The 102644-nt window shown below is 41.0% G+C and overlaps 8 protein-coding genes and 1 non-coding gene across 10 annotated transcripts; 5 read left to right on the top strand and 4 right to left on the bottom strand.

Annotated features, from left to right (window-relative positions):
• The first annotated feature begins 15869 nt into the window (after positions 1 to 15869).
• Positions 15870 to 20012, top strand: zgc:65895 (uncharacterized protein LOC393546 homolog). Its single transcript, XM_040141680.1, has 3 exons — positions 15870 to 16145; positions 16604 to 16655; positions 18686 to 20012. Exons 1-3 carry the CDS (start codon positions 16024 to 16026, stop codon positions 18953 to 18955), a joined length of 444 nt encoding a protein of 147 aa, XP_039997614.1. The 5' UTR covers positions 15870 to 16023; the 3' UTR covers positions 18956 to 20012.
• Positions 20013 to 40759: 20747 nt separating this feature from the next.
• Positions 40760 to 43998, bottom strand: LOC120798266 (coiled-coil domain-containing protein 122-like). The gene is made up of 6 exons (XM_040142440.1): positions 43946 to 43998; positions 43445 to 43560; positions 42332 to 42730; positions 41996 to 42112; positions 41546 to 41619; positions 40760 to 41077 (listed from the first exon to the last, which is right to left on the bottom strand). Exons 1-6 carry the CDS (start codon positions 43971 to 43973, stop codon positions 40981 to 40983), a joined length of 831 nt encoding a protein of 276 aa, XP_039998374.1. The 5' UTR covers positions 43974 to 43998; the 3' UTR covers positions 40760 to 40980.
• Positions 43999 to 44247: 249 nt separating this feature from the next.
• On the top strand, positions 44248 to 47455 carry mtrf1 (mitochondrial translational release factor 1). Its single transcript, XM_040141900.1, has 9 exons — positions 44248 to 44785; positions 45243 to 45340; positions 45429 to 45510; positions 45704 to 45811; positions 45966 to 46138; positions 46253 to 46370; positions 46511 to 46647; positions 46748 to 46846; positions 47100 to 47455. Exons 1-9 carry the CDS (start codon positions 44371 to 44373, stop codon positions 47244 to 47246), a joined length of 1377 nt encoding a protein of 458 aa, XP_039997834.1. The 5' UTR covers positions 44248 to 44370; the 3' UTR covers positions 47247 to 47455.
• Positions 47456 to 48062: 607 nt separating this feature from the next.
• Positions 48063 to 52320, bottom strand: wbp4 (WW domain binding protein 4). Its single transcript, XM_040141901.1, has 10 exons — positions 52107 to 52320; positions 51853 to 51925; positions 51697 to 51759; positions 50560 to 50686; positions 50284 to 50475; positions 50067 to 50137; positions 49860 to 49935; positions 49497 to 49708; positions 49150 to 49373; positions 48063 to 48997 (listed from the first exon to the last, which is right to left on the bottom strand). Coding segments are annotated over exons 1-10 (1242 nt in total). The 5' UTR covers positions 52109 to 52320; the 3' UTR covers positions 48063 to 48795.
• A 458-nt stretch (positions 52321 to 52778) lies between these two features.
• trnae-uuc lies at positions 52779 to 52850 on the top strand. Its single transcript has one exon. It is a non-coding gene; the product is annotated as a tRNA-Glu (tRNA).
• A 367-nt stretch (positions 52851 to 53217) lies between these two features.
• LOC120798007 (glycerol kinase-like) lies at positions 53218 to 64643 on the top strand. Of its 2 annotated transcripts, none has more exons than XR_005708608.1 (20): positions 53218 to 53458; positions 54863 to 54936; positions 55122 to 55228; positions 55356 to 55433; positions 55644 to 55723; positions 56023 to 56160; positions 56275 to 56384; positions 56581 to 56647; positions 58863 to 58898; positions 59017 to 59084; positions 59228 to 59270; positions 59364 to 59444; positions 59666 to 59744; positions 59967 to 60063; positions 60180 to 60264; positions 60407 to 60527; positions 60811 to 60954; positions 61035 to 61143; positions 62028 to 62114; positions 62650 to 64643. XR_005708608.1 is itself a non-coding variant. In XM_040141899.1 (20 exons), exons 1-20 carry the CDS (start codon positions 53366 to 53368, stop codon positions 62658 to 62660), a joined length of 1686 nt encoding a protein of 561 aa, XP_039997833.1. In that variant the 5' UTR covers positions 53218 to 53365; the 3' UTR covers positions 62661 to 64643. The 2 variants fall into 2 exon arrangements, 1 of the variants encoding a protein (XP_039997833.1); XM_040141899.1 differs by having other exon boundaries at positions 61057 to 61143.
• A 2777-nt stretch (positions 64644 to 67420) lies between these two features.
• Positions 67421 to 71496, top strand: nfkbiz (nuclear factor of kappa light polypeptide gene enhancer in B-cells inhibitor, zeta). The gene is made up of 7 exons (XM_040142407.1): positions 67421 to 67850; positions 67944 to 68090; positions 69653 to 69710; positions 69796 to 69965; positions 70286 to 70396; positions 70598 to 70765; positions 71078 to 71496. Exons 1-7 carry the CDS (start codon positions 67704 to 67706, stop codon positions 71114 to 71116), a joined length of 840 nt encoding a protein of 279 aa, XP_039998341.1. The 5' UTR covers positions 67421 to 67703; the 3' UTR covers positions 71117 to 71496.
• An 837-nt stretch (positions 71497 to 72333) lies between these two features.
• LOC120797959 (protein jagunal homolog 1-B) lies at positions 72334 to 74632 on the bottom strand. The gene is made up of 4 exons (XM_040141800.1): positions 74521 to 74632; positions 74075 to 74172; positions 73161 to 73233; positions 72334 to 73039 (listed from the first exon to the last, which is right to left on the bottom strand). Exons 2-4 carry the CDS (start codon positions 74161 to 74163, stop codon positions 72650 to 72652), a joined length of 552 nt encoding a protein of 183 aa, XP_039997734.1. The 5' UTR covers positions 74164 to 74172; positions 74521 to 74632; the 3' UTR covers positions 72334 to 72649.
• A 1143-nt stretch (positions 74633 to 75775) lies between these two features.
• LOC120798074 (collagen alpha-1(VIII) chain-like) lies at positions 75776 to 96732 on the bottom strand. Its single transcript, XM_040142080.1, has 5 exons — positions 96639 to 96732; positions 95511 to 95636; positions 82365 to 82531; positions 80554 to 80840; positions 75776 to 79822 (listed from the first exon to the last, which is right to left on the bottom strand). The coding sequence occupies exons 4-5, from the start codon at positions 80834 to 80836 to the stop codon at positions 77046 to 77048; spliced, it is 3060 nt and encodes a 1019-aa protein (XP_039998014.1). The 5' UTR covers positions 80837 to 80840; positions 82365 to 82531; positions 95511 to 95636; positions 96639 to 96732; the 3' UTR covers positions 75776 to 77045.
• Positions 96733 to 102644: the final 5912 nt, after the last annotated feature.

The raw sequence follows: 102644 nt of genomic DNA, 5'->3' as shown, positions 1-102644 counted from the left end.
AAGCTGTTTATTCTAATGTAAACTCTGTTTATCAGATGACGGATTTTAATCAAGTGGAAGTTATTGTTCGTGGTTCATTGTTGTTCAGGCTGCAGCATGGATATTTTCTTTCTTTTGCAGTGATATTGAAACAGATGTTGATTTTGAAGGGAAAAACGCAGTGAAATTCATGTGTGTTTACCTCTTCACCCCATCCCTGAAACAGCCAAGCACGATTTATAAAAAGTATGATTATGGTCTGGCTAAGGATTTTTTTTTTTTCTTTTTTCACCACCATTTCTGTAGCTTTGCATGTAACAGCATCCTGCAACTGGTTTTGTGTCATTCAGCTCTACGAGTCCAGTGTCACATTTGCTCGATCCCCTGTCACTTGAGGTCATACTGTCAGCCTTCAGAAGACAGTGGTAGAAAGACAGCTCACTGGACATTGCCATTGCAAAAATATCAGTGGCTGGAATAGAAGCAGTGGAGCTGCTGAGTCATTGAGGGAGGTGGTGACTCAGCAGATCCACAGCCCTGGTTGACCCCCTACCATAACACGTCCACCTCCAATACTCAGGACTCTTTATGTCAGTAAGGCTATATTTTTCCCGTTGTTCTGCCTCACAATAACCTTCCTTTCTCATTCAGTATTTGCATCTCCCTTTCCGCTTCTTCCCTTAGATTTAGTCCTTTATTAGACACCAAGTCTGTTGATATGTACCACCCCGAGGGGACTGCAGAATGGTTTATCTATGTGTGCAATTACTCAACCCTATGTTCCTGTTAGTTTTGCTGCTCAAACGTGGTTGTCACAGATGCAGGTAGTTTCAAAAAAATGCAAGGTTTTGATAATTAGATGAAGTGGAAATGTTCAGAGTCTGTGCTGTAGAGACGGGGCCTGATCAAGCGTTGTGTTGCATAAATCTGATAAACTCTGGTTAGAGAGAAACGGAGCACGGTTTGGCAGCAGTCTAGTGTTACCCCTGTACTGTACTGGGTTCTGCTTAAGCAGGAGATTCATGTTGTGACTACAACAATAATGCCTGCAGGGTACTGAGGGAGTTCAACTGAGTAGTCAGCCTCATCCAAGAACCCATAATTTCTCCCAAATGATGCACAAATACATGCTATGTATCAGAACATAGATGGAGAAAGAGTAGTTTAGTAGCTGCGGCGCGAACACATTAACATACTTATAATTCAATAATCAGCCCAGCAGGTTGTTGGTGAACTAAAGTTAAACATTTATGTATTTTCAGCTGTATTTTCAAGAAATGGAGAGACAGAGTGTAATAACTGCCGCTGCTTAATGTTGACGTAGTGTTAGTCATACTCAGCTGCAGACAGAGCCGGGCTATATTCTGTGTGAAGGCTTTTGTCAGAAATTCGAGGCACCCCATCATGACTCTGTGTGTTTGTGTGTGTGTTTTCTGCATGGCCTCTGCATGCCTTTCTCTGTGTGATTCTGTCTATCCGTCCATTTGTCGGCCCTTTTTCCTGTCGTGAAACGGCCACTGTCCTGCAGCCGCAGACAGTCTCTGTGTGTGTGTGTGTGTGTGTCTGCTTTGTTTATAGTCGTGGTCATGTCATGCGGCGATCTGATTCTGTGTTTCTGTTACTGTCACTGCTTTCTTTCTGTCTCATATTCTCTGTTTATTTTTGTCGACCTCTCTTTGGTTCTCCATTGCAGGCCTCAGTGCACAATGTCAGTTGTCCAAACTCTTCTGCTCAACCCTTTTCTCTTAGACACTAGTCTAGGGTTCTTTCAATTTTTAAAATATCCCTCTCCTTTCTCTGCATACTCATAGGGTGTCATTTAAGTTATTTGTGCCTAGTCACATTCAAAGCAGAACTCTACAGGTTTTTCCCCTAACCATCAGGCATTTGCACCTGTATTTACTAATGAGAGTGAGCAAGAGCAGAGTGAAATGAGCAGTGTGTATGAACAGGTAAACAGAGTCAGTACCCATAGTTAAGCTGTCCAATAACAGCACCTGTATCAATAGTGACAGTTTACCCACAGTAAAGCACAATATTTTGGTTTGAGCTGCAGCTAATGATTTGGGTTTGGTTTTTTTTTTTTTTTTTTTTTTTTTTGTGGGTTATTTTTTTGGGAGAAAATTACACCAGGGAATTTATTTTCGAAAAATGACTTATTCGATTACCAAAATAGTTACTGATTCATTCTCTGGTGATTGTTTAATCGACTTACTGTTGCTGTTTTAATGTTGGTTGATCCTAAAAGATAGTCATAGAGGGTGCCACTCTGATAGGAAAACAAGTGTCTGGGCTCAAAATATTCATGATATATCGCTATTGTTTTTCTGTCCGTAGGTTTCTGGAAAAACTACAACTAGTTGTCCGGGATGATTGTTGCACATAGAGCACAAATCAGTCAAAATCACTCTGACTCAGTAGTATCTATCTGGCTCTTTAAAAGCCTCATGTCGCAGTTGTCCTGACTATGAAAACGCTTAAACTAGCACTGTTATGTACATGACTGCTGTCATGTTGTAAAGCGCTGGTGTGAGGGTGTGTCCGTGTTCTTCTCAGCTGCTTGCTGTCGGTTTCTATATGTTCAGTGAGACTGATGTCAGTAAGAGTACTCTTAAGGACAGCGATATTAATCAGTGCTTTCACCGGGTCCTCGTGCTTCACCGAGTGGAATTTCAGCCTGCAGGTCGGTGCCGGTATAATTTGACTTTTGGATAGCTGCCAGCATCTGTTCACAGTAGAGGGGAAATACTCATGATTTTCAAACACACATGCAGTTCCGGTATATTTTACACACGTCCTGTGTTTCATATCCACACACCTTTCTGTTTCAAGGACCAACAACAACTGGCAGAGAAATATGACTTTGCACACAGGTTGCAGAGAATTCATATGCCATTGCTCACGGCTGTTTGTTGCCTCAGAAACAAACAGTAAGCAGTGCATGCACTGCATAAAATGGTCCCCTAATAAAAATCAATTTTTATTAGCTATAAAACCATTTCACCGTGTAAGCAAAAATTTGCCTCTGCGAGTTGGTTTGACTGAATGTAATATTGTCACAAAGCAACACAGGAGAGACCATATGCTGATTCACAGTCAGTGTCTTTCTTCCAGTACTGCGACGATTTTGGCAATGAACCTAAACCAAAATTATACCTTAAGAATACTTATGTGTGAATGAGTATATTGAACAATCTGGTTCAAGGCACTATTTTGGAATAATTACCATAACAAAATAATTTTCTGTGCAGATTTCTCCACAAGAAACTAAAAATACTTCCTTTGCCCAGCTGTTAGGTAAAATGAAAGCATGTGAAAATGTGAAGCGTGTACTCATTTGTTGAAAAACACCACATGGGCATTTCATGCCCATAAAACTTGCACACACCATTTCTCAACAGCTTTATATGAATAGCAATCTTGTTAAATGTGAAGTTTCAGTATTTTACTACCATTTCGAAGAAGTAAACATGTTCAGCAGCAGTGAGCGGTCATGAGTTTACAGCTTGAAAACAAAGTGAAGTGATAATCATCAATCAGTCCTTGTTCTAATAGAGATTTGACTGTTTTGACATAGTGACAATCAGCTGTTTGATTTTTTTCCAGCAATGCAACCTTATTTTCTGATAGAGAGTTTGCTCAGAACTGTACTTCTAATATTTGGATAAAGCTTACATTGGATAAAGATTACATTATTACATCCCAGTATCAGTCTCTATCATCAGTAGATGATCAGCCACAGATTAGAGTTTATTTTTCTTTGGTTTATTGCTGTAAAATAAGAGTTGGTCGTTACAGCACATGCTATCAGTTTGGTTCCCCACTTTACTTGTCATTTCGAAGCACTTCCAATAACATTTCTTCTCTTTCTGTATGCTGGATTCCTCTTTGTCATGAATTTTAGCTAATAAGTTCACATATTAGCTCATATTCAAAGTTTTGACCCCGTTGAACCCTTTCTGGTTTTGCATTTAATGTCACTATGAGACTAAAAGCTGGTTTGCTTTGATGTGGCGCTTCAGTCTCTGTTGATCATAAATATCTTTTAGTGATGATAAGCAGCCTGTCAAGCACTGTAGTTATCCAGGCCTTGACTCATGATTTATGCTTTGTTTTTCTCTAATGTTCTCTAATGTACTGTCTTTGAGCAGACAGACGGTTTCCATTTGGCACGTCATGCATGCAGTAAGTGACGCTCCGGTGTCAAGGTTTTGAAACCATTTGAAACTGCAGTACTGAAATTGTACACTGGCTTAAGCACATACAGAAGGTTTCTGTTCTATGGCGTGGTTTTTCCTGCTTGATGGATCTTTAATTTAAAAGTCGGACAGCAGATTTGTGTATTTGCTTCTGATTTCTCGGGTGGCATCTCCTGTCTGTCAACAACGTTTAATCACACCAAAAGGTTGTTAAGTAATTTTTCTGCTAATGAGATGTGACATCAAATCATGCTTCAGTGGAGACATTAACTTTACTGTCTTTCTTTTCTGTCTTGCTGTTGGACTACTGTTTCCCCACAAGGTGGCAGTCTTGGTCCATAAATCCTCCCAGCCCATCACCAGTTGTTTATATAACCTAAACTTGCTTTGAGAATCACTGACCTAAAATGCGTCTTATGGCTAAGTGGAAATGTCCCTCCTGCACGCAATGACTGAATGACGAACATATGAATAGTTTGGGATCTTCTTTGTGTAAAAACACTCTGACCCACCCACTCACTGTCAGTGGTGGGTGTATAATGTCTGATCAGTGTGGTTACCGGCCGCAGAAAGCCCTAGCGGTACCGTGATTGGTATGATGTATCCTCTGGCAAGGTTTGATACGAAGTAGGTGTGCTTATATCGGGGATGAAGTGATTCACTCTTCCCTTGGACAAGTTTATGGCAGCCTGTCTGAATGATTAATAAATTAGTCAGGTTATTAAACAGAGAAGCTTATTCTGGATGCCCTTTTTTTTTCCTGTGGCAAAAGATTTTATTTTAATTTGTACTGTCAGAAGTCTAGTAGGTAAAATAATTTCCAGGCAGTCATGACATTGATATATCAGATCACATGGTGTTTTGGTTTATTTATAAAGGAGACATCATCACTAATAGAATACATGCAAAATGCATAGCATTACACAGTTATTGTGTGGAAAATAGTGATCTGTGGCTCTCTAATTCCCGTAATACTGCTTTCCATTAGAGCTGCAACTAACTACTATTTTCATTGCCGATTATTATGCTGATTATTCTGATTATTTTTGCTGATACATTAATTTTGGCTATTAAAAGTAGCTTAAAGCTTGGCTTAAAAAATAATAAGTAAGTTCTTATCAATTATCAAAATAGTTGCTAATAACTTTCTGTTTGTTTTAGAGTCTTTGTTTTGTATGTTTGTGGTCTGACTTTATTATTTGTGCATGCACCAATTGTGCACGTTTCTAATAAGACATTACAACGTTTGACTCTTAGTTGAAATGACATTGGATGGGGCAGTGTTCTCAGGCTTTGCTGCGTCTCCCAAAGTGCATCTTGATGTGTGCGATGATCTTAATGCAGGCAGATCAGAACATCATCCAGCTTTGGCTCTGACAGATTCAGTTTTTAGACAGCGTCGGTGGGGGTTTGGGTGGTGCAGGGCCGAGTAGATGTGTGTCACGTTTGCTCGCCTTGTGCCTTCATGCAGAGCTGCAGATTTTTGCATAGAGTCAGGGGCCAGAGAAGATTTAATGCGTCTATACATGTCTGTCTACTTTTGATGGTTGTAGGGTGTTTATGAGTTCTTCTGTCGTGGTGGATTTATGGTGTGTGCATGTGTGTGAAATGTTTACAAGAGAGGAGTTTTTAATGATACAGAACTGCTCTTACACTGAACATGAGCAAAGAGGAAGAGAGGCAGCCCTTCTGGTTTGAACTGGTTGTGTCACGATCCCTCTTCTGACACATGTACTGTTATTTTCTTTCTCTCTGTCATTTTCCTGTCACATAATTTTACTCCTTTTCTGCCTGTACCTACACTTAACAACAGGAAAGAAACTCCAGAACTCGAGCTGAGCTCACTGCTAGAAGAGAATATACTCCTGAGCAGCTTTTGTTCAAATGGAACGTCAGGTGTAAGAAGCCTCTGAGTTAAATCACTATACTGTACGCTTAACTTACTCTCAGCGTATATTTCATATGATCAACATAATGCTTGGGTAGGAATCGGGAAGAGCATTCGTTGGTTCTACTGCCACTTCAAATCTCCAAATAGCATAGTTTGTTTTTGCCAGCACCATTTTATGCTTTGAAATCTAGAGGGTATCTGCAGGTCTTGAAAAAATCTGAATTTAGTTTTCTTAGGTTCCTTACAAGGTAGTAAAAAGATTTAATTTAAAAAGTTTATAATATTTTCTCTTACCCACCTAAGGAAGTAATGTTAGTTATAAGATGTTTTGTATGTGATTGCAGCCTGTCGAGAGAAGTTACACATACAACAGTGGATTGTGCACAAAGGAGACCTTTCAATTCTTCAGTCAGCACCATCAGTGTTCCTGCTCGCACTGTAATTCCTGCTAGCTACAGGAGCTAGGATGCTTATTATCTCACAATAGACATTTTAAGGATTAATTAATTAATTAATTAATTGGTTGATTAATCCATCCATCCATTTTTTAATAAATTAATTATATCATTAGAAATTATTGTTAATACTGCTGTCAAGTACTGAAAAATTATGATATAGTATATATCATGATGTATATGTAATAATAATTCTATCATACTTTCGACCGGTATGACTGAGAGGTATTTCCATTGTATGTGGTATCAAAAAGGTCTTAAGTCTTAAACCTGGTGAACCCTGAAACACTGGATATAGAAATTGTAGTTAATTTTCTTTTTATTCTCTAATTTTTTTAATGTATATTTGATACAAGAATTTCTCCTATTTAAAGTCTTCCTATGAATGCAATGTCATAAGAGACCAGAGAATGATTACCAGTTTTCATTAAGACACTTGTGTTACTCAAGATTAACCAAGGTCTGTGGAGCGTTTGTCTTAAAATAAACATCAGGTTGAGCGGGCAAGAGCTAGTGACTGGTCTAAGCTTCCAGCTATGTCTCTGCATGGTGATGCATATGGCCAGCGTGGCCCATTAACGGAAAAAAAATAAAAATCAAAGCAGACTTTGTGTCAGTGGTCTCCAGACGTGTGTCTCGCTTGGCCCCGGGAGCCTAGAAGGAAATTAATGTAACATGATGCTTTGTTGAATGTCTTTTTGTTTGACTTTCTCCAAAGGGAGGTCACAGGCCAGGTTCAGCAATAGGACACTTAACAGGCAGGGATCGCGTCTTCCTCGAGGACACTTGAGCAGGGCAGATACAGTACTTGTTGTACCTGGAAAACAGTCTACTCATTGTTTTCTTGATTCATCATTTTGCATATAAATTGTCAGAAAATAGTGAAAAGTGCCCATTATATTTTACCAGAGCCTGAGGTATTCACATGGTCATCAGTCCAAACCTTTAAAATGACCTAAATGAGTAATTGATTATCGAAGTGCAGATTAAATATCTGTCACTTTAAACTCTAATTGTTGACCAGCTGTCAAAAATAAGATTACCTATCCTGGAAGGTCTTTCCTTTTCAGTTTCTTCAGTCTGTTTTTGTCTGACTTCTGAAGGAAAAATTTCAGATGCATGCACAGTAACACGACTACTCTACTACATGTCAAAGAAAAATATTTAATCTCCCCAATAGTGACACTTCTTGTAAAGAGAAATAATAATAATTCTGCGTAAAGCCAGTTCTGATTGTTTTGTGTCAGAGTCTCGACCCTTCCAACTGTTAAAACGCATTCAGATCACCACATGAGGCCTGCACACTGCAGAGAGCCTCGAGCAAAGTTTCCCAACCGCTGCTGAGAAGATCCTCACTCTTAGAAGTGTTGACCGTCAGCTTTCTAGCTGTGTGTACATCGACGATGAGCCCTCAAGCCTTACACAGAAACACTGGGCACATCCATGTGACTGGGGGTCGGTAGCATAACTTCCTGTGACGTTTCATGTTGTCAGTGTGTAGTAAGATGGTGTAATATTTGATTGTATAATGTTTATTTTATGGCATGGGTTAGAGTGAGAGTAAAGAGATGTTGAATCCCAATTTTGTTTTTGCAACTACAAATAATAGGTATGAAGATGCTTTTTGCATAGTTTGTGGGGTATGTAGTCAGACATTAAAGCAGAAGGACATGTGATATCTGTATTGATTTTTATCCAGATTTCGTGTAATCATTTAATCTCCGCTATTTGTGCCAAATTCAAAACCCTGGCATGCTGTCCCCTAGATTTCTTTCCTTTGTGCGTTTGTGGGTGCATACATGCTAGAGCTGAAACGATGCGTAAAATGATCAGTCAGTCGTCAGCAAAAATTAATTGGCAACTATCTTTTGAATGAAGATTGCTAAACATTCCCTAAAGCTGGCCTCTCAGTTGCGAGGTTATGCTGCCTTTCTTTGCTTTTTTGCGATGGTAAACTGAATATCTTCAGCTTTTGGACTGTTGGTCAAACAAAATAAGCAATTTGTTGGCTTGAACAAATGGCTTTCGGAAATTGTGATCGGCTTTTTTTTTTTTTTTTTTTTTTTTTTTTAAGTTTTAACTATTAACAGGCATTCAATAGAACAAAGGATTAATTGATTAATCAAGAAAATAATCTGCATGTTAATTGATAATGAGAACAGTTCTGAATTGCAGCCCCGATACTTGCATGATAGCGTCTCCTCTCTGGACTATTTTGGTTTCTATTGCCATCATCCTCTTGACGTTTTAATGTATCACACATTCCTCGGTAAATGTAGAAGCTGAAAACTCCGTTATTTTTATCTCTTTAAAAATGTGTCTACCCTTCATAGTGGATGGGGAATGTGTGAGACTGTTGAATGTTGACACCTCATCCGTCAGAGGAACAAGGCATGTCTGCACTGTCACTAAACTAGTAGAGATGTTGGATTTCAGCCGCAGTCTCCTTCCCTCTCCCTCTCTCTCTCTCTGTCTCTCTCTTTTTCATGGCCCATATGGTACAGAGGTTGGTTATGTAAGGCATTGCGTGCATGGCAGAGACCAATTCACTTACGCTCCAAAGAACCGCTGCCCTGAAGCTCTGTGATGCCATGAGAGCTGTTTGAGTTTTGGGGCGTTCCGGCTCTTTGTTTTGTCTGTGTTTGGGCAAAGAAGAAGGGAGATTATCCCCGGTTACATACAAGTGCAAGGCTATTTTTTATTGCTACCTTGGTACATGTAGCCCACTAAGGAATTATACATTGAAAACAGAGGAGCGATTGCATGTTGGAGGTCCAGATTCAGTTGTGTAATTCAACAAATCTTGTTAATAGATTATTTACTGTGCTCCTCTTTCTTTTTTTTTTCACTAAATTTGGAAAGTAAAAAGACACTTCCTTTGCTTAAGCAAAGTGTCTGTCTGTGTGTGTGTGTGTGTGTGTGTTCAGCGGGGTTGATCTCACTGTCGGCCTTGGTACTACGCTGTGTAAATGCGAGTATTAAAAGCCTCCCAAACCGGATTCTGCCAGTCTGCATACATAGCCTCACATGCACACACCGGCGCATTCAAGAACGCACAAAAGGTTTGCACGGACTCACACAGACACACGCAAGCTCACGTCTCGCAACTGCTCGAGGACAGCATACAAATTGATAAAAAAAACAGACGGATGCAAGGAGCAAGATAGAAACAAATAGAAGCAGGGAAACATTGTAACATTGTGAGCACGATATTAAAGTGTCTGTTTTTGTGATGTGCTATTTTGTCTTGAAATGAGCTGATAGCTTCCAGCTGTTTGGTGGTTTTTGTGGACTTTTTTGTGTGACTTTTATGAATGCTGTTGTGTTCCCGATCACACCCCTAATTGCTTGGTAATGTCCTGTCTCATCAAGCCCTTTCATATTTTCGTCGTGGCAGGGTTGGACCTTTTTCAGGACCACACACTGCAGCCTGTGTGAGCCCAGCTCTGCTTTCACTCAAGCCGCACAATAAAGTGAGGTGGAAGCGTCACTTACACATAGCTGGGCGCTTTTGTGAGAGAGAACGTGGATGAAGGGAGGTGAAAGGGCAGGAGGAGCAGAGTTGGAGACCAGAAGTGCACAGAAAATACACTAGAAGGCATTTACGTTGCTGTGTGCACTATTGATTATTCTCTTTTCTAGAACATGAAGCCACTAGAGCATCAAGATATCTTCTCCTCTGCTTGTTTGGGCATTTCTTTATCTCTTGATGGTTCTGTTTCTGTATTATGAAGATTTATGTTATCTTATTTAGTCTTAACATATATAACAATGCAGTATTATTAAGTCTCCTTGATTTAGTTGTCCCAGGAAGTGGGAATGTTTGTTTTTTTATGACCCTTGGGCTGCAAGTACCATCTGGTCGTTTTTTCCCTCCACATCCACATCTTCTGCCGCCACACTGCGGCTACACATCCACCCTTATGTAAGCTCCACAGGGTGTGGCAAAGATGTGCACCACCACCACCACTTTCTTTCCTGTTCAGATATGTTCAGTGACTGTTTTTAAGAAAGTAGAAGATGACGTCATTGGAATTAAAAATTAATTAATTAATTAAAATAAAAAAAGAATTAATATTGCTTTGGTTGTGTTGAGTAGACAGTGTTTTGTGTTGGGTGAAGTTTCTGTACGTCATGTTGACATGTGTGTTGTTAAAAGCTTAAGGGAGAGTTAAAATGAGCTCTTCTTGTTAATTGTTTTATCCACAGTAGGACAAGTTAAAGAGCTCATTACTTTACTAATAAAGTCTAATAGCTTGGTGGAACATCAACAAGGTAGCATGGCCAATAAGATTTTAATTTGGCTCTAAATTGTTGCTGTTCCCGGTCACTGTTATTACATAATTTTCTATTTTCCCTTTAGCATATTTTTCCATCTTCTTCAAAGTATAGTAAGTGTAGTATGAATATACATTAAGCTTTAGGGGTAAGGTAGTATATGGGTCAGCCCTTTGTACACAGACAAGCTACACACACAAGCTTTGGATGGACGTGGATACTTAATGAATGGGAGCTTCCCATCTGGGCTATCTGTAATGCCATGACGTCAAGGCCTCACGCCATTGGCTGAGCCGAGTCTGCTGCGCCATCACCAACTGGCTGTAAGTAAACTGTCTCCACATCAGTGAACGCTTCCCTCAGACCAGTTTCCAGCCTTTTGTTCTAAGTGAGCATGCGTACACTGACCCCAAACCTGCAAGTACACAATGTACAGATAGACAGTACAAAGAGTTGTCTTTTCAACTAAGAAGCATTTTGTCATATAAGTTGAGTTTGTAACGAATCAGTAAAGGCACTTTTGAATAGGTAGTTGATCTTCAAATCACAAATTGAAAAAATTAAAACATTTAGTCTCAGCGATTACAGTTTTTCTCTATTTCCCGTTCTGTCCAACTTCAGCGCTTCAGTGTTTCTGGCTGTTGATTGTTTCTTGGATTAGTGACACATACAGTTGAGGGAAGAAAAGAAGATGTGACCTTAACCTAATGAGGTTAATAATTTCACTGCACGCGTTGAGCTTAATCCCACCAACAAACTCTCTAAGCACGCCCCTTGCCGCCATTTTGTGTTCCCCACAAGTGTGCGCTATCTTCAACCAGGATGGCCTCTCCTCTTTGTTCTCTACAGTCCCTCTACTCAACAAATACTGCTGTTTTTTTTTTTTTTTTCTTCCAGATATTGCAATAAAGTGTTGGTGTTTTGAGTTTTTAGCTCGGCATGTGCTCTTTGATCTGCTGTCTAGCTAGCCATCTTGTTTTGATCGTCTTTGTTCGGACTGTAATGTGGACTGCGTCTGCGTGCCAGCATGGAGGTACACGTGAGGCGAGCTCGGGTGAAGACCCATACTGTGAGTGTGTGTGAGTCCAGTGTGCATCCATTGATGAGGAGTGACAGGTCAGCTAAAGGCCTGCCTACTACAACATGCACATTCTCCTTCAGATAACTTCTTAGCAGTTGGAGGAAATGTGAGGGATGCAGGAGGTGGATGTTTGCTATTATATTCAGGGACTTTATGTGCAAATGCACCTGCTCTTCAATATAAACTGATACAGGCAGGCAGGAGAGTAGGGAATCACTCCTGCGTCCATCACAATCACAGAGAATGTGGAAGGAAATAAACAGAAAAGACGTGAAGGTGTTGCAGACCAAAGGGAGTGGCTTAAAGGCAGCCCAGAGAGTGCTAACAGGGTGTGTGGTCAAAAGTAGCTCATCCTATTGGACGGATCACCCTAATCTCTGCTGACAGTTTACATAACAACAGAAGTGGGAGGTGACATGACTCCTTGCGCAGTGACATCACCGCCCACCCTACTTTCTCCCATCACCATGCACCCAATCGTCTGAGAGTGTAAATGTGATTCAGGCTTAATAAAGGGGCAATCAGGAAGACTTAACACACTAATGCGCGCTCCCAATGTAGGCACACACGCTCCCACTCCACCCTGGTCTCCGCTGTTGGTCAGGCTCCCCTATGTGAAGCTCCCACAGCTGGGGGTGCAGGGGGTCGGGGCCGAGAGGCGCAGGTCAGGAGGACGGAGGAGGTGCGGTGGTGGTGGTGGTGTTTGTTTTGGGGTGTTTTTGGTGGGGTGGGTGTGGAGGCCCAGTGCTTGGTTGGAGTGTGTTTTTAGCCTGAGAGCATCAATGAGAGAGAAGGGGCTGGCCGGGGCAGGAGGAGCGCAGGGCAGGGACGGCATGGCTCTAAAGCTGCTCTTCTGGGAGCTGGAGAAGCATCTGAAGAGGTAACGATGGCTGTAGTTTTGTCATGTTGTCAGGGGGTCACGTTGGTGTAGCGGGGCAAGGTCTACTGCAGCAGCCCGGGGGTTAAACATGGGCGGATGCCGAGGGGCTTTGTTTTGATGTATCTGTCTGGTATTTGTCGTCGCTGTGGCGACGTTTGGCTGGTTAAATGTTGGGCGCTGTTTTCAGTTAGGGCGAAAAATACAAGCAGGGCCTGCAGATGAGATTTTTGGGAAATTTAACACCTGCAGTATTAAAATCCACCTTCGTGTGAGTGCCATACCAGCAACACGGCATCAAGGCACATGAGATCAGCATGTTCAAACTCCCGCTCAGCTGCCCCGAAGGGCTATCAGTGTGTTTGAGGACACAGTGTTCCTGCTTCTTCACACGCATGTTGCTACGCTTGACAGTGGCAAATTTTTTATCCACTCTAACATGATTCTGGCCAGATCGAGACAGAACAGCTATCTTGCCGGCTTTCAGTTTAAATTTTCTCTCCAATTTCAACTGCCAGATAAGTATCATGTTCCAGTTCCTCAATTGATCCACTCATCCCATATTTTCCCTTTGCTCAGTTATCAGGCCACTAATAGACTCCCGAGCCCAATAAAACAATATGTGTACAGCCTGTCCCACCTACAAAAACACACTTTTTCCTCCAGTTGACAATCTGTACTTTTTGGTTTTTTTTCCCAACACATAATTTGTATCTTTTCTCTACAGAATTTAATATTTGTTTCAAACATTTTTTTTTTTTTTTTTTGCATAAGCATACATGAATCAGATCTGCACACTCTCTATAACTGTACATACATGTGATGCTGCTCCTTTGGAAGAAAAATAAAGAAAAAGGAGAAGTCAACACAAACGTTATTTTCCAGTTCTCTAAAATCCCTGTCCCCTCAGAGTTCCCGTGACCACACAACCAGAGTCAATGATAGAGCAGGAGGAAGTAAAATACAAAGATATGAGCAGGTTGAGGGGTCTTGTCTTCTCTTTGGACTAGTTTCTGATCTCCAAAATCCCATGATGACACACAGTCCACTTCCTGAAACTGGGTACCAGTCAGTGGATGTTCCAGCCAGAGACGGATATAACACAGCTAAGGTGCTTAAAGCAGGACAGGTGTCTGAAGGGAGCTCCTGACGTGCAGTCGGGGATCGCCCCCACTGCTGCTTAAAGCTGCAGACGGTTGTCGAAGCTCTTACATGTGTCTCCTTGTCCAGTCAGAGTCAATGAAAGGTGTGAATGAGCAGCAGTTTGAGGTCAATTAACTCATACTGATTAAATTAAAATGTGTGTGTGTGTGAGTGTGTGGTCAGATGTGTGAAAAGAAAACCACACCCTGACAGTAGCTGCTACGGTACACCTGACGGTTTTAGTTTCACTAAATTGTTGTTGACACTAAATGTCATTCTTTTTCTTCGTATGCTGTTTGTCCAAACTGTAGGTTTCGATTAGTGACCACATCGGTCAACGCCTACACATCATCACACCATCGAATCACATTACCGTAACCTAAATTGATAAGCATTTTAAGCGAAATATTGATCTGATCAGCTGCTCAAGTAATTCACACCCCATGGGTAAATCAAAAAAAGGAACTGAAAATCTGCATTTGTTTATTTTAAGTGTTGCTGATAAGGGTTTCAGTTGCATGAGTTTAATTACTCTATAACGGATGGCATGGTTAGTCAAAGGTACCACATTTCTTTAAATTAGGGCGGCAACTATTTTATTATCTATTAATTTACTAATGATTGACATTTGATTGTGATAGTTAAATTCTTAATTTGACCGTCTCATAATCTGGGAAGCGACAGAATTAGAGCAAATAATTTTTGCTGAAAATTTTTTTTTTCTCTGAGGATGTCTGAAGACAAAATTATTTTAGTTAGTTTGAAAAAAAAAAATACATATTTTTGTCCCTTTGAGATATTTTTTTTCTATTTGGCTTAAGTTGCCAAAGTGAATCTTACGTCGTCATCAATTCATCTGTTATTTTAGCGATTCATTGATTGGTTGGGGGGGGGGAATGCCCAACACATTCAACTGAAGGCCGAGGTGACATCTTGTAAATGTCTTGTTTTATCTGACAAACAGTCCAAAAGCCCAAAGAAATCAAATTACAGTGATTTATAAACAGAAAAAAGCAGAGGCAAATATTTGGAATTTTTCTTTGATAAATTACTTAAACAAGAAATTAATAGTCAAAATTGATGGCGATTGATTTTCTTCTCACTGGTCTCCACGTCACAGAAACAGAGAAGCGGAGACGGTTTCCAGATAATCTGCGACAACGCCAGTTGTCATAATGAGGGGTGGCCCTGTTTTAGTGTGAGGCACAGTGTGTTCCCATTTCAGTCAAACTGATCTAAAGAGGACAAAGGAGCTCAGCCTCCACTGTTTCCGCCGCCTGACCCCTTTTTCTTCCGTTCACACTCCCAGGGCTTCCAGTGTTGTTCCTTTCCTCCCAGCGGCGTGGCATTTTTTAGCCTCTCTTACCACAGGGTCAGCCGGTGGGCAATTGATAATGTTTGCTCGAGTCACACGAAGCCGGTGCAGACTCAGTGTTGGGAGTGTGCGTGAGGACCGTTTTAAGACACGAGTCAAGACACCACCGGCAGGTGGTGACAAAAGTTTCACCTTACAGCTGGAAACTGATAGCCGACCAAAGTTTTTCCCCATCGACTGCGGTCCACGTTCGGGCGTGAACCCCGACCCCCCCCCCCGAAAAAAATCACACTTCATCGGACTCTGAGACCAGACAGACAGTTTAAGCTAAATGTGCTTCGCTGAACTGCTCCCTTGCTAGTTTTCTTTCGGTCGAATCAGTCCCCTCCTCTCCTTGCCCGATGTGTTTGGGTCGGATGCAGGCTTTTATAGAGGACGGTGCAGCAGGTAGAGCGATGTGGCATAAATTATTACCGCGAACGCCCTCTCCTCCAATCGGCGCCGCCGCGGGGGCCGGGTTCTGGCACGTATTATGCTAATGAGCTCCCCTCTCCGCCAATCACGCGGCCGCTGGCGCTGATTTCCTGCATGCATTACCCAGAGAGGGAGCCGCGGTGTGCGGAACTGCAGCTTAGCCGCCTCAGTCTTTGTGTGCCCTGTCCCGGCTGCGAGCGCGGCGGTCGCCCGGAGAGCAGACCCAACACCCTGCCCTCAATAATGCGCTGTTTTTCTACTTTTATACCGCTGGACTCCCAGTTTGTACAGCCGATGAATCGCCTGCGGGGGTGTTAATGGACGGGGTAGCATGAATTCCCAGTGTTATACAGTGGCGATGGACCTTGGCGTTTGTCAACTGAGGAATTTCTCGATATCGTTTCTGTCTTCTGTGCTTGGGAAGGAGAGTGCATCAGTCAGGGTCGACAATAGGTAATGTCAGCAAGCTTTCGCTCTTTTTTTTTTTTTAATCGTCTGCTGGTTATTTGTGCCGTAGATTAAAATGAGGCAACATGCACGAAATGTTGTCCCATTGATTCTCCGCCATCAATGTCAAAACCTGCTATCGCGACCTCCATTTGGTTCGCTTTGTTACAGACACTAATCATGATTTTTTTTTGTGTGTGTGTGTGTGAGCTATAGGCTGCCCCCCCCCCACAAAAAAAAAAAAACAGGCAGCTTCATAAGATGAAATATCAAGTTTTGTCTTCTTTATTATATTGTTATTATTATATTTTCACCTGGCAGCATCAGACCGCAAATGCCCAGTCAATTTGCCCTCGATGGAGACACATCTCCATCAAATACCCCCACACACACACACTGCAGCGCTCAGCTAATGTCACATCACAACCAACCAACGAAATCCTATTTCCCTTCTTGTCTTTCAGCTCCGCGGGTGCAAGTGTGGTGGCCATAGACAACAAGATCGAACAAGCAATGGTAAGCTGCTGTTTTTCATCCTCTAAAATCCAGTCAAATTAAACGAGCTGCGTTTGTAAATAGTCAAATGCTTTACATTAATTAAAAAAAAAAAAAAAAATTAAGAATCACAGTTTCATGCTTTGCATCTATGTGCTGCCTCCGGTGTTATGTAACCCAAGTGGACTCCTGCAGCTACGGCCAAAGCCCGTTAAACGAGGCTGAGAAAATAAAGACTAACGAGAGGGGACATAAAGCTTCTCTTGAGCGATGAATGAATGAAAGGCATGATGGCGCTTTTCTGTATTCTGGACGTGATTATTATTGGAAATTGAGCTGCAGATGCATTTGTAAAAAAAAAAAAAAAAAAAAAAAAAACCCGCATAATTTTCCGCACATATGCACCTGCTGGTATGTGAATTAGAGGCAACAGGAGCTTCCTGCTCTGTCACGATTTGGACCGATGACCTCCGGCTTGTTGGCAACTTGATGTGGGCCAGGCTAAGGTTCACACGCTACCCCGCTACTCCCCCCCCCTGCTCTCTCCCATACATATACATAGCCCCCCGCCCTCACTCCCTCCCTGTCCCGTGTTGCTAGGCAAGCAGCAGCCTCCCCTTGGCTCGGTATAAATAACTCGGCCGGTGATTGGCTCCTCCCACCCCAGTGCAGGAACATTTTGTTCCCGGGGCAGGGAGGAGGAGGAGGAGGAGGAGTGAGGAAGGAGGGGCGGGTCTACAGAAGAGGGGGATGCTCAGATTATTACACGCAAATTCCCGCCTCAGCAGCAGGTTGGCTCGACACACTGCTCAGGCATCATCATGGGAGTGCATCGCAAAGCTGTTTCCCTTGAGCATTTTTTTTTTTTAATCCTCCTCCTCCTTAGGAATTCATGTTGTGGGTGAATACCTCGTTTTCCTCCTTTCACACACTGACAGTTGGCGTGTGCTGTGCAGGACTGAAGTGATTTACGATGCTCATTTAGCCTTTGCACTCTGCTGTCAAACATTTTCCCCTGTAACAGCGTGTTTCTGAGTCAGTTTTTCCATCAGTAAGATTAGTTATTTTTATGCTAGTAGTCTCTTGTGGTACTTGATTTATAAACAGAGTATACAAGAAGATGGATGAGCCAGAATACATTTTACAAAAACAGAGAGGACGGTAACTGAAGATGGTTTAGGAAGTTGACAAATACGTGTGAACCAGAAGTGTTGAGTTTGAGTACGTCCGCAACCAAACATCATAGATTAATGTGCCGTTTATTTCTCTCGAACAATTTTTTAGTGTACGAAATGTCCAAAAAACGGTGAAAACGTTTCACCAGAAACCAAAGGTAACGCTTTCAAATAGCATTTGTCTGACCAACAGTCCAAAGCCCGAAGGCACTCAGTTTATTAAGATATATAACAGAGGAAAACAGCATATCTTCCGATTTGAGAAGCTGAAACCAGCAGAAATTTTGGCATTTTGCTTGAAAAATGAGAGAAACAATTAATCGTTGGTCAAAACAGTTACAGTTAATGGTTAGTTATATAATGGTTAACTATATTAGCAAGTTAATAGACTACCTCAGCTGTAGGTGCAGCAATTTTATTGATTAATCTGGTGAGTGTTTTCCTAATAAATTCATTCATTAATTAGTCTCAAGATGGAAAAAAACCCAGTTACGGGCATTTCAAATGTCCAAAACCCAAAAATATTCAGTTTTCTTTCTTTTATTTTCTTTATATAAATAAGAGAAAAGCGGCAAAACTTCACATCGGAGAAACTGGAACCATAAAATATGTTCCATTTCTGCTGGAAAATGAAACAAATCCTTCGGTGACTAATAGTTTCAGCTGTAGTGTGATTTAACTGTAAAGAAACAAGCTGAAGTAGCATATTTAAGTGTGTGTTGTTTATGTTGAGTAATGAGGAGGCTGGTTTCAGTCTGAAGCAGAAATGTGATTGGAACAAGATGTTTTCTTTCCTCACTGGGGAAACAAGGAAGAGGGAACCTGATGAATATTTAGCTAACCGCCCCTCGTTCTTTCTCTCTCCTCCCTCCTCAGGACCTGGTGAAGAGCCACCTGATGTACGCCGTGCGCGAGGAGGTGGAGGTGCTGAAGGAGCAGATCAAAGAGCTGATCGAGCGCAACACTCAGCTGGAGCAGGAGAACAACCTGCTCAAGACCCTGGCCAGCCCCGAGCAGATGGCCCAGTTCCAGGCGCAGGTCCAGACCGGCGGCTCCCCGACCAGCAGCGCCCAGCCTACGGTCCCGGTCCCCGCCGGATCGACGCAAGTCCTCCCCGCCGCACAGAACTCCGGCTCGTCCGGGTAACACAGAAACCGCACACTGGAGAGCCCCCTGAGGATGAGAGATAGGGGGGACGGAAGGAAGAAGGTGAGGAGGAGGAGGAGGACGAAGGAGTCTCGCCATACTGTGAACCGACTATGCCACCGTCTTGAGGACACTTCAACTTAACCGGAAGATGAAAAACAACTTTCCTTTGTTGCACATTTTATTTAACTGAAAGACTTTGGAGTTGCACCAGTGTGTGTGTGTGTGTGTGTGTGTGCTCATGCTCGCTCGCGTGCGTGCGAATGTGTGTGTGTCTGCTTTGTCTCCAACTTTTATTACCTGCTTCAGACAATCTTTGTTGTCGTGCTGGTTGTCGTGGTGATGATGAAGAGAAGGACATAGCTGACAGGAACTTACAGTCGACCCATTGTTCGGGGCCACTGGAGGAGGGAGGAGCTAACATAGGGCTCGGCCAATCGGAGCAGCCCGCTTCGTGCTCTTGTCAGTGCCGGCGAATCCCATCGCAGTGTGACCCGTGGAAAGTGTGCCATCGTATCGCCCCCCCGCCCCCACCTAAACCCAGCGCTGCCCATTCGCGCACAGTTTTGTAGTCAGCATCTACTTGTTTTCCCATTTCATTTTTCCGTTTGCACTTATTTCAGATGATTTTGACAGCGGACGAACTTTGAAGATTCGTACGACCCATCTGGAATGGGAGTCAAATAATCCAGCTGACTTTTTTTCTGGGCCTCACGAGACCTTGAAGACACGAGATGTCGCGAGGTCTTGATTTTTCTGGGTTTGGGGGGGGTTGTAAAAAATGACGAAATATATATTAGCAGGGTCTCATTGTTTGCTTTGAGAACTCTTTTCTTTTCGAGGTTCACATCGCCGTCCCCACCCCTAGAGCACTCTCCCCCTTCTTGGATGCAGCATTAAACATTTATGCAGGGAATCAATGTTTTTTAAGGGTCGCTGGGAAAGGTTTAGGATTTGTTTTTGTCTGTTTATGTTTTTGCTCTTATTGATGTAATAAATGTCCTAGTGGTCTGTACAAATAAATAATGGAAAAGCGAATAAACAGGACATGACTGTTTCAAGGTAGTGAACTTTGTACATAGGAAAAAATTCCAGTTAAACTCTGCCAAGTGCCTGGTTTCTAACCATAGATACATATATAAAGGCTTTTTTTAGTTATTTTATTCATATATTTGTGTGTATATATATATATATATATATATATCTATGGTTTTGCCAGGTTTTGAACTACCTGTGATGTCATTACTCAGGGTGGGACCAGTAGAGGATTATTTACCTCGACACTAAGATGCTGTCTCTCCTGCGGTGACACACGGCCTCGTACTGTATGTGGACTCTGCCGTCGCTTAAAAGCTCACTCGCTCAAATGATCTGGACTGTTATACCATTTGGGGACGTGTGTAGTTTTTTTTTTTTTGTTTGTTTGTTTTTTTTTTTTAAATGAATGGCAGTGGGTTTTTGTTTTTGTTTTTTTCTTTTTTTTCTTCTTCTTCTTCTTCTTTTGTCTTTTTTACAGCTAAGTGTTTTGAGTTGCTCGTAGTGCAACTGGAGCGCTGAACACAATAATGAGACACTTGACAAAACAAAAAAAAACCACAAAGGAAACGCCTAGCAGAAGTATGTCATTGTTTTGTGCATGTTCCTCAGCCCATCACAAATGTGACGTTACAATTGCACTAGACAGTTGCACCTCAAATAAAAATGAAAACAAAAACACCGGACTGTTCCCTTTTCTTTCTACGTAAAACTCTTATGACTGGATGGATTTGATTCACTCGATGCGGACAGGTTTCCCAAAAGACGATGAATGCACCCTTGTCGAAATAAGCGGGTAAAAGTTGCACCTCAGTCATGAACAAGGCAGGAATGTGTGCCTTGTCCTCCCTCTAGAAACCATAAAAGTGTGGATGTCAGTCATTCAGTCGATGCCAAAAAATGTAGGTTGAGTGCAAGTAAGCCAACCAATTCCACAGGAGTAAACTAAATATAGCAGGTTTGAACTCCACATTTTCTGGCTAATAAACATTCCTGGCCGCCTCCCTGTTGACCCCGACTTCCCAGTTAAAAGCATGAATAGCTGCTGCTCCTGTAGACCTCAGGACATATGCACGAAGAGACGGGGGGGGGGGGCACCAGCATGTAAATATTTATCCATACGTGGACCTCCCATTGGTTACATACTACCGAGCCCCCTACAGCCATCTCCGTGGTTGCTCCGCCCACCGCTCCCTCACGTGGACCTGCTCGCTGCTAGCGAGCACGCGCAGCCGGGAGCGCGCAGGGATGTAGGGCGACCGCAGGAGCTGAGAACGGTCGCTGACTTCAACACCGCTACGTCCAGCGTCTTAACAACAACAAACAAAAAACAAAACAAAAACCCCCCCAAAAAAAACCGCTTTAATGAGGGCGACGTGGCTCGTGTTTGGTGATTTACGCCTGCGAATTGGCTTTAAAACCCGCCCGGAAATGATTTTACTTTAGTCATGTGATAGGCTCGGTTCATGTTTTGGTATTTACAAATGTAGTTGTAGCTTATTTAAAAGCAGGGTGACTGCAAGGAAAAAACACATTCCTATCATGTTCCTATGGGGACCCAAAAATATAAGCAATTATAATAAAGAACATTTATATAACACTTATCGAAACGTGCTTTAAAGGGGGAAAGAGAAAATATACATACAAGGTCAAACAAAAGAAAAGAAAAAAAGATCAATTCATACATGGAAGCACACATGTTGTTATATTCCATACGTACTTATACCAACCTGCCTACACATGTAAATACAGTGTGTCTGCATTTTAATCTCCAGGATTACTATCGATAAATCTTTTTTTTAAATCTCCTCTAACACACACATATGCTACAGGATATGCTATATTTATGCAGACCCATTAAATAAGAAAAGCCATGTCGCTGATAAATCTGACTGTGGGAACCATATTTATCTGCCTTGTACAACATAGCAGGCCATAACATAATAACATACACTGAAGTTTAGTTTATTCAGCAGACTAAATCCAATACAGTTTACTTCAACTGCCGTGCAATAAAACCTACCTTCATTCAGGTTTATATCAATGAGAGTTGGCTAAATAGGGAATAAAAGTCAATAAAAGCCTCCTGAATGACCATAAAGTTGAATTAATGCCACTCTATAGACTCATAAGATGCTGTCTCGACCACTGTATTTGCCCAAATTTTATTGGATTAATCTCAGTACTTCTAAAAAAGTCTGACTGCTCTGGAAATGTAAAAGCAACCAAACTGCTTCAGTCAACAATTATTCACAATTAACAGTAGTTAAATACACGCAATCTTCTGGAGCTTTCGGCCATTTGCCGCGACGGTTCCCCTCGTTATCCCTCTCCGTTGCTCCTGAGCAAATACCGTCCACTTGTGAAGGCCGTGAGATGTGGCAGAAAGTTCTGGGACATTTTCCAGCGAGGTGGAGCTTGTGCTGCAAATGGGCTGCACCCAAAGTCGACCAGGAACCCCCAGGCTCAACCAGGAAAATAGTTCGATGACTGACGTTTAATTTCAAGGCCAAATTTGAACCTCAAGGTGCGGCAGCTCAGTGTGTCTATGATATTTTTAGTCGCTCTTTCTAGGCTACGCTAGAACAGAGAGTAAGGGTGTGAGAGTTTCTTCTAAATATTTTATAGTAATGTGACTTTCGTGCATTTAAATCAATGCAGCTTCATGTTTTTCTACACCCCTAGTATAAAGAAAATACATGGTAAAACGATAAGATTCTCCTGTTTTTCCCAAAATCGAATCGGTTTTGTACTACGATCTGATGTGTATCGATTTAAAGCCCCCCCCCGGGATCAGGTCAGTCTGATCTCAGACCCTGACCTCAGGGAGGCTGGCTGACTGGCCGGGTGGATCAGACGCTGCGTGGGGACACAGCTCCTGCTCCCGCGTCCAGATGGCACTTTCGCAAATCCCATTTCATTGACAAAAGGTGTTTTCTTCAAGCTCGCCGCCGCGGGTACAGGATGTACGCCGAGGCTCGAGGGATCACACGCGGATTAACCTCGTCTATTTGTGCCGCTGTTGATGTTTGGAGGCACAAATACGGGGGGGCCATTTTTCAGACTCTGTGCCATCAATAATGTATTCGGGCCTGACGGCATATTTAGGTTTTCTTATGCTGCCCCTGTATATACTTTTTTTTTATAGTAGTAAAGCTCTTTTTAATTGATTTGCTCTTACATACATGTACCTACACATACTACCTCAACTTTTGGCCCAGTGTTCCCAGACACACAAAGACCATTCTGCCCCAAAATCGACCCCAAAAAAATCCTCTTTACACCCCCGCGAGTGGACCTCCCTCTGAGCTGCTGATGAAGTCCTTATTACTGAGAAAGCAGGTGGCCTGCTGGTTAAACCCCGAACGTCCAGACTGTCAGTAAGTAAGGCTCCACCTCCTGCGGTGCCCCCCCGGAGACACTACGTGGGGATTAACTCATCCAGGGTCCTTGCATCCGAAACGCACTCTATGATCGTACACACACACGGAAAGGAAACCGGTGAACAGCACTCCCGTCGCTACGAAATCCGAAATATACAGCGGCCAAAACCTGATTTCGTAACTGAGCTGAGAAGAAAAGGTCCGATGCAGAACATTAGACCACATGGCAAGAACTTCACGATCATGAGGAAGTGTTTTGTCTAAATTTCAATCGGACCGATTAATCCGACGTTCGGTTTTATTGGAGCGACCCTTCGATATCACACACACTCACACACACTCACACACGCACACTCACACACATTAGATCAGCCGATTCAGACGTCTGTAACCGTGTCCAAGCCATCCACACAAATAGACCGCCTGTGGAGTCTTGCTTTCTGTCACATGTACACACACACACACACACACACACACCGGCACACATTTGCACTCATTATCAGCTCTTACGCTCAACTCAAGTCAGCTGCCTGCCACGGGCCTGTGAGCGAGGACATCTCTGCGCCAATCTGAACATCCAGCTGCACACAAAATGCCGACGCTGGCCGAGTCATTTGATGCGCCCATGTGATGCCAATAAGGGAAACCCTCGCAACATGCGTGTGGACATTCCGGGGAAATTACCGGCCCCTACTACGCCGGCCACGGCTAATTGGATGTCCAGCTGATGGAAAGAAGAGGCCACGTTTGGGTCCTGTCTGTGTGTTTTTGGAAACGGCTGGCGGGAGGTGTGAGGTGTGGCTGGAGTCAAACAGAGCACGAGAGAAAAGAGTCAGACTGGACATATGAGCTCCTTCACCGGCACAGAAGTAGTGTATTCTCCAAGGGTTCCACAGTTTTTAGAATTGGCCACGGACACAGTTAGACCGTCTGTTATGGCCAGTGCTCTCCGGGAGAGGCCTTGTTCAGTAAGCAAGTGCCGTGACGGCCCCTTCAAACTAGGAGCTTGTCAGATAACACATTTCCAGCCCTTTCTCGCAAAATGGAGTATTGTAGCTTGTGCTGTTGCTTGTGTCCGGAAATCTCCAAAACAGTTCCCCTTTGCAGTCCAACCGGCCAGGTCTGAACGATGCCCGGGATTAGGTCGCAGCTTTTTAAGCGTCGCTTCCGAGGCCGTCACGATTGCTCGGCACACAACAGGTAAACGTGTACATCAGCACGTCGTAATCTCAGGCGGCGGCATCCATTCAGACCTCCGTCTGACAGATCCGACCTAGTAAGATTGGATTTTACAGACAAGTGACCTTACTGACCTTTACAGAATGGAGTTCATGTCTGAAAGGTTTCACTTTAAAGTTTCCACTTTACTATCAAATATTTGTCTCACGTTGACCTTCCTCTACTTCCCTGCCTCTCTCTTTGTGCCTTTAATGTGAGTTATTTATTAAATAATTGGAGGAAAATGTCTATAAAAATCAGAATTGAGCAAATCTGAAAATGAACGATGCAAGTACTCTGAATTTTTGTACACTGCCCAAAACACACACCCACACAGTTTTCGTGGGGATTTATTATTTTGTGTGAAGCTAGGGGTCAGTGTGTGTCTCGTGTGTGCGCGTTTGCGCCCACAGGCCCTGCGGCAGGTCCGCTCTCCGGTAAGTCCCTGTCCTCATTTGTCCTCCGTCCATAGTCACATTTCTGAGAGACACGTGGTCCCCACCGCCGAGTCAGAGCCCTCTGAAATTTCAAAACAAACCACAAACGGAAGCAAGGAGAGGGAGGCACAAGCTCGTTCCCCCACTGGGGATTATGGGGGATTAGGGCCCTCTCATCCTCCACTTTTCCTCCCCTCAGCACCTTCCCTCGCTTCCTATGAGTTGTCACAACAGGAAAAGTTTTCGTCCTAAAATCTCCAGCGCTGAGACCACGCGAAGCGTGATTGTGGGCACACAGCGGAACATTTAGTGCACGGCTGAGCTATTACAGCGTCCTCGATAGGTAATGATTTTTCTTCACCCAGCCATCTGTCTGAAATATTCGTTTTTTGCTCTGTCGGTCTGGTTTGACTGGTTTCCTGTCACCGTGGAAAGCAGCAGCATTCCTGGCGAACATTAAGCATCTGCGAGACGATTCGCAGTTACCACAGAAACAGCAACTACACCTAAGGAGAGTTGAGACGACAAAGTGTGTGTGAGGAGACACGGAATTTTGCGGTCAGCTCCTCGATTTTTGTCATGTTATTTGGGCAATCGGGATAAAATTTATTCTGAGGCATGTTTCACATTGTGAATCTTGCATTTTAAAAAAAATACACCTCATCGATTGAGGCAAGTCACAAAGATGACCAGGAGAAAGGTAAACTAGACAGATGGAAGTCAATGTGCAGAAACTCTTCTTTGTTTGTTTTGGCTGACATACTGTCAGTTTCTGCGTGCGTGTGAATGTGTGTGTGTGTGTGTGTGTGTGTGTGTGTGTGGGCTTGGGTGTGTGTGCCTTTTCCGTGCAGCCAGACAGTCATTACACCACTGTTAAGCTGACACAGCAGGAGAGACAACAACAGGCCCAACAACACTACATTCACTTAAAGAGCTTTCCTCTTAATCGGGTTGTTTATGGCACAGACTGTTCCAGTTTATTCGAAGGACGCTTGAAGGACTTTAAGTCTATGAGACATACAGTAAAGTAAAGAGAATAGACTAAGATGTCTGGTGAGAGGGAGTTTTCTGAGCTTGTGTCGATATAAGTTTGTAAAATGATCCACGGTCTGAAATGGTAAACAGACGTCAAGTTGGTATGTTCTACCACTGAAATATTATATTCTGCAGACACCATAAAATGCATACCACACACAGGAGACTTAAAAGGGACTCGGGCCTCCAGCAACACAACAATGTGACACTTTTCACAATAGTTTGGCCGCAACATCCCATTTGTGTCAGCACTGTGTCTGACCAACATGGCACCAAATACACCACCAAACCAAACCCTTTACCCCCCCCCAGTGTTTATTCATCTGTGCGCGTTGGCAGGTTTTCCTCCATTTTTTTTTTTTTTTTTTTTATGCACTTGGGGGAACATTTTATTACATTTTGACAATCCCAGTGCCTCCGTTACCAGATTGTTTGCTAAACTCCTTGTTGCAACCACAACTAGGCGCAGCAGGCCTGTCAAGCTTTGGGGTTCTCCACATACTGAAGCAGAGCGCACGGGGCTGTATTAAGAGAGACTAAAGAGCCTTTAAAGAGTCTGGAAGGATGTGCCTCTTTTTTCCTTTTTTTTTTTTTTTTTTAGCTTTTCCAAAACCAAAAAATACATGAGCAAAGGTGTAAAGAATGGATCAAACCTGTTTGTTTGCTCCAATGTAAACTGCAACTGTTAGCCACTCCAGCTAACTAGCTTGCTACATACTATTTTAACCCTGCACTACTTGAAAGTCCAAGGAGCCCAAAATTAACTAACTATATTTTTGTGGGGTTACAGGTTAAGTTTAAAAAAAAACAAAAAAAAACCTCTATACAAGTAGCACATCCACTGTGTGGAAGTGGGTTACTACTATATCAGAGTTGAAGGTAACGTTAGCGGCTGTGTCCTCCAAGACAGCATTTTGCTCTCAAAACACATCTGTTTTCATCAGTTCTCCAGCTCAAATCCTTTTCCCTTGTAATGCTTAAAGTGAAATAAATACAAACTACAATATGACGTATATAAGCTAAACAGGTAATGGTTATGTTAGGAGGAAACAACAGTCTGAGCTTACATTTTTCCTTTTTGTGCTTATAACACTGGGACTAATTTTAATCTCAATCCTACCAGCTAGCTACATCTCATACAATGTTGTCGCTGCTGTCAGCTAGAAAGGAGAAGCCTGCTTTTATCAACCACTGTCCTATAACAAGAACTCATATATTTGAAAAAACTTTACGGCTATCGCTGTAAACTGCATTCGCGCTGTGCAGGAATAAAAAAAGCTTGATAGACGTCGACTGGGCTGAGAAAACACTGTAGCATCAGTAGTAATTGATTTCCATCCTTATATAGACTGACATCAACTGTGTCATGAAGTTCAGTCTGTTCTCCGGCTGACAATGTGCTGATCAGCAACGATCAGAGGGCGCGCACGGCCGTCACAATGCCAGCACGAGCACTTAATGTGTCCTTCCTCTGCCTCCACGTGGACACATCCACTGAGCACTCACAGGACCGACCAGAGGAAGGAGAAAGCCTCGACCTCGTGTGACACAGTAATGTGACCTAAAACCAAAGCAATCTCGAAAAGGGCTTGAACACTCAGCAGGCGTGGCTGCTGCCTCTGACGACTGAAGGGAGCGTTGATGATCTTTCAGGGTCAAACCGGTGCGTTGTTGTGTACCAGAAATACAGACTTTTTCCTTTTCTGCACACACACACACACACACACACCGCGGCGGGTGTGTTTGAGCAGGTGTGCGCCAAATGGGTCTACGAAGCCCGAGGCCTCTCAAAGAAGCAGGAGCACAGATCTGGTAAAAACCTTGCAAAGCTGTCCCTGGATCAGCCTAGATACTGAAAGCTTTGTTTAAATAGGTAAACACGCAGTCGAAGGCATCATCTGGCCGACATCTGCCTGTCTGTGCTTACACATCTGCAAGAACGTGCAAAGCCCTTCACATAAACTCACAAATCCTACTTTTTGTTTGCAGAGACGGAGAGTGGGTGTGCCCAGTGTGCAGATAATTGGACACAGAAAAACAAACCCTGACTTTCCCTAAAAGCATATTTGCTCTGAGATCACCACTTTGGCGAAGCCTCTCGGGTGCTGTCTCCGAAACAGCAGAGCTTCCTCTGCGTATTGTTTTCTTGTCGCAGTACTGCTCGGGGAGTCGTTTTGTTTTCCTCCCTCCTGCGGCTCAGCATAAACAGCAGTTGAAGTGAGATAGATGGAGCCGATCTGGGTCAGTCAGTCAGGCAGGAACAGATATGTGAACAAGTTGGACTTGAACCCCCTGTCTAAGCTGCCCCCTTTCATCTGAAGCCCTTTCTGTGTAGCCTCCAGGTCCTTGAACCCTCATTCAGCCCCATGTCTGGTACACAGTGTTCAACCACACACGCACATGCAAATATAAACACACGCCGTCTGAGGTCGGCTTCTATCACTGCAGTGTTTCCTGTTTGCTTCCTATTTTTGAGACAGGAAGAGAAATGAGCAGCCTTCTCTTTTCATCCACATGTCATCCTTCACCTCTCGCCCCCCTCTCAATCCCACTTCCATTATCGTTTTTAAAAGGGCAGTGGGAAGACATGCAATTTCTCCTTTTTTTTCTGTGCACTCAACTCAACCACCACGATCACCAATTCCAAATGACATTACATTAACAATGATTACACTGACCGCCGAATGACAGCTTCATTTTTATTTTATTTCCCCTTTTTGCCATCTTTTTCCTTCATCTTTAAGCCTATACTAAATACCTTTTGCATTTCAATGTCACGTTTATGTTTGAGAGATGAGTAGAGGTTAATGTAATGGTAATAAAAATGCGATAAAAGTCATATTTTGGAAAACATCTAGGGACATCGCAACCTGCACATTCAGAGCTACGGTATCAGAAAGTCAGACCATATCAGTAAGTTATTCAAATGGTCACCAAATTCACCCAAGTAATCATTTGCTGTGGAGCTCCAGGGGAGCATTTTCACCGTAGCACGTGTCGTTCATGCACCTGAAACCATAACACACTCTGGCAATTTCTATCTAGACCAAACGACCACAGGCGTTGGGTTGAAGCGAAACTATGTCCACCTAAAAATTGTTTCTGGGCAATTTTGTTTTTCATTTTCCATTAAATACATGATACACCAAGAATAAACCCGACAAACATTTAATTTCTAAATAGAAAGTTCTTATTTTGAATGTGTCAGTCAGGAAATTCTTGAAATAGTCTGGTTCCTGAGCGTTCATGTGACTGTTGAGACACGACAATCATCCTCAAAAAAGCCGGCGTGTTTCTTTAAATTCTTCCCTCCTGAAATCTGCGGGTTCCTCTCACGTTTTCAGTCCGGCTCCAGGCACCAGACAGCGACACGTGGAGCCGACACCGGCAGGAGGAAAATGCAGGCTGAGCAGAGGCAAGGAAGAGAGAAGAGCACAAACGCAGCGAAGCAGTGATGGAGACACTGGTGCAGTCAAGAAGCATTTCTGTGGACGCACGCCGTCCGTCTGCTGTAGCGCTGCAGCATTTGACACATGCGACGTTGCAATTACATGTCAAATTATTTCTATGCCACACGACTGCACGTGACTGAATTTAACCAGTGTTAGACTACTGATCGACCCTTGCAACTGGAATGCCGCATATAACCTTGCGTTCACTCGAGCCAATTAAAGACATGTGACCTTGAGCTGGATACAACTCCCGCCAGCTGAAGCTAATTTACTATCATGAGCTGAAAGAAATCACAGAAACTACAGCCACCATGACAATGTACAAGTGCAGCGGCGTGGGTACGTCCGTCATCATAACTCGGTTTCATCTATTAACCGACGCTCTGTTCAAATATGATTTTTTCGCTTCCAAACCTGCGTCGTTTCGGTCGGTTAGATCACACCCCTACCTATACACAGTGTACAACAATTCCACAATGGAAAACTACTCCATTGGAAGTAAATGTTCTGTATTCTAAATCCTACACAGGTAAAAGAACAGAAGTATTATGAGCAAAAATGTACTTCAGTCATCGAAAGTGAAAGTACTCATTATGCCGTAAAATGCCCCACAGTGAGTGGTATCTTTAATACCAATGCTTCAATATGAAAGTAGAGTTTTATTGTTTAGCTGGTTGAGGTGGACTTAATGTGACAGTTATTTCAATTTTAGTCCAGTGTTTTCCAACCTAGGGGTCGGGCCCCCTCCAAAATGTTAAAAAGATAAATCTGAGGAGAGGGAATTGAGGTCTAACCTGGACTACCAATGTTGCCATCTTGATATATATATATATATATATATATATATATATTTACCTTTACAGCCTATAATTTAGTTGATACATGGGGTATTATTTATTCATGTAGCCACTGACTCTTTTCATAAAGAACGAAGAAGGAAACCAGAGCAAGAGACAAAGAATGCAGGGAGTAAAACTAAGATAAAGAGACACTGATCACCCTTTCTGTTAAATATCCACTCAACATTGCATCATATAGATTGATACAAAGATGTAAAAGATATGCACATAGGCTGATATTTAGGTCAACCCCCCTGTGGGCAACACAGTGTAGTGACCCACCCTTCCGCTCTTTAGCTGAAGGGTTTCAGGCGGGTTTGAGAAGTACAGGGTGTTCCAGCAGGGTCTGTACATACAGTATAGTAGACAGCCGACTAGTATGTATTCACACACACACACACACACACACACACACACACACACACACACACGCATGCATGCTTGAGAATGTGTCCGCCCCACCCAGACAGTAAGCACGGGCCGACCAACATTTCCATTCCTGGCATTGTTTTTTGATCATTTCTATCTGTGTGGTCGGGCGGTACACTGTGTCCCCATCGGTCATCCTCCAACAGAGCAGGTGCAGAGCTGCATTAAATATGAGCGATAGGCGGGGGACACAGAAATCCTGAAGTACACGGGACGCGGCGTGAATACACCGCAGTTTGGAGTGTGTGTGTGTTAAGTGGTGTTAAGTTAAAAAAAGGACGAATTTTTCTACACGATTTCTCAGTTTTAAGAAGTCTGCGTCCGCATTGGCAAGGAAAATGCAGCCGTTTCTTATTGTATAACAGCACATATTGTTTTGCCCTCTGGACATCTCTTTTAAGAGCTTATGAGCCCTTATACACTTGATTCCATCTTTACGCTTCCTTCATAAAACAGTGTTTCTGGCAGGATATGATTAAGTGTAAAATGCTATGAAACTTCCAGTTTCCTTCTGCATTCAGAACTACTGTAGTAAGCACCATTACTGTGGAGGAGTCAAAATTCATCAACTCTTGGCATTCCCGTCTTTAATTTCCTAATTATTTCCAAGAAATTAAAAAAAAAAAAAAAAAAGTAATTTAATTATAGGGAAAAACTGGCAGCGTTCAACAAATACTTACTTGGGTATAAATGGATCTTTTCTTCCAAGGAAATTTATATTTTCCCTATAATAACATAATTCTTTCCTTCCTGGGAATTTATTCAGAAACTACGGACCAGTAAAAATAAAGTGTAACAGAAAATTCCAGTTTCTCGGCATCGTGCTTAAAGAGCTGGTTTCACGCAAATGCTTTTAAACGGACATTGTTGAGACTTAACTTCAGAAAGACACGGTGGCTGCTACATAACATTAAATCTCAGACTTAAGATTTGGATGTTACTTGGATTGTGATCTCAGCTTTGAAACTTTAAATCAGGCCAATAGCAAAAGCCACACAAAACACTGCCATAAATGAACTGCGATTTTATTGAAATGACACTATTAGCTGTTTTTTGTCACAGTTTTTTTGCGTACATGTCATTGATGATTACTAACAAGGAAAAATCAAGATGTGAATGATTTTATTTTTCCATTTTGGTTAATCATATTATCACCATATTAGCACTAAATTAAACTTAATTATGTCTCGAGAACCTTAGCACCTTGAAATATTATGTGTGTCCTTGGTTCCATCAGTGCTCAAACACTTTCCTATCATTAACACATTCTTGAATTGTTACCTTCACCCTGTCACACACCGGTGTGCACTGTCGTTTGTCAGAACCGATTTAATGCCTCTAAAAAAAATAAAAAAAACGCAGTACATCTTTTGAAACACCCTGAGCTTCCAGACTAATTCATATCTCCTCTTGTCACGTCAAAGTGTCCTCAGGAAAGATCTCCTTTCTCTCCCTCAGCCAAAACTCACACAAATACTGTAATTGCAGCTTTGGAAATGTGGGAATCGAAGCTGCGTGCGACTCACACAAACTCCGGCTGATAAATGTACACAACCACAGAGGAAGCCTTGAGTGACGGCACACAAAAGCAGTGGAAGGGTCAGTGTTTCACCCGCAGTCACGACACGTCAGCGTGGGTAGAATGTGTAAAATACTGAGGCTCTCAAGAGCTTTAAACAACAAACCCACTGCTTTTTCAGGTTTTTACCTGTTCACTACTGTCTGTTTTTTAGCTGTATTTAATTTGCCATTGTCAACAATACAAAGTGTCAAAGCTAACGACACAGCTACGCGACTTACAAAGAGGCCCCCAAAGAAGAAGACAGTAAGGCTCGTAAGGCAACATGTTTCGAAGGATTGTTTCCCGAGGGAGCCTCTCTCTGTAGGTGCCAAGTGACTGACATGAAGTAAAGCCTGATGTAACAAACATGCTGGTATGAAACGCACAATGATATAATGACAAAACTGAGGTTAAATGATTGTCGTCTTCATGCAAATGAATGGAACCAAAGGGTTTGTGGGGCCTGCAGCTGCCCAGACCACTGATGCCCTCCTTAAGAAAACACCGGCAGGAAAAAGCCAAATATTGGCGTCTAAACACCCACACACACCTGGTTTGCAGTACTAAGTGGTAAACAAGCAGCCTCTTCAAAAGCGGGAGTAGAAAAAAGCTGCTGGGTTTGTTTGCGTGATGTGTTTATCTCAGCCTGGAGCCTCTTTTTAAAGTGCCATAGGAGAAGTACAGCCATACGGTCCGTTTTGGAGCGAGTGACCTCTTCTCTGTCGTTATTTTTGTAGCCTGCAGCGAGAGGGGTCTTGTAAACGTCCTATATTTAAGCTGCATTTCTGGTGCATGAAATGGGTTTTGTGGAAGATAAAGTGAAGCCTTTTAACATCATGTACTGATGGTTTTAAACTGAAGGAGAAGCTTAAAACTGAAGGAGGAAGCTGAGGAGCTCGAATGAACTTGAATAAAATGTGACACAAATATATTAATAATCACTAATAATATACTAATATCCATTCATGATGCTATTAGTGATTGGTGAGACATTGTCTAAGCCAAAACCACCGATATACACCATGTAAAATGAGGATGAAGGGAATGTCATTAGTTTTGCAGGTACAGTATTTGATCATAAACCAAAGTATTTAGGCCTGATGATGGCGCTAACTGACACGTCAGAGCGTCGCCAAAGTTACTGCAATTCATCGCCAGGGGAACATAAACGTGTGAACCAAATCTCATGGCTACCCATCCACTAGTTGTTGAGATATTGCATTCTCGGCCGAAGTGCCGGAGCGACCCACTGATCAGCCAACACACCATCACGCTGCCATCCCTCGGCTGAGAGGCGGAGATTTTAAAACGACCTCCGACCTACGCATTAGGATAGAAGCGAAATGCCACATTCATGTCGTGGCGGAGTTCTCGTAATTACCAGCTTCATGTTGAAATGCACAAGTCGACGAGGGGGGTCAGATTTTTCTAAATGCTCTGATATATCCGACTTACAATACAGAGGTAACATAAAAGCTCATAAATTGAATCTTTTCCAGCTCCAACATCCATCCTACAACCTCTTGGAACGTGGCATATTTTCTATCCACATTACGATGTTTTAATGATGTGTTAGGTGACACCAAGACTGCCTGATTTATCTATAAATTTAGTTTTTTCCGGGGGGTCGTTTTATAATGTCTGTTCTCATGCAAAGGCAGGATAAATCCAAAATGTGACTGAACCCTACAAGAAACGATATAAGTTTTGGTTTTTTTTGTTTTTTGTTCTTAGTCATATACAAGTAGGAACGTTTTAGGAACAGAAGAGGGCAGATAAAGGGGAGGATGTTGTTCATGTTTTTCATTGGCAATGTTCAATGCCCAGTGAAAAAAAAAAAAAAAAATCACTGCAGAGCGATAAAACCGCAGCTGTGGTTTTCTGTGTGTCTGTGCGAGGGGAAATTAATGGGGAACAGTATGTACAGGACAGTGCAGAGCTTTTTCATTATTTCTACATATGAGAGCGAAAAGAGGCCGGAGAGAAGAGGTCCTTGAATTTTAGTTCCTTCCCTCCATTGCTTCCTTCTCAATTTCATTCATAATTTACTGCCTCACTGTTCTGCCTGCAATTAGGATACGGAGAGGAAACAAGCTGAGGCATTGCCCCCCCATCTTCCTGCTCGCACGCACACTTGTTCTTATGACGTAGCGGACGACCCGGGACTCCATGCTGCTCCCTCTAGCTGCCCTACTTTCTGGCTGCGGAGGAACAAAGTCAGCCTCCTTATCTCTTGTGCAGCAGTTTCAAGGGAAGCCAGACCTCCACGCAAATGGCATGTAAAGCATCCGGTGTCCAAGACCGCACCATTTATTCACCACCCTGTTTATAGGCATTGTGCCAAAGGTGTGCTGGAATAACATTACACAACCCATGTGATAAATGGTGGAAACTGAACTACGTATATTTACTCAATTCCTGTTCTTAAATACAATTCTGAGGTACTTGTACTTTACTTGAGCATTTAAAATGTCCACTACTTCACTCTCTTTCTCCACTATATTTCAGGTACTTTGCGAATTAAGATTTTAAAAACCTACCCCGAGCACATAAAATACAACGTATTGTTACAGGGCTGCAACCAAGTCTTGTTTTCATTTTCGATTAAGCTTCCAAAAACAGAAACATATTCACACTTGAGAGGCCAGAACTAGTGAACTTCTGCTAATTTTGCTTAAAAATGTACTCAAACGATGAATCAGTTTTCATAATAATTTCAAATGAATCTTCTATTGATCGACAAACTGAATGACCAACTAATCAATTCAGCTCTACTCAGTTATATAGTAAATTAAACCACCAAACAGTATATACATACAATGGATAAAATTAGCGATGCCGCAGCCAGCCACATCATTAAAATGCTGTTTAAATGTTAATGTACCAGTAATAATGATCTAGTAGCATAATAAATACATACTTTTACAAACGTAACATTTTGAATGTCAGAGTTTTACTAGTAAAAGATTATTTCTAATTGTGGTATTGCTACTTGTACTTCAGTAAAAGAGCTGAATACTTCCTCCATCACCATGATTAGCGCTGGAGGATTTAAGATGCTGTGAAGCATTTGCAGAAATGACTCACTGCTGGGTGGGTGGCTGTGAAGCTGACTCACCTCCAGATGTACATTTGGCAGTGGGACCAGTTATATCATATACGATATACTCTATATATAGGTTTGTGTGTGTGTGTGTGTGTGTGTGTATGCGAGTGGATTCATGGCTCATTTGAGTATAAATAAATATATGTCACAATTCCTGTTGACATGTGGAGGCCAGTGGTTGTATTTCTATAAGCACGCAACACACGCACGTCGCCCACATGTATTATATGATGTAAGCTCGTCTTAGGACAAACAGTTACTGAATGTGTCAAAACGTGCATTTTAAAAAAATGTTCCGTTATCTGTCAGGGATACCAGGACATTAGAGTGTGTGTCTGTACATGTTTGTTTACGTTGCTCAGGTACATCGCGGGGTGAGGCTCCGTTGCGAGATTAAAGGTTTCATTTATTACATCTGTTTTTGGCCTGGGCTACTTCCTGGCGTTAAGCCACACCTTTTGGCCACGTCATGCCCGCATGTTCTCTCATCCCACAGTCACAGTCAACTGTGGACCATTTCTTGCCTGTACAAATCGAAACATTCCTCAGACTAACGCCCAGTCCCACCCTAAAATAACTGAACACCTTTACCTGGGATCCGTGTGCAGATGATGCCAAGAAAAGAGAAAAAGGCACAGGGGCCGTCGTGACTCACCCAGTGGACGTGCTCTAATTTGAAAGAAGAGAATGGAAGGAATCATAAATTAATCACATGCTGTCCATTACTATTGTTTATCTGAGCAGATAGAAGCATCCTGATGAGATGAAATAAGGCAGGATGAAAGTTGGTCTGAAAGTGAGCAGGTTTTGTCGGTAAACTGGCAAGCTGGTGATGTGCCGTTTAGTCTAACGAGGACCGATGGGATCAATTAGAGGCCAACAGAGACACAGTGGCTTCCCTTGTGCGCTCAACCATACCTTCTGGGGGATATCCCCTCCCCACTTCTTTTTAATTTGGTTATCCGCGCAAAAACTACACACTTATTTTTCCTGCACCGACACAGACCAGGGACCTGTCTCATGAATCAGGATTACTGCTTTGCGAGAGAGAGAGTTGTCTGGATAACTTTAGAGAGGAAGTAATTAGTTGAACAAACAAAAGAAGGTAAATAGAGGTAAATCCATACTCAGGTTGACTACGAGCTGTTGCCTGGGGCTCTGTAAAGCACTGCAGCCCTTACAGCTACGGTGAAACAGTTACTGGCAGCATTGAAATGTAGGTTTCTCTGGGAAATGCCGTTTCTTTAACCTCTGAGATGAGGAGCAAACAAACCCTGTATCCTCTCCTGACTGCTACGTCATGGAGAGGAGGTAGGATGCTCACTTCGGGCGTGTTTCTCGAGAAGCTTATCCCGACCTCTCTCGGATACAAACTGTTGAGGTGTGAGCTGTGCTGATGACACAGAAGGAAAACTTTACTCTGGTGTGTATATGCACACAGTGGCTCAGCTAATTGTCTACATACACGCAGCCAGTGGGGTTGAAGTGCCACCCACCACTCACCAGCTGCTGGGAGGGAGTCTGGCCCCAGGCTGGGAACAGGACATGTGCTGGGGGTTGTGTTGGAGGGTAAAAAGGTATTGAAGGCTAGAAATGGTGATTAACTTTTTATAATATGCCCAGAACTATTCAGAGAGTAGTCATTTTTGCCCTGTCTGGTATCAGCCCTAAGAAGCTGATACCAGACAGTATTGGGCATTTTTGCCATTGGATAAATTATTCAAACCATTACTCTACCTATTCTGTTGTTGATTAGCTATTTTTCTGTTTATCAATGGATCGAGCACTGCATACTCAATAACCGCTTTTCTAAGTGCTGACATCTGTAGCTTTCAAAATTTACACTGCAACTTAAACCCTTTTTGAAACCAAAGCTGCCTTGAGTCTGTATTTTTAATTAGAGTCTGGTGCAGCCTTTACCAGCGATCTATCAATGTTGTTGCAGATCATCTTTTGTAGATTATTTCAGGACCAAAGCGAGAATGATTGGACTGAATATAGAAGTGTTAAACACTCTCCTGTTCCAAGGAGCAGACTGACCTTTGCTGATTAAAACCTGGATCTCATATCCTTGAACCTGGGCTGATGATTTCCAGATAACTCGGCTTAAATAACCTGCTTCTTGGAACGGTCCCAAAAAACAGCACAGCCGTGAGGAACATGATCTGTCCAATGTAGATGAGTGACAACACTTAAAGAAGGCGTAATGTTCTCATAAACGGAGGATTATTTTAACACTGACTTGTTTTCATAACGGTTGTCAAAGAAATCAGAGGTAACGTCCCAGTATGCACCTGCAAACAACTGCACATGCACAAGCACACTGACACACCGATTATGCGGGTGAGATAAAACCATTAGGACTGGAATTTGGCGACTGGATATCAGCCAATGCAAACACACACAGGTGCGCAGGAAAACATACACGCATTTTGTACATTTTCACGCAGTTTAGGTAATTCACACACACACAACCAGCAAAACAGACACACTCGGATGGTAGCAGTTGTTTTTTTTTTCACCTCAACCGCTAGGCAGAGTTGGCCTCTCTGTCAAACTCTACCGTAAATACACCACAACCCACAGTAGTAAGAGGTCAGGAATTTATTACACACTGACCAACACTCAAGACATGCACAGAACGATTTCTCATATACTCTAGGTCAGCTGTGTCCGCCTTCTCTGAGCATATACGGGGCGCAAACAGCCGTAAATGTGCCAATCAACACACTTCCTCATGCACGAGATGGAGCAGAAATGGTAATAATGGCAATAACCTGACGCACTGACATTTCCGTAACTACAGGCTGTCCTGAATCCGTCTCATGGCTGAATGTAAATATACTATCCTAATGATCATCATCCGGTCATTGTACTGTACCTATTGCAACCAGTCGTCAGTGTTTGCATTCAGCCCCAGTGTAGCTTTTTAATGAACTTTATGTATATTCTCTCCTCACCTTCCGCTACTGTCTCTTATCGACCCAGTTTCGTTGGAGAGACCAAATTAACAAACACTGCATTGCTTCTACTGAGAAGATGACGGTGTTGGCTCAGCCATTCTGCAGAGAGCTTCTCAGTCGATGTGAACGCTTGCCAAGCATGTTTTATTGGCACACTCATTTATCAAAAGGCCAACACAAAGTAAACACAAAGTAAAAGAGATGTTATTTGGAGCAAGGCAAACCAGTTTTATACGAATAAACTACATTTCTAACACTACCTAGATCTTAGTGCTGTAAAAATGGCTTTTATTGGTGATAAAATTGAGTGTTTTATGTCTTCCACAGGAAAAAAAAACAACTTTAAATTGACATATGTTCATCCCACCGGCTGGTAAATCCCTAAACTCTCCCTCGAATGTTCTCTATTTCAGCAGCCAAGTATATTTTGAAATGAGGTTTGATGCCAATATGGAGTAGACAAATGTGACACAGCCGAATGAATATAACCAGCATGTGGTAGAAGGCTGATGTTAAATTCATTCCCCAATTAGCGTGGCTTAATCATCTTAGACTGGGAGGATATCAATGGCATTTATTTAAAGAGTTTCTCACAAAGACACTCACTGCAAGCAACTCCTCCTCAGAGTGGAAACCCCTTGTTACCTAAGTGCGAACACAGTGCACTTGACAATGCATAACTCGCATGGCGGTGGTCAAGAAAATTTAATACACATTTCATTTTAACAACTCCCCACTACGGCAAACTGGAAAATTATTTTTATCGACATCATGAGATTAAAGTTGGTGCAAAGGAAAAGTTGTGGGTGTGAGTGTACAGTCACGCGCTAGTACTGTACAACGTGAACGCTCAAAGCGTGAAATATAAATTCCCTCTGCCAGTGACATCGCAGCGTATTTCTATACTGTATATACTAGACTGACCTTTCTGAGAGGATGTTTTGGGCAATTTGTTGCACATTGGCCCGTGACTTTATGTCTGAAATTGTTGTGTGTGTAATTTTGTGTGTTTTGACAGTTTGAGTAGAGGAGCCCCGGGGCTTAGCAGCGTCAACAGGCGAGAGCAGAGGGCTGTCAGGCTGAGAGCACGCTAATAAGGTTAGTCCGACAGAGCAGTACTGCACTATAAGAGACACACAGACTGGCTGGATAATCTCCCCCAACGCACCTTTAAGGAAATGGCCCACTTAACTACAATTTGTGGTTGAGTGGGTAATGAAAACACTCCTAACTTTTGAGTAATTCTTTACAGGTTGTCCTTCCGCTCCCACACATTGCACTAGACTCCCCGATTGTAAAATAAAGCTGTTGGGACTGAGGGTTACTACACGGTTTACTGCTCAATACCTAGAACTTTTCCACAAATATTTTGCAAAATAATTCTTTTAAAATGTGAAATAGTTGCGGGTATTTGCATTTTGTTATTTAGTGGTTGACTAGCTATCGGTCAATTATCAGGACAAACACACACACACACACACACACACACACACACACACACACCAAAAAAAATCTATGCAGATAATAAGTTCTTGTAGAGTAAAAGAAAGATTGTGAATAAGACAGTACTGTGAGGGTATTATTTCATCTTTCAAATTTGCTATAGTTTTGTCTTCAGTTAATCAAAATCCACATTTGTACATTTGTGTATTTACACAGCTTTTCCAGGCCTTGGATAGGCAATTCCATTACTTTTCTTGGTTTTATATATCTTTTCCGATAATACAAAGAGACGTATAGTCTAAAAGAAAATGATTCACACAGTGACAAAATATGAAAAATAAGGAAATTCACTTGATATCACAAGTTACAGCTTGTCTCTGAGGCTGACGCAGCACATTCTGATGTGGAGTAATTTTCTGAAAAGGCATTTTTGCTGTTTAATTAGTTTTGAGTTATGGCTGAAGTAGCACTAACACGCCCTTGTTAGCCGGCAGTGGGAATGTCACCTCGCAGACCATCAGGGCGGCCCAGTGAAGCGGAAGCTGGAACAGCGCGTACCAAAACAACACCATCACATCGACAGTTAGAGTGTGGACACTTGGCTTTTGTTCTGCACGGGTCACTGTTGTGGACACTCGCTGGAGAAGCCGGTTCACTGTCACCACCTGACCTAAAATCCCATCCCACGCCCTGCTGATGTTGCCCCTGATTTGGTCTCAGAACAGCCTCTATAAAGTGAAACGCTCCTGCGTGCTGTCCTGTTCTCAAAGGATATCAAAGGATATCAAACAATGTGATAGCAGGCAAATATTTTAATACTTCTAATGTTTTCTCTCTGGCACAACTTGTGCGTTTAAAGGAACACATTCAGCGATAACCGTTATTTTAACATCGGGCATCAAACTACTGTACAACAGTCTAGGTGAGGGTTTTGTTAGTAAGTTAAACAGATGAAGTTAGACATTTGGTTGACACTGCCGCCCCCAGGTGTTCAAATGTAGTAACAGCAACAATTCTTCCTTAAGCAAACAGACCCATAGCAATAATATGGGCTTACCTTTGAACCTGACAACAGGAGGGTTTTTATAAATCATGTCCAAATTCGACAAGCCTGACACTATAGTTTAGTGGCTACTGACCGCTGAGTCCTGCGATGACTCCTGCTGCTTCTTGAGCTCAGCTAGCTGTCTCTCCATGTGGAAGATATCTTCAGACATTCGTCTACAGTAAAGCAGACATAGTTTAGTATTTAATATGTGGAACGTTATTGCATTATTGGAGGAATTTGCCTTCGAGTAGCCACCTGTTAAATTCCAACAAATGAAAAGGCATTATGAAAAGTGATGGGGTGATTGTTATCGACAAAGCACTGGGTGGTACCGTAAATGATTTTCTTGTCTCATTAACATGTACATTTGAAAATTATCAATTTAAATGCATTATAAACAACCAAATATGTTCCTCATTATCTGTTTTTTTAGAGCTTTTTTTGTCAGAAAGAGCAAAAGAAATGTCATCAAATGTCTATCTTTACTTTTTATTTTACTTTTGGTGAGAAAAACTTAGAATTAACACCTGTGCAAAACATTCATTGGAATGCCCGTCCATAAGCAAGTGTACGTAAGCACTTCATTGCTGTAGAAATATAGATGGTATCGTGACCGGTGTTGTACTGGTGTTTATTTTTACCTGTGGACAGCCTGGGCCCTGCTCAGTTGGCAGTGGAGGCGCTTGACGATGGCTTCATAGCGCCTGTTCTGGATCTGAGACAGTGGAAACACAAACAAAATTCAGTCTGATGAGTTTTCGTTGAGGCTAAAACAGGAACTCAAACTACGATCTTGGGTTTAAGTCCTAATATCTTTATTCATGGTTTTATTTCTCAAAATCAGATTTATAACAGTGTTGCACTTAATGTTTTTTTTGGTTTTGGACTTAGCAGGACATTTGAAAACCTCACTATGCAGTCTGGGAAGTTGTGATGAGCATTTTTCACTATTTGCTGATGTTTAATAGACTATAAAGGTAACTGATTAATCAAGGAAATAAATCTGTATATTAGTTGACGATGACATAATCGTTGGTTACAACCCTAGTATAAATTATCAATAAATTCTCAATAACTTCTATTTGCATTACCTCTGTGTCTTTCTTTATCTGGGTATGAGTCTCAAACTCTTTTTGTAATTGCTCTCTCCTCTTAGCTATGCTCGTCCTCATCACAGAGATCTCCTCCTTCAGAGCAACAATCTCGCTCTGCAGAAAAGCAAATGCCGAAAAAATAAAATGGCTATGGATACTGCAGATCTCTGTTGAAGATTCCTGTGGAAACAAACAAATGAGGCAGTAAAAGAGCAAAAAAGTAAACGTGTTATCAAAGGAAATGAAAGGATGTCAGATTTGTCATCTGGAGGCACACGCTATTGAGCAAAAAAAGTTTAAATTTTCAGTATAATTCAGGATCATTTTCTCCACCTTTGCCATATGCACTGTGTTTCCATTTGGATTCTCTAAATCTTCCTTCAGCTCCTGTTTCTTCCGTGTCACCATCCTGACCAGCGCTCTCTTCTCCTCCAGCTCTTTATGGGCCTCCGTCTGGCTCACCGCATTTAAAACAGCTGCTATGTGACCTTCCATCTTTTTTCGGTAGGCATTGAACCCTGCCAGCGCCACGCGAGCGTTCTCCTCCTCCTCACTTATACGAATCTGGAGTTCTGTGTTTTCTTTGCTGATGGATACACAGCGATCGTGCAAGACTTTGGTCTGCCACTCCAGGTGCTCCATGTCACCATCCAGCGTTAGGATTTCCCTCACTTTACATCTCAGCTCCTGCTCCACCATCTCACCTTTCTTCTCAACATCTGAAAGTGTTGCCTGGAAAAAGAGGCATAACATGTGCAAAGCAAAATGTCCAAATCAGTGTCTACTCCCCAAAAATACATTTTTGAGATGCAATTTTACACTCACAGCTCTTTTAGAGAGACTAGTCAAACTTGTCTATTGGATGAAAAAGGAAATACTGATAGAACATTGTCGTTACAATTTTATTCAAGGGATTACATCAAGATACATTAAGTTGACTTCCTTTGTTAAAGCATTAATAAAATAACTATACTACTGTCAGACAATCAGTCTATTATGCATGCCAGATTCACACATTTACAAAAAAAAACAGCCCAAACTTTCTGTAACTACACTGCCAATATTAATGAAAATTAAAAAATAAATAAAATAAAAAGAATCACCATTACTTAGGTGAATTTAACAAGCCATCACATTTGTTATTGCATTTTGCATTGCCCACCTAATGACCAGTTTCTGAAAAATATTAGCTATATGTTAAATAAAACTATTGTAGTAATTAATAGCCATCTATTGTTTATCTATTCAGTCTGCCAATGCGGTACCCACTACTTCTACCTATATTGCAACATCTACTGTTACTTTTACTACCAACAATAGCTAATGAAAACACTTCTTCAAATAGGAAAATGCTAGAGAGTGTTTTAAGTGCATAATGGAGAGATTAATTTAGTTTATAACCGGCCTTAGCTTGAGCCTACGGTGAAGCTAAAGGTAGAGGTGAACCTTCAGGGAGCTGAGCGTCCCCTGTTTCTCCTGCAGGGCCTCAGTCTGGGCGTAGCCGTGTTGACTGACATCCTCCACCGCCCTGGTTAACGAAAAGCCAGGGCTCTCCTCTGTCCCTGAGGGGGCAGTTAATGGAAGTGTGGCAAAGCAGAAGATGGTTCTTGCTACCTGTATTTCCAAATGTCACTCTTTTGAGCTCGGCAGACACCACTGATCACAAAACAAAATGTCAGGGATTTAAACATGCATTGACTAACTCGTAGCTAATTAGCCACAGTTAGCACCAAAAAGGTAACAGTGAGTCAAGTGTCGGAACAGGTCTAAAGTAAGCTAATATTAGCTAATAATTGGCTAACAAAGTTCATATTAAAAGTATTATCTTTTTCATATCATAGTCAGCTAAATCACCTTTAATGGACTCAGCTGCTCAAACACTCGGGGGCCAATTTTATTCATTATTTTTTGTCATTAGACATGTTTAACTAGTTAATATCATCTTACCATCTTCGCTAGCGCTAGGATTTGACATTTTGACATCAGTCAGCTATGTTAGCCGGTGTAAAACTGCTTCGGGTCGGGTTTCAAACTAGCCAACACCTACCCCAATGATAAATTAATGAAAAAAAATCAGGGCTAATTGCTAATTAACTAGCCAATTATTGGCTAGATAGATAGACAGATTGATAGAAAGAGAGATAGATATTGTTTTTATTATAACGTTATAAATCATGATTCAAACACAGGTGGGCCAAACTACCGATGCGATGAAACTACAACTCCCAGAATCCGTTTCTTGCGTCTCCTCGACCTCGCTTCCCAAACTACCTCCGGTTCCTGTTGCTGCCAGCTCCGGGTGCAATGAAAGCACTCGAGCAACACTCGTAAATGTTGTCAGTCTTTATTCGTTGCTCTGTACGCGTGGTGAAATGCTCGTCAGCCGCTGGCTTCGGCTGTGCTCGCTGCGCGGCCGTGTAGTCCACAGCAGCAGCAGCAGCAGCAGCAGCAGCAGCAGCAGCAGCAGCGGCGGCGTCGGGGGACGAGGAAGAGGCCGGAGGACAGTGACGGGACACACCGGTCCGGAGGATGCTAACATGGCACCAGCGCGTCTCTGCCACGGTGATCTGGGGGACTTGTATCAGAATGAGCGGGTTCAGCGGTACCTTCGGCAGCTCGTGGAGGAGCACAGGGACCTCAGCGAGAAGTTGCAGCGCGCTTACCTCAGCGAAGCAGACAGAAAAGTGCTTGCGAAGAAACACACGGAGCTGCTGCCTTTGGCCAGTCTCTTTGGTAGCGTTGAACAAGCCCTGAAGGACCAGGAGGAAGTCTCTTCACTTCTGCATGGTGAGTATTTTTTATGTATTTATTTATTTTTTTAATTTCTGTCAGTAACAATTGTCAGGGTATAAAAACACAAGTAAGTCCTTGGTAATGACATAGGGAATTAAATTATATACATGTCTTGAATGTCAAGGTCCTGAACAGTAGTAGAATGTCTTTAATAAATGTATGGGTGGTTTTACATTTTCAGCATACACCTTTAATCAACAAACAGAGTTGGTAGCACAACAAGCACAGATGGTGTCCATATTCTTGTACAAATAATTTCCTGAAGCCCCCCCTTTTTTTTTATTGTGACAGAACATCCGTGTGCATTTGCATCCGTAAACAAATCTGGGTTTTCTTTAATATATATATATATATATATAGATATATATATATTTTTTTAAGTTAAAGTGCAGATGGCATCAAAATATCTTCGAATGCAATAAACCATGTTGTGTTTTCCCCCTGACTGCAGGTCCAGCTGGTACCAAGGATGGAGATGAACAGCTGACCCAGCTGCTGGAAGAGGAGGAAGCGCAAATCTCCAGCAAGATTTTGGCCTTAAGAAAAGACGTAAGAACACAAAGGCATGATCAAAAATATTTGTTGAAATGTGCCAAAGAGCATTCGGTGTAAATGATTCTACCTTCTTTCTCTCCAGTTGATTAAAGCTCTTGTGCCCACTGACCCCCTTGACTCCAGTAATGTCCTGCTGGAGGTTGTATCAGGACGAACAACAGGAGGTATAATAGAATGCAAACAGTTTTTTTGTTTTGTTTTGTTTTTTCTTTAACCAATAGAAGACAGTTGGACTTCCAGTTTGCAATTCATTTCCATTTCTCTGTCCCACACTCAGAATTTAGCAGCTGTTTAATAATTCTTGGCACACACCGTATGTTTTCTTATACTTCCTATTATCTGTTTTTGTGGTTTCAGGTGACATCTGTCAGCAATTCAACAGAGAAATGTTTGAAATGTACCAGGGTTTTGCCTGTTACAGGAACTGGGACTTTGAGGTTTATAACTACACACCTGCTGAGTATGGTAAGTCTTGCTTTTTTTTCCCTGTCTTTCTGTATCATTCATCCTCTTGAATTTTTGTGATCACTGCTGTGACGAGTAAAAATGTCTAATGTTTTTTAAACTTCCAAAGAGGGGCGTGACAGAAAAAGTTTACCATTAAATAACTGCGTCTCAGGTGGTTTGCATCATGCGGCAGTAAGAATAACCGGGGACAATGTGTACAGACATCTGAAGCATGAGGGAGGAACGCACCGGGTGCAAAGGATCCCTGAGGTGGGCCTCTCCTCGAGGATGCAGCGTATCCACACAGGAACCATGACCGTCATTATCCTGCCTCAGCCAGTGGAGGTACCGTCTCCTCTTGTCTCTTTACCACCTGATTTTTTTCGCCAGGCTGTGTTTAGTAGTCTGATTAAAAAAGTATTTCTTTCTATTTGTGTCCTTTGTGTTTTGTGTCCATAGTTTGATGTCCACATTGATCCAAAGGATCTTCGCATTGACACATTTAGATCTCGAGGTGCTGGGGGCCAGAGTGTCAACACAACAGACAGCGCCGTGCGGGTCGTTCATCTCCCCACCGGTAAAGCATGCAATAAGAGTTCTCCAGCTGCTCCAGACCCGTAGGATTGTGGATCATTTAGAGACAGCTCTGCTTTCACGTCACATAAACATCAGGCCGGGGCGCCTTCTGTTTTCATGGTTAGCTTACCCTCCCAACAGGCATATCAGCTGAATGTCAGCAGACTCGCTCTCAGCTGCAAAACAGAGACACCGCCATGCGTGTGCTGAGGGCCCGGCTCTACCAGAGCAGGATGGGTAAAGAGACTGAGCAGAGGCAAACAGCACGAAGGCAGCAGGTGAGCGAACCCCTCTCCCAGGAGACATTTTTTTCCAGGAAAATGAATGTAGAATTAATATATTTTAGCTTTGTCTTCTTTCCCATGTCCCTAACTACAGGTGGGCACACGTTCTCAGTCAGAGAGGATTCGCACCTACAACTTCAGCCAGGACCGTGTCACAGACCACAGGACTGGATATGTCACTAGAGATATTAAGGTTAGATATTAAGGGAGTGCCAATGTGTCTCCAAACTCTGCATATGTCATAAGAAAAGTGTTAAACCTGTACATTTTATGTCTGTTATTCTTGTAATTTTCAATCAGCAAACTTCTCCTGTAAAACATGCATTTGTCAAACTGTTGTACATAGTTGAATCCCCGTTTTATTGACGTTTTTAGCCCATTTTTTTACAACTCCAACTCTTTCTCATTAGTTAAAATCATTGTCACGTGTTCTGGTGCGTGTGTAGGAGTTCATGAGAGGAGGGGAGGCTCTCGACGATCTGATCTCTGACGTACTTGAACACGCAGAGAGGGAGGCTCTTCTGGAGATGGTGGAGAGCAGCAGCACCAGCAGCAGACTGAGACAACCAGAGTCTGGACAATCTGCAGACTGACGCCCACCACAGCTTACTGTCAAGTGGACTGAACATACAGTATGTCATTTAGTGGATGATGTTCGCCAACGCGCCTTACACTGCTGTGACTTCATAGCACGGCTGAAATATGTATTATTTTAATATTATTATTGCAATTTATGCTTGTGCAATAGTCACATTGCAAAGGAAGCAATGTTAAACGAACTGCAACCATCACTCATCATTAAGAGGTTTTTATTTTTGTAATAAAATATTAAATTATGTATTTTGTGTCATGGTAATTCCCTAAATAAGCCTACATCTTTCTAAATGAACATTTGTTTAGAAATGATATTGTATACGAGGGAATTAAAATGATCCTTTAGGAAGAGTCTCTGTGTTGGGATAAACTAAGTGCATCTGCATAGCAGAGTTTTGAAACTGAGACGCAAGTTTAAAGTGGAAGATATCTACTGAAAATGTTTTTATAATATACATAAAAGTGCATATTGCTAAAACCAATGTTTAACGTTTGGTTGTCCAAGTCATAATAAGAGTTTGTAACATTGAGTTTTAGCACAATGATTAGTACTTTACACCAGTAAAAACTTAATAGTAAAGCTAACTGTCTACACTGAATGTAAATTGACATCAGTACTGTTTATTGTCAGTAAGTATTCCTCATGGTTCTTTGCCAGTCTGGGTGCGGTAAAACCACCTATCAGTTTTATACACACACTCTTACCAAACCCTCGTCACACCCTGCATGTGTGTGCCAGCTGACCAGCAGTATTTTTACCTCTGGCTACCTGACCACTTTTTATAAATGAGTTCTTCACCATGGCTGGAAGAACCCTAACTGGTACCTGTATTTGAAATTAGTAGTTGCATTTAAATTTAATTTGTAGTTGAAAATAATAATAATTCTTTTTTTTTTCAGTTGTTACCTCTATTCAGTTAAATTTTCTAAATAATTTTGCTGGCAAAGTTGTTTGTTTTTTTTCTAGTATCCAGAGTAATCATTTATTGAGATCACATTTTCCCATCTTATAAAGCATGACATTCATTCACTTTAACTGACAAGTATCGCAGTGATGTTTCCACAAGGATGCCTTACTAGCTTTTCATAACTTACACTGGTAAAAAAAATACAGATGTGGACAATACAAAAAGTTGTTGAATTGCTCTGTGTGAATACATCTGCACTTACCAGACTGCAGGAGGAAATGTTTCATATTGATAAAAGTATCACAAAAATTATCACATACATGATAATACCAACCTGAAGACTATAAAAGTGTTGCACACCTTCATTATGACAGATCTCAGTACAGAGAAAAGAGAATGGATTCTGAAGACATATTTAGGGGTTAGAAAAAAATATAATGCATTAAAGATTTTTTGCTTTATCTTCAAGTTTCTCAGGCCAATTTGTCCTAAAAAAGTAAATTAAAAAAAAGATGATATTTATGCACACTTCAAAGCTCAAAATGGTGCATCTACATGTCAGCAAGTTCCTAGAAAGAGTTGTATTTGTGTAAAAGTCTCCTGCTGCTGCATTCTGGCTTGAATTTTGGATTTGTTTGCTTCAGTCGTCATCGTCTCTCTGTCGGAGGCTCCTGGACTTGCCGTTCTGTGTCCTGTTTTTCCTGAAAGAAGCAGGCCCGCCTTCGTCTGCAAGGGAGGTGATGATGCGTTCCTTGAACTTGGGTTTGGGCTCTGGCGGCAGGTCGGCTGGAGCGCTGGCTGTGCTTCCCTCCACCTGGGGCAACTGTAAGTCCACATTGGCACTGGAGAGGAAAGGAGAAAAAAAAAAAAAAGAGACGGTCTTTTCAGTGGCTAAAAAATGGCTGAAATCAATAAGTGGATCAGTCCATGGTGTATCAGTATTCTAGTCAACCATTCGAACAGCACTTAAACGGGTTCAAACAGGATCACTTACTACGGATCCTCCTCTATCTTGATCTGTTCCCAGGCCCCGTATGGATTGGCAGCTTTCGGCCTTTTGGCTTGTGTCACCTCTTCCTCTTTCTTCTCCTCAGGTGCAGCTGTTGTGCTCTGGACCTCTTCATCTTTTTTCATCTCTTCAGCATCCTCTTTGGGAGAATCATCACTGGCTTTATCTTCTCCCTCCTTTTCTGAGGCCTCGGCCTCTGCTTTCCTTTTCTGAAAACAAAAAACAAGGAGGAAAATTGTGATGTCTGGAATTTTTTTTCCCCACAGAATCTTAACCAGCAGAAGTTAAAATACTTTTTACTAATTCTTATGCACTACCAGGACTCCTCTCACCCTGAAGCTGATCTTTGGGATTCTGGGCTGCTGACTGGCTTGTTCAGGGAGGTCAGCTTCCTGAGATCCCTGTGCCCCGTTGGAGCTCTCTTCTCCTGAAAGTGGCTCGGGCTGAGGGGTTGAAGGCTCCTCCTGACTCTCTTCTTCTTTGCTGGACCCAGATCCAGATGCCTCTTTTGAAGGAAAGTCTGGCCGTTTCTCCCAGCTGGTTTCTGTGAGGTGAGAAGGACATAGCATGTGATCATCAGACAGAATCTCCATAAAGAATAAGACATGAAATCCAGAAATAAGAGCAAAGCACACAGAAAATAAGTGGATTAAACAGTAATTAAAAGAAAGTGTAATTGCATAAAAACATCCCACCTCCAGTCTCTGTGTTATAGTAATATGTATAACCATCAGGACTGATGGCTTCCATCCAAGGAGAGCTTGAAGAGCTCTAAAGAGAAACACAATAATAATGTATAAATGCATGTCATGAAAACAACATACAATACAATGCAGTTTAAAATAAAATAATATACTAAAAATGCACAAAAACAAAAACTTTTTTTTTTTTTTTAAATTAACCTCAGTCTGCCCAGGGAGTGCAGAGGCCGAACCTTCTCCCTTGAAGCCCTCGGGTTTGTCCCATTGAGATTCTGTAGTTACAATACAAAGACATCATAATACCACACCCACATTGGAAAGAGTCAGGTTCACGTGAAATATAAAAATATTGTGGGAATATGTGTGTATAAAGGACAGTTTTGTGTTAAAGAAGAGTTGCATTTTCAGGTTTCCTCACCTCCAGTTATTGTGTTGTAATAGTATGTGTGTCCATCATCTGTCTGTCCTTCAACCCAAACCTGTGGTTTTGGTTTCTCTGTGAACTTCTTGTTTCCTTTCTGCTCTTTCTTTTGCTGTTTTTGGGGCTGGACTTTTACCTGAAGTTGTGGCTGCGTTGTTGTTGTTGTTGCTTGGGCTGGTGACCCTGATCCTAACATAAAAACAATTTAAATATAATCAAAGAGAAAAAAAATCCTCAAACATAGCCCACATCAATAAAATGTCAAACAATTACCTGCTGCCTCCCTTTCCATCCTCTTCAGATCTTCCTGATACGCCTTCATCGCAGCCTCCTCCATCGCAGCAAACTCTTTAGTCATACGTTCCTCCTGCTTCGCCTTTTCAATGCTCTTCTTTTTAATCTGCATAGAGAAAGATAGGAAAACCTGAGTGACAGCTGCCAGCAGCCAATCAGAAGAGAGCTTTAAAGTCAGAGTGTTACGCCTTGACCTTATCTCCCAGGCCAGTCCTGAGAGCGGTGCCAAGACAGGCATGTTTTTCTTGACTGTTAGTATTCATGCCTGTGTGTCACTGAGAATCCGTATTGATGAATACAGAACATTTATATTTGTGTTTTATAGCAATGTAAATTAGAGCGGCAACAAGTAGCCAATTGACAGAAAATTAATCTACTATTTTAATAATCAAATAATTGTTTTAGTAATTTTTCCAAAAAAAAAAAAAAGTCAAATATTTTAATAGATTTTATGTTTTTCTTTGTTTCAAATGACAGTAAACTGAATATCTTTGGATTTTGGACTGCTGGTCAGACAAACCAAGACATCTCAAGATGTCACCATGGTCTATTGGAAATAACGGGCAATTTTCTCTATTTTATAGAAAAGGATTAATTGATTACTCGAAAAAATAAATAAGATAAAAATAAATAATATCACCACATTAACTGGTAGTTAAAATAATCATTAGCTGCAGCCATACGTAATGTAAATCTATGTGCACCTGAGTGCTTGTGAATCAGCAAGCAGACTGAGAATCTGCATGGACAGGGTTCATTCAGATTATGAAATTCAACTCTGAATACTGAATTTTTGACTAAAATGGGAAACAAACTTAAACTATAGTTTTTTTTCCCAATTAAATGCAGGCATGTTATTAATAAGACAGGTTTACCAAAACTGGACAAGTATAAAGTGCAGATAATTTTACCACCATTAACTAAAATAAAGTTCCACAACTAATCATTTCAGTATGTGACTTTTTAAGTAAAACACTCCTTTAGCTTCTTTTATTTCTGTGGATCACATTGTGTACTAAATTAAAAGTTGGCAGCATTTCACATCCTGAAAGGTGGAGCATTTAGTCCCTTGCTTAAACACAAACATAAGAAAGTAAATTAAATAAATGTTACTACCTCTGAAATTTTGGCAGCCACATTTTCTTTGTGATTCTTCCCTCTTTCATGGAACTCAATGCTCTGCAGAGCAAAAGAAACATAAGAACAGACATTAGCATCACATTATTGGATAGTGTCCTCAGATACATGTAAAGCACATTTCGGTCTACTCACAGGCTTATTGTCCGCAATCCAGCACTTGCAATACTGACAGAATTTCCTCGGTTGTGACTTCCAGTAGTCGGCCCTGAAAATTCACAACAAAAAAAAACTATTATTAGCTAACAAAGATATGAATGAGTAAGAATGGCTTTAGCTTGGGCAGCTAACGAGGCTAACCTTGTGAATTCCTGCCCAAGGGCCAAGCAATTCACCCGTTGTGCTACATATTATGCAGAAAAAATTCCTTAGTGTATCGCTTCACTTACATTTCAGTTAGGTCTTGGTGGATTAAAGTGCGACGAAGAATTTAAAAAGAACCAAACAAGAAGAGATCACCGCTTCCCACATTTCAAGAATGACAACAACGTCCGTTAGTGATGACGCCATCGCCTCTCGCCAAACAAACGAGCCCCTAACCTGAAATAAGATGTTAGAAAAAAAAAAGAAAATGTAGCAAAAATAATGAACAAATAGATGCAGAAATATGTAAATAAATAAAAATCTTTAAGAGGTTGTGGAGCAGCTTGATCGCATCGGGCAGTTTGATATGTAAGGACGTCGAGCGGAAGGTCTACCAGTTTGTTTTGATATTTTATTGCCCCCTATTGGAGTAATATAGAAATACTTTGTAGAAATATAAGATAGAAAATAGAACAGATAATAATAAAAACGATAATAGAACTAAGATTGTAATCATTATGGACCAAGAAACACAAAAAGCTAATGAACCCTTATTATTATTATTTTCTTTAAATGTGATGATGTGTTTTTTTGTTTTTTTAAATTTGTTTAACAACAATATCAAAATTTGAGAAATACAAACACTGTAGGAAGCTACACCTTTCAACAAATAACAACATACACACACATTAATGCGTTCAATGTGTATATAATGTTAATAAATTTAAATGTCGTAAGATGTGCTGTTTTGTATATCTTCCCATATGGTCTAGCGGTTAGGATTCCTGGTTTTCACCCAGGCGGCCCGGGTTCGACTCCCGGTATGGGAATTACGGTTTTTGTTCATTTCCACAGACTGAGTGTCGACTGTCATCCACAAATTAAATAAAAAACACACGATAATAAAGAGTACAGACAATGTTCGTGAAACTTGCTTATGTAGCTTTGCTTTTGAAACATATTATTACAAGGTAAAACCATGAGAAAAAATATCAATTATACATACTGTGACTTTTTTTTTAAGTCAATATGTGACGAATAAAAAAAAATTGAATATAGTTAGATATAAGATGGCAAATTGCTAAACTCCTCACTGAATGCTTGGTATTTTACCGAAAAGCTTTGTGAGAATATCCAAAAACATACATACATACAACAATTTCTACACCGTTGTTGCCAGGACACAACTGGCTTCGTCATCACTGATGGCCAGGTTCAACATTTACGTGTGAAGGCCGCGACTGACCGCCCGACTTTGGCTGAGGTTGACGGTTGAACAGCGTTTCCCGGTGTTGGTAGTAAACGGTCTCCGCTCCAGCTCGGTGTCGAAGCTCCGGGGCTGCCCATGAACGGCACCATGGCTGCGTCCTCGCACCGGATAATGCTTGGGCCGCTGGTGGCTGCCATAGACCAGGGAACGAGTTCCACTCGGTTTCTGGTAAGAGACACTTCCCTCGGTGCAAACTAGCCGTATTAGCCGTGTTACATTTAATGGCTCATAAACGTGTCCTTGGCTGCCTTTCCCAGCCTCTGCGTGTATAATTAAGCGTTTACTCTTGCAGCAATCCGTCACGGTTTGTTACTTGTTACTAAATCACCTGCTTTGTTGGTTAAAAAAAAAAAAAAGCTTTAAATCAGTGGTTCCAAATTGTGCTGCGTTTAAGTGCTCCCCGGGAGCACTCTGATTGTAGTCTCCTTACATTAGAGACATGATTTAATTTATCCACGCAGAGGGTCATTTAAAATAGCTGTACTGTAATATAAAAACACAAGTGTCATAAGAATTCTCTGTTTACCTTTTTACTGCTGAATCATGTAAAGTCAGTGCATTTTTAATTAGTCTTAACTGACAACGGCTCTTGAAGGCAGCAGTAGCTTCTCCTTGAAGGAAACTAGAAAAGCTTTTTAGTGTTTTGGAAATGTCTTTGATTGACATGGGAGAAAAATGCAAGAGGAAACTATTAATCCATTCATCATCTGAAAATAAATTGGTGACAATTTTGATAATAAAATAATATTTGGAGCAAAAATGGCAAAAAAAAGCCTCCATATCTAAGAAACTAAAGAGGATACAAGCTGAGCCTTTTTGTACGCTAGTTGTTGGGTACATGACATTATTTACATCAAGAATGAAGTAAATCCAAGATGGTTAGTTGGGAAAATTGTATAAAATCTGTTGATTTGACATGGAATTACCCATATCAATATATGGTATCAATTTTTCACAATTTTTTGACATTTTGTAGACCAAATAATTAATCAAATAATTGACATAGTTATCACCAGGTTAATAAATATAACCAAAATAATCATTACATGCACACTGGAAGCAACAAAAAAAAGTTTTTGCTTGCTGTTCTTGAAATTTCATGTGTAAATGTTTTGTAAAGGGTTTATGTGTCTGATTAATCCAGGACCCAGCTTTTGAGAAATTTGCTTGTTGGAGTAATGCTTCACTTTGGCATCTCTTTAATCTTTTTTCCTTGATCGAATTTTAAATTTCAAATACGTTTTTATGAGACATTTCTTTCTAACGAATGCAGAGGGCCTTTGGTTTTGCTTTCTAACTCCCTGAGTATAAAGAACAGATGTTCTGATTTATTTTCTAGGTGTGGCTGATACTTAGGAGCCAAGAGTTTAATTGGCTTCAATTACCTTGAGACACTTGGTCACAGATGACTGAAATGAATATTTGCTCTGTTGTCTCTAAACTTTATCTAGAAATATGAAATATGAGTGAATGCATGCTCTGTCAGCTTTCCCTGGATGAAGTTAGAATAAAATAATGTGTAGTTGGCTGAAACTACTTTCTTTCTTTTTGTGCCGTTTTCTCTCTTTGAAGGTGTTTAATTCAAAAACAGCAGAGCTCCTTAGCCATCATCAGGTGGAAATCAAACAGAGCTTCCCGAAAGAAGGGTACGTGAAAAAACTGTCTTAAAATCTCTATTCACAACCTGTGTTGTGTGACACTGCCGTACTATAGTGATCCAGTTATTAGTTAGATCCTGTCAGGTAAAGGGTACAATTCCTGCACGATGCACAAGCAATTTAGAAATGTATAGATCAAATTTGTTGTGGGTTTTTTCTGTCCTTATTTTCAGATGGGTGGAGGAGGACCCCAAAGAAATTCTGCAGTCGGTGTACGAGTGCATGGAGCGGACATGTGAAAAACTCACCCAGCTCAACATAGACATCTCAAACATTAAAGGTATACACACATGGGGCTTATGCTACCACTTGCTCTCTTTAAGCAGTAATCAGACATGTTTTCCATCCATTTCAAAGAGGAGTTTACAATCTAAAGTCTTTGGAAATTCTTGTTTGAATTTGTCTAGCTATTGGAGTGACCAACCAAAGAGAGACAACGCTTGTTTGGGACAAAGAGACAGGGGAGCCCCTCTACAATGCAATCGGTAACGTTGTGTTTTGTTTCTGTCATTATTTGTACATCATTTCCATGTATCCTGGCAAAGATCTGAAATTCTTTGATAATCTAAGCAGCATAAATCTATCTTAAGGTGGAACTGGCAGCAAACTCAGTCACTGACAGTCAAACAGCAGATAGTGTTGTTGGATTTGACGGATTTTGGCTGCTATGTAATAACTGCATTGTTTTTGTTCAGTTTGGTTGGACCTGCGAACGCAATCAACAGTTGAACGTCTAATTAACAAAACCCCAGGAAGGAATAAAAATCACTTGAAGGTGAGCTCCTTAATCTTCTATCTTCTGGCTCTTCTATTTTTTTTTTATTATTAATTTTTTTTTTAAATCTTTTTTTTCCACTGTTTTACTTGCACGGGAAGGTTGAGCACACAGTTTTGGTTTCAAAGAGATCAAAGCTCCACATGTGCTGGCGGTGGATTTATTTTCCTGTTCTTTGTCATTTTTTTAAATTCCTATTTGATATTGATTTTAAGCACCTTGTAATTTGAAAACAAATGCAGACTTCCAATAACATTGCTAGTAGCAGCACTAGTAGACATGTCATTGTCATCCTGCAGCATAAAACAGGGCTCCCCATCAGCACTTACTTCAGCGCAGTGAAACTTCGCTGGCTGATGGACAACGTGGACAAGGTCCATGAAGCTGTCGTGTCTCACCGCGCCATGTTCGGCACTGTCGACTCCTGGATCATTTGGGTAAGTGAGTAAATGTACAGGTGCCATTGAAATATTGTTTGTCAGTTGTGGAGCTGACTGATTTTGTTTTAAAAAAATGACTTTGTGTGTGCGTTTTTGATGGATGCCGAACAGTGTTTGACGGGCGGCAAGTCGGGTGGAGTCCACTGCACAGATGTGACCAACGCCAGCAGAACCATGCTCTTTAACATTCACACCATGGACTGGGATCCAGAACTTTGCAAGTACGACGGCTGTGCTTTCATTGGTCTTTAATTCCATCACGCTGCCAGTTATTTGAAAGATGCCACTGAAATAGATTACGTTTTTACTTAGAAATTCATGCCATAGTCATTTATACATGCTAGTTTTTTTTAATATAGAATACAGAATTGGCTTAATTATTCACAGACTGTTACTCTCTCCTCTAATTCCCGTCAGATATTTTGGTATTCCCATGGAGATCTTGCCCAGAGTGAGGAGTTCTTCGGAAATATACGGCCTCATGGTAAGCATGCATAAATCTGTCAATGTCTTGCCAAGCGTGCTTAAAATTTTACAATAACAAGTGTCTACAGTAACTTTTTATGCTAATGATTTCATTGCTGTGTCTAGTCTGACTCTAGTGTTGTGTTCAGAGAGTGGATTGTGTCATGCAACAGGCCACTGATACTAGAGGTTTTTGTTTCCTTGTTCCTTTGTTTTGTTAGTATGCTTCCAGACTGTTTTTAAGTGCATTAAGGCTGACTGAGAAATTCTTTGAGGCATTGTTTTGTGCGCCATTGTCTCTCTTTTCTCACTGGTAGAAAATATGTTCTAGCCGGGTAAGTAATACTCACCATCGCTATTTTACGTCGTCATCAAAGTAACCCGTCCTGCTTCTCCGTGGCCAAAGCGAATACACCATCACACAGTGCATTTCCAAGATTCATACCAAGGCTAATATTTCAGTAGCTGAGCTGTTTTAATGAATTCATCCATTAATTCATTTTGCTTTATAACTGACTGTTGGAAAAGTAGTATAAACAGGTGTCACTTTCTACCAAATGTTTTGTGTCCCATTAGTGAAAATAACATTTAACAGACATGATAAGCATGTAGAAACATATACGGTAGATGCTTAGTGTCTGAGGAAGTAACTCTCCTGTAAAACAACAATCAGTGCAGCTTAGGTGTAACTAACTCGTAACAAACATGATACATTTGCTGTTGTAATGCACTGTCAGCATAAGGTATTAAACATTAGAGCTAATTTTGCCTCATTACCAGAGCACGTATTGAAACCAGTTAGATGTGCGTAGTCGGAGAAATTTAACATTTTATAATTGACCCAAGCTGGTTTCTAAAGGTGTTGTTATAGTTTTTCCTTCTTGTGCAATCAGGCGCACATCCTGGTCAGCTGACAGCAAACAAAACAAAAATTCAAATGAAAAGTTGTCATGTTACAAATCTCTTGTCCAAAATTATCTCTGCTGTTTAAAGCAGTTATTGTCGAAGGGTTTTGTTTTGAGAAGTTGAGGAGAATAGATGAAATTTCCAAAAAAAAAAAAAAAAAAAATCCAAAAAACTTGCAGTGATGGAAGGTACTGTTTCAGCCCTGAGCAGTGTCTGCAGGTATTTGGCTGCTCGACAGTAAGAAGACGATGTCTGAAAAGACTGTGTTGCTCTGTATCTGCTGGATGTTTAAATAAGCAACATCTTTGCTAACATGATCACCACAATTAGTCAGTGTTGTGATCACCTCTTGTTTTGCTGCCCCCAAGTGGCCAATTGCAGGTTTAACCATCTGGACAGCAGACCGACAGTAAAAAATTTAGTGTATTTATCTTGTGCATATTTTACAAACGCGCCACTGTACACAGGGCAGAATTCACCAGCCTGTGTTTGGTGATTTTGTTTGACCCAGCAGACACACACACACACACTCACATCAACATGAGGGCATAGATATACGCTCTGTTGGAAATGTGCTGGATGGTCCCTGTCCCTCATTGCTTCCGATGTGGCATGCTACCTGGCTGGTTGTCACGGATGCCTACAGCTTTCCTGACAGACCATCTTCCTCTGCAACGTCCCATCCCGTCTCCTAAATCTCTTCACTCTTTGGCACATTTGTATTTAACTAACTTTTATCCTCTGCCTTTAAACATCTCACCGGAACGACAGCCTCACGTAGGAGTGAAGACATTTTCATTTATACAGGTTCACACTTGCCCCCGTTTTCCCTCACTGCAGCAGTATGCTCTATGTAAAAAATAATTGTGGTCAAACTAAAATCAGTATAGTTTTGTTATTTGGCTTCATGTAGTCAAATAATGAGGATGTCCCTTTTGTTTTCAGTGTCGTTGTCAGGGCAAGGTTGTTGCTCATAGTTACTTAATATGAATATGTTTCTCCACTGATGACTTTTTTGTATTTGTATTTTTTATGAAATCATCACTGTTGATTTGTTATTTGACCAACAAATATGCCCACATGAATTATACCCAGGTGTATAATTTCAAGTTTATGATATTAGCCCTGTTATTTTCTACTTCTGACTGAAAAAAAAAATCACAACAATTCATACACTACTTATGAACATTTTTCTTTATTATCATGAAGTGGTGGTACATAGTGTTACATCCAGAAATACCACAAATTTTAATGTGAATTAACCAGAAAAAAAGGCCATGCAATTCACTTATAAAACAATAAATAATAATTTTTATTTTTTTTGACAGAAATCTGGAGCTCTTTCAGGTATTCCCATTTCAGGGGTAAGTTTATCTCTTTATTTACTTTGCCAACATTGTATATTGTACTCCATGTACATCATGTGCTCTTAAATTTGCAGTCTGTAATCTCATAAATGTATATATCTTCCTTTAAAAACAGTGTCTTGGGGATCAGTCAGCAGCACTGGTTGGACAGATGTGTTTTCAGGACGGGCAAGCTAAAAACACGTAAGAGGCTCTGTGTGTGTGTGGGTTGTTTGTTTTTTTGTTTTGTTTTTTTTAAGATTGCCCTTGTGGTCATGTTGTGGCAAATGTATGGGTTCTCCTTTGTTAGAAATTCAACGAAATGTTTGATTTTTCATGTGTTTCAGATATGGAACCGGCTGCTTCCTCCTGCGAAACACTGGAGCCAAGGTACATTATTTAAGATTTGTACTTTAAACACTCATATAAATGGTGACATCCCTGCACACGTTGCTTACAGTGACATTTTCCTGTATTTCGCAGCCTGTAATGTCTGACCACGGTCTTCTGACCACTGTGGCATACAAACTTGGTCGGGACAAACCTGCCTGTTATGCACTAGAGGTACATTATCTTAAATACACTGTAATTTTGACATGAATATTAATTAGAATATGTAACGATGAAAAAAAGGTTCACAGTCTGTGAATTTATAGATTTAGCTGCACAGCAGTTGACAGCCCCAACAGAGGATGTGAGGATCTTTCAGTTCAGGTGATTTTTTTAATTTTTTAAATTTTTTATTTTTTCCTCTCTTTTTTGCTCTCTCTGCTCTTTCTTGCCAGGGCTCTGTGGCCATTGCTGGAGCTGTGGTTCGTTGGCTGCAGGACAATCTCGGGATCATCGGATCATCTGAAGAGCTCGGTACGTCCTTCTCGTCTTTGTTCAGAAAATCAAAGTGATGATCAGCTTCTTCAGGACTGTGGTGTCAGTTAAACTAGATAATTGGTAAATAAAGTTGTATAGATGTATGCCCAGCTATTGTGCACCCTACAAAAAAGTCTAAATCATTAAAAGAGCTAAAATATCCAGCTATATCCCCAGAGTTGGTGATATGTTCCTTTTCTGTTTTCTTTCCCTGTGCAGAGAAGTTGGCTGCATCAGTCGGTACATCCTACGGTTGCTACTTCGTTCCTGCATTTTCGGGTCTTTATGCCCCATACTGGGAGCCAAGTGCAAGAGGGTAAGACCGAGAGCTACCTGGAGTGTAGTAAGCTGGTCTAAAATGATTCACACAGCCTAATGAGAAAAAATCTTGCTCTCTGATTCACTCAGTCTCAATCCTTCTCCGTGTCACAGGATCATATGTGGGTTAACTCAGTTTACTAATAAGAGCCACCTCGCATTTGCTGCACTGGAAGCCGTCTGTTTCCAGACACGAGAGGTGAGCGCTCTCTGGTGTGAAAATTCCCCGTCAAGACACGTTTAGTTGCCGTTGTTATTCACGAACCTGTTATTTCTTATGATATGTATGTGACTAGATTCAGCTTTGTGTGTGATAATCGGGGTTATTTGCTTGGATGCAGATACTGGACGCCATGAATCAGGACAGCGGCATCCCGCTAACTCAGCTCCAGGTGGACGGAGGAATGACGTCCAACAGGCTTCTGATGCAGCTGCAGGCCGACATTCTCTGTATCCCTGTTGGTAAGATTTCCATTTACTTCTTGTCGTGTTGGAAGCGTCCCGGGTAGAAATTAGTTTTCACCTTAGTTCCGCTCATCTGTACACAGCCATTGTACAACATTGTTGTTTCAACAGCATAGCAGTCCAGTTGCCCCAAACCATTGTAGTAGTAGTAGTAGTTGGGTATTACTGCCCTCTGCTGGCATTGTTTAGAATACCAAGTCACAAAAGTTGTGTTGTCCTACTATATGACGTTATTGATTCTGTCCTTGGTACCGGTAAAAATTGCGTCGCTTGTTTTCAGTGAAGCCGTCCATGCCTGAGACCACAGCGCTGGGTGCAGCGATGGCAGCCGGAGCAGCAGAGGGCGTGAGCGTGTGGAGTCTGAGCCCAGAGGACCTGAGTGAAGTCACATCAGAGAAGTTTGAGCCTCAGATCAACCCTGAAGGTACACTGAGCTGAAAAGACTGGGATGATGATTTTGTATGTGTCCTCAGTAGCTGCTGCTTAAAGTGTAAAAGTAAAAAGTTTCTGTGTCCGTGCTCGGCAGAGAGCGAGTTTCGGTACGCACGATGGAAGAAGGCGGTTCAGAAATCCATGAACTGGGAGACGACAGAGCCTGTTTATAATGGAAACGGTAGGCAGGACTACACTCACAAAACCATGAACCCAAAACTGGAATTCTTGCTGCCAATGCCGGCCAATATATTGATTGATAGGTTTGCATACTTTGAAGTCTATCTTAAAACAATACTCGCATGCCCTTTAGCACATGGAAAGGATTATTGGTAGCTTAGTTGTTCTTCCTGTCCATACTGGCCATTAAAAGATCCCTTCCTAAAGCAATTTATAATGTAAGTGACGGGGGACAAAATCGAAATGCATTCCAAACTTTAGCCAAACCTAATATGAAGCATAAATAGTCTCATACAGTCAAATCAGTTGGGCATCTTCCAATTTTAGTCTTTTTAGTTCCAAATTCCCTCTTCGTGTTGCTGTCCCTTTGCTGCAGCTCTATCCTTTAAGGCCATAATGCGGCAGGTTGTACCAAAACGGGCACGAGGCTTAATCTGTCAATGTAGGACATTTCTAATCTTCCTGCTGTTTTGTAGATTATTGATTTATGCAACTAAATCTGTCCTACATTCAGAGTAAAGACAGTCAAAACTGAATTCTTCAACTGGTCAAGATCAAAATAATCAAATCGCACTGATGGTTTCAGTGGATATTGACACACAAACTTGGGGATTTTGAGACAAAACAAAAAAAAACTAATTGCAAATTTAGGCCTTTTTAAGTTTAACTCTAATTAAGGAGATTAAGATGGCATAGATTGTTTTCAGTGCCCAAAATGACCGTCTCAGTTAGTGTTGATATCTTTTTGAAGGCAACTACACAGGGTGCAGGTTGGTTTTTTTTAATTCTGGCTTCTTGATTTTTGACTTTTATGGTGAGATTATTGTTTTTCTGTCTCTCCCCTCTGTCGTACCCTTATCGGCCCTTTGTTCGCACGACCAAAAGGTGAAGCTAGTATCTTCAGCAGCGTCCCCATGGGCTTTTACATCATGGGCAGCATGTTGATGTTAATTGGTGCAAAATACATCGCAGGTCAGTGTCTACTTCACTATTTTTGCACTGAGTGTATGAAGCATAATATTTCTTCTTTGGCATAGAGATTACTTAGTAACACTTTTGCATTGGTTCTGTTACTTTGTACAATTGAGTATTTTTACTTTTAAGTACCTGTGGTTATTACTGTTTCAGCGGGAAATAACAAAGTAAATACATTTAAGTCAATTTTAAATAATTTCTTTGAACTGTGTGGTTTACATTTTTTCAAAATTTTACAAAATTTCTCTCGTTTATGGGGGGAAAAAATCCTGAGAAGAATTTATAATAAGTCTTAATGACAGCTTTATATACTATAATTTTAGATCTTACAGATCCTTACCACACTATATGATAACATCTGCTCCTGTATTTTTTTTATTTTTTTTTTATTTTTTATTTTTTATTTTTTTTTATGAAGCATCCTACTAATGTAGAAAAACATGTTTGATTAATGCCAGTGACAGTGAAATATAACATGAACCTTTCCTAAAAGGAATCTCATCTGTCTTTGTTATTTTTCTTTCAACATTAGGACATAACTAGGCTGAGACTCCTGGAGGCATTGAAGCAAAGAGGGAAAGTGGAAACAAATGCTCCACGTGCTGGACCCACCACGGTTACTCTCAGTTGCACTGTTTTTCCAAAAGGCATTCCAGAAGAAGGTCGCTCTTGTCTGATCTTAAAACTGACTGGAAAACTGGGACACATTTGAACTGACAAATGGGAGTTTTCTTTATTATTCTCATTGTTTTTTTAAGACTATTTTTCTTTGCTGCAGAGAAAAGAAACATCATTTCATTAGACATGAATTTTAGCATGAGTGTGCATGCAGTGTTGTTTTTTTGTTTTGTTTTTTGTTTTTTTTTAAAACAATGGTGATACGGTATTAATTCTGATCTTATTTATGTAGAGACTCTACTGATGATAGTTCAGATTGTTATCTTTCCACCGCACAGTTCAGTGAAGTTCACTGTCTAATTTACATCACTTGTTGTAATTCGTCATGTCCATGTTACCGAACAATCTTCCAACAGTCATCTTCTGATGTTTTGTTGTTCCAGGGCCACCACTATGAGCTACAGAGGAATTATTAGAGCACTTTATATTTTTTTTGTTTTGTCTCATGGGAGCTGTGTACTAACGAGAGTCTATATAGTCTGTATAGTTTCTCAGAACGGGAAAGTGGTCTCAGACTTTGGGACCACACTGTATTTGTCTTCAAACAGTTGGGATTAAGACACGTAGAGTTAGAAGCTGATGTTGTTTTACAAACTTGAATGTGTGTAAAAAGTGAATATATGTATGCTGCAATGGGCAAACATGCGGTGATGGGCAATGATGGGGACTTTGGCAGACGATTTTGGATTTCTGTGTTCACACGATATGAAGGCATTCTAGGAGTAAACAGGCATACTGTAGGTTAAAAGGTATATTTCTGTGAATTTGACAGAAGCCAGAAAACTATGAACATCCTTACGGGATAAAATCTGAGTCAACTAGTTAATGATTAATTTATTTTGTAGATTGAATTTTGGTCTTAAGCTTTTTCATTCCAGGAAGCTTGAAGGTTTTAGGGCCTATCACGGTTAAGATTCAATTTTATGACAAATAGCATTACTTTCCACAGAACTCATAATACTGTTCATTTGGTCGCAAGGTGATGCAATCATTTTTCTGTTTTGTCGTTTGTTTTTTATCAATAATTTATCATGGGAACCTGAAAGTTTGAATAACTTCCACGTTATGCAAAACATGTCACATTACGTAAAAGCCTTGTGATGAACAATTCAAATGCAAATGTTCAATACAACTCTCGATGAAGCAGCTTTATTGCAATAAAACATTAAATTATTTAAATGAATACTTAATTCAGAGGGACCTTTATAAAACCATAGGAACTCAAACAATCAAAGTAAGTCCATTTGCTATATAGTAAAGGTTTGAAGATTTATCCTTGAGGAAGTAGGAGTGAGTAAATGAATATCAGTATTTATTCTTCTGCCCCATATTTGTCATGTTTGTCTACTGTGTGGCACAGAAACAGAAAGCAAGCCAGTACTTCAATGGGCAATTTTGCTTTTCTGGTTGCTCTGTATAGTTATGCAGTTATTTATTAAACTGTACAGTCCATGGAAGGCATGAAAAAAGAGCTCTATTGGGATACAAACACAATTTGCTAATGGATATTTATTAACGGATTTAATTTAATGAAAGTCGTTTTGGGTAAAGAGGGTTTCATTGAAGTGTTTAAAACTAAAACAAGTGAAATCAGAGAAATAGACTTAAAATGGCCGCAAGCATGAAAGCAGTGTACAAACCTATACAGGCATTGGGACATTTAAACCCAATTCTGGTGTTCCAGATGCGCTGACCTTTAAATGCTGGTGGCTGATTTATGAAAAGGAGACACGAGGAACAAATGTACAACAGACATTGCGTTTTTGGAAATGTAGTGTGTTTAAAATGAGAAAACTGTGTGTGTATGGAAACAGGTTTTATGGGAGAATAAATATCATCGAAAATGAACTTGCTTTGTCTTGAGTTTTCCTGTTGCACTTTGGTTTTATATGGTGCTAAATGATTGTCTTTAAATATCTAAAGAAAACATTGATACCAACACTGATTACTGCAAGACAAAGGATGAAATGTGGGTGCGACAGACCTTTTCTTTGTTCATGTTTTATTGGGTTCACTATTCGCTAGTTAGATAAGTTTTTTCCTGGTGAACATTGTACAATTGTTTTGCTGCGAACTGCGATTTTAATTTGTAAAGAGAACTTTGTAGTACTGCATTTTATTACAAATGCATGTACTGTATTTCCTCTGCTGTCATGAAAAAAAAAAAAAAAACACAGGCCATATTTGGACTGCTCTTTAATTTGGTGAATGTTGGGTCTGTCTTTATGGTTAACTTCACGGGAAATATTTAATTACATATAACTCCATTTTGTCCTTGCCGTAGCCAGTACTCATATTTCAAATTTGCTCTGCAGTTCAGTTACTTATTCACTTAGCAGCTTTAATGTTCCGTAGTTTTGCATATGTATGAATACCACTGAGCTCATTTGCATATCAACTGACCCTCAGCAGCTAGTCCGGGCTTCAAACTGACTCACCCTCCAGGTCTAACTTAAATACCTTTATTTTGAATGTGTCGACCAGGAAGTTGTGTCATGTGTGGGGCATTCTGTATGGCAGTTTTTCCTCATTTCTGGCATTGCGGTGACAAGCAGAAAGGTTCCCGCAGGTGAGCCAGTTATACACGCTTTATAATTGCAGCCTGTGATGAACACTTCACAGCCCTGTCTTGACGGCCGGCCCACATTCCAGGTGTGTGGGAGAGGGGAAACTTCATTTGCAAGTCAGCTCGTGTGTTAATAAATAACTCTCGTTAAACATGTTGGATCCAAGAGTGAACGAGTCCAGAGGAATGGCCAACCACTCAAGCCACCGTCATAAAGGTGAGTTTTTAATTATGGTAAGAAGATGTGCACCAACTTCAAAAGAATGAAATTCTATCCGCAGACATACTCTCTAATCTTCGTTTTCCTGAACCTTTGATTCCATTTGTCTCAAGGCACAGGGAAACCAAGGAAGTGGACCAACTTAAGGGTTGAATTTGTCTTTCTATTGACATTAAAACAGCAGGCCAATACTTCACAACACGGCCAAGTACCTTTACCTTGCCAAACCTCGTGCTTTCATTGCAAAATGAGCCCAATAACCTCAAGCTGAGGCTGACTTTTTTTTTTTTTTTCAGTACGACTCATTTTAAAGCGTTTGTTTTTATAATTTCATTTTACGCCTGGGACGGACTGTATGTTGGAGCCCTACAAAAATGAAACCTTGCATGCACAATAATCCTTCCTTGCTTTTCTAAATCATTCAAAGAGGTTAAACACATTATCTACTTGTTTGTTGTTCAGTTTAGGTTGTTCACTTAATTTACATACAGTTATATAGACCACAATGTTACCCTACATGTTATTGATCACACATTTCCGTCTGAATTTGCCAGCTTCCAGCCAGAGCATTCTAAAAAGCTACATTTACTCATGCGTCATACTTAGGTACATATTTGAGGTATTTGTATGTTACTTGCTCCTTCACATCAGTGGTGGACGAAGTAGTCTGATCTTTCACCTCAGTAAAATACCACAGCTTAGAAAATACTCTTGAGTAAAAGTCGCGAACTGAAAATTTTACTTGAGTAAAAGAACGTTAAGAATTAGCAGCAAAATATACTTAATGTAGCAAAAGTGAAAGCACTCATAATGCGAAATGATCCACATCAGAATAATATATAATTGGATTATAATAATTGATGCATTGCTTTAATGTTGCAGCTAGGGACTGATTTTTACTACTGCATATACAGCTGGATAGCCTAATCTGTAATAGCATTTCATAATTTATTTGATGATTATATTTTGTGTTAATAATGTGATTTTGCAAAGTGACCAGTAACCAAAGCTACCAGATACATGTAGTGGGGTAAAAAGTACAATATTTCCCTATGAAATGCATAGTGGAGTAAAAGTATATAGTAGCATAAAATGGAAAAGGTCAAGTAAAGAACAAGTACTTCAGAAATTTACTGTAGTACAGTACTGGAGTAAATGTACTTAGTTTAATTTCACAACTGCTTTGTATTTGCACTCCACTGTGTTTCAGAAGGGAAGCAGGAGTTTTACTTGTGATAAAGTATTATAACATCATTTCTGTTTTTTTTTTCACCAGGCTGTCTTATCACTGAGGACTACAACATGGAGCCTACACTTAAATCTGCAAAACCTGAGACCTTTGCCAGTGACGTGAGGCCTCGCATGTTGGGCGCTCAAGCACCAGTAAACCCAACGAAGCCCACTCCTTTCCCTCCCGCTTCTCCCGAAAGTGGCCACATTGCCCCGCCGCAGACGCAACATCCGGCCCTGCGTGGACAGGCGGCTCCGGCTGCTGAGGTCAAAATGTCGTTGTTTCACTGGCAAATACAGCGAGAGGCACAGAGAGTTGGAGGAGTTTCTCCCGAGCTGCTGAACATGCAAGATGTAGACGGTGACACGTATGTGTGGATAAAAGAAAGTCCCTATTTAGACCAGTGATTCCCCGAACACAGTACAATGTACCCAATGGGGTACTTGTGCAGTTGTCAGGGAGGTTGCATGGGTAAATTTTCAATGAAATTATCAAATTAAGAGTGCGTAAAAAGGCAAGTTAATGCTAGTTAGCAAGTTAGCAAAGCAGAGAAGTTGAAAGAGCTTGTTAAAAGCAAAAGATGAGTGGTTGAAGTAGTTCAAACTAATGGATAAACAGTTGAAATAAATGGCTCAAAGTAGCAAAGTAACAGTTGAAGTAGCTTAAAAATAATGATAAATGGTTGAAATGACTAAACATAACAAATGAACTGTTGAAATAACTAAAAGTAATGGATAAATAGTTGAAATAGCTAGAATGAATGTATAAATAGCTGAAACCAATGGGGTTGAAACGGTTACCTAAAAGTAATGACTAATTACTCCATGTGGTTTTAACAGGAATGCAAACCCGACCCAAGTAACATAACATTGACACGTGGACATAAATTGCATGTGGCTATACCGTAACCATCTTTATTTTCCGACTGCCAGATTTCTGCACATAGCAGTGGCACAAGGTAGACGGGCTCTGGTCTACGTGCTTGCTGGAAAAATGGCCAGCTGTGGCTCTCTGGACGTGAAAGAGCACAATGGGCAGGTACACACGCGTAACAAGGCTGTATGTGTTCATCTCATTTAAAGAGCACTAACACGTATCATTAATGCCGATTTTCATACTCTGTGTACGCAGACAGCTCTTCAGATAGCAGCTGCCACCAATCAGCATTTAATTGTCCGGGACCTGCTGCGACACGGAGCACAAATCAACACTCGTGACTTCTGGGGCCGATCTCCTTTGCATGTGTGCGCTGAGAAAGGCCACTTTCTCACTCTTCAGGTAAGAATTCAGTGTTGATGCATCAACACAAGTCAAATTTAAAAGTCATGGATTCAACTTCAGTTTAGCGTCGAATAAAATGTAGAGGCGGCGTGATGATGGACTCCCTTGGTGTAGCAGTACAAGATCTGTCCCCATTATTATTATTATTATTTTTACCTTTTTTTGTTAAGAATCCTTAAAATTTCGTTGAATTTTTATCAACATCCAATGACAATGTCATTGATGATAGCTAAGCATAATAAGGACATACTCTTGTGTAAGAGCTGAGGCTTCAGATCTCTTTTATATAATGAGCACAAGTAACGTCAAAACCCCCGACACGACTCAGCAGATCAGATGGTTAATTTGTCAGTGTCTGACTAGTCTGTTGGCTTAATTCTCCAATGGGAAAGAAATGTTGTGGCAGAGTTCAACCTGCAACATCTTTAATATCCCTTTATGCCACTCAAAATAAATACCAGCAGTGGTGGAGGCCTCTTCTCTAACCCCTACACTGTCAGTGACTGCCGATGACCAATTGTCTTCATTTTGCCCACCATGGTCAATTTTACAATTTAATCCCTCAAAACGGGTAACTTGTCTAACACTGTTAGACTGTGACGATGACGCGTTTTTATTTCAACGTGAATTACATAGTTTGGAAGCACAAAAAGTGAAATTTAAAAATAGAAGAAAAAAAAAAAACAGACAATGAGGAGGCAGAAGTTGAGTTTCCTGAGCAGACTGCTATGCAGCTGACAGTCACAGTTAACTCTCAATTGTAATGCGTTATAATAACGGGTGTCTTTTATTTTGTCAATGAGGGGAATAAGGCTAAATAACACACTCTCCTTTTACCACCCTGGTAGAATTAACGATTTAAACCTTCAAACAGGTTAATCTTCAGAATGTGAAACAATCAAAAAAACTACTCATTGCTCAACAAGCTCATTAGGTATGCAATTTTTCTGTAGCTGTTTTTACAATGTCTCAAACCAAGAACAATCTCTTTTATTACATTCTCTTTATTCTTACACTGGAGATAATAACCCAGGTTTACTACTAATGGATTGATATGAAGTATAAAGGAGCTCCTTGTGTGCCAAGTGCAACGGTGCTGGCGGTGTTCCCGGTCTCCCTCAGGCGGTAGCATAACGTTGAAGTTTTAAGGTTGTGGGCTCAGTCCTCAGTCAGTTACTGACTTTTTACAGCCAGACACACTGACCACAGAACCTCTGGGCTGCAACTATTGGTGACTGTCATGTGGTCCAACAATTACAAAACCTTAAGCTATTTAATCAGAGTAGATAAAGAAAAGCAAAAAATATAGAAGCTGCCATTAGGAGAATGAAAAATTATTTGAATCAATTATGAAAATGATTGCAGACTACTTTTCTGTTGAAAGACTAATTAATCGACTAATTCCCCTTGTAACCCCGTGACAAATGTATGTCTCATATCTGTGTATGATATGCTGTGTTTAGAAAATGTATAGTTATACTTTATTAAAAATTCAAGATTGTTAATTTTATTGTTATATATTGAATATTTTCTGTATTATCTTGATTCATTTTTCACAGAGCATCTGGAGGACAGGGAGCGGGCAACCGATTGACATTGAAATGTTCAATTATGATGGTGAGAATGTATTATTTTACTCAAAACTTGGTGACTTTAATGTAAAATGTCTTTGTGATTAAAAAGCACTGTTCTCTCTCTGGAGGTTTTACCCCGCTCCATGCAGCGATCTTGTCCCACAACGCAGTAATTAAAGAGCTGAGGTGTCTGGAAAATGCGTGTTCATACATGGCAATGGTGCTGGCGCAAAGGAGACAGATGTTTGTTGAATGTATTAAGACTCTGCTGCTCATGGGTGCCTCCCACAGGACCAAGGTAACCATTAAAACTACCGGAGAGCATTTGGCTTTCAAATAAACACTTCATTACATGGGTTTTGTTTTTTTGTGCTCTATAGACTGAACCTAAATCAGAAGTAACTGCGCCAATCTTAGTTTCCTCACTACAAATTCAGTCTTCTTTTCTCAGTGATACACTGAAAGATACTTTCTTGGGAATCACAAAGCCACGTGGTCAAGTGATGAAAAGGTGGAAACTCCAAATTAGCTGCAGTGTTGCATCATCAGTATTGCCTGACTTGGAGGCTGCAAAAATGACCTTGTTTTCATGCAGTGATTCTTGTTTCATTCCCTTAGGATCTGAAAAGTGGACGGACTTGTCTTCACATGGCTTCTGAGGAGGCAAATGTGGAGCTGTTGCAACTTTTCCTTGACCAGCCATCTTCACTATCCATTGTAGATGTTAAGGTTAGTCATTTTCTTGAAATTAAATTGGAGGCTTTGCAGCTTTTTGGATATAATATCAAATAAGCATCTCAGAAGATACCAGTAAGATTTGGAATTCCCTACAGTGTTATCCCATGTCGACTTTGTCTACACTAACAGTTGCTACAGTTGCACAACATGCAGAGTGCGTGTAATGTGTACTTCTTGATCTGTATATTTCAGACATTCAGTGGAAACACTGCCCTGCACATCGTCAGTTCTTTGCAAAATCGTAAAACTCAAGTGGAGGCGGTGAAGCTGCTGATGAGAAAAGGAGCAAACCATGGGATCCGAAACTTTGAAAATGAGATTCCGTGTCAGCTGGTGCCCGAAGGACCCATTGGTGAAAAGGTGGGGTGTGAAATAATGCCTGTGTTGTCCTGTCACTTTACTTAATTAACTGAACTACAACTGAGGCATTTGAGAACATACTGTAATGAGGAAATAAGTTTGTTATGCAATAAGATTGTTGTTGCTTGAACAGGAATGCCGTGACCATTGCGAAAAGAACGGGATCATGTTAGCTTGCAAGAAATAAAATAAAATAAGGCATTGTTTATCCATGGCAGCATCATAAATTATGCTGCATGTAGTGCAAAAAACCCGACTGATCAATAAGATGGTATGAGTGACACACTGATAATTTGAGTTCTGTTTTTTCAGGTGCGGGAGATCCTGAAAGGGAAATGTGTTCATGTTTAAGTGAAGCTCTAAATCACTGTCAGTCAGACAGTCCGGTCCATCAAAATATTATTTGCCAAAGAGAGGCAGATGGTCGTTGTTTCTGTGAAACATGCCAAATTGTTCTTTACTATGTAATGCTCAAAAGAAAGCAACGCTATGACTTGTACGCATAAAAAAGTTGTTTTTTTTTCCATTAAAAAATTGTTTGGAGATATTTCACTGTCTTTTTGATATATAGAATCATTTGAGCTAATTGAAAATATGAATGGAAATGGTATGCTGCATATCAGACTTGGAAATACTTAACAGTTAACGTGTTATGGGTTGTTTCATTCTGTTGTGGTGTCCATATAGTCATATGTTTGTAATAGAATATACATGTAATTTCTCACATGTAAAATTATGTTAATCAGGTTGAGAACTCAGGTGTTGACATAGTTTTATTCTGAAAATCTTGTCTGATGTTATATCATAAAACAGTTTTTTGAACTTTTTGAACTGGATTTCAATTATTCCAACTTTTCTATACATTTCTAAAGGTTAAATTGGTTTAGTTAGACGGTATGGAAATGTTATTAAAATGTCAAAATTAAGTAAGTTATGTGGAAAACTTTGACATATTCTGACCGCGCTATTTAACTACATTTTAGAGTTAAATATAAAGTACATTGTGCTGACCCTTTTAAAAAGTTAACTGTGCATCGAGGGTGTGAATTCCAGCATTACAAAAGAATTAGTACTCTCTCTTTTCTGAACTTGAATTTGATGCTTTCTTGGATACAGTTTAGACTTTCCCTACTCATGTAAATGTTTGGTTTCACTGATTTCAGTTCAGTTTATTACATCTAAATGTCTTAAGTTATTTAATTATTATTAGTTTTTGTAAACCAGAGATCACCTGCAAAACTATCTTGGTTCATAATCCATCTTTCATTTGCTTTGTGCTCAGTTTAACTCCCTTTCCCACACATGCCTCAGGTAATGGCAAAATGACTGAATGAGTAAGTTTAGAAGTGAAACTCTGTTCAGAGGCGAGGAAAACAAGAGAAAGCAAAATAGCATGTTTTTTGTAGTAGTAGCTAAAAATAATTATGACTGACTGACAATCCAGTCTGATATTCAAATTTATTTTTGGATTTGTTTTCCAAAAGATCAACTTACACATTATTCCAGTCTTTTTCAAGGTGTATTTACATCGTCAGTACCTAAAATAACGTGGTACAGACAGAATCAGAAAACATTTACAGTTTATTATTGTGAATGATGAAATGCCAGACAGATTAATGTACAGTACAGAGTAATGGCAGCAATCACAGGCTGTCCAAGGACTAATTTTCAGCAAGCAATTGAACAATTGTCAAATATAAATATAGAAAAAAATTCATGAAGGACAACATTACTTTTTGGAGTCTCTTCTCTTGGTTTTGGCTGGCTCAATCCACCAGTTCAGTTACTGGTTTCCAAAAAGTGGCACAGCGTTAAGATCCTCTTTGCCCACACGGGCCTACAAACTAACAGAAGATCTCAGCGCTAGGCATGCTTTCTGTGAACTCATTTCTTCTTCTTCTCCTGGGTGGTGGTGAACCACTGGTCCAGCAGCTTCTTGCTGTAGTAGATCTGCCAGCCGTGCACCTGCACAGCAATGACGATCACCAGGTACATAACCGATACGGCCGAGAAGCCGAAGATAAAGCGGTATGCTTTGCCGTGGCGATACAGCTGCTGTGCCACAGGGAACATCTCCATGCCGCCGTAGATCAGTGGGGCCACGCAGAAGAGTCCGGCGCTGATCATGGAGATTACCAGGTAGCTGATGTTGTTGCGAGGCAACGCCAAGAAGCCGAAGACTGTGGGAATTATGCTCAGGAGGTAAGGGTACTCCCACTGGTAAGGTGAGGCCACCATCTTGTGGGACACCAGGCTCAGCTGGCTCACTGTTACCTGAGGAAAAAAAAAGAGATGTGCCACAGTTGCAACTAGCTCAACTGTAACAACTGTCAATCAATTAAAAAAAAACTGCTATTTCAAGGGTTTGTGTCAGGTACTCATAGTCTGTCATTACCTGAGCTGCCATCAGGACCCAGATCAGAAGATGGACGATGTTGAGTTTACGAATTTCAGACTTCAAGGCAACACTGCACAAAATAAGGCGGAGGGGTGCAGTCAGGTACAAAAATTCAAGTCACTGATGCATTGATTATAAATCCTGCTGATTAAATGCACTGGTCAGGTTTAAAATCTGAATCTATGCAAAATTCTCTGTATCAAATTATTCCAGATTTTTTTTTAAAAATAGAACCAAAATTTACTTTGCATATTTACATGAAATATGTGAAGTATGACTGGCAAAAGGACACATCAAATTTCACTTGTGCGGGTTCTGGCTCTCAAAAAATTTAATGTTAATAGTGTGGATGTATAGTTTTGACTCAAGAGATAATGAATAAAACCCTTTACAAATTTGGGTACCACTTTCTGATAAGAAACACCTGGACCAAAAGATTTTGGTCCAGGTGTCCTGCAGTGCTTTCCCATAGGTAATGGGTAAAACAGTCTCTTGGAGTGAATCCCCAATGAGCTCAAAGCTCAAGTGTCTAAAAACCTTAGGGTTTATTCTCAGTAGAAAAGTCTACAAAGGATTAAAGGGATTGTTCCATTCAGAAAGGATAAATAAAAATGTGATTGTTTCTCTCAAAAATGTGAAATTAGAAATGTTTTGCGGACCTTTTCTTGTCCTTCTCCTGGTCTTTGTATGATGGCTGTAAAACTGTCGTTGAGTAATTTGTTCCACTTTCAGGGAAGTGCTGCGAAGGTCGTTTTCACAACTTGGCAACCAAAACGTTTCCCTTATTATATAGGTACCACATCTGGTAGCTTAATTGTTAGCTGCATTTCACCTTTCAGCAGAACGTCTAAAGGACACCATCCATCCTGTTTAAACAGTAGCATGTTGTTAACACACACATTCCTGCCTACCTCATCTGGTAGTGTGAGGCGACCCGCTCCCGATGCTGAAAGTCACTGCCGTCTGTGCCCGCTGCTCTCGGACCTGCTCGAGAAGCCATGGTGGATATCTGAAGGCGAACCGCATCGAGTTTAAATGAAAGAGCAGAGCCGCATCGATTTGTCGATCGACGGGGAGAATATGCGTTAGGTTAGGTTGCAGCCACTTCCCGAGCAGAAGCATAAACAACATTTGAATAGCAGACATTTTACTTCTTCAAAAGATACTGGGAACTAATAGGACTATAATACAAACAGCAGAAAGCAGCTGAGCTACCAAGCTAATGCTGGCTAGTAGCTAACTGTTAGCAATACATATATAGTGTCAGCTTGGTTTCTGTAGCTTGAGATAAGCGCCCAGCAAAAGTTTCTAGACTGCTACCTAAGATAACATACGGGAGGTTAATCATAGCACTTACTTTTTATGTGCTTGTGCTCATAAAGAGGCCGAAGGTATGAATATTGCTGGCTAACACACAGAGTGGTGCTAGCTGACTACATCGCAGAGAGGAAGTGTGACATCTCAAACTGTGATTGGTCAGAATCTCTCAAATTCAATCTAGCTTTATTGATATGACAATTTCTGTGAAGCAAGATTTACAATAAAAGTTGAATTATTCATAATTACAATAGCCTGTGTTTTTGTATACTATAAAAAACCATTGAATAAATTCATTAAAAAAATACAGAAAAACACGATATGATGATATCTGTGAGATAGAGTCGAAATGTTATGTTAATGGTGACAACCGTAGAAGAAAAGAAAACATGACAAATCAAAATGAGGAGTTAGATTTTGAAGACACTTAGTCCAGTTTTGAGTTGTTTCACCTGGTTTTTGCTCAGCTTGTGACATATTTTGCTGCCTCTATGGCAATGTCTGTTTTGGTCAGATTTAGTGTTGTTTAATTCTTGGGATTATGTTTTATTTTGGTAAAGAATTATTCTGACGTCTTTATACAGGCCGAATGAACAGGCACCTGGGCACAGACATATACTGGAGCGAGACACTGTTTGTGTCTCTTGTGGTTATTTTGTGGACATTTTGCATCCCTTTGTGGTTGTTTTGCATTGTTTTGCATCTCTGTGGAAGTTTTGAGTCTATTTGTAGACTCAAAACTCTTCTTTCTTCTTCCTGGTCATTTTGCATCTGTCTTTCTGCATCTCTTTGTAGTCTTGTTGTATCTCTTTGTGGCTGTTTTGCATCGTTTTGTGTCTGTTTGTAGTCTTTCCGTGTCTCTTTATGCTTGTTATGTTTCTCTTTCTGGGATATATTTCAGATGAAGACCAGGGGCCCCTTGAACCTTTGGTCCTCTGGGCCTGTGCCCATTCAGTAATCCATCCATGGTCTCCACAGTTTATTGTTGGCAGAACCGATACAGTGCAATTTCTCTGTGTTGCCAGGTTTGTCTGTGAAAACAAGTCTCATCGATTTTTCAGTTCCTGGTCGCTCAGTTTCTACTATGATATCTGGCACTTGGTATTGTCTGTTTAGTGCTCAATGGCATAGAAACTGACATTAAGTATTTTTAGCAGATGTCCATTTGTTTATGTACATGCTAAGGCTTCATGATCAACTCTCTCTCTGTTTCAGAAGTTATTTCCGATAAATTCTGTTCAGTGCATGCAGCATACAGATGAACACACGAGTGTAAAGACAATGAAAATCCAGTCAAGACAACCGTTTTTATTTCTTTCTTAAAAGTCACCACTGAAAGCAAGACAGACCAAAATTCACATATTTAGGCACAGTTTTTTATTTGCTCATGCTTTGCACCATTGTCCAAATTTTTTTTTTAAAGCACAAAAAGGAGGGAAAAGGGTTTAAAAGAATTTCATTCCAAAATGGCACATCCACAGTTTGAACACCTAACCTAAAAATAAAAACTGTAAAATACTGACACATACAGATATAAATGTGTATGTGCATTGTTGAATACTTGTGTAATTTTTTGCCACAGAACATGTATGTTGTGTTCTGCATTTTGGAATGAATTCCCTCATTTGCTGTTTAACAAAAAACAGAACAATCCTAAGTAATCAGTAGTCAAACAAATAAATTACAGAGAATACTGACAAACTGACAAAACCTTTCAAAGAATTCATATTTATTACAAACAAAACAAATGTATGACATCAAATGGTGAAATGGAAAGAATCAAAAGATAGTTCAACTGCCAAATTGTGGGCAAAACTGCAAAGTATTTCTTCTGTTGTGTTCTGGACTGAGCTATCATATGAAATTGGATAAAATATCCAAAAGATTTTGAGACAAAGGACTCTGTTGTATTTAAAAGCTGCATTTTCCAAATAGCATAAGAAGACCAACAATAACTTATTAACTGTATGATGACCCTACTTACATAACCAACTGTATGTTACGATAACTGTGAGTAAATGCATTATACAATGAAACCAATATGATCTTATGTGCCCAGTGTACAGTTTATAACTGTATAGCAAAAAAATTGTGAAACATGAGTACAATTCTGCAACATAAAGCCTTACTGTTCCAGGAACTGATATATTGTGTGTAGGTGGATATAAGGATAAATGCACAAGGTAAACATACAAGAATTATGACAACTGATATATTTGGTAGTATTTTCTGACCTCTGCTCTCCACAACACAGAACCCTCACAAGAAACTTTGCTTCCTACATATCATAGCCAACAACCAGATGGTTTATCACGATATTTATACACATAATGCGATCATTATTTCATAACTGCACCAATGAAGACTCCAATGATGTATGTAAATACAGATGTGATGTATATAACGTAATGAATAATTCAATCAAGTATGTTGCTGCTATGAAAAACACTATTCTGCCATCACTCGTTGTAAATTGTACCTTCGAGCGTGAAGTAGTTTTCTTATCAATATGGTCAAATTTACCATCAATATGTCATTACTATTGCCTTTATTTATACACATTTCTTACATTGGGTACAATAAGTAGCCAGAAAATGTTGAGTGGACATACTGACCAGCATAAAGTCCGGCAGCCTGGTCCGATGGCAGCTGTATGTGCACAGTGTCTCCTTGTCGTAAAGGGAGTACAGCACTCCCTGAAGCCTGATCCAGCAAGCCCTTTTTGTACTCGTCATAAGTGTACATTACTGGCTCATTGTTCTTCATCAGTGCCACCCACACATTACCTCCTTTGCAGTGGACATGGTAGGCAAAGTAGTAGATCCCTGGTACGCTACAGGTGAAAATACCAGTTTGGGGATTGTAGTCTTGATTGCCGTTGTGCAGGAGTTTGTCAAAGATTACTGGAGAGCCAACAGGAGGGAATGGATTTGTGAGCTTAGCTGTGAACGCAGGCATCTCCAGGACATTTCCACCAATCTCGCCTCCATTCCTTGCTTGCTTGTACCCTTGTTTTTGGCCACTGTATGGGCCGCTCACAGGGAGGATCTGTCCTAGGTCAGGAGATACAGAAGGTAGTCCTGGAGGACCAGGGGGTCCAGGTTGTCCTGGCTGCCCTGGATGTCCAGGGGGGCCACTGGGTCCAGGGTTACCTTGAAGACCAATATGACCAGGGGGGCCTGGCTTTCCGTCACCAGGATATCCAGGTTTACCAGGCAGGCCTGTTTCACCTTTTTGCCCTGGCAGCCCGGGAGGTCCAATTGGTCCCCCTGGTCCTGTAAGTCCTGGAATTCCCTGTGGTCCCTGGTGGCCTGTCTCTCCAGGTTGCCCCCCCTCTCCTCTCGGTCCTGGTAATCCTGCAGCACCAGGGGCACCAGGTAAACCCCTGATACCAGCTTCTCCTTTTGGCCCCATGGGCCCTGGTAAACCTCTTGGTCCTGGTAATCCACCCTCTCCGGACCTACCAGGCTGTCCCGGAAGACCTGGAGGCCCAAATTCACCCTTAATTCCTGGATTTCCTTTTGGTCCCCCAGCTCCATCCTCTCCCTTTTGCCCTGGGAAACCAAGACTACCGGGTGGCCCTATTGGACCTGGTGGGCCAGGCATACCACTAGGGCCAGTGGGACCAACGACCCCTGGAAGACCTCCATGGCCTTTATCACCTTTAGGGCCTGGAGGTCCAGGAAGACCAGCATGTCCCTTGTGACCCTTAGGTCCTGGAAACCCTGGTTTACCATAGCCTGGCAATCCTGGACCCCCTGGTAAACCAGGAGCACCTGGTTCCCCTTTCCCTCCCGAGGGCCCTGGTTGCCCTCGAAAACCATCTTTTCCTGGTTTTCCAATTCCTGGCAAGCCTGGTGGTCCTGGATGACCTCTTTCACCAGGTGGCCCTGCTAGTCCTGCCTCCCCAGGAGGACCAGGCTTTCCTGGTATCCCTGGTTGTCCAGGGAGACCATTGAGGCCAGGTTTACCAATGCCAGGGATGCCCACATGTCCAGGTGGACCTGGCGGTCCGCCAGGTCCTTTCAAACCCGGCAAGCCAGGTAGACCAATTCCTTTGTCTCCTATGGGGCCTGGAGGACCAGGTAGCCCAGGTAGACCTTTTTGACCAGGCTCCCCTAGAGGACCGGGCTGTCCTGGGAGCCCCTGGCCTCCTGGTTTTGAAATACCAGGGAGTCCAGGGGGACCTGGGAGCCCTGCAGGTCCAGGAAGTCCAGTTGGTCCTTCACCACCATTAGGGCCAAGGTCACCTTTTGGTCCTGGTAATCCACCCTCTCCGGACCTACCAGGCTGTCCCGGAAGACCTGGAGGCCCAAATTCACCCTTAATTCCTGGATTTCCTTTTGGTCCCCCAGCTCCATCCTCTCCCTTTTGCCCTGGGAAACCAAGACTACCGGGTGGCCCTATTGGACCTGGTGGGCCAGGCATACCACTAGGGCCAGTGGGACCAACGACCCCTGGAAGACCTCCATGGCCTTTATCACCTTTAGGGCCTGGAGGTCCAGGAAGACCAGCATGTCCCTTGTGACCCTTAGGTCCTGGAAACCCTGGTTTACCATAGCCTGGCAATCCTGGACCCCCTGGTAAACCAGGAGCACCTGGTTCCCCTTTCCCTCCCGAGGGCCCTGGTTGCCCTCGAAAACCATCTTTTCCTGGTTTTCCAATTCCTGGCAAGCCTGGTGGTCCTGGATGACCTCTTTCACCAGGTGGCCCTGCTAGTCCTGCCTCCCCAGGAGGACCAGGCTTTCCTGGTATCCCTGGTTGTCCAGGGAGACCATTGAGGCCAGGTTTACCAATGCCAGGGATGCCCACATGTCCAGGTGGACCTGGCGGTCCGCCAGGTCCTTTCAAACCCGGCAAGCCAGGTAGACCAATTCCTTTGTCTCCTATGGGGCCTGGAGGACCAGGTAGCCCAGGTAGACCTTTTTGACCAGGCTCCCCTAGAGGACCGGGCTGTCCTGGGAGCCCCTGGCCTCCTGGTTTTGAAATACCAGGGAGTCCAGGGGGACCTGGGAGCCCTGCAGGTCCAGGAAGTCCAGTTGGTCCTTCACCACCATTAGGGCCAAGGTCACCTTTTGGTCCTGGTAATCCAGGTCCTCCAGGTTTTCCTGGCAATCCTGGCATGCCAGGTTTTCCTATTCCTGGGTAACCTTGAGGACCAGGAGGCCCTGGCTTTCCAGGTAACCCTGGCAATCCCTGGCCTGGTAGTCCTGGGGGGCCTTGTGGTCCTGGTGGTCCTGTTGGTCCAGGGGGGCCCTGAATTCCTTGTGGTCCCTCTCTGAGACCTTCTCCACCAGGACCTGGGGGAGGTGGGCCTTTAGCCCCTCGGGGGAATGTTTGTCCTGGGAAAAAGAGGAAACAATTTAGTGGACAGTGCAAAATGAATAATGCAATTTTAAATCACTTTCAAGCCAAGTTTCCTTAGAGGTTCTCCTCCATTTCAACCGAATATTTCTTTATATATTTTAGAATAGATGGTTTTTAGCGACAACTAAAAACTAAAAACTGCTATCAAGCCATTTTCTTGTGTGATAATTAAGGAATGAACTATTTAAGATTTGCTAATGCTAATACAATACTTGGGCTTTTAAAAAAATAAATACATAAAAATAATAATAATAAAAATATATAGCCATATAGCCATATAATATTTTTCGTCCAAGCTTTGAATACAAACTAAGATTTTCATCTTTAAAATCAAATTAAATGCAATAAACAGATGTTGGTACATATTTTTAGACTGTAATGAGAACAGGATTTAAGGCATATCATAAAAGCAAACTTTTTTGAGTGGTTTAAACAGAATTATGATGTTTTATGTTTTATTTGACTCTCCCTTCAGAATGGTTCTGAGTGTTAAAATCATTACATCTCGTCATGTGTGTGTTTGTGTAAACAGGAAAACTAAGAGTTTATATGCGTTAAATTAGAACTCTTAATGTCTTTCTGTATCCATTAAAACTTCAAACAGATTGTGTTATTTGATTGATAATAATTAATAATAATTTGATTAGGACTGTCCTTTTGTAAAATCAAACATTAAGAACATTTTCCAGTAACAAGTTGACCTCACCTTTGCCCTCAGTCAGTGGCCTCTCTTTGCCCATTTGCAAAGGCAGCTGAGGAAGCTCTTGTCCATACTGAGGCACCATTGGCATAAGTGGCATCTCGTTCCCCATAAACTGTTGCTGAGGATACCCATCATTGTACTGTGGCAGGGGCTGGTGCTGTTGGGGCTGGTGCTGTTGAGGCAGCTGCTTATGTCCATAATACGCCCCACAATGGGCCAGGCGTAATAAACACAGCTGGAACACTGTGATGAGGAGACAGAAAGAACGGAGGGGTGCAGCCACCATTTTTCTGTGGTGGAGAAGAAAATAAAATGTCAAACATGGTATCTAATCAAATTTTCGCTAAAATTGTAACTGTTGTACAAATTGTAATTATTTGTGTTCTTATTTTGGCTTATTATCAGAAGTTTCCCGCATTTAGCCTTGGTCTGTGTGTTTTCCTCACTCTGTGTAATTTTGATTAAATGCTGGCACATGTGGCTTGTTGGCACAACAACACCGTGACTCCTGTATTTAAAGGGGCGCTCCACGCTGGCCTTCCATAAAGTCGGGGGACTTGCGCGAGAGAAATAAAAAAAAAGAGGACGGTCAAAATCAAAGCATCAGAGGCTAGGCTATCCTGACTTTAGGTCCCTTGTGTGAGTCATATACTTCCCCTAATGCACCCGGATCATGTCTTTTATCAGCTCTTCTTAAAGGATAGCCTGCATCTTTCATGCTTCACAGCTTCAGTATGTAACAATGTCTTTCTGCTATAAATCTGTGGTCCCCAGACCCAGGCAAACTGCACAAACAGCATTTGACGCTTTTATAAAAGCAGATATTCTTCACCGTAGCAGCCCTCATATTAGTTTGTGACCAGCAGGCTGTGCTCTTCGATCAAGCAGCCGAATGAAGAGACGATTTCAAAAGCCGACACTCTGGGTCTTATGAAACCCACTGTGCTCAAACTCCGAAAGAAACAAAAACCCTCTCCTTTCCTGTGTTTACACATCTATTCAAACACACTGTGTACAAGCCTCAGTCTCTTTCCTTGACGTGAATTACATTGCATACACTGCTAAAACATATATTATAATTAAGAGGCCCCACAGAGGACGCCGCCGTAATCCTTAATCCTTTAAACATGCCTGCGCTAAAGAGACTGGGAAAGTGCTGCCAAGAGCACAGTGAGAAAATAAACAGTGATGGGCGAATGTATGTTTTACTCCTCTGTGGTATTTGTGTGTCCTGAAACAGAACCAAGAAGATCGAAGTTTTTGGAGAGCTGAAACAATGGAAATTAGACTTGCTTACATTTTTCTGGGCAGTTATTTAAAGAAAGCAAGCTAAGTAGTGTCAGGCTGAAGATGATGACTGTGGAATTTTGTGGGAAGATACAAATGACTAAAAAAATATTTTTAAATTTTTTTTACAGAGTTTGTTTTGTCGCAAGTCGAACATTTCTTAGGTAGTTGGATTAGTGGGTGAGAATTAAGACTAATAATCTAAGAATTTCAAAATTTCTGGCTATGTATGGAATGAGCCTTATAGTTAATGACCATAATGAAAGCTATGTATGACTTTGATATTAACAGCACTTATTCACAGTTAAAGTTACCCAACTTTTCACTGAAGTCAGTACTGTACAGTATTTTGCTTCATAACATTATGTACATCCACATAAACTCAGGTGATAGTTGCACACTGAATCGCACATATGAACTAAAATGTACGCAGCTGAGGTTGACATGCGATTCACGTCTTTAATTTTCATTCGTATTCGGTTTGCATCAACAGCCTGCCACCATGCGAAACCACAAAACTCTCTTACTCTCAAACTGGTGGTCGCCACCTTCTTTGGCCTGCGCCTCCTTCGTCTGGTTTCTCCTCTACTTCCCCTCACTTTAGGTCGCTTCCCTGGGTCGTTTCCAAGGCATGAGTGGGATGGTGGCCATGCACGGGATTCCAGCCAGGTGTGAGCTGCAGTCCTGCTGGGCCCTGCAAAAAACATGAATGTCAGGCTCGATGAATGTCAGGTGGTGACCTTTCCCAGAGGCCTGGGGTTCGTAACACTAAGGTGCCATCCGCACCTGGTAGACATATTTTGGCCCTGATGCAGTTATGCTGAGACACACCCTTTTCCTTGAGGAATGCGGGGATGGGAGTATTAAAAATAAATGTAATCAACTGGAAAATTATAAAACTGTATCCTTGCAGCCCGTCTGGGAGATTATTGAAACGTCATCTGGTTTAGTACTGGGCTTGGTAAGTGCAGAGAATTCGGAAATCTCAGGCTAAAATGTTCAACTTATCTGCTGTTTTTCTGCAATTATAAAGGCTCTATATATCCATGGCCACCCAGCTGCTGAAATACAACAAAAACAGTAATCTGATAAGGACAGCAACCTGAAGACTGGTTTGTGGAAATTGACTTAAAAAGGCTACATAACCTGTAAACAAAACCTCATAGGAAGCACTTAATGATCATTTAATCCACCGTTACAGGTCAACACACCCATCTGACTGAATTTAGAGGCCTCTCAAAGTGAGAAATGCCATTTACAATGTATAGGTCCAGCACCATGGACAGAGACTACAGAGTACGTACAGCTATGAGACCGGATGACCACATATGGAAAGTCAGTACAGTTTGTTTCACTGTTCGTCAGTTTTTAGAACTACAACAACTACAACTACAAATTCTCATGTTAATTAGAACCGATCAAGCCTGCAGCAAGAAATCTTGGTGTCTTGTTGGATACTAATCTAGTTTTATGCAGCGTACCACTCACGTATTGTCTTAGAAATACTTAACCCAGGCTCTACGGACAACAGACAGTACAGAACTCAACTGCCGGGCTTTTAACCTGAACCAAGAGGCTTGGCCACATTAGCACCTCTTTTAGCCTCCTTACACTGGCTCCCACTATGTTTAAGAATTGATTTTAAGATGTTTTTGATGACTTTTAAGGTTCTTTGTGGTCTGGACTCATTATACAAGCCTGCATATGGTTTGAGATCCTTGGGCAGAGGATTATTTTTATCTGTTCCAGAAGCCCGGCTTAGTCTTCGGGTTCAGGGACTTTAATCCTTTTCTTAAAACATACTTTTATCAAAGAACTTATCCTGATTTTACTTGAGTTTTTTTTTTTATCTCACTTGACTGTTTCTCTTTATCTCTTTTATCTAATATTTCTGAAACTGCTTTTATCTATTTTATTAAAAAGTTTAGATTAGGTTTTAAACTCTTCTTGATTATAATTTGCTGCCTTGTGTGAAGGACTTTGTAATTTGGGTTTTTTGAAATGTGCTTTATTAATAATAAAAATGAATAAAGGTGCTTATAAAGTATCTCGAGAAGCTTAGGTCGGCAGCATCATATACAGATATCTGAGTAGTCACGTCTGATTTGTGAGATCATTAACTCATTTTTAAAAAGTAGTGCAAGTGTAAGGTAAGCGGACAGGCTTTCAGATGAATGGAAATACATGTATTTAGCATGTCTGCAAAAAAGCAAACACTGTAGCACATGCATTGTTTGTTTCACCACAGTTGAAAAACCGACCCGAAAAACCACAGCAGAAATAAAGTAGCCATTAACAAAATAATCTAATCAATCAAATCTAAAGTACTACCTGGCCAGGTCAGTCAAAATGACAATAACTTCTCAAATAAAGTACTAAATGTGTGGTTTTAAGTTTCTAATGAATGTTTTGTAGAGAAAATTGGGCAATGATAGTTAAATAGACAGTTTAAAAGCTTAAATTGAAAACAGCTTGTCAACTGACTAAAACTTGGTTATTTAAGTGTTTCAGTGCCATGTACTGCTATTATGACCAGACTAAACAGTTTTTAAATGTTTCCCCAAACCCAAGTGCCAGAACAAATCATTTGTTAAACATATTTTTCAGACGCAGAGCCAGCAAGAGATAGATCCTCAAGTATTGATCTTCTAAATTGAACATGATTTCACAAACTGATCGTTGCCGTAGTCAAAACCCTTTGTACTCGTGCAAAGCAAGCTATTCTCTGCAGACAAAGAAGGAACATATGCTTGGCAAGGAAACGAGACGACCTCCGTAAAACAATAAGTCAGCAAAACAAAGAGGACAGGCCGGTGCTTTGAAACACATGTTCCCTCCGACCTCCAAGGATACGTCAGTCTTCAGGGCTTACAGAGACGAAGCAGACAAAAACACATCCTATCCCACTAACAGGACGAGCCGCATGAGTCACAGATCTCATTTCGGAGGTTGGATGCAGCTTTTGGCAGTTGCATCTGTGGTGACCTTATGTCTTGGGGCAGGGTTAAGGACATTTTCTGTTTCAGCATTAAAATATATACATATATACATAAACTCAGATCACGCTGAACACACTGAACCCTATCTCCTCCTAAACAGCTTGTTTTCATCAGGAAAGCTATATTTTGAGTTACACCTGAACCTTTTTCAGTTCTCCCACTTTCTGTATTGATGAATGACTATTAGTTATTACTTGATCCCAGACTAGGGAACAATTTCCTGATATTACTGATAGTTTTGTGTTGTTGTGCAAGATCGGCTGCTTTGTTGTTTTTTTTTAATCTATTGCATTTTTTCCTAAGGAACTTGCTCTGGCGTTTCTATTAATGTTTTACTTGGATGTCTTTTAATGTGAGGACCCAAGGAAGATCCGCAACTGCCTTGGCAGAATCTAAGAGGAATCCAGTAAAGTAAACAATATTTGCCAGAAACTGGTCTATTTCTGGGGCTACAGGGAGATTTTTTCATCGCCGGACTCAGAAAAGAAAACAATTCCACCTTTTGCTTTAACAGGTAATTTCCAGACACCCTTTTTTCCAGCACAACCATATGCTTTCCATTCTAACTTATCGATCAGCAAATATGTGGCGATGGGCAAGATTAATGGAGCTATTTAAAGAAAAAGCCCCGTGGAGCTGAAATTCTTTGTAATATCTGATCTTTCTGATCGTACAGCCAACATTTCTGTTGAAATAACAAATTCACATGGTGTCGGAGACTGGGCAGTATATCAGGATGAGTTGAAATTTCAGATTTGTGTGATTCATCTGACCAAAGTTGCACGTGAAAAGTGATTCTTCCTGGATTGTTTTCAGTAAATGCGGCCCAAAAGAGACCTGACAATACCAGAGGCTGTGTGCTTTGTCACCGGTTGCTTGTTTTAGCATAAAATCTGAAATATGCCACTTTTACTAGAGAGGGAGAGCACAGCCCTGTGTCCAGCTGCTTACCACTGCTTTTCTTGCTGCACAACAGATGATACCATATCCACCAAAAAAAAAGGGACATACACGAGTTCAGCTATCAACACAATCTTCCCATAGAAATTAGTCGAAAAAATGTGCTACTGAGCATCTCCATTTCCTGCAGGATCTGGTTTGAAAACTGAAAACACCTGTTCAACGGTGGAAACGGGGGGAAACCACTGACCCGGCTCAGTTCAAAGGTAAGAAAAACCCTATACCAGCATCTCTACATCTCGTTTGTTTAATCTGTCAAACAAGCTGAAGTCCAAGAACGGCGAGTTGCTCCTCAGTTGGGCGAAACATGATTGGATGACGCTTGTGACCCGTATATCAAATGAGAAGTTTCAGGCACTGGGAGACACAACTGTTCTGGAGAGTGTGTATAGACCAGATAAAATGATTTATTTTCGTTCATCTAGAGAAGATTTCCAACACACGATTTCTGAGAGGCAAGATGAGAGGGTGATGCAGGTATGCTAGTTGCCTCCTTCACTGTCCTTTGTTTGTTGTCTTTCTAGAGGCATGTAATACAAACACACTAGGTGCGAGGAATTGCTGTGCTATTCGGTGGAGATCTTTTATTTTGCCAAGTCCTTCCCAGTGGTGGATTGAGTTTTCAAACTTTTAAATTTGACATTTAACAAGGCGTACTATGGAATGTCATGTTATATTATTGGAACCTGTGTTTCTGTGTAGTGCTGCACTGTGTTATACTCGTTGTATATTCACACTTTCTGTAGTCCTTTATACTGTTTTCCTGCTTTGTGTTATTGTTGCATCATGTTACTGAAGGAACCAAATTTGATCCCACTATATATGTAGCTCAACAGTAAAAATCTACCTGACTTAACTGTGTCCTCTTCACATCTCAACAACACTGACCAGGCAGAATCCATTTTTCAAACAATGTTCCTGCTTATTTTTTTTCAGTCCTCCAACTTGCGCATGAACTCCACTCGGATGAAAACTCCTCAGACACCTCCACACCCGTCGCTTGATGACAATTCCATGCAACAAAGAAGGCTCGCCCGAGAATGGATGCTGGCTCCTCTGAAACTCTGTGCCAATGCTTACAACCACAGCCGGCTCCACTTGGTGATGAGCCACAAGTCTTTTATCACCTCCAGCTTGGCTTTGAAAATAATCAAATTTCCATCTCTCCTCTGTGCTCCTCTCCTGACCGATTCCAGATGGGGGACTCTACCGCTCGATAAACAAATGATGAGGAACAGAGGCATGTCACTGCTTACAGATACGGGTGCCAGTCATAATTGCTTGTGGTCAGGCCTGGCTTTTGTGTTTTAAACAGATTGCAGAGGGTCTTTCTTTTCCAATGAGAGCAGGCAGCTAACAGTGCTGCAGGCCAGGGCTAAAAAGAAACTGTCACTGAAGCAAAAATAGAGAGATTTTTATCAAAACCAAGTGACTCTTTGTTATTGAGGAGCACAGGTTCCACTCACCTATGCAACAAATGTTACAAAAACAAATCTGTTCGGTGAAAACTGCTTCTTATGAAGGAAAAGGTAAAAGATCCAAAACAAACTTTGATAAACGCAATTCTGTTTTTGGAATGAAAGAAAAATGTGTTGAAATGCAATTCCTTCTTTTATTTGCAAATATTACATTTCATTAATTTGGCATATGCTTTTGTTCAAACTGACTTATACTGCTTCTCGTATGCATCGCAATTTCGGGTTCAGTATCCTGCCCTATGACAGGATTGCCCATGGACTGCACCACCTAAAAACGCCCTTACAATTAATGGCTGACCCCCCGAGATCACCTGAGCGACAGCAAACCCAAGAACGAAACAGATGTTGCTCTTTTTTGTAAGTACTTTTTAAATCTCAACCATTTGAAATAAGGAATGAAAATTGTCTACAGCTCTAAATTTTTCCAGATTTGGATAGTGACTTTTTTGAAGAATAAGTATATAATAATTCTGTCAGTGCAGTGTGGAAGAGTTTACACACACACACACACACACACACACACACACACACACACACACACACACACACACACACACACACACACACACACAAACACACACATATACAGGAATGCAACAAGAAGCTGACAGAAGTAGCATAAGCTCCAAGACAACATCTGGGGAATGCACCTTTGTGCCTGTGTGTGTGTGTGTATGTGACTATTTGCATGCACGTGTGTGAGAGCTGTCGCGGTGCATTATCCAACCTTTATAAGAAAAACACTCCATCTCTACAGTGATTCTCTTGGGCGGCCATGTGCAAGCGAACTGTACTTAGATGTTTCTGCAGACAAAAGTCACAAGAGACACCTACAGCCAAAAAAACAAACCCACTTATATCCAGAGCTGAAACGACAAGTTACTTAATTTATCAACAGAAAACACATTTTGACTACTGATTACGATCATATTTTCAAGAAAAACGGCCAAAAATTCCCGATTTCCAGCTTTAAAAGTGAAGATTTGCTGCTTTTCTTTGAACTGTGTGACAGAAAATTAAATATCTTTGGCCTATTCAGCTTACAAGAATCAAACAAAACAAGCAATTTAAACAGTTTTTCATTCAGATCTGTTAAAGGTTGATGGGCATTTTTTGCTCTTTTCTGACAAACTGTAAACCAAACAATTTCCCATTAAAAAAAAAAAAATGTCCTTGGTATTCGGATATTTCAAAGCTACGGTGGATGAAAAAATAATCAATTTGAGACACACGTTTACCCACAATAACTTCCAAAATTTGCACATTCACATTCTGGCGGCAAATTTTAGTGAAAGAAATGATCAATCAAACAGCAAACAAGACCAGTAGTGAGGCTTGTGGTTCAATAGAGGGCGCCAAACTCCGTTTTTATCCCATCAGTACGAGTCTTTCTTGTTGACTGGTGTTTTCCACAGCCTGGGTGGAGAACTAAATGTGCTTCCAGCGGTAAGAAAAGGACAAAATTACTCTGAGAAAGAGTCTGTTTGCTAGTTGATTTAAACACTTTTGTACAATTAGATTTATTTTTGTTTTTTCTTGAATTAATACTCGATATTGGTTTCGTGCATCATGTCTTTTATTTTCCATCTACGGTCCGCAGAGCAACAAGTCTCTCATTGCTGCATTATTCTCACAAACCACAAACCATATTTTAAGCATACTCTGGACCTGACGCTGTTTTTCTTTTCTGACTTCACTGCCCTTTCTGTCTCCGAGCAGGTGATTTATCCCAGCTCCATCATTTAGGGAACATTTCCATTTTCCCCACATCCTCGCTTGTCTTGAGGGAAAGGGAAAATATTGAGATTATCAGAGTATGTTGACAACTGAGGCAAAACGTCTGCTCCACCCGCTCCGGTTCCTCTCCGACCTATTTTGCTCTTTTGCAGCATTCCTTCACACCTACTCGATCTCTTTGCAGAGCATAGGCCGGAGTCACCTTCGCAGACGTCTACAGCCTCAAATTCGACGAGGCAGACCAGAAGTTACCTGACCTTTGGGTGGGTTGAAAATCCTCATATTTAGGTGATGACATTTTAAACTGATGTTCCAAATAACCAGGTGACCACGAAGGGAAGTGGCATCTGGATGAGTTTCAAATTGGCAACCGCAGTGTTTGCTTACTGCTCCTCCAGCCTTTGAAGAACTCATACGTACATGCACATAATTGCACACACACACACACACACACACACACACACACACACACACACACACACACACACACACACACACACACACACACACACACACACACACACACACACACACACACACACACAGTCTCCCCAAGCTCTTCGCCCATCTCATGGACAGATTTTCCTTCTCCTTCAGTTCTGGGAACCACAATTCACCGACTGTCTGGCCACAATTTTCATTTCAGGCAAAGATTGGAGCGGGAGGAGAATTATTTTCCTATTAGCTTTGAGTTCTTTCAAAACACAGTATCTGGTGTCAGTGGACAGAAGTTAATAGCAACTCAGATGTAAGAGGCACTTAAAATTTTTACATACTTCACATGTTCAGAGAAAAAAAAAATCAATGGCAAACAAGACTGGGAAGAATGAATTTTTGATTCTGAAAATGTTTACTCTGAGGAGAGCTTATTTTAAGCGACATGTTCCACTATCTCGCACAGCAGGAAAGAAACACGCACGGTTTTTCAGACTATTCCAAGCTTTTACTTTTTGAGGAGGATTAATCCAAGAATTTATCTGAACTTCGTGCAGTTTTGCCACATTTTTACTTGCTTTCTCCCATATTTGCACTGGCTCTCAAAGGGACACTCCACTGGTGAATGATTATTTTTACAGGCAATAACAACGTTTGGCCAATAATCAGATCTGATCATTTGTGCTATGCTTAAACCACAGACTCCAGTAGGGAATTCTGCAGTTTGCAGCTGCATAAATATATTTTGTGTACTGTGTAATTCAGAGAAGAACAGGATACACTGTGCAAGAGGCCACATGTTGCCTCCCTTCTTCTGTTTCTGAGCTTTTCCAATGAACAGTGGTAGAAAATAACTAAGTACTTTTACTTTGCCTCTTTCATTTTATGCTATTTTATACTTCTACTTACTACATTTCAAAGGTCGAACATTTTGACCCTTGTGACCCCTTATAAAAAAAGCAGTGTTTAGTTTTGGGCATGGTCACATTGCCAGTGTCTAAAGTTTTCATCCAAGTAGAGCAGAAATTCCGGACAGATTTCCGGAAAATAAGCGAAAAAAAATTGCAGATGAACTGTAATTCAAATTTTAGGCGATAAACAGTTAGTGGTGCTAATTTTCCAGTCGGTGCCATTAAAGCAAGGCGACGTGATTAAGGTTGTCGGTCAAACCTCAAATGATGGAACAACAATGCAGAAGAAAAAAGGAAATATGGAATTTTTGTTTGTTTCGTATATTAATTTGAGGAAGGTTAGAGACTTCTCATCGCTCCTCAAGCATCTGATGTTTTTGTCTGCTGCCATTTTACTCTCATCAGAGGAGCAGAAGCCTCAGTGGACATTTAATATACGGCTGGGTCACAAATTAAAGGAAAAAGCAACACGGAGTGTCTTAGTAAGGTGCTGGGCCACCACGAGCCGCCGGAGCAGTTTTCAATGCGCCTTGGCATTGATTCTACAAGTCTCTCGAACTCTACTGGAGGGATGGACTGCATTCTTCTGAAAAGATATTCCGTCATTTGTGACTGCGAAGGCCATAGAATATTATTCACATCATTCTCATACTCATCAAACCACTTCAGTGACTCCTTGTGCCCGATGGGCGGGGGTGTTGTCATTCTGTTTATCCGCTCATTTTTCTTTTTTTTTTTCTTTTGTTTTTGTAATTTGTCACCCATCTGTATGTAGACAAATCATCATGATTTACTGACTACGTCTGTTTCCGCTGCACTTTGTTGCATGTTGCTTTTTATTGATACACCAACTTTTCCACTTAAGCCAAGTGTAAAAACTTTTTTCCGGTATTTGAACTTTTTTTTTTTTTTTTTTTTTTTTTTTAATTTCTGGTGTTTCCATTGTTGTTTTTTTATGTGAACGTGCATAAAAACAGGTGGATGGAGACTCTGTTTAAGAGTTCCCACCGAATGGTAGCTCCACCTCGACCAGCTACAACAGTAAAATTCTGCTTACACACTGATACATTGCCATTAATAATCTAATAATGTATTATCTAAAAGTATTTATCAGCCACAGGGGCCATTTTTCGCACATCAAGTACTTGATGGAGTATTTATTGTACTGGACTAGTGGAGTATTTTTAGATTGTGTATTGATGCCTCTGCTTGAATGAAGGATCTGAATACTTTGTACAACACTGCCAATTAATCTGATAAAAGGTACAAAAATGCCAAAAAAGCTCTGTCACAAAATGACTATGAATATCCTGGAAGATCGCCAACATGCTAAAATGAATGCTTTTGCAATTTAAACGCACGGGACATCAAAAATATAGTATAAGTGGGCAAATTAAACCTTCCAGAGGAGTCATAATTGGGGAAATATGGAGCGTGGGAGCAGTGTGATATTTAAAAATGACTAGGTGGTGATTATATGTTGCTTTGGGAGAGGGTTTCTTGGGGTTTATGGCTCAAAATTTCGCTTTGATGATAGATGACTTCCACAAGCGATCAGTCGTTGTGGTTTTCAGTCGTCTGCATTGGCAAACCTTCTACTTTTTTTGCACACATCTCAATTTATTGGGATCATAAAATGGCCCTCTTTTAGGGCTTAGTGCAACATGTATAGATTGTCTGACTGGTTACAGTTATATATATGATGATGGTCCCTGGAAGCTTAATGTGTTACATAGTCACACTGTAAAATGTGCCACTCAGAGAAAAATTATGATCTCTCTTTCCCTCCTTTCCAGATGTTTTTACAGTGGAGTATTTATGAGGGATAATAAGAGCAATGATCCTGTCTACTTAGGAGTTTAGATAAGAGATACTTTGCAATAAATCTGCAAAATTTGAAGCCATAATTCCAGAATGGTGTATTTAAATTAAACTGCCACTCGCTGCACACAGAGGGTAAATTGGATCCCTATGGCAGCTAATGTGAAAGATGAATCACTTGCAGAAAAAAAAAGTTTTTTTGTTTTTGATTAACAACACAAAATGACCACAAAAGCGGCTTAGGTTTCATATTTTGAGACATTTCTGAGGCTGCAGTACTCCACATGGTAGCAGGAGAGAGTTTCGATGCATGGCCTCAAATCCCAGAGGCTGCAGCTGCGGGATCAAGAGACACATTCTCTCCGAGCTACATACACACTTCCTGTTCAGTAGGGTGAGAGCTATGAGGCAGTCTGAGTGCGAGTTGGAGGAGAAAATAACGTCAAGAAACATTAACAGTGTAACAGATATATAAAGTCACAGCCTGCTGACAGAAGCATGCGATTCACTCCTGTACAGATTTTCCTAAACAGTCTGGAGGTTCAGACTTGCAACTTGCTTAGACACAGGTTTGCTTCTGCAGCCCTCGCCTCCTACAGCTTCTGCTCGAAAGCAAACAAGTTTCAGCCTCTCAACCACAACAAAAGCCAAGCGCTCCGAACTTTATGAGACATTCACATCCTCTATTCCAGCTCCCTCTTTTTCACCCTAAAAGTAAGTCTTTCATCTAAAAGAAAAAGGAAATTATTATATTGATCTGAAACAAGGAATAACTGCAACCGTAGTGCAATAAATTTAACTAGCGAGCTCACTGAGCTTTGACTAGACTACAGCCAGACGACAGTTAGCTTAGCTTAGCATTGTAAGCTTTGGTCAGGGCCAGGCTTGCTGTTTCCCCCAGTTTTCCAGGCTTTATGCTAAGCTAAGCTAACCGGCTGTCGTATCTATGTCTCAGCAGGAAAGTGAACAAGCATATTTTGCACAATTTCAGTGTTTATTCCTTTGTAAAAGTCATACAAACCTTGGGTTTAGTTAATTACCTGCATTCATATAAATCATTTTTCAGCAGTTACTCATACCACTGGTTTTAGTAGAAGGGAAGAATATGGATGAAGCAAATTGTTTTAAGGTACGGTAATCAAATACTCTGAATAAAATAAGTGACTGAATACCATTATAAAGACTTGCAGAGATAATCCGCTGACTGCACTAAGTTCTCCTTTTTGCCTTGGAATGAAGAGTTTATGGTGATGACTATAGAGTAAATCTGACAGTAAATGCAGTCAATTCCTGACAAGCTGATTGTTATGAAGAACATGGATAACATTTTTCTCTTACTGGACCTCAAAAACCTCAAAAAAAAAACAATGCAATTGTACTCCATATATGTGAGGACCTGCTTCGAATAGATTTATTCCCTGACCTAAAACTATAAACATTTAGGTAACTTGAAGCTGATTATTTGGAGACGGAGATGAGCTTCATAAAATGCGAATGTACAGTATTATATGCAGTTTCCCAAAGTGTAACCCAGATCATAACTTCAAGATGCAAATAAACTCACACCCCTAACTCTAAACTGCTTGCCGAAGTGGGGAGTCTACTTTTTCTTCCTCTTTCTAATATGGAAAAAAACATGCAGTCCTAGAGAAGCAAAACAAACACCCACAAAAATGCACGAATGCATCTCGGGAAGTCTGGTGGGGAGTCCAGACATGATGCCACTACGGATAATTGTTCATTACGTCTTCCAACACAAGCAGGTATACGTGAAGTCAAGGATCCTAAAGCTCTGCATTCTCTTGAGCTGATCTTTCTTGACTTGCTCACATCTGCAGAACAGTGTTGTGTGTGTTTCCACGGCGCTCGTGCTTAGCACTGAAACACAAAATCCTTAACAACATTTCGCTGATGCCATCAGTCCTTTCAGTACCCCAAGGACTAGATTATGGGTGTTACGATACTCAAACACTATCAGCAAGTTAATTGTACGACTTGTTAACCTCAACTGCGTGAGCTCCTTTTACCACATTTCCCCCTGATTAAGACTTTTCTCACTGAGAAAGGAAAAACACGACTTTAAATTGCAATCAAGAGCTTGAAGTTAGAAACAGCTGCAAAGGCTAAAAGAAAATCTGACAAAGTTGCTCTCAGTCCTATAAAAACTGACCTTGCTGGTATCTCAAATTTATTTTCCACATCTTCTACTCGCACCAAAACATATCTGCTTTCATAGTATAGCATGCAAGCTATAGCAGCTATTATACCACATTTCCACTCACTTGCTGCAGAAAAGAGTGCTGAAGAAACAACAGTCAAACCTTGGACATGTTTAACATTGTGATAAATCCATGGTGGATGTGAAGCAGGGATTTCCAGCTGTTTCCTGGCAGGTGCACGCTCGGATAGTTTGTGATCACCTTATGCTAAAAGGTTAGAGGGAAAAAAATCAGGCTGAAAACATTCACCTCTGCATGTTTTACGTGGAAGATAGGTAGAAGTAAGTTGCCTTAAAGGTTTCCTGTAGCCGAACCATCCCATCTGACTCATTTCACAGAGCCAGTGTGCTGCCAGAAAGCCTCTTCCTAAAGCTAATTTTAATCCCGTTTTCCTCTTATTTATGCGGGATAATTAAAAACTACAATAACCTCAACAATGAATCCTTTTATTCCTCAAACACTGGATGAAAAAGTGCCAACATTTTTCCTTCTGTGTTGAAAGACATGCAACTAAAATTTCTAAAATGTCAAGACATTCCATTAACTGATGCTAAATCCTGTCAAAATGCTGCACCATGCATTTAGTTGAACAAGTTAAAGCCCAAGCTTTTCTTCCGAGGTGTCTCTTTTGGATTTTCTTTGCATTTCTTTGCACGTCTGTGCAGACTTCCTCTGCACAGACGTCTGTCAGCACAGGCTTCACAGCAGTGAGCTTGGTGAAATAGGAGGTCTTATGAAACATTTTGGAAGTCAAAAGTTTTTTTGGTTTTTGTTTTTTTTAATGCTTTGCCTCTCCATTTCCATGTTACTTTCCTTATACCAACTCCTGTGAATCATGTGCCACCCCAAAAGTGACTTGTGCATTATTCCAAGAATTCAAACAAGAGGATTTGTCTGTTTTTGAGAAGAGAAAAGGGGAAAATGATCCGGTTAAACCATTGCAATAGGACAACAATGCAAGAAACACACAACCTGAAAGCTTGATCATGCCTATGGCACTTAGGAGTGCTCCCTGAATGCTACTTCTGAACCACAAAAAGAACTAAACATGGCATCCATGCCAACCAAAATCACCGTCAAATCCTACTGTGCCGGTGGTGACGCATCACTTACCTTTATGTATGTGCTGTTGCTGCAGGGTGGAAGTATCATAGAGCTTTGAGGAGTTTGAGACAGACGCTGAACAGCAGCCCTGGTGAGGGTTTGGCTTTTATCTGCAGGTGGGTGGAGCTGCATGAGCTGAGAGAGAAGAGAAGCATTGGATCTGTGCATGTATGTGAGAGAAGGAGGGAGGAAAACAGGGTCTGTGTGAGTGAGAAACCCCCACTGCAGCTACATGTTTGCAGCTTTAGAGGTTATTATAGACAGAAGCAAACTGATGGAGAAGAGGAAACCCAAACTGCTGCACAGCTATATATCACAAGGAGGAAGATTCTCGTTTGACTTGGACCTCTCAGTGCATTCTTCGCATGCAGAAAGATTTAAGGGCATGGTCTTACTTTGGTTAGCCAGTGCTGGCTGAGGTCAAGATCTAGCTGAGAGGAAGGGGGTTTTGTGACTCAAACGGCACACACACAGTAGTTGACAAGGCAGTCTCAGCACAAAGGTCCGTTCAGAAGCTGTTCAGATTGTTCAAACTGACATTAAAAATGTTGAAAAAAAGATCACACTTCTCTCTCGGTCATTGCCAACGAGATCTATTACAAATATGTAAAACGTAAGACTCCACACTGATCTGAAATCCATGATAAGATGGATTTCCGTGCCATGGAACAAACAATTACTTGTTTTATTCCATTGTCTGCCAAAGAAAATAAAGATGGGGAAACTAAATGAGAGGAGCTAAACTATGCTAAGCTAAAGGCTGCTCAGGCCTGCTCAGGTTTGCACATACAGTACATGTAAGCTCTGCACTCCCATGTGACTCTTCTCCTGAGTTTTTGGTGGAAAATGTCAAAAATATTTAGTTTGTGTCCAAATTCTTAACTGTACTGAAGGAACAACCAGACGCAGAGCAGAGAACACACAGCTGGTTCACATCTGAGGAACTGTTCTTTGTGTTTTTCTTTTTGGTGCTATTTTACTTCTTTAACATGTTTGCACGAATCACTTATAAAGAAAACATTTTGGTTTTCCCCCCCGACTGATTTTACTGTCAGCTTCTTCGTGCTCAAATTCACAGTGCTTACATTTGTGATTGTTAAAGGAATCTGCAATGCAAATGGTCAAGACTTTACTTACTTCTCAGTTTACTTGGACAGAAAAAGACAGTTGTACACCTAGTTGTACAGAATTCCTTCGGCAACCTAGAAACTTTCTAACGGGGTAACCTATTCTTCGTCTGCCATCATGAAATCCAGAGAGCAGAAATCTGTTTTCCCAACATACACCAGGAAGAACAACAAGCAGTCAGCTGTGTGGAAATACTGACCTCATACCTGTCTGCATCAAGACGTCATGTTCATGTAGTTATTAACCTGCTAGATCTCAAGGCCAAGTTACTGCAGCAACATGAAAAGCACAGACAACCTTGGCAATAACTCCAATAACTCCCTATTTCCTGTCAGCCTGCTTTCATCTCGGTAGTGGAAGCTCGTAGTCATGAGTAATTCCAATAGGTCGATGCACTGTCACAATAGCACTGATTTGGTTTGTGTTTCGTGTTTCGTCCTTAGATTCCTTGCAATGTTTCCGTGAAAACCGGGAAGGGAGATTAATGACTGAGACTCCTGCAGGACATTCACACTATTTTCTCAAGCTTTGGTCTTAAAAAAAAAATGGCACTATCGATGGATCTCGCTCTCAAAACTAAAAGGTTTCCCTGTCAAACAGCTCGAACGTTCTCCTAATGTTACAGCAGCGTTGAACGGCTTCCGGGTGATTGACTGAAAACCGATAATTGCGTATAATTTGTTAGCGGGCGCATACTTCGTCTGCCATTTGAAACTAGAAAAACTAGAAACATGTTATGCTCCTAAACCAATACTACACTGAGATAAAGTGAAATGGACATTGGAAAAATGTTTTAAATTTCTTTTCCTGGCACCTCGCTCTTACACAATCATTGGATGGGGAACAATATATAGTCGGGGCCCTCACCAATTTACCATTGATTGGTTTTTATTGTTGTGACTGACACAATCAAACATGGAGGCTCGTTCTTGACATTTGGAAAGGTAGTGCGTTTATACTACTGTTGTGGCGTCAGCTGAAGGCTATTCGTGCTAGTTATGAAAAAGTGAAACTAAGCTACAATAATGTGAAAAAAGGACAAAAATCCAAATATTCTCTGTTGATTTTAGTTTTAAAAATGCTCATTAAACACTGTGAAAAGCAAGTGATATTAGCCCGATAACAGTATTTTAAAAGGGAAAGAAAACTGACTGACATAGTTTCCTCATAATAAATATGTTGATGCATTTGCACATTGCACAATATTTTGGAGTACAGTTGCCCAAACTGAGGCACGAATATCAAATTTAATCCTACTCTGCTTGGGCTGCCTCAAAGGGTTCCAGAGTAAATACATATACACAGGCCAGTCATTTCTTTTACACATGGGACATCAACAACATGGGACATCAACTGTTTTTTAGTGTATTATAAGAGAGTTTTTTTTTAGCTTAGTGGGTATTATACAAAGAATGGAGGAAACAAAAGAAGGACAAGATCCACTCAAAGAGAGGAGGCGAAAATGCGACAGTGTACCCTGGCTTCAGCTCTGTCACCACAGATTTGAGTCCCCCTCTCTGTTACTGTTCAGATCGCCTGACTTCTTTTCCATTTAGCAGACCCACAGCTGTTGATTTTGGCTGCCGATGGGACCCGTCTGTTAGAACATCTCATAAAGTCACATAACGATGCAGAAAAATGCAGACCCACCATTGGTGGAGAAAGTGTTCAGGAAATAATTGAGCATTTAGGAGTTTTAGGATCGGAAAATAGGATCAGCCGTAAAAAAATGTTGAAGCTTGTCAGTTAACGTTTTGTGTTGATAGAGTGGGGCTAAAAGTTGGGTTCTGACATTTCATTACAGAAGGAACAGAAGGTATGGGAAAAATGTAAGAATTCAGACTGGAGCCTATGACCTATTTCACAAGCACAGTCATTACAATCTTCAAATCAGCCGAGCTGTGTTAAATTTGACCACTGACTTGGAAAATGTGTCTCTAAAGAAAAATGAAGAAGAGGGATTTTCCTTTGCTGCATTTTAGGGACTTGACTTTCAAATAACAGCAATGTGATTTCATTTCTTGCTTCTGGAGGCCATGATTGATAATTTATTCTACCCTTTTTTTTAAGATTTACTGAATAAAATTCATCAAATTAGTTACATGACTCTAGGGATGGCGATGTCGGTCTGTTACCGAGTCAGTCCACCGCTTTGGTTGAAATATACCAACAACTACTGGATGGACTGCCAAGAAAGATTGTACAAACATTCATGATCCACAGTGGATGTACCTTAATGATTTCGGTGATCCCCTGACTTTTCCTCTAGTGCCACCATGAGGTTGACATTTTTGTTTTTTATTAAATATCTTGATAACTCATGGTCTCTAGGGGGGGTCTTGCTTTTTTTAAAGTCAAACATAAATTTAAACTGCCCTCCCCATCCCAAACTTTTTCGTACAGTCCCTTAGAAATACAAAAAATCCGAAAAGCTTTTCACAGACAACACAGTAAAACTGTCCATTTTAGTTTAGACACTTTTGTTAGCCAGCACAAAGAAACGTTATTCCATTTTTACGTGTTTAGAAGTGGTGACCTTAATTGTGTTGCTTGGAAACCTGCTACAGGCAATGAATATCCCTGATGTGCCAAACAGAGGTAGATCTGAGAAACTATACAGCAAATGTGTATCAATACTGCACCTCTGAGACCCTTATCCATCAAACAGGCCCTTGACTACCACTAACTCTAAAGCTCTGTGGAGAAATTTATGAGGTCCCAGTGGATTCGATACCTTGTCGGCATTAAATTTTTCAAATGTTAATACATTAAGCATTCGTCACCTCTTTTTTGAAGCCTGCCAAAGTGGAAATGTGACACCTTTAAACTTTCCTACCACCCATTTCCTAGGTCAAAAAAGTCTCCCAGGTTTGATGTGTGCGCACGTGTACGTGCAATATTTCTTAAATGGCTAACAGAGCTCTGTGTGACAGTCTGGATCTGTTTTTTGTCCTTCATGGAGTGCACTTTAAATATTTTGGCTCAAAAAGACTTCAGATGTCAACAGATGTTGCTCCTGACTTTAGTTACATGATGAAATTACACGACATGATGCACACTAAGTACCAGCTACAGCTGTGGGACAAGAAGGCTAGTGGTCCCAATGCAATGGGGGAGAACTGTGTATGCGTTACCACTCATAACATACATATGTTGAAACAAGAGAAAAGGTTACACATCATCAGCACTGTCTGCAGTACTTCCTCAAGGTGAAAGAAGCAAACCCACTGCTGGAAGCAGTTACTTAATGCGGCAGCGAGCTGTTTGCTCTCTCATGACCACCTTTGAATTTTTCTGTCTGGCTGTTAATCCGGTTGTCTCAGAGGCTGCTTTGAGCCCGGGCTGCATCTTGGAATGTTCCTCTCCATCTTTGGTGGACAGTTTGAGAATTTGGCAGAGGGACAGCGAGCGCAGAGCAACCGGACACGAAAGGTTCTAGAGATGGCTGATTGTCTTCATCCCTTCACTAAAGCCAGCGGGCTTTACGGACAACACCAGACTTTTTAAAGAAAATCATTTAGCAATCATTTCTCACTTTTCTTTTGAGCTCCTGACAGTGGTCTTTACTGCAGCTGGCACAAGTGAATGACAGATTTCAGTGGTGCAGTGAGACTTTAAAGTCTTAAGACAGCTCGATTGGCTGAATAGCACGACAAGCTTACTGTATCTTCTCCTGCAGAAAGATGGGTGATTGCAGTCTTGTATAAGAGGAATATTCCTTGCAGCACTTTTGTGTGAACTGGACTGGATTCACACTGATGAATACTGACCATTATAGATAGGGACATCATGGCAGCACACCTAAGACTGAGGCTTAAACCTGCATTCACCAAGCAAGATAATAATATGTCAGTGCTATGTGGTGAAGCTTTAGCAATCACTGGCTTATTTACACATCCAACAGTTACAGGATAACATTAGCATTCATTTGAAGTTGTGTTTCTGACAGTCTAATGAATGTAGGTTCAATTTAGCTCTGATTTGATTGATATAGGGGATTCTTTAGCTGCAAAATTTGCAGGTAGCTTACAGTCGATTTTAAGACCTTTTTGTAAAGTTCCGGGCCATAAAACGAATATAACGAGGTCAAAGATACTTGTAGAGCTGAGGAGATCTGCAGAATCGGTTGATAAACTCTCTGTGGGTTTCTAAATACGAGCAGTTCTCATCACACAGTTATTTCATCCATATAAAATATAGCTTTAAATTCCTACTAAATTCCTACTAGTTGCACAAAGCTCTACTTCTCAAAATCCACTCCACTGTCACAACATTGTCAACAGACAGTGTCACAGCTGTTGCCCCGGTCTCGCTGCGCCGAGAAAATTTCCAAGAACATTCAAGAAATCTGCTACACATGTGCTCGTAATATTTAGATTTCTTTCTCGGATTTTAAGTTTCCCTGCTGGTCCAGTAATCTAGTGTAGAGGGCCTTTTGTAGCAAAGCAGTGCATTGGTGTCAGTGTAGCGAAAGATTCATAGTTTCATGCAGACAGATGCATCACTGATGTCAAACTCTACATAACGTCAGTGTTTTGGGTCAGGTCTTGTTTGAATCCCAGCAGGGGGAAAAAATATGCATAGGGCAGACACAGACCTGAAAAATGCCAATTGCAGGGTTTTTCCGAACTGAAATACCTTGTTGTAGCTGCCAACAGCTAAGATTCATCTGAGCTGAATTTAAACCTTACCTTCCTGAACTGGATTCGGACACAAAATTTAATATATATAAAATATACATATAAGGTTTTTGAGAAAATAAAAAGCCCTTACAAACACCACACCTATGCTTTGAAAGACCTAAACTGCCCAGAGAGTCAAATATTATTATTAACATCTAGCAGTGAGTGAGCCATTCACCGTAGCATGCCATGTGGGACAGCTTGTGCAAACAAGATACTGGTCGTGCCACTTAGCATCGGAGAAACAACAAAATACTGTGTATTCATTTTGTCAGTGTATTTTCCTTCGGTGAAGTCAGGCCAATTACAGAGCGAACCAAAGCGCGCCAGTTCCATGTGATAGCTCAGGAAAAGGATCATTAGCTGCTCAACGCCTTTGCCAACATTTCCTCTGGTCATTAAGCCTGTAGTGAAGACAGACAAAGCGGGGTTGTACGGGGGCAAACCACCCCCACTCTGTGCTGCAAGTCTTCATTTGTTATACCTCCTTCCTTGCTTTGTCTGTGTCACTGCGCTGGAAATGTCTCAAGGTGTGGAATGTGTATGGATGGCAGCCATCCTGTAGCTGTTTTCCTGTTTTAATGTTTTCTTTGCTATGATGCAATCGTCTGGGCCGAGCAGACCAGGAATAATTATTGATTTTACACCAAATCGCTGGCTGAAGCAAATGGTTGGATTAGCTTTGGTTCGAGTAGTATTTCAGTGTAATTTTACATGCAGCTACACTGTTAGATATGATCAGTTTGGGATGTAAAATGTTTCCAGATGAGTTATTACCTTTTGTCGGCACACCCACTTTTTCTCCAACATTCCTTGTCTAACAATGGCATTATTGATTTCCTACATTTCCCAGAAAGCAGCCTCAAAAACAGGTTGAGGATGTTATTCTTTTAATAAAAAGTGGTTGTATGGACATTTTAATAAATATAACCATATAACCTACATATAACTATATATTATTAGCCACCTATCCTGTTAACAGATTACCTGTGATGATGACCTCCCTTAAAACACAACGTTGTCTTGTAGCTATGTCAAATTCCAGATTATGGATGCTACTAGTGGAGGAACACAGTTTCTCCTACACACAATGATATCTTACAGTTAAAACTGTTGTCATTCTACTTTTTCAACAATCGGAATAAAGTTTCTCACTCTAGCATCAGGTTTTTTCTAAACTTTGCTTATTATGATTGACAAGAAAAATACAAACACACTGCACAACAACAAAACAGGTGCAGGGATGCAAAGTAGAACACAAAATATATTTTTCTCAAAGGGTACTTCAGTGATTTAGTACCACTGTTCCATAAAGATGGGAGACATATGAGAA

The sequence above is a fragment of the Xiphias gladius genome, chromosome 13 (genome assembly GCF_016859285.1).
Source record: "Xiphias gladius isolate SHS-SW01 ecotype Sanya breed wild chromosome 13, ASM1685928v1, whole genome shotgun sequence".
NCBI classification, from domain to species: Eukaryota; Metazoa; Chordata; class Actinopteri; order Istiophoriformes; family Xiphiidae; genus Xiphias; species Xiphias gladius.
The sequence above is the reverse complement of the archived record's forward strand: the minus strand, read 5'-3'. Positions and strand labels throughout refer to the sequence as shown.

Coding starts and splice junctions, on each gene's coding strand:
- nfkbiz (XM_040142407.1), top strand. CDS start 67,704: ATGTGGCTATACCGTAACCATCTTTATTTTCCGACTGCCAGATTTCTG. Junction 67,851..67,943: donor TGAAAGAGCACAATGGGCAG/GTACACACGCGT, acceptor CTGTGTACGCAG/ACAGCTCTTCAGATAGCAGC. Junction 69,711..69,795: donor TGAAATGTTCAATTATGATG/GTGAGAATGTAT, acceptor CTCTCTCTGGAG/GTTTTACCCCGCTCCATGCA.
- LOC120797959 (XM_040141800.1), bottom strand. CDS start 74,163: ATGGCTTCTCGAGCAGGTCCGAGAGCAGCGGGCACAGACGGCAGTGAC. Junction 73,234..74,074: donor GCCTCACACTACCAGATGAG/GTAGGCAGGAAT, acceptor TATTTTGTGCAG/TGTTGCCTTGAAGTCTGAAA. Junction 73,040..73,160: donor GGGTCCTGATGGCAGCTCAG/GTAATGACAGAC, acceptor TTTTTTCCTCAG/GTAACAGTGAGCCAGCTGAG.
- LOC120798074 (XM_040142080.1), bottom strand. CDS start 80,836: ATGGTGGCTGCACCCCTCCGTTCTTTCTGTCTCCTCATCACAGTGTTC. Junction 79,823..80,553: donor GCCACTGACTGAGGGCAAAG/GTGAGGTCAACT, acceptor TCTTTTTCCCAG/GACAAACATTCCCCCGAGGG.
- LOC120798007 (XM_040141899.1), top strand. CDS start 53,366: ATGAACGGCACCATGGCTGCGTCCTCGCACCGGATAATGCTTGGGCCG. Junction 56,161..56,274: donor TCGACTCCTGGATCATTTGG/GTAAGTGAGTAA, acceptor GATGCCGAACAG/TGTTTGACGGGCGGCAAGTC. Junction 60,265..60,406: donor TCTGTTTCCAGACACGAGAG/GTGAGCGCTCTC, acceptor GCTTGGATGCAG/ATACTGGACGCCATGAATCA.
- zgc:65895 (XM_040141680.1), top strand. CDS start 16,024: ATGAATTCCCAGTGTTATACAGTGGCGATGGACCTTGGCGTTTGTCAA. Junction 16,146..16,603: donor TCAGTCAGGGTCGACAATAG/GTAATGTCAGCA, acceptor CTTGTCTTTCAG/CTCCGCGGGTGCAAGTGTGG. Junction 16,656..18,685: donor ACAAGATCGAACAAGCAATG/GTAAGCTGCTGT, acceptor CTCCCTCCTCAG/GACCTGGTGAAGAGCCACCT.
- wbp4 (XM_040141901.1), bottom strand. Junction 50,687..51,696: donor TGGCTGCCAAAATTTCAGAG/GTAGTAACATTT, acceptor TTCTCTATGCAG/ATTAAAAAGAAGAGCATTGA. Junction 49,709..49,859: donor CTATAACACAGAGACTGGAG/GTGGGATGTTTT, acceptor CTCACCTCACAG/AAACCAGCTGGGAGAAACGG.
- LOC120798266 (XM_040142440.1), bottom strand. CDS start 43,973: ATGTCAAATCCTAGCGCTAGCGAAGATG. Junction 43,561..43,945: donor TCCTAGCGCTAGCGAAGATG/GTAAGATGATAT, acceptor CTGCCCCCTCAG/GGACAGAGGAGAGCCCTGGC. Junction 42,113..42,331: donor ACACAGTGCATATGGCAAAG/GTGGAGAAAATG, acceptor GCTTTTCTGCAG/AGCGAGATTGTTGCTCTGAA.
- mtrf1 (XM_040141900.1), top strand. CDS start 44,371: ATGCTCGTCAGCCGCTGGCTTCGGCTGTGCTCGCTGCGCGGCCGTGTA. Junction 45,341..45,428: donor TTTTGGCCTTAAGAAAAGAC/GTAAGAACACAA, acceptor CTTTCTCTCCAG/TTGATTAAAGCTCTTGTGCC. Junction 46,371..46,510: donor GGTCGTTCATCTCCCCACCG/GTAAAGCATGCA, acceptor CCCTCCCAACAG/GCATATCAGCTGAATGTCAG.